Source organism: Medicago truncatula, chromosome 3 (assembly GCF_003473485.1).
Source record: "Medicago truncatula cultivar Jemalong A17 chromosome 3, MtrunA17r5.0-ANR, whole genome shotgun sequence".
In the NCBI taxonomy this organism is placed as follows: Eukaryota; Viridiplantae; Streptophyta; class Magnoliopsida; order Fabales; family Fabaceae; genus Medicago; species Medicago truncatula.
The window spans coordinates 26,702,399-26,821,014 of NC_053044.1; the positions used below are offsets into that span (position 1 = coordinate 26,702,399).

The following is a 118,616-nucleotide window of genomic DNA, read 5'->3' on the forward strand; positions in this document are numbered from 1 at the left end:
TTTTGCTAATTCAAAAAAAAAAAACAGTGACAAAGCAGAAGATGATTGAACAAAACAGTATTGCAACCTTCAATGATCAACAATAATGACGCCATATAGGAAAATGAATATGAGAAATGATATTTGAACAATCATTTTTTAACAATTTTTATGACAACTTTCTCTCTCATACTCACATTGTCCTTCTACTTTCTCTTTCTATTGCTTTGATTTTTGTGTCACCAACTAAATTTCTTTATATAATTTAGTTGTCTAACAAGTTGTCACAAGAAATAGTTGTTCAAATAACATTGCTCAATGAATATGGATGTATACACAAATTTATGAAACTCTGCAAACCCGGTTATAGCCGATTATTTACTTTTTGTTATTTCATAAAATAAAATAAAAGTGTCAAATTAACATTATTGTTTTTTCCGCGTGGGACTTATGCTATTTTCATTTCACACACTCTTCAATTTCCCCCAATTTAAAATAATGTTCCAATACTTATATATTTTTTTTAAGAGAACAAGCAAATAATAATTTGAAAAAATAGAATAATGGTTAAATAAGACGCAAATAACCTAACAATTTAAATTAAAAATGAATCTAGCCAATGCTAATGTAATCTACTGCAGGGTCAGTAAAATTATACAAATTTGAATTTGGTGATAAAATTCGGTAGAGTACATACATTTCAATTTGAAAATATCTTTATTTTTCTTATCTAGTGAAGATAACTAAACAAACAATTTCAATCCAAAGTGGCATTAAGAAATTTCCATTTGCTGTCATCTTCTGTTATATATGTATTCTGAACAGGATTAAATTGAAATTGGTCTTCAGATTAATTTGTGGAAATATGGAATTTATAGAAATAGTCAAAAGATTAATTATTACGCTCCAAGTAACCTTTTGTGTTTTAGATGAAAACTAATTGGCCTAATTTATGAGGAACTAACTTGAGTGCAATGCAAGCAAGAGGTTCTTCTTCTTAAGTTGACTATGAGCGTTGACCCGGTGGCAAACCGTCTTTTAGACAAAACTTGCAATACACATGGTTTTCTTGCTTCATAGATTTCACCTACAACAATAGTTTCCACTCTAACATTGAAATTACACCTTTTGAAGTCTTATATGACAAAGATGTAGGACTCATCCGTGTCTGTTTGAGACATGTGAGAACCCGTATGCTAGTATCGTAGATAGTTCAGTCAACTACTACTAATAAGAAGACGATGATTGATTCATAAAAAGATAAAGAGTTTCATACCGGTTGAACAAGAAGGTGAAAGTTCTTTGATATTTGGGAGAGTAATAGATAGAATGAAACTGGAAATTACAAGTGCTGTAATCAAAGAACATAAAACAACCGAATGGGGCTTTATCTAGAGATACAAACATACAATTACACAAGCTTAGGTCTAATTGATTTGCGCCTGCGTCTAACGTAGACATGTTTAATAGGTGGTCTACTAGCAGAAGGTTGTTCCTGCTCATCTTCATTTTCATTGTCAGAGTCTTGAGCAATGGATTTTAATTTACCAATTTCCTTACTAATGATACTGCTACCACCACCTTCCAACTCACGTTCTAAGGCATATACAGGTATGACCCCACACCCTTTTATCCCCTCTGTTGACCACCACAATTCTTCATTGGGACCTTGAAGTATGAATTTAAATGATAAGTTACAATCATAACTTCCATTTTCTTGTCTATTGTAACCATGCCAGCATATCAATACATGATCTGAAATTAATGTCCCATGATAATTGTGACTAATGCGCTGTCTGTCGACTTCTTTTCCGCGTTCAAAGATAATACAATGAAGGTCATGGTGGTGAATTGTGAAGCCCTCAGAAAGAATGATGCAAAATATGAAACCACACAAGTCAGATTTTGTAATAGGAAGAATAGATATTGAAGCCCCGATTGTCTGAAAATCAAAATATAATGGAACTTGTGCTCCTGGCAGCAAAGCATTGATAACACCTTTAACCAAATTTTGTGCCCTGTCCTTATGCATTGACCATTGTGTAACGTCTGTGTCCAGATAAGTGCAATTGACGGCTTTTAAATATAACAGGGATGGCGGAATGTCTGTTACAGACACAAGTTTCCTGCAATCATCTAATTCAAGCCATTCAAGCATTGAATGGTTTTGTATGTTCACAGGGAGACATTCTAAGTTGCAACACCTATTCAATGTTAGCCGTTTTAAAGAATGTATGCCATCAAGGATGGACCACAGACTTAATGCATTGATTTCTGTACACCCTGAAAGGTCTAGTTGTGTAACCGATAAAAATCCATGATCATCTGATAACTTTTTCCCAACAATGTTAAGCTTGTTACATCCAATTAGGTCAAGAACAGTAAGTTTGGTATTACACCAAAACGATGAAGACAATTCACGTATAGCAGTGCCATCTAAGAATAACTCTGTCATTTCTTCCGATGTCACCGAAAATTCTGTGAGAGATGAACAACCATTGAGTAAAAGTACACGGAGAGATTTTGAATGAATCTCGGCTTTAAGGCTTTCAATATTTATGCAACCTCGTAAATCTAGATAATCAAGTCGAGGGAGAGAAAGGATGGATGTATGGAGCTGACGCAGGCTTTTACATTGAGTGAGATATAGACTTTGAAGATTTGTAGCCCTGGATAAGTCTGAGAGCTCAATGAGATCTTTAGAGTTTGGAAGCGAAAGAACTGTTAGATTCACAAGATCCTGTAACAAGAAATAAACAAGCATGAGTGTTGATTAAAAGAGAAACTCTGCTGCAATTTTGTGAAAAAAAATGAGACTTCCTCCTTCTTCTCTATAAAGTTAACAAGTATATCCAAACATATTTTTACCTGAACTCCTTCCCAGAGCTTTTTAAGCTTGCTATGACGCAATTGAAGCTCTACGAGCATTTTAGCAGAAAAGGTTGATGGCAAAGACTCAAGAGAGTATCTTTCCCAATGAAGGTACCTCAATTTATCAGAAAGCCACTCGAGACCGTCAGGGAAGTGCAGTACATTGCATATGCTCCTGTAGGATGTATTATTAATCTCAAGATATCTTAAGTTTGTCATCCTTTTAAAGGAATCTGGCTTCAAGTATAGATCCTCAACTTCCGTACTATGGAATTTTATACCTTCCACAACATCAGTTCCCTGAGAAACAAAAATTAGATTAGTAATTAGGAAAGGAAGTCTTATGTACTTTCCTTGTTATATTATATAATCAGATACATATATTATCATATAGAAGTGATTGCAACCTCTACTTACCTTGTTTTCTTTTAACATATCAGATATTTCTTCAGCTTTCCACAGCCGACTTCGTTTTCCAGGGTCTTTAGATTCTTGATTGACAATCTCCTGTCCCATTTCTATTAACAAATCATGCATTTCAAAACTATCAACTTCCGATCCTGCACGCCAGTGCCAAATTGGTTTTAGTTGTATGAGAGCTTTATCTAGAAGGACTTTTACCCCACTTATTGCATAGAACTCACAAGCTTCCAACATATGTGTTACATAAATTTCATGCTTTCCTCTATAAAAGCATGCGATATCCAGAAATATGGCCTTTTCAGTAAAATCTAAGTCATCATAACTCAATTTTAACACATTGTAAATTTCCCCATTTGGAATCTTTTTGAGCTTTTTCAATTCATTTTCCCATGCCTCTTTGCCTCTTGAACGGAGATTTGCCCCTATAACTTTTAAAGCTAGAGGATTGCCTTTGCAATAGGAAATTACACTTTCTGATAGATCTTCATATCCAATTTTAGGCTGTTTTTCTCCGAAGGCATTCAAACTGAATAACTGAAGAGAATCATGGTTGTTCAATTCCTTGACTTCATATATGTCACATTTACTGAACTGACTAAATATATGTTTATCTCTAGTTGTAATAATGACCCTACTACCCGGTCCCAGCCCTTCAATTTTTAGGATAAGATCTGCTATTTGATGTATGGTTTCCACGCCATCCAACACAATGAAAACTTTCTTACGTGCAATCCTTCTCATGGAGAAAGAGGATTCTACGTAGGATGCATCAGGATGAAGATTTTCTTCCTCTAACAATGAAGAAAAAAGTTTACTGTGTATAACATTGAGTCCATACTTGTTTGATTCATCCCTTACATTAAGGAAACAACCGCCTTCAAATTGGGAATAAAGTTTTGCATATAAAGTACTCGCAAGGGTGGTTTTTCGTATGCCACCCATGCCCCATATTCCAAGGACTCTAACATCATTTGACCCAATTTTAAACTTTGATTCAATTTGGTCATAATTTTTCTCAACTCCAACAAGCCCGGCCTTAATTTCATATGGGTATTTAAGATTCAGTTTCCGCAAAACATCTTCAACAATATCCTTAATGAAGCGTGATTCAGTCCTAGCATACGAAAGAGGGGAAGAAGGTTTGATAAGTCTACAAATAAAATAGAAGGAAAATACATCTATATGATTGGTAAATAAAATTTATAGTCGAAATTAGATTTGAGGAAATAAATACCAATGATACAGAATGTAATTAATGTCTAAATTTTCTAGGAAATGAAATCCTAAAGAAAATTCGAAAAAAATAAATAAATGTTTTATGCTACAAATATAACACAACTGTGTGGGATGGATAGTACAGATTTCAAAAATTGTGTGTATGCAGAGTACAAGCATATGATTATTAAATAGTTTTCAGAAGGTCATATCAACTATGGCCAGGCACATAAACATCATTGTTCACTTCTCCAAATAATTCGGCCTGTTTACTTTCTAAAATTAATTTTAGCTTTCATTTTTTAAAATCTATGTTCATTTCCAACCATGAATAAGGAGATGAAAGACTCATGTAGTAAATAATTGTGCTATGTTAAAAAACAAAACTTGCAAATCATAGGATATAGTTTATTGATTTACTTAGCATTTTTTAAACTTACAAGTCATGACATGTGGAAAGTTGGATAGTTCGTTTTACTTACCTATAATTTCGAGAGTCCCAACCAACTAAATTAGCTGCATCAGTGAGAGCAGCTTTCCATTTCTCCAACTTATCGTTATTGTGCTTCAAATCTCGCTTATGTTTTGCAAAGGCTTGCTGGTAACTTCCAGTCTGCTTCCTCACATTTGCTGGATCTATGTTGTAAAAAACAGGTATCACAATCTGTTCCATATATTTCTTGCATTCAAGAATCTTTTTGAGCTCATTTAAGCACCATTTTGAGGAAGCATAGTTTTCTGAGAAGATGACAATAGATGCATGTGACTCCTCAATGGCTTTGATGAGTGCTGCCGAGATCTCATCTCCTTTTTGAAGCTCATTGTTGTCCATAAAGGTTTCAATTTTCTTTCGGATCAGAGCATCATAAAGATGGCTTCTGAAGTTTCTGCGAATATCCTCACCTCGAAAGCTAAGAAAAACATCATATTTTTTCGGTGGCACCACATCAGAAGAAGATATGGAGGAAAAAGCACTGCTCGTGACGGTTATGAATTCCAAGTGCCTGCACTAAGCCACAAATCACAATGCAACAATAAAATAAAGGCTTAAATATGTCTTTCGTCTCTGTAAATATAGGTAATTTGAATTTTCGTCACTCAAATTACTAATCCTTCCAACCTACCCCTGCAAATATTAATCATTTGACTTTTGGTCCTAATTATGTTATTTTGCTGAGGTGGGTTGTTATTAGCGATGTGGTGCCCATGTGGCAAGTGATGATTGGGCGAGGTGGTTTGATTAAATAGGTCTTTCATCCCTGCAAATATAGGTCATTTGAATTTTCGTCCATGAAGTTACAAATCATATGTAATTAGGACCAAAAGTCAAATGATTAATATTTGTAGGGGCAGATTGGAAGGATTAGTAACTTCAGTGATGAAAATTCAAATGATCTGCAGGGACAAAAGATCTATTTAAGCTTAAAATAAAATTTTTGATACTTGTTTTCAATGATACTTTAGACCACACTCATTCTGTGTCTCTGATACATACTGAGCTTCAAAAATTTGATTAACATCATTTGGAATCATTGTTAGCATCATAACAAAAAAAATGGCAACATCCAAAGCGGGCCTAACCAAATAATTATAATAAATGTTAAATATATTTTTGATGCCAATAAATATACTAACCGTATGTTTCCCTTTAAATTTTTTGTTTGACTTCTGGTCCTTAAAATTTCTCATCATTACTTTTACTCTATACTTTTTAGTCAACTCATGCCTAGATTATCTAAAAAAAATCAAAAAACTCATGTCTAATCTTCATAATTTTTAATAAAATTTTACAAAAATGTGTACAATATTATCATAATCTCTCAAAAAAGAATAGATTTTTTATACACCAAAAACATAAAATTCATATATATTTATACAAAACAAAAACATATTTAACCCTCAATCCAATAATATAGATAGATAAATTAATGTCTTGAGACACCATTTACTTTTTCCGTTCCCTCTTTTTCTCAAGCAGCACTGAGGTACAAAACAGTACTGTAATTTCTTAATTTATTTATCTGAGTAAAAATGGTGTACAAATAAGAACTGGTCAAAGCTAGTGATATTAATTCCAGCTTCTAGTATAATTGTTCTTTTTTTTTTTTTACAAGAGTATAATTGAATACATATCTTTCTCTATTTTTTATTCACAATTTCATTAACATATAGTTTTAAACCTTATTATAAAATATGAAACAACACAAAATAAAATTAAAATATGTGAAAAATTACTAAAGTCGATTAACTATAGTTATTTAATAGTGAATTTTATACTCTAAATTATAAAATTATTAACAAAATATTTAAATTTAATTGTCATTGGCATTTAGATTATAAAGAAACGATTTTATATTTTTTAAATGGTGATTCAAAATTAACATAAATTATAAAAATACTTATTTATTCTAAAATAGATCAAATGTAGTCCATATTTAATTCTTAAGGGAGTGGGTTGTAATTCAAGCATCTTATAGGGAAGGGGAGTCTATATTTTAACAAAAGAGGAGACGGGAGTGTAATTCAAGCATCTTTGAGGGGAGGGGAGTGTAATTTACTCTAAAATTTATACTTTCTTCCTTAATAAGATGCATGAATTACAACCGCCTTCCTTAATAATTAAATATGGACTACACTTTAATCTATTTTAACATAAATAAATATTTTTATAATATATATTAATTTTGAATCACCATTTTAAAAAATATAAATTCATTTCTTTATAATATAAATGTCAATGACAATTAGATTTAAATACTTTGTTAATAATTTTATAATTTAGAGTATAAAATTCACTTTTAAATAATCATACTTAATCGACTTTAGTAATTTTTCACATATTTTAATTTTACTTTTGGCTGTTTCATATTTTATAATAGGGTTCAAAACTATATGTTAATGAGATTGTGAATAAAAAATAGATAAAGATATGTATTCAAAATTTGATTATATTAAAATGAACCTGCAATGCTATTTTTCTTTGAACTGTGTTAAATTGTTTCTTTGCTAGATATATTATTAGAAATAAAAACAAAATTGAGGGACTAAAACGTAGATTTTAACTTAAGAGGGGAGGGGAATGTAATTCAAGCTTCTTTCAAGGGAGGGAAGTGAAATATTTTCTAATATGTTTTGAATAAGAGGGGAGGGAACTGTATATTTTAACATAAGAGATGAGGGAAGTGTAATTCAAACATCTTTAAAAGAAAGGGAGTGAAATTTCCTCGTTTAATTAACAAATATTTGCCAACAGAAGGTATATGGCCTAAACTAATTTTATCAATTTATTTTATTGATTTGAAATTCTATGATCAATTTGAAAAAGATCATACCAAAGTCAGAATCCAGCTTCATGCAATAAAGACTGTAAAGTTATAATCCCAATAGAGCTTAGCTTCTGTTGGAATCAATTTTGGATGAAAATTAATTACGGATGAGCACACACAAACACTTTTTTTTTTTTTTTTTGACAATCCACTCTTTCATTAAAGAAACAAATCAAGAGAGAACAAAGACCAGACTTTAAGAGGGGCATTCCCCACCCAAGTACGTGATCCTATTGATTTTGCAGCCTGAGCAAGCTCATGAGCAGCTACATTACAAGAGCGATTAACAAAGCTAACAGAACTACCAACTAAACTACCAAACAAGTCATGACAGTCACTAATAAAGGGACTAATACTAGCTATTGTTGACAGCCCATTGAAACACTTAACTACAACAGAAGCATCCAATTCAAACATAACATTACTAAGTTGTAATTCTAGGACAGTTTGGATACCCCATCTTAGACCAAGAGTCTCTACCAAAAGTGGGTCAGCCATGATATCAGGACTTTGAGTCGCTGCAAAGAGCACCTCGCTTTCATGATTGCGAATAACCAGCCCCCAAGTGACCTTCCCGTGCTTGTCGCGCCCAGCATCTATGTTGGCTTTCAAAAAATCAGTAGGAGGAGCAATCCAAACTTGTGCAGGGATCTGCAGTCTGTCAACGGAGCGCGTCGGATTTGCTAGATTAAACTCCGAGACAAAATCATGAGCACTTGCAGCAACCATCCTAGGCTCAAAAACAACTTGATTGAAAATAGCTTGATTTCTAAAAAACCAGATTTTCCAAAGGCACACACAGAAAAGTTGGACAGCTAGAGGTTCTTTTGCTGATAGCCAACTTTGTAACCAAGCATTTAAGTCTGTTTGAGGGGGAGGTTGGAAACCCAAAGGGGAGGCAAACCATACCTGCAGCGTCATAGGGCAAGCCATGAAGAGGTGGTTGGACGACTCATCTGCGTCAAAACAAAGAGGGCACACCGTATCAAGAACTACTCCCCTCCTTCTCAAATTGCACCTTGTTGGGATGATGTTACGGGCAAGTCTCCACATGAAGTTTCGGGCCCTTGTTGGGAGAGGTAGTTTCCAAATGAGTTTCCACAACTTATCCCAAGGGAGTAATGACGGTCCCGGCTGGTTCACAACTTTTTCATTGCTCAAGAAATGATGGGCTGATCTAACGGAATATAAAATAACAAGTGTGGTTTCGTGGTTATCCTTCAAAGAAGTTTCGTGGTAAAAAATAGCTTGCTTGACCTTGCTTTTTGATGGAGACTACTACATAAAATATGGAAATACATTTCAGATTAAAATATATGCAAAATTAAGCTTGTTATCCTTCAATTTTGAATCATTTTTTATATTATTCCTTTCAGTTTTTCTTTCTTCATTGATAGCTTGTTTAAATATTCAAATGTTTGTGGTCTTTTTTAAATATTTACCAACAGAAGGTTTGGCCTTGGATTGGACTTATACAATAACGGATATATTATAATTTTAAAAACATTTTGATATATTTAATATTGAATTCATTTCAGTGATTAATATGTTAATGACCTTCAGAAAATTAACTAGTTAATTAAAATTGAGGTAAAATACCGTACAAAAGTAAGAACCCAGCTACTTGCAAAAGAGAAGAAAAAGACTGTACAGTGACAGTCACAATCTGAGAAGGGCTTAGTTTAGAAAAGGAAGGATGTGCACAATCTGATACAATAAGATAAAGAGAACTCTTCGAGTCAGTGTCATCTATGATTGGGAGAAGTAAACATGCAACTTTGTAAGTTTATAAAGGATTGTATATGGAATAAAATCAATTCTTTGAGTAGTAGAAGTCTATTCCTTCCTATGTGATCAGTGTTTTACTCCTTCCATGATCACTCATCAATGAAATAGAGAAAATGTTAAACTCTTTTTGGTGGGGACATAATTCAGCAAACTCTTGAGGATTACACTGGCTGTCTTGGGAAAGACTATCCGTTCCTAAGGTGTTTGGTCAGATGGGTTTCAAGAGTCTTAAGGCATTTAATATGAATATGGTTAGCAAGCAAGCTTGGAAGTTGGTTTCTACTTAAGAGTCTCTAATCACTCGTTTACTGAAAGCTAAATATTTTCCTCAAGGTGATTATTTTGGACCAGGTATAGGACATAATCCTAGCTATGTTTGGCATAGAATATAGAGTGTGAAAGACGTAATTCGCCTTGGTTTTCAATGGAGCATATGTGAAGGTGAGAAAAACACAGGTGAAGGGGGGTTGAATTGTGTTTTCTTTTTCTTCTCCTAAAACCGAGTTTCCTGATCAGAAGCTGATAGAGTTCAATTTCAGATACAATGTTCAGAGTCTAATTTGCAGCGATTAAGTAAAAAGAGAGAGAAAGAAGAAAGACACAAAGCAATTATAGTGGTTCCTTCCACAATCCGGAAGTGGTCCACTCCTCCTTGCACTTTCAAAGAGAGTTCACTAAAATCAATATCTTATTACAAATGCTCAAGCGCAATAGCAAGAGACTTCAAACTATGCAAGCACAACTACAAGAGATTTCCTATGCTCAAGCAGAACTGCAAGAGACTTCCTATGCTCAAGCACAACTGCAAGAGACTTCTATTCAAATAGAATTACAAAGAAAATGTTTGAGGTTGAACACTTGATATAAAATCAGTGGTGTTTACAAATACAAATCAGATACGACTCTTAAAACTCTAGAATTTCTAAGATATGAAAGTTGTTTAAGAAATTCTAAGTGAACTTTATGTGAAACAATTTCAGCAGAGGTTTGGCTCTTGTAAAATTGTTGTGAGTCTCTTGGAAATCTTTAAGTCTTCAGTCTTTTATTGAGAGGTGTGAGAGAGACGTTGTTGATTGCCAGCACATCAAAAGAGTCGTTGTTGAAGCTTGATAATCACCAATGATATGTTGCTTGATTTGGTTATTGTCCTAGGAGGGAACAATAAAAGACACAAAGAACAGAGTAGTCGAGGTAGTGGTTGTACAATTGTAATATGTCCTTTAATTCATCAAATGGCAACATTTAACTAACTTCAAATTCCAGTCTTCAGCTTCTGATGACGTCAGTTTCTAGTAGACAGCTTCTGATAAGACTGCTTCTGATGAGACTGCTTCTGATGATCTTCATAACCTCTTCTCTTTAGACGCTCTTTTCTTCAGATGCTTTCTTGCAACACAAGCTTCCTTTTTGTAGATTCAATTTCTCTCATTTGTTCTTCCATAACCTATGCTTCATTTAAAGACACTTAAATTTGTGTCTATGGTCCTACACACTTGAACAAATATTAGCATATCCAATTGGCATTTTTTAATACTTTGTTATCATAAAAACTCAAAGTGGTATTGTCAAACACATTTTCTTCCAACAATATGTACGATAAAACGCATACAAGTCTAGGATCATCCTTGCCTTTATAATTTTGCATGCATTTTACCAACTACTTATCAACATTTGTAGTGGCCATATATCATTGTTCTAAACTTGTTGGTTACACCTAAGCAGCAATGGAGCTAATTAATGGATTTTTTTTGACAATAATAGAACCATAACTACATGACTGCCCACTTGGAAGCTTGAGAATGATGGTGTTTATACGGTTAAGAGTGCATATAAGGACATTATGAATCATGATATAGCCCTTTTGCAACATCATCTGTCGGGAAATTGAAATTATGTTTGAGTTTAAAGTTGCCACTGTAGCTACCACAATTGTTTGCCTACTACAATTCGGTTGCAATTGAAAGGTGTTTCGTATACTAATCTGTGCGCGATGTGTGAAGACTTTCGTGAAGATAATACTTATTTGTTTTTATGTGTAGTAAAGTGTGCTTTGTTGGAAGCGCATCGATTATGGATTCCTTTGATGGTAGTCTTCAATGCTGCTGCAAGTTTCTCGAATATGTTTGCTATTCTACAACATCTGGATCAGCAGCAAAAACAAATCTTTAGTGTGACGCTATAGAGTATTTGGAAGAATAGAAATAACAAGGTTTGTAACAATGTTACTGAAACATCTCAAACTATTTGTGAACGTGCACGTTCCTTCTCGCTAGCTGGATGAATGCCCAAACTATTCGACACCATACTTTTCAGCATTCCATTACACAGAGCAATCTACATATTGACATAAACCAAGTCCCGACAGGTTCAAATGCAATGTAGATGCTTTCTTTTCTCATGCTCTGTATCGAGTCGGGCTTGGTATGTGTATTCGAGATTATGAGAGGTTATTTTGTGTTACCTAAAACCGAATGGTTGACTCCGGTCCTTGATGTGGACTTGATGAGGCTTTAGGTTTATTATAAACATTGTATTGGGTGCGTGATCTATAGCTAGGTATTGTGGATTTTGACCTTGATTCCAAAACTGTGGTGGATAGTCTCTATGGTAGAAAAAGTAATGTTACTAATTATAGTGCAATTATAATTGATTGTAGACGCATGTTAGCTTGTGATTTAGCAATTGATGATGTTAGGTTTAATCAGAGACAAGCCAACGAAGTCTCTGATGTTAGTTTCTATATTCATATTAAGATTACATCTTGTATCTCTACTATTATTATAAATGAAATGCAATAAGTTTCTTCTTGTCAAAAAATAATAATTTTCTACTCATTGTCTACGAGTAGCACCTCTTAAGCAACCATACATCAACACCACTTCAGCGCCACCGTCCAGGGCACCACCACACAAAGACTCTATCATAACTCTTACATCTTCGCTGTAGTCAAAGTCATTGAATCCACCACCATCGCCGATCTATGGTTTTCCCCTGGTTTCGTCCTGGACTCCACCAAAACTACAATCGCCACCATAAAAGGTTCTATCTTCACTCCCGTCATCGGCACCACCTCCAAAACCACCTAATTGCGTCTCTATTTACGGAATCATTGACTTTGAGGACAAGGTCAATTTTGAAGAGCGGAGTAGTGATAACATTAAGGCTTATTAGATCCATTGGCCCCTCAATTAATTTTCATTTTTCATTTTAGTCCCATAATTAATAAAAAGTACCTTTTGATCCCTTAGTTTTTCCTCCGTTTGCCAAATAAATCATTCGTTGTTAAGTTTAACCACAAATGTCTATGGTGGACCAACCTTCAGAGTGGTCCACCATAGACTTCATTAATTTTTTAAATTTTAACCGTTTGATCTTTAAATAAAACACCCACCATTAGATTAAATGGACCATGATTATCTTACAATGATCCAACAACAACTACCATTGGATTAAACAAAGGCTACCATTGGATTAGGATTAAATAAATGGACCATGGTTTTATATTAAAAAAATTAAATAAATAAATACAAAGTCCGCTCCTTTTTCTTCTTTTCACGCGTAAGCTCCTTCTTCTTCTCCCTTAAAACCACCACCGTCGCCGCCCCTTCTCGGCGTTTCACTGTCCACCATGTGCCACGTTCGGAAAAAGTAAGACCATTTTCTTTATCCTCTCGACGAGGGCTTTCCATTGGTCCAACTAATTTCATGAAAGGAACAATTTTTCCGTCGACCCTTTTTTTCCTCCGCCGCGGGAAGGGGCTTTTCCGGCCACCATACTTTGTATTTCTTCTTCCTGTTATTGGCATTTGTGAATTCCACTTCTATCTCTCTTAACCGGTGCGCCACCCAGTACAACAACCACCAACCTCCTCTCTCTGATCCGCCGTAAACGTGATCGATCCTCCGTAAACCTCCTCTCTCTAGATCTCGTTCTTCTCTTCGTGGGTTCTTTTTAAAGTTATGGATTCCATGGAAAAAGGAATGTTACGTGGAAGAAGAAGAAGAAGAATATTGAGATGAAGGAATGAGTAATGTTACAATTATGGAAATTCATGTGATGTTGATTTTTTATTTTGATTTTTGATTTCTGGAAATTCATGTGATGTTACAATTCTGGAAATTCTGGATTTTTTTTTATTTTTTATTTGCAAATGGTGGTGGGTTTGTTCTTGTTGTTGCAATTGTAATGATAAAGGTTGATAGTTGTTTAGAAACTGGAAATGCAGACATTCAAAAGAAGAGAGAGAAACTGGAAGGAGTAAGGAAAGATCAAAATGCAGTGTTTGTGGTACATGATAATATATGTGTATTGATTTTTGATGTGGAAATTTGTTTCTGAAAATCATGTGATGTTGTTTCTGGAAATTTGTTTAGAGAATTGCTATTTACACTTTACATAAGGTTGTGTCACACGAGTATTTTACTCTTTTGCCCCCTCGGCAGTTAACTGCCGAGGAATTTGAAATTCGGCTGCAGTTAACTGCTGAGGAAAATCTCGGTAGTTAACTGCCGAGGAAAACTGATTATGCACAGTGAGTTCTGCATAATTCTAAACATTTCCAAGCCATTTTTTCGGCCAATTTTTACCTGTAATTAAACCAGAGCATTTCCAAAGGCAAAATAATTCATACAAGATTGAAACTCGGACATAATCAAGATAAATACAATATCTTTTACAATTGTCCATAATTAAATTAAACCGACATTTGGTTAAAATTAAACAAACGTTGAAATTCATCAAAACATTACAAAGTGTTCATAATTAAGTGTCCATAATTAAACAACTCATTACACATCATTAAATTAAATCCCTACTTACATTCAACGCAATTGCAAATGGAACGAACATACATATATAATATACTATTTTCCACCATATTCTGAAACATAAATCCGACGTCGCCGTCGTCGCTAATAAGCAAAGGCATATAGCTTGCCGTTTTCCATGCGTATTCATCTCTATCTTCTCCTAGGTCTATGCATGTCATTTGACCAAACAAGTGACGTGTATATTGATTTTCACCCAGATGCTCAAAATAAGTGTTAAGTTGTGCCTTCAAATCGTCAAGAGAGTCCATCGGCGTTATCATAACCTTAACCGTCTTTCTAAACGCGGAGTACCTAACACGCCCTTCAATTTGTGCAACCTCAGACATGTCTCACTTGAAAAAAGCTTGAAGAAAAGAATCATATATTAGAACAAAATTAAATGGAATGTAATAACGAATATATCAAATGCTTAAACATTAATAAGCTATAAATAAGTATTGCATTAGTTTCACCACATAAAAACACATATTATCATATATATATATATATAATTGGCGTTACAATTTCGACCCCAAAATATATGTCGGTGTAATTTCTAACAAAAAAAAGGACTAATACCGACAAAAAATCACTCATTAAAGACCAAGTGATTGGAGAAGATCAAGTGACATAGAATCTTCCTCATCTTCCGCAATAACTTCAAATTGTTGCTTTGGTTTTTCAGGAGTGTCCAACAAAATAGGCGCCGCTTTGTTTGACTCATTTTGTGGTTTCGACGGTTTGTTTCCACTTTCAATAGCCATGAGCTTTCGGAACAACTCATGTTGATCCAAATACTCATCTTCCCAAGTCACCGCATCTTCTTTCTTGTGATTGTGCCACTCCGTAGATGATGGAGGTAGTGGACGACCATTCTTCAAATAAATAAGCACGAAATGATTCGGAATTTCCCCAAGGCACAAGATGGGAGTTTTTTGATTACCCGGCGGTGGTGGCCCTCTTAGTGGGAAAAAAGATTCCGAGTTTCCAACTTTAAGATTTGTCAACACGACCACACACATTTTGTAATAATTAGCAACAATGTGTCCCATGTCCGGAAAAGTCAACCACTTATCAACAAGATGTGCACAAGTTTTTGTATTTGCGGGAGGATGTAAGCCGTTTAAAATGTAGTTATAATGATCCTCACCCGCAAATACTTCAACATAATCATCTCTATGATCTATCAACTCTTGAATAAGATGTGTACGGATCGTGAGATATTTTTTTCGGTCAATCCCATTAACTCGGCTATAGCCCGGAATCCACAATGTCCATCGCCGATAACATCCACCACTTTTTCAATAAATGGAAGCATGAAGCGTGGCATAAAATCAATATGACTCATAACCGGGATAGCCTTAGGCTTTGGATACCGAGTAGGTGGTGGAAGTGAGGAAAGTGATGTTTTACCAAGACGAACACCTTTTTTCCTTTTATATGATGATGTTGTTGGTGATGGTGACGGTTGGCTATCCGGATTTTGGGAATCAACAACCTCCCACGAAGAAGGGATCCGACTAGTCGATGTAATTTTTCCTTTAGACCTCGCAATGTCGACTTTTTTCTTTGCTCCCTTGGTTGGTACTTTTCGTGGTGGTGGAGACATCAAGTTGGTTTCAGGAAATGCCAACTGCTGCAAACCCTCTTTGACCTCAAGCTTCATTTGGAAAAGGAGTTTCTTTAGACGTTCTACAATAGCCTTCAACTAAACCTCGACACAAAAAGCAACTTCGTTGCTTTCTTCGCCCATACGTAACCTAAGCCAATGGTGGTATATCTCATCCAATAAAATTGGCTTCTCTTCAAGGAGCTTAGTAGCAATTTCGCATGCACATGGTAGCCCGTAAGATGTCCTTTGAACACAACCACAAATGTCATTGTCCATGCACAATGTTTCCCTGCAACGTGTCTCTTCCAAAACAATGTTGTCCAAAGCATATCTAGACACATGACCACCTAACCCCGAGTACAAAGTGACAACTTTGAATCTATGTTCCAACACGCTAACGCTGTGACCAAAGGATGTTTGTATAGCAGTGAACTGAAGCAACAACATGTCATGTATTTTCTCCCAACAAGTACCCAAATCACCCACACTATTGTCCAAGTATTTCTTCAATAAAGCATGAGTCGATTCGACCCTGTTCGTGGTCCTGCAACCAAGATGCAACACATGGTCTGTCCATGCCCTCACAATTTTGTCCTTCACTTCATTCAAGGTGGTCATGGCATAATTTTTGAAAATTGGAAAATCACTACATGAATCTTTGAACTCCACTAATGCATTTGCATATAACTGTTGAGTGGGCGATTCAACCATAGTTTTCCATGCCCTCATTATCTTCTTGACAACATCGCGATTGCTCACCTCTTTCCCATCCTTTTTAAAACCCAAAGGATATTTACAATCTAAGACACACCTTTGTTTAACATTTGCTTGCACATGAAAGTAACAATTCATTGCATAACTTTTAGGAAAAACATTTGCAACCGCTTTCATCAAAGACATATCTCTGTCGGTAACAATCACCTTAGGCATATTCATCTTTGACGAAAGAAGTTTACGCAACATTTTTAAAACCAAAACAAAGTTTTCCTCTTTCTCATATGTCATAAATCCAAACCCAACCGAATATGTCAAATTGGTCGAAGTGACCCCAACTACCTCAAACATTGGCATCCTATACATGTTGGTTTTGTAGATGGAGTTTGTAACACCCCGTTATCCCAAACAACTAAATAATAAATAATAAATCAGAGTTCATCAAACAACGCGCATGTCACACTGCTTTTCAAAATTTCTTAAATAGAATATAAAACTATTTAATAAACATCATCCGTTATAAAACATCAATAATTTGCAGCGGAATATTTTTCAAAATATCTAACATCAACATCCATGTTTAATTCTCCAATAAATAATCCTGGCATAAAAGCCTCACCAAAATAATTCAAACAACACTAAGGGCTACGTCAGCATGTTCCAAAATATGATACATAAGGAATGAAAACTATAACAACTAAGTCCCATCCCGTTACGTATCAGAGCCCTAGACACTTGAGCCACCGTCTACTCCTCAGGATCACCTGCAAGTTACCCATAGGAAGGGCAACATTTCCAAGCAGAAGGGGTGAGATTCACAACAATAATAATAGATAAATAATTCATCAATTGAATCTAACACCCTAACATAACAATAATTATCCTATATACATATATATGTCATAATTGACAACATCAACAATAAGTGGTAATTTCAACCAACAACAACGACTCATGCAACTACCCGACAACACCGCTAAGACTCCTCAACAATGCGACTATGCACATGCATGTGGTACCAATTTAAAGAGCAGAAGCCCTCACCGAATTTTTGAATGGTTAAAGCATTCTCAGGGCATAAGCTCTCACCAATTTGAACAACAAGGTGTTCCAGGGCATGAGCCTTCCCGCTTTGAACGACAAGGCGTTCCAGATCATGAGCCCTCCCACTTTATATGATTATGCAATGACTCCACCTGTGTATATCTACATACAACTCGACAATGCATACAACGACAACCACTACTCATCAATGCATATATGTAAATATGACTTCACCTCGACAATCCAATTAATAATACCCCAACCTTTGAAAAGGATTCAACAATATGTATAATCTATTTAAATATAAATATCCTTCACAGCCAACAATAATCCATCATAATTAATCCAACAATTCCAGAGAATACACAATTAATCATAATCATGCTCCTACATCAAGTTCATTCATTTCTATTCAAAACATAACAAAACAGCTTCAGGTACTGGGCAACTCGCCTCGCGAGCACATCTGCTCGCTATGGCGAACTCAGGAAAAAGGTTACTCGCCTTGGCGAGTACGAGGCGAACGAGAAAAGGGTGCTCTCGGGAGTTTTGATATTTTTCTCACTAAATCTTCATTTTTAAGCTCCCTATTCATCTTTTTAATCTAAAAATTGTCCCAGTCTTCTCTAAAATCATTCAGGCACTCAAAACTATCCAATTTACACCTTATAACAACAATCTAAATATCACGATTTCTCACTCACTTACTCACCATGGCGAGTGGTTCTGCTCGCAAGGCGAGCCATGAAGATTGCTCGCTCGCGAGGCGAGACAAGTTACTCGCGGGGGGAGCGATGAATATCAGTACGGGCAGAATGCAGGTTTTTCCCAAAAATCTCAATTTCCTCAATTTCACTCCCCAAATCAGTTTACAGATGTGTAATTAAATGATGTATACAACTAGAACATAATTCTAACACTAAAACAAAAGTTTCTACCCTCAATTCACCCAAAAATCAAAGAACCAAAACTTAACCCAAATTCCCAATTTCTAACCAAAAACATGTTAAACCAAAATCAGAATTACAATCTATACTATTGAAAGTAAACCTCACCCTCACCTTAATTTAGATGGAAAATCTCTACAGAATCTGGTTCTCTTGGCTCTACTTGGCTCTTCTCCCTTTTTTCTCCCAAAAGCTCTGTTTGTACGTGAAACTGCTTCTGACTATCTCTTTTCCTAACTCCCAATACTTAACTCCCCTTTATTTCATTTAACTCCCTCTTAATTCTATTAATTCTAATTAAATCCCCAAACTCCAACATAATAATAATTGCCACTAATTCTAATTAATATCAAAATAAACCATATAATAAAATAATACACACCACATAATCAACAATAATTATTTAAAATCACATAAAAGACTCTAAATAAATCATAAATAAACAAAATAACGACTAGGGCGTTACAGAGTCAGCCAGTTGTCTCCTTTTCCAATCCATGGTGAAGAAGCATACTTAGTCAGCCAGTTGTCTTCTTTTTCTTGTATTGAAGCAGGATTTGCTGAAGGGACTGCTTTCCAAGGTTTGACCGTTGAAGGTGCAGAGTCTAAGGAAGCTGGGGCTGCTATGGCTTCATTGAAGGATGCTCAGAGAGCCATCCAAGAAGGTCAGACTGCCGGCTGGGGCAAGGTGATACAGCTCTGTGAGAACAAGCGTAAGGAAGGTCTCGGGTTCTCCCCGTCATCAAGGGTTTCCTCAGGAGTCTTCCACAGTGCAGGGTTTGTTAATGCTATCTCTGAAGAAGCCACTGGATCTGGTCTCAGGCCTGTATTTGTTACACCAGGAGGCATTGCGACAAATTGGGATGCCATTGACATTCCTTCAATCATGCATGTTTCTGAGTAATGTGTCTTGTTGCTTTAGTGCTTTGTTTTCAAAATAACAATCCTCTCGCTCTGCCCAAAGCGAGAGTGATATTTTCTGTAAGGGCATGTTTGTTTCGGCATTGCCGTTGATTAATAAAATTTTGTCGTTTCTTCCACGACTACTTTTTTTTAGTGCTTTTTCCCTTGGAAACAATGGTAATGCCAGAAAAAACCAAAACGTCTGTATTTTCTTATTAATTTCAAAAATCTGCATGAAAAAAAAAACTCTTTCTAAAATCATCCAATCATTATATGCAGGTTGAACCATAATAAACCCGTTGAACACAGTAATCCTACGGTTCCTCCAAGTTTTGATTTCCCTGTGTATGAAGCCGAAGATGAGGAAGGTGATGACATACCGTATGAGATCACTCGGTTACTTGAGCAAGAAAAGAAAGCCATTCAGTCTCACCAAGAAGAGATTGAGCTTATCAACATAGGTACCGAGGAAAACAAGCGAGAAATCAAGATTGGTGCTACTCTAGAGGAAGGGGTTAAACAGAAGATCATCCAACTCCTCCGGGAATATCCGGATATTTTTGCATGGTCCTATGAAGATATGCCAGGTCTAGACCCTATGATCGTGGAGCATCGGATCCCTACCAAGCCTGAATGTCCTCCCGTCAGGCAGAAATTGAGAAGGACTCATCCTGATATGGCTCTCAAGATTAAGAGTGAAGTTCAAAAGCAGATTGATGCGGGTTTCCTCATGACAGTTGAGTACCCTAAATGGGTTGCCAATATTGTGCCTGTGCCAAAGAAGGATGGTAAAGTCCGGATGTGTGTTGACTTCAGAGACCTGAACAAGGCCAGTCCAAAAGACAACTTTCCATTACCTCATATTGATGTGCTCGTTGATAATACTGCTCAATCTAAGGTGTTCTCCTTCATGGACGGTTTTTCCGGTTATAATCAGATCAAAATGTCTCCTGAAGATAGAGAAAAGACATCTTTTATCACTCCATAGGGTACTTTCTGCTACAAAGTGATGCCGTTCGGCCTAATCAATGCTGGTGCTACCTACCAAAGGGGAATGACCACTCTGTTTCATGACATGATTCACAAAGAAGTCGAGGTATATGTGGACGACATGATTGTGAAGTCAACAGATGAGGAGCAGCATGTCGAATATTTAACAAAGATGTTTGAAAGGTTGAGAAAATACAAGCTGCGATTGAATCCCAACAAATGTACATTCGGCGTCAGATCCGGGAAGTTATTAGGTTTCATTGTCAGCCAAAAGGGCATTGAAGTCGATCCTGATAAAGTCCGGGCCATCCGAGAAATGCCAGCTCCACAGACAGAGAAGCAAGTCAGAGGTTTCTTGGGACGCTTGAATTACATCTCCCGATTCATATCTCATATGACCGCAACCTGCGGGCCAATCTTCAAGCTACTCAGAAAGAACCAGCCTGTTGTATGGAATGATGAATGCCAAGAAGCTTTTGATAGCATCAAGAATTACCTGCTGGAACCACCTATCCTTGTCCCACCCGTGGAAGGAAGGCCTTTGATTATGTATTTGGCAGTATTTGATGAATCCATGGGATGTGTACTTGGTCAACAAGATGAAACCGGAAAGAAAGAGCATGCTATCTACTATCTAAGCAAGAAGTTCACCGATTGTGAAACTCGGTATACAATGCTTGAGAAGACTTGTTGTGCTCTAGCTTGGGCTGCTAAACGCCTGCGCCATTATTTGGTGAATCATACAACTTGGTTGATATCCAGAATGGATCCGATAAAGTATATCTTTGAGAAAGCGGCCGTTACTGGGAAGATCGCACGCTGGCAGATGCTTTTGTCTGAATATGATATTGTGTTCAAAACTCAAAAGGCAATCAAAGGCAGCATTCTTGCCGATCACCTTGCTTATCAACCTCTTGATGATTACCAACCAATTGAATTCGATTTCCCTGATGAAGAGATCATGTATTTGAAATCCAAAGACTGCGACGAACCGTTGATTAATGAAGGTCCAGATCCCAATAGCAAGTGGGGTTTAGTCTTTAATGGTGCTGTCAATGCTTATGGCAAAGGAATTGGGGCAGTCATTGTATCCCCGCAAGGGCATCACATTCCTTTTACCGCCCGAATTTTGTTCGAATGCACCAACAATATGGCTGAGTATGAAGCATGTACCTTTGGGATCGAGGAAGCAATTGACATGAGAATCAAACACCTCGACATCTATGGAGATTCTGCGCTCGTCATCAATCAGATAAAGGGTGAATGGGAGACCCACCATGCTAAGTTGATTCCTTATCGTGATTATGCGAGACGTTTGCTGACATATTTTACAAAGGTTGAGCTGCACCATATTCCTCGTGATGAGAACCAAATGGCTGATGCTCTTGCTACTCTATCCTCCATGTTTCGAGTAAACCATTGGAATGATGTGCCATTAATCAAAGTGCAACGCCTTGAAAGACCTTCACATGTGTTTGCTATTGGGGATGTGATCGATCAGGCTGGTAAAAATGTGGTTGACTATAGACCCTGGTACTATGACATCAAGCAGTTCTTGCTGAGCCGTGAGTATCCGCCAGGTGCTTCCAAACAAGACAAGAAGACCTTGAGAAGATTGGCCGTTAGATTCCTGTTAGATGGAGATATTCTGTACAAGAGGAACTATGACATGGTATTGTTAAGGTGTGTTGATGAACATGAAGCAGAGCAGTTAATGCATGATGTACATGACGGTACCTTCGGGACCCATGCTACAGGGCATACTATGTCAAGAAAGTTGCTACGGGCAGGTTACTACTGGATGACTATGGAGCATGATTGCTACCAGTACGCCAGAAAATGTCACAAATGTCAAATCTATGCTGATAAGATTCATGTGCCTCCGCACGCCCTCAATGTTATGTCATCCCCATGGCCGTTCTCAATGTGGGGCATCGACATGATTGGAAGAATTGAACCGAAAGCTTCAAATGGTCATCGTTTCATCTTAGTGGCAATTGACTATTTTACCAAATGGGTTGAAGCAGCATCTTATACCAATGTGACCAAGCAAGTGGTAGCTAAGTTCATCAAGAACAACATCATCTGTCGATATGGTGTTCCCAGCAAGATTATTACCGACAATGGTACCAACCTGAACAACAATGTGGTGCAAGCTCTTTGTGAAGAATTCAAAATTGAGCATCATAACTCTTCTCCTTATAGACCTCAGATGAATGGTGCAGTTGAGGCCGCCAATAAGAATATCAAGAGAATCATCCAGAAGATGGTAACCACTTACAAGGACTGGCATGAGATGTTACCCTATGCTCTGCATGGCTACCGTACTACTGTGCGCAGTTCAACCGGGGCAACCCCTTTCTCTCTTGTATATGGTATGGAAGCAGTTCTTCCTTTGGAAGTGGAGATCCCATCTCTCCGTGTGATTATGGAAGCAAAGTTATCTGAGGCTGAATGGTGCCAAAGCCGGTATGATCAGTTGAATTTGATTGAGGAAAAACGTATGGATGCCATGGCTCGTGGACAGTCATATCAAGCAAGAATGAAGACTGCCTTTGACAAGAAAGTCCATCCTCGGGAATTCAAGGTAGGGGAACTTGTATTGAAAAGGAGGATAAGCCAGCAACCCGACCCAAGGGGCAAGTGGACGCCTAACTATGAAGGTCCTTATGTTGTCAAGAAGGCCTTCTCCGGTGGTGCTTTAATCCTTACACACATGGATGGTGTAGAACTTCCAAATCCAGTGAATGCCGATATAGTCAAGAAATACTTTGCCTAGAAATATGAAAAGAACAGCGTGGTAGGTCGAAAACCCGAAAGGGCGGCCTAGGCAAAAATGCGCTTCCCGGTGGATCGAAAACCCGAAAGGGCGGTCCAGGCAAAAATAAGGGACAAAAAAAAAAAAAAAAACAAATATGAAAAGCTCGCTGAGATTGTACGCAACTCAGGCAAGAATGAGCGTCTCGATGAGCCGAAAACCCGGAAGGGCGGTTCATGCAAAAATGAGATTGAAACAAAAGGCAAGTAACTATATCTGGCCAACCACCGTCCCCCTTGGGACATCTGCAGCTGTTAATGACCGTCTTCATCAAAAGCTTCTGTACTTGTGGATTCAAAGTTTCTAAGAAATGTAGTGATTACTGTGTTCAATGTACCACCAACCAATAAAAATTACCATTTTCCAAGCTTTGTGAATCCGTGGAGTCACGCCTTCGGCTGACCACCACTCTTATACATCAATTTGAGCCTGTGCTTTTGATTAAAACTCTATTTTCTTCTACTTTCAAAGCTATGTACAAAAACATTTTCTTTCTATTTTGATAATGACAATGCTTGAAACAAACATTTTTGAAAATTGAAAACTTTTTGTCTATTTTGAAAAGCAAACCTGAGCAACAGGGCACATTCAAATGAAACATGCATGAGCGAGAGTATGTTGATGTCTATTTCAATATATGTTACAAGCAGGTTCTCCTCCAGGATAGTCTGTGGTCAATGGCAAGAATGAAAAAACAGAATAACATGCATGAAAATGAATGAGCTCGCTAAGTTGAAAACCCGAAAGGGCGACTTAGGCAAAAATGAGCACCCCGCTGGATTGACAACCCGAAAGGGCAGTTCAGGCAAAAATGGGGCATTGGAAAAAATTTATCTCCCCGGTGGATCGAAAACCCGAAAGGGCGATCCAGGCAAAAATGGGATGCAAAAAATGAATGAATGAAAATTGAGAAAATAACATGCAAAAAGCATTGACCACAGATGCAATGTCTACAACATGCCCAGCACAACGGCGTTTTCCCCAGTCGGGTCTTCCAAGATTCTACCCCCAGCAAGTTGATTAGCTACCTGCCCTCAGCCATGGTTCCGGTACGTCTCCCAATGACGTCATCTCCAAAGAGGATTTCCAAGAATGTGTAATATAGCACGAGCCACTACGTGCCCAATATTCTGATGTCTTGTCTTCCCCGTGAAGTCGTGCCTACAAACTGCCAACAATCATGCATTACAAGCATTCATACATGCATAATCATGCATATTACGTACCCATGCATTTAATGAAACTGTTATATCATCCATGCATATCGCATTTCCAAATGTCAATATCAGTCTCAATTCGATACTCATGTCAGGTTCTCTGTCAAAACCTTGTGAGCCAATAATATCAGTCAATTTCTACCTTTCAATTCAAATCGACGTCAAGTCAATCTCAATCTATATTTTGTCAGAACAAACCAATCCCCAGTGAATATGTTTCTGTTTGGTCAAGTGGCTAGTTCAAGTCCAAGAACAGCTTGTACCTATCAATTTGCTTATGATTATCGGTCGAGTGCCCAGCTCAATCCAAGAGCAGCTTGTACCTGTCAATATGTTTCCGTTCAGTCAAGTGACTAGCTCAATCCAAGAGCAGCTTGTACCTGTCTATTTGTTTCTGTTCGCTCAAGTGGCTAGCTCGACCCAAGAGCAGCTTGCGCCTGTCCATTTTGTATTTGTCTCCGGTGGAGTAACCAGTTCGCATCCAAGAACAACTCGTACCTGCCAATTTATATATTTTCAGTCGAGTCACCAGTTCGAATCCGTAAGAACAACTTGTACTTGCCAATTTTCTCTTTTTCCCAGTCGGGTCACCAGTTCGAATCCATAAGAACAACTCGCACTTTCCAATATCCCCAAGTGAGTTACCAATTCGAATCCATAAGAACAACTCATGTTTGTCCAGTAACCTCTATCCCCTGTGAAGTGACCAGTTCGAATCCATAAGAACAACTCGCAGTTGTTTGTTTGTTTCATTCCCGGTCAAGTGGCTAGTTTGAATCCAAGAACAGCTTGTACCTGTCCAACTTGTTTCCAGTTTCCCGTTACTCTGCTATTCACTATCTTTGTCAATGTCTACCAATCCCGCAATGGATACGACATATTTTGTTAATTCCAATCCCCATGAGGTCTTGCATTCATAATCCAAATGATGCATGACATGCATATTATTTGAAAATGGGTAGGCGTATTTTTACGTCCAAACACAGTGCAAATGCTAATATTTAAGTATCTTCGTCCTGTCAAGCCAAAGACTCCGTCTCTTGACTCTCCAGACAAAGAAACTTAAATAGGGGCAGCTGTTATACCCTGTTTTTGGACCTAAAAATACTGGGCCCAATTTCATTTCAAAATTTATCAATTATCAAATTTCAACTGCACAGTTCAAATTGTCTCTGCCTCGCAGTATTTTCAATCACAATTTTACCTATGTTTTTCTTGCATAAAACCTTTCAAAATGTCTTTACTTGTCTTGTAAGTCATTCAAAAGTGTCTCCGAATCATTGCATTGCTTTTTCTACAGTTTATTTCAAAATTTGCAAAAAAGTCGTACAGAAGGGTATTTTGGTCATTTCCTGCAGTGGGACCCATTTTCATCCTTGTGACTGTCTCTGAGTCTTTTCAAATTCATTTTTAACATTTCATCAGTAAACCCTGTTTAAATTCATTCCAAACTTGCGTCTGAGTCAGTATCAGGTCTGTTTGATTCTGTTTAGGTCATTTTAGCCCTAGGGGCATTTTGGTCATTTCACATAAAATTTTGGCATGGGAGGTTACTTTGAAGTACCTCATTTGGGTCATTGGTTCGTTTTAGTCCGTTTTGTCAATTTTATTTTTGTTTCGCTTTACGTTTGATCAAATTGCGTTTTTTATTCAATTTTATTTTTTACTGCATTTTGGTCCCTCAATTGAGGTCCCAAAATTGCATTTCAGTCCAGTTTCTTTTCCAATTTTCATTTCAGTCCTTTTTGGTTAATTACAGTTTAGTCCTTAAGTTTTTTGTTTTTGCAGAAAAGTCCAAATTTCATTTTTTGTCCAAGCCGTGCCATTTCTTCTCCAGGTCCAGGTGTCACTATCCCATTGGTTCCAATGTACACATGTCAGCTATAAAAGCAGTGAGTCAGAGTCAAAGCCATGAATCACACGCCACTTCACCAAAAACAGAATCAATCTTTCTCTTTCTTGTCAGTTAGATCAAACCAAAAAATCACAGAGAAATCACCAAGAACACAAGAACCCTAAGATTTCCAGAACCAAATTCATACACAAATTCATTGATTTTCACATCAATCCTCAGAGATTCGTGTGAATCTTCATCACCGGATTGAAGAATTCCCCTACAATTCAAAGTGCGAGCTCACATTGAAGCAAGCTCAAGCACTGATCATAGGGATTTTTCACGCAGATTCAAAAAACGTTGGAGCAAGCTCAAGCACGTAATCACAGAGAAGCAGAGAAAGAATCAGAGAAGATGAAGATGAACCGGTAAACCGATTTATTTTCGGTCCAAAAGCAAGCAAAATCATCAAAACCGTCAAGAACATTCAAGTTTTTTCCAAAGATTTTCCTCCATTAAAAGTTTCAACCAAAACTTCAGGTAAAACTCATTTTCTTCTCTTAGAAAGTATTAATCACGGTTTAAACCTGTAAAAAAAATCACGCAAGCAACAGATCTAAAAATTTCCAGAATTCAAAGATAAGACTGTAACCGTAAACGCAAAACCTAGATCCATAAGGATCTAAGTGTTGAAAGCAAGAACAAGCACCAGAAAAGAGTTAAACTATGAAACGATGTAGATCCGTAAAGATCTAAACCTTTTCCTTCAAAAAAGATCAAAGAAAATTCATTTCAAAACCGTACGAAAATTTCAGATCTACATCGTATCAAGCCGTGTTTGAGAAAATAATTGCTGGATTCGTGTTTAGGGTTAAAGGACGAATCGTTTGATGTAAAAATCTTTAAGTTCTGGAAATTTTTCACCGGAAAGTGCATAGGACTCGCCGGAGAAGATGAAGCTTCCGGCGGACCTTCAAGGTCTCCGCCGTGGCTTCATCCTCACCGGCGGTGAGGTTAGAGAGAGGCGAGAGAAGAGGGAAGCTTAGAGAGAGAAAGAGATGGAAGAAATGAACTGGACCGGCGTCTACGTCCTTATATAGACGTTTGAACCGGTCCGGTTTATTTTGCTTCCATTTTGAACCGTAGGATCTAGGGTTTCTTTTGTTGAATGGCTGTGATGCGTTGTTGCTATATGCTTGATTTACGTTACCATGCGCTGCGTGTTTTGAACCGTTAGATCTGGATCCGGATCAATCCAACGCCTCTGAGGCCTTTGGATGATCCAGGTCCAGTCTGTTTTGGATTTTGGTTTGGGCCTCAGTTTTCTTTCACGTTTTTTTGCTTTTTTTTGCTATTTGCACTGTTTTTCTTTGCTATTTGAACCAACGTCTTGATTAAAAATCTTGATAAATTTCCTAGAAAATCCATGCTTACTTCTTGACATTTTCTTGATGTTTTACGGTATTTTTGCACGTTGGAATTGGCAAAATTCTTGTATGATTAATCCATGGCATTTTAATTTTTTCTTGGATTATTTCTTATGATTATTTTGTCAATTCTATCATTGATTTGTGAATATGTGATAAATGCCATTTGACATGTTAATGTGAGGTGCTCATGCCTACAATCCTATGTTTACTTTGCTGTTTTAGATTGATTCATGAAACCTTGATTGTATGAGCAATGTATGCATATTCTAAAAAATAATAAAATGATAATTCTATCTCAAAATTGGTATGAAGCTAAGCTTGTTTGTTTCTAATGATCCTATGTTTATAGCTTGAGATAAAAGAAACTATTTCAAACTTGCTATAGCATGAGAATTAGAAGCTACAAATGCCTTAGGTTTCATATCAAAATTTTAGGTTTCATTACCATTTTATTACTATCTTTATGGCATTTTATGCGTTTTTGCCTCTTGCTACTCTTTATGCTTTATTTCACTAACAAGTTTATTTCCATGTTTCATGCATCTCATTTAGCATTCCCTCCACTTTCTTTAGCCTAGCATTTATTTTTTGCAAGTTTTAATTCATTTGGTAATGTAATTTGTTATCATTGATTTGTAGCTTGGCAAAGGGGCCATAGAATGTATTTAGGCAATTTTTGTAATATGGACTATGGACACTATGATGCACCGACACGCACACACTCACCTTAGATGTATGCATAGGATTGTATGGTTAGATGAGCGCTTAGGTTTTAAACACTTAGAGAAAATCCATCTTTTTTTAAAAAAATAACAATTGAACTTCACTTCAAAAATTTTCATAATAAATATGAAGTCAACACTTCATTTTTTCCTTTCTTTTTTTCTTAAGAAAAATTCAATTCATCTTAATCATTTAGACTTTTTTAATCACTAATCAAACCTCGCTTTTTTGCTAAATCTAATGCCCTTGAGGCCTCTCATCTCTATTCTTCAAAATCTCTTTTCAAATTTAAAATCAAACAATTAAAACAAAAAAACAACAAGTCTTTTTAGCAAGAACTACGCCGGTTTTGATCCCGTAAAACGGTACGTAGGCAAGGGACTTTAACCCCTCCAAGCCGAAATAAAATTAAATTCTACTTCTTCTCACCCCCATTCTTCACTCAAATAAAACTTCTTTCTTTCAATAAGTAGGCAATAAAAATAAAGCGTAGAAATCAACTTAGGAGAGCGGCTCTTATGGAGTACCATAATCGCTCCGGGTGCCTAACACCTTCCCGTAGCGAAAACGACCCCCGAACTTAGAATCTAAGGGTTTTTCTCAATTTTGCCCTTCCCAAGAAAAAATAGAGAATATCAACGGTCAAAAGGTTCAAGTCCAGTTAATGGCTTGGCACCAAAAAACCATGATAACAGAAATGGCGACTTCACTGGGGACTCTTTTAGCGGATCGCGCCTAGTTTTCCTTAGTTTATATTTACGCTTTGTTTTATTGCTTACATATGTGAATACTTGTTTACTTTCATTCAACGTGTGGGGTGAGAATATCAAAAGTCCTAACCCGGGCAGAGTGAACTTATGTTTAGGAAGAGATATAATCGACAATTCGATCCGGGGGTTGCCTCGTGTATTGGATTATGCGATCAATCTCACATAGCTGAGGCATTTTGAAGGTGATATTGTCGGCGTGTGTTGTCATGCTTAGGCACTTCACTTTCAATTGTTCGACGAAGCTATGAACCGTAGTTACCAAACCCATCCTAGCCTTTTTAGGACGTAGTGCGGTGGCTAAATTGAGTGTTGTCTCAAACTTTAGTCGTCACGCGATACTACACTCAAACTAGACCTTCTCACAAATAATCATGGAACGGGTGTCGTCCTGTACTACCATGATATATGTGAGAGAGGTTGCAGTTTGGGAACTGTGTTAGAACCTTGGTTACTACTATCCAAAGCCTTAGTTCACCGGACGCCGTGTCCATCCGTGGCCCCGTTACTTTGAAACTCAAATCACTTTTAACAACACAATCATGCATACATACATTCATGCATAAACATTTTTTCATGCATTCATCGAAGGACTTAAACAAATGGAAATTTTTTGTAAATAATCACAGGTATGAAGAAGACTAAGTGCTACAAGTTCAAGGAAGTGGATTTGGTTAGTTTGAGAGAGTTGGCACTCAAGGTCAAGAGTCAAACAGGGTTCCGACTCCGATATGGGGGATTGCTTACTTTGCTCCGAACCGATGTGGAAGAGAAGCTAGTGCACACTCTAGTGCAGTTTTATGATCCGAGCTTCCGTTGCTTCACTTTCCCGGACTTCCAGTTGGTTCCTACTCTCGAGGCTTACTCCAATCTAGTGGGTTTACCTATAGCCGAGAAGACGCCTTTCACCGGTCCCGGGACTTCTCTTACTCCTCTGGTTATTGCTAAGGATCTCTACCTCAAGACTTCCGACGTCTCCAACCATCTTATTACCAAGTCTCACATCCGGGGGTTCACTTCAAAGCATCTTCTTGATCAGGCTAATCTCAGTACTACTCGTCAGGATACACTCGAGGCTATTCTTGCTTTGCTTATCTACGGGCTCATTCTCTTTCCGAACCTCGACAACTTCGTGGACATGAATGCTATCGAGATCTTTCATTCCAAGAACCCGGTTCCTACTTTGCTAGCGGATACCTACCACGCCATTCATGACAGGACTCTCAAGGGCCGTGGGTATATTCTTTGCTGCATATCTCTTTTGTATAGGTGGTTTATTTCGCACCTTCCGAGTTCCTTCCATGATAACTCGGAAAATTGGTCCTACTCTCAGCGGATTATGGCTCTCACTCCTAATGAGGTGGTCTGGATCACTCCCGCCGCTCAAGCCAAGGAAATTATCATGGGTTGTGGAGACTTTCTTAATGTACCTCTTCTTGGTACCCGTGGAGGAATCAACTACAATCCCGAGCTTGCTATGAGACAGTTTGGTTTTCATATGAAGTCGAAGCCCATCAATCTTGCTACATCTCCAGAGTTCTTCTTCTATGCGAATGCTCCTACCGGACAAAGGAAAGCTTTCATGGATGCTTGGTCCAAGGTTCGAAGGAAGAGTGTGAAGCATCTAGGTGTGAGATCTGGTGTTGCTCATGAGGCCTATACTCAGTGGGTGATAGATCGAGCTGAGGAGATTGGTATGCCTTATCCAGCTATGAGATACGTGTCTTCGTCTACTCCATCTATGCCTCTACCTTTACTCCCCGCGACTCAGGATATGTATCAGGAGCATCTAGCTATGGAGAGTCGTGAGAAGCAAGTGTGGAAAGCTCGGTACAATCAAGCTGAGAATCTAATCATGACTTTGGATGGTAGAGATGAGCAGAAGACTCATGAGAATCTAATGTTGAAGAAAGAGCTAGCTAAGGCCCGGAGGGAATTGGAAGAGAAAGACGAGCTGCTTATGAGGGATTCCAAGAGAGCCAGAGGACGACGAGACTTCTTTGCCAGATACTGTGATTCAGATTCCGAGTCCGATGATCTTCCGACTACTTCCTATGCTTGAGGGCTTCATGTGTTTATTTCAAAGTCTCTCTGTTGAGAATACTATGTAGTTTTGTTTATTTGCAAGATTTCTAATTTGTTTAAAAATCCTTCGATGAAAAAACAAGTCTTTTGCATTTGCATTTGCACATCATGCATCATATGCATCATGCATTGGTCACAAAGGCTTCCAAGTGCTCACTAGCTCCTGGTTTCTCTGCCGCAGTGTGAAAAGTGGCTCGTGCTCAGAGAGTTTACGAACCTGATAGAACCGATCGAACCAGAGAATACAGAAGAAAGAAAAGGGCTATGGAAGAAGAGAACACGCAGCTTCGTACCGAATTGGCATCTTTAAGGGAGGAATTGGCCAAAGCTCATGATGCTATGACTGCTCTGTTGGCTGCTCAGGAACAACCAGTTCCTGTAGTTTCTACAGCTGCAAATGTGACTCCTACCGTAACAACTGATCCCCGCTCTATCATGCCATCCGGGTATCCTTACGGGCTTCCGCTGTACTATACTACTAATACAGGGGCAGGGACCTCTGGTACTACCAACAATGGCCCAATCCCAGGGGCAAACTTAACTCCTATTAGTACCGCCTTGACTCAAGCTGCAACAACTGTTACCGAGCCCATTGTGAATGCGGTGCCTCTATTTGTCCATGCTAATGCGCACCACGGGAATATTGCCACAACCGGAACTATGGAAGAGAGAATGGCAGAACTTGCCAAAGAGCTCCGACGGGAAATTAAGGCCAACAGGGGAAACGGGGACCCCATTAAAACCCAGGACCTCTGCTTAGTATCGAAGGTAGATGTTCCAAAAAAGTTCAAAGTCCCGGAGTTCGACAAGTATAACGGGCTGACTTGTCCTCAAAATCATATTGTCAAATACGTCCGGAAGATGGGCAACTACAAGGACAATGATTCCCTTATGATCCATTACTTCCAAGACAGTCTGATGGAAGATGCTGCGGAGTGGTATACTAGTCTGAGCAAAGATGATGTCCATACTTTTGATGAGCTAGCCACTGCTTTCAAGAGCCACTACGGGTTTAACACTCGTTTGAAGCCGAATAGGGAGTTCCTCAGGTCCCTATCTCAGAAAAAGGAGGAGAGTTTCCGTGAATATGCGCAAAGGTGGAGAGGGGCAGCTGCCCGTATCACTCCTGCTTTAGATGAAGAAGAAATGACCCAGACGTTCTTAAAGACCTTGAAGAAAGATTATGTTGAGAGGATGATCATCGCTGCCCCGAACAACTTTTCGGAGATGGTCACTATGGGAACCCGTCTTGAGGAAGCCGTCAGGGATGGAATCATTGTGTTTGAGAAAGCTGAATCCTCTGCGAGTGCATCGAAGAGGTATGGTAATGGACACCACAAGAAGAAAGAAACGGAAGTGGGGATGGTGTCAGCTGGAGCCGGTCAAGCTATGGCTACTGTTGCTCCTATCAATGCAGCCCAAATGCCTCCGTCATACCCATATATGCCGTATTCTCAACATCCGTTCTTCCCACCGTTTTATCATCAGTACCCTTTGCCACCGGGCCAGCCTCAAGTGCCCGTCAATGCAATTGCCCAACAGATGAAACAACAGTTGCCGGTTCAACAACAACAACAGCAACAGCAGCAGCAGCAGTATGCTAGACCAACTTTTCCTCCTATACCAATGTTGTATGCAGAACTTCTTCCAACTCTACTCCAGAGAGGGCATTGTACGACTAGGCAGGGTAAGCCCCCACCTGATCCGTTGCCTCCAAGGTTCAGGTCTGATCTCAAATGTGATTTTCATCAAGGTGCCTTAGGACATGATGTCGAGGGGTGTTATGCTTTGAAGTATATCGTGAAGAAGCTCATTGATCAAGGGAAGCTGACTTTTGAGAATAATGTCCCACATGTCCTTGACAATCCTCTTCCAAATCATGCCGCTGTGAATATGATCGAAGTGTGTGAGGAAGTTCCTAGACTTGATGTCCGCAACGTCGCAACTCCTCTGGTACCTTTACACATCAAGCTGTGCAAAGCTTCTCTGTTCAGCCACGATCATGCCAAGTGTCTAGGATGCCTCCGTGATCCCTTGGGTTGCCATACTGTTCAGGACGACATCCAAAGCTTGATGAATGATAATCTTCTGACTGTCAGTGATGTTTGCGTGATTGTGCCAGTTTTTCACGATCCGCCTGTCAAGAGTGTACCTTTGAAGAAGTGTGCTGAGCCTTTGGTGATAAGGTTGCCAGGACCAATTCCTTATGTTTCGGACAAGGCAGTGCCATACAAGTACAATGCTACTATGATAGAAAATGGAGTAGAGGTGCCTCTAGCCTCCTTTGCCACAGTAAGCAATATTGCCGAAGGGACTTCTGCAGCGCTAAGAAGCGGGAAGGTTCGTCCGCCATTATTTCAGAAGAAGGTAGCTACGCCAATCATTCCACCAGTTGAAGAAGCAACTCCAACCGTTGTTTCACCCATTGCTACAGATGTGAATCAGCCAGGCAAATCTATAGAGGATTCGAATTTAGATGAGATTCTGAGAATAATAAAGAGGAGCGACTACAAGATCGTTGATCAGTTGCTGCAGACTCCTTCAAAGATATCCGTCTTGTCACTACTCTTGAGCTCTGAGGCTCACAGGAATACCTTGTTGAAAGTGCTGGAGCAGGCTTATGTTGACCACGAAGTCTCGGTAGATCGTTTCGGTGGCATAGTGGGAAATATTACTGCTTGTAACAACCTCTGGTTTAGTGAAGAAGAGTTGCCGGAAGCGGGAAAGAGTCACAATCTGGCTTTACACATCTCGGTGAATTGTAAATCAGACATGATATCAAATGTGTTGGTGGATACCGGTTCCTCACTCAATGTAATGCCCAAGACAACTCTAGATCAGTTGAGCTACCGTGGGATCCCGTTGAGGAGAAGTACTTTCTTGGTCAAAGCTTTTGACGGATCTCGAAAGAATGTGCTGGGGGAGATAGACTTGCCAATGACCATTGGCCCTGAGAATTTCTTGGTTACCTTCCAAGTGATGGACATTAATGCATCCTACAGTTGCCTGCTGGGAAGACCGTGGATACACGATGCGGGTGCGGTTACTTCCACCTTACATCAGAAGTTGAAATTTGTGAAGAATGGAAAACTCGTTACAATCCATGGTGAAGAAGCATACTTAGTCAGCCAGTTGTCTTCTTTTTCTTGTATTGAAGCAGGATTTGCTGAAGGGACTGCTTTCCAAGGTTTGACCGTTGAAGGTGCAGAGTCTAAGGAAGCTGGGGCTGCTATGGCTTCATTGAAGGATGCTCAGAGAGCCATCCAAGAAGGTCAGACTGCCGGCTGGGGCAAGGTGATACAGCTCTGTGAGAACAAGCGTAAGGAAGGTCTCGGGTTCTCCCCGTCATCAAGGGTTTCCTCAGGAGTCTTCCACAGTGCAGGGTTTGTTAATGCTATCTCTGAAGAAGCCACTGGATCTGGTCTCAGGCCTGTATTTGTTACACCAGGAGGCATTGCGACAAATTGGGATGCCATTGACATTCCTTCAATCATGCATGTTTCTGAGTAATGTGTCTTGTTGCTTTAGTGCTTTGTTTTCAAAATAACAATCCTCTCGCTCTGCCCAAAGCGAGAGTGATATTTTCTGTAAGGGCATGTTTGTTTCGGCATTGCCGTTGATTAATAAAATTTTGTCGTTTCTTCCACGACTACTTTTTTTTAGTGCTTTTTCCCTTGGAAACAATGGTAATGCCAGAAAAAACCAAAACGTCTGTATTTTCTTATTAATTTCAAAAATCTGCATGAAAAAAAAAACTCTTTCTAAAATCATCCAATCATTATATGCAGGTTGAACCATAATAAACCCGTTGAACACAGTAATCCTACGGTTCCTCCAAGTTTTGATTTCCCTGTGTATGAAGCCGAAGATGAGGAAGGTGATGACATACCGTATGAGATCACTCGGTTACTTGAGCAAGAAAAGAAAGCCATTCAGTCTCACCAAGAAGAGATTGAGCTTATCAACATAGGTACCGAGGAAAACAAGCGAGAAATCAAGATTGGTGCTACTCTAGAGGAAGGGGTTAAACAGAAGATCATCCAACTCCTCCGGGAATATCCGGATATTTTTGCATGGTCCTATGAAGATATGCCAGGTCTAGACCCTATGATCGTGGAGCATCGGATCCCTACCAAGCCTGAATGTCCTCCCGTCAGGCAGAAATTGAGAAGGACTCATCCTGATATGGCTCTCAAGATTAAGAGTGAAGTTCAAAAGCAGATTGATGCGGGTTTCCTCATGACAGTTGAGTACCCTAAATGGGTTGCCAATATTGTGCCTGTGCCAAAGAAGGATGGTAAAGTCCGGATGTGTGTTGACTTCAGAGACCTGAACAAGGCCAGTCCAAAAGACAACTTTCCATTACCTCATATTGATGTGCTCGTTGATAATACTGCTCAATCTAAGGTGTTCTCCTTCATGGACGGTTTTTCCGGTTATAATCAGATCAAAATGTCTCCTGAAGATAGAGAAAAGACATCTTTTATCACTCCATAGGGTACTTTCTGCTACAAAGTGATGCCGTTCGGCCTAATCAATGCTGGTGCTACCTACCAAAGGGGAATGACCACTCTGTTTCATGACATGATTCACAAAGAAGTCGAGGTATATGTGGACGACATGATTGTGAAGTCAACAGATGAGGAGCAGCATGTCGAATATTTAACAAAGATGTTTGAAAGGTTGAGAAAATACAAGCTGCGATTGAATCCCAACAAATGTACATTCGGCGTCAGATCCGGGAAGTTATTAGGTTTCATTGTCAGCCAAAAGGGCATTGAAGTCGATCCTGATAAAGTCCGGGCCATCCGAGAAATGCCAGCTCCACAGACAGAGAAGCAAGTCAGAGGTTTCTTGGGACGCTTGAATTACATCTCCCGATTCATATCTCATATGACCGCAACCTGCGGGCCAATCTTCAAGCTACTCAGAAAGAACCAGCCTGTTGTATGGAATGATGAATGCCAAGAAGCTTTTGATAGCATCAAGAATTACCTGCTGGAACCACCTATCCTTGTCCCACCCGTGGAAGGAAGGCCTTTGATTATGTATTTGGCAGTATTTGATGAATCCATGGGATGTGTACTTGGTCAACAAGATGAAACCGGAAAGAAAGAGCATGCTATCTACTATCTAAGCAAGAAGTTCACCGATTGTGAAACTCGGTATACAATGCTTGAGAAGACTTGTTGTGCTCTAGCTTGGGCTGCTAAACGCCTGCGCCATTATTTGGTGAATCATACAACTTGGTTGATATCCAGAATGGATCCGATAAAGTATATCTTTGAGAAAGCGGCCGTTACTGGGAAGATCGCACGCTGGCAGATGCTTTTGTCTGAATATGATATTGTGTTCAAAACTCAAAAGGCAATCAAAGGCAGCATTCTTGCCGATCACCTTGCTTATCAACCTCTTGATGATTACCAACCAATTGAATTCGATTTCCCTGATGAAGAGATCATGTATTTGAAATCCAAAGACTGCGACGAACCGTTGATTAATGAAGGTCCAGATCCCAATAGCAAGTGGGGTTTAGTCTTTAATGGTGCTGTCAATGCTTATGGCAAAGGAATTGGGGCAGTCATTGTATCCCCGCAAGGGCATCACATTCCTTTTACCGCCCGAATTTTGTTCGAATGCACCAACAATATGGCTGAGTATGAAGCATGTACCTTTGGGATCGAGGAAGCAATTGACATGAGAATCAAACACCTCGACATCTATGGAGATTCTGCGCTCGTCATCAATCAGATAAAGGGTGAATGGGAGACCCACCATGCTAAGTTGATTCCTTATCGTGATTATGCGAGACGTTTGCTGACATATTTTACAAAGGTTGAGCTGCACTATATTCCTCGTGATGAGAACCAAATGGCTGATGCTCTTGCTACTCTATCCTCCATGTTTCGAGTAAACCATTGGAATGATGTGCCATTAATCAAAGTGCAACGCCTTGAAAGACCTTCACATGTGTTTGCTATTGGGGATGTGATCGATCAGGCTGGTAAAAATGTGGTTGACTATAGACCCTGGTACTATGACATCAAGCAGTTCTTGCTGAGCCGTGAGTATCCGCCAGGTGCTTCCAAACAAGACAAGAAGACCTTGAGAAGATTGGCCGTTAGATTCCTGTTAGATGGAGATATTCTGTACAAGAGGAACTATGACATGGTATTGTTAAGGTGTGTTGATGAACATGAAGCAGAGCAGTTAATGCATGATGTACATGACGGTACCTTCGGGACCCATGCTACAGGGCATACTATGTCAAGAAAGTTGCTACGGGCAGGTTACTACTGGATGACTATGGAGCATGATTGCTACCAGTACGCCAGAAAATGTCACAAATGTCAAATCTATGCTGATAAGATTCATGTGCCTCCGCACGCCCTCAATGTTATGTCATCCCCATGGCCGTTCTCAATGTGGGGCATCGACATGATTGGAAGAATTGAACCGAAAGCTTCAAATGGTCATCGTTTCATCTTAGTGGCAATTGACTATTTTACCAAATGGGTTGAAGCAGCATCTTATACCAATGTGACCAAGCAAGTGGTAGCTAAGTTCATCAAGAACAACATCATCTGTCGATATGGTGTTCCCAGCAAGATTATTACCGACAATGGTACCAACCTGAACAACAATGTGGTGCAAGCTCTTTGTGAAGAATTCAAAATTGAGCATCATAACTCTTCTCCTTATAGACCTCAGATGAATGGTGCAGTTGAGGCCGCCAATAAGAATATCAAGAGAATCATCCAGAAGATGGTAACCACTTACAAGGACTGGCATGAGATGTTACCCTATGCTCTGCATGGCTACCGTACTACTGTGCGCAGTTCAACCGGGGCAACCCCTTTCTCTCTTGTATATGGTATGGAAGCAGTTCTTCCTTTGGAAGTGGAGATCCCATCTCTCCGTGTGATTATGGAAGCAAAGTTATCTGAGGCTGAATGGTGCCAAAGCCGGTATGATCAGTTGAATTTGATTGAGGAAAAACGTATGGATGCCATGGCTCGTGGACAGTCATATCAAGCAAGAATGAAGACTGCCTTTGACAAGAAAGTCCATCCTCGGGAATTCAAGGTAGGGGAACTTGTATTGAAAAGGAGGATAAGCCAGCAACCCGACCCAAGGGGCAAGTGGACGCCTAACTATGAAGGTCCTTATGTTGTCAAGAAGGCCTTCTCCGGTGGTGCTTTAATCCTTACACACATGGATGGTGTAGAACTTCCAAATCCAGTGAATGCCGATATAGTCAAGAAATACTTTGCCTAGAAATATGAAAAGAACAGCGTGGTAGGTCGAAAACCCGAAAGGGCGGCCTAGGCAAAAATGCGCTTCCCGGTGGATCGAAAACCCGAAAGGGCGGTCCAGGCAAAAATAAGGGACAAAAAAAAAAAAAAAAACAAATATGAAAAGCTCGCTGAGATTGTACGCAACTCAGGCAAGAATGAGCGTCTCGATGAGCCGAAAACCCGGAAGGGCGGTTCATGCAAAAATGAGATTGAAACAAAAGGCAAGTAACTATATCTGGCCAACCACCGTCCCCCTTGGGACATCTGCAGCTGTTAATGACCGTCTTCATCAAAAGCTTCTGTACTTGTGGATTCAAAGTTTCTAAGAAATGTAGTGATTACTGTGTTCAATGTACCACCAACCAATAAAAATTACCATTTTCCAAGCTTTGTGAATCCGTGGAGTCACGCCTTCGGCTGACCACCACTCTTATACATCAATTTGAGCCTGTGCTTTTGATTAAAACTCTATTTTCTTCTACTTTCAAAGCTATGTACAAAAACATTTTCTTTCTATTTTGATAATGACAATGCTTGAAACAAACATTTTTGAAAATTGAAAACTTTTTGTCTATTTTGAAAAGCAAACCTGAGCAACAGGGCACATTCAAATGAAACATGCATGAGCGAGAGTATGTTGATGTCTATTTCAATATATGTTACAAGCAGGTTCTCCTCCAGGATAGTCTGTGGTCAATGGCAAGAATGAAAAAACAGAATAACATGCATGAAAATGAATGAGCTCGCTAAGTTGAAAACCCGAAAGGGCGACTTAGGCAAAAATGAGCACCCCGCTGGATTGACAACCCGAAAGGGCAGTTCAGGCAAAAATGGGGCATTGGAAAAAATTTATCTCCCCGGTGGATCGAAAACCCGAAAGGGCGATCCAGGCAAAAATGGGATGCAAAAAATGAATGAATGAAAATTGAGAAAATAACATGCAAAAAGCATTGACCACAGATGCAATGTCTACAACATGCCCAGCACAACGGCGTTTTCCCCAGTCGGGTCTTCCAAGATTCTACCCCCAGCAAGTTGATTAGCTACCTGCCCTCAGCCATGGTTCCGGTACGTCTCCCAATGACGTCATCTCCAAAGAGGATTTCCAAGAATGTGTAATATAGCACGAGCCACTACGTGCCCAATATTCTGATGTCTTGTCTTCCCCGTGAAGTCGTGCCTACAAACTGCCAACAATCATGCATTACAAGCATTCATACATGCATAATCATGCATATTACGTACCCATGCATTTAATGAAACTGTTATATCATCCATGCATATCGCATTTCCAAATGTCAATATCAGTCTCAATTCGATACTCATGTCAGGTTCTCTGTCAAAACCTTGTGAGCCAATAATATCAGTCAATTTCTACCTTTCAATTCAAATCGACGTCAAGTCAATCTCAATCTATATTTTGTCAGAACAAACCAATCCCCAGTGAATATGTTTCTGTTTGGTCAAGTGGCTAGTTCAAGTCCAAGAACAGCTTGTACCTATCAATTTGCTTATGATTATCGGTCGAGTGCCCAGCTCAATCCAAGAGCAGCTTGTACCTGTCAATATGTTTCCGTTCAGTCAAGTGACTAGCTCAATCCAAGAGCAGCTTGTACCTGTCTATTTGTTTCTGTTCGCTCAAGTGGCTAGCTCGACCCAAGAGCAGCTTGCGCCTGTCCATTTTGTATTTGTCTCCGGTGGAGTAACCAGTTCGCATCCAAGAACAACTCGTACCTGCCAATTTATATATTTTCAGTCGAGTCACCAGTTCGAATCCGTAAGAACAACTTGTACTTGCCAATTTTCTCTTTTTCCCAGTCGGGTCACCAGTTCGAATCCATAAGAACAACTCGCACTTTCCAATATCCCCAAGTGAGTTACCAATTCGAATCCATAAGAACAACTCATGTTTGTCCAGTAACCTCTATCCCCTGTGAAGTGACCAGTTCGAATCCATAAGAACAACTCGCAGTTGTTTGTTTGTTTCATTCCCGGTCAAGTGGCTAGTTTGAATCCAAGAACAGCTTGTACCTGTCCAACTTGTTTCCAGTTTCCCGTTACTCTGCTATTCACTATCTTTGTCAATGTCTACCAATCCCGCAATGGATACGACATATTTTGTTAATTCCAATCCCCATGAGGTCTTGCATTCATAATCCAAATGATGCATGACATGCATATTATTTGAAAATGGGTAGGCGTATTTTTACGTCCAAACACAGTGCAAATGCTAATATTTAAGTATCTTCGTCCTGTCAAGCCAAAGACTCCGTCTCTTGACTCTCCAGACAAAGAAACTTAAATAGGGGCAGCTGTTATACCCTGTTTTTGGACCTAAAAATACTGGGCCCAATTTCATTTCAAAATTTATCAATTATCAAATTTCAACTGCACAGTTCAAATTGTCTCTACCTCGCAGTATTTTCAATCACAATTTTACCTATGTTTTTCTTGCATAAAACCTTTCAAAATGTCTTTACTTGTCTTGTAAGTCATTCAAAAGTGTCTCCGAATCATTGCATTGCTTTTTCTACAGTTTATTTCAAAATTTGCAAAAAAGTCGTACAGAAGGGTATTTTGGTCATTTCCTGCAGTGGGACCCATTTTCATCCTTGTGACTGTCTCTGAGTCTTTTCAAATTCATTTTTAACATTTCATCAGTAAACCCTGTTTAAATTCATTCCAAACTTGCGTCTGAGTCAGTATCAGGTCTGTTTGATTCTGTTTAGGTCATTTTAGCCCTAGGGGCATTTTGGTCATTTCACATAAAATTTTGGCATGGGGAGGTTACTTTGAAGTACCTCATTTGGGTCATTGGTTCGTTTTAGTCCGTTTTGTCAATTTTATTTTTGTTTCGCTTTACGTTTGATCAAATTGCGTTTTTTATTCAATTTTATTTTTTACTGCATTTTGGTCCCTCAATTGAGGTCCCAAAATTGCATTTCAGTCCAGTTTCTTTTCCAATTTTCATTTCAGTCCTTTTTGGTTAATTACAGTTTAGTCCTTAAGTTTTTTGTTTTTGCAGAAAAGTCCAAATTTCATTTTTTGTCCAAGCCGTGCCATTTCTTCTCCAGGTCCAGGTGTCACTATCCCATTGGTTCCAATGTACACATGTCAGCTATAAAAGCAGTGAGTCAGAGTCAAAGCCATGAATCACACGCCACTTCACCAAAAACAGAATCAATCTTTCTCTTTCTTGTCAGTTAGATCAAACCAAAAAATCACAGAGAAATCACCAAGAACACAAGAACCCTAAGATTTCCAGAACCAAATTCATACACAAATTCATTGATTTTCACATCAATCCTCAGAGATTCGTGTGAATCTTCATCACCGGATTGAAGAATTCCCCTACAATTCAAAGTGCGAGCTCACATTGAAGCAAGCTCAAGCACTGATCATAGGGATTTTTCACGCAGATTCAAAAAACGTTGGAGCAAGCTCAAGCACGTAATCACAGAGAAGCAGAGAAAGAATCAGAGAAGATGAAGATGAACCGGTAAACCGATTTATTTTCGGTCCAAAAGCAAGCAAAATCATCAAAACCGTCAAGAACATTCAAGTTTTTTCCAAAGATTTTCCTCCATTAAAAGTTTCAACCAAAACTTCAGGTAAAACTCATTTTCTTCTCTTAGAAAGTATTAATCACGGTTTAAACCTGTAAAAAAAATCACGCAAGCAACAGATCTAAAAATTTCCAGAATTCAAAGATAAGACTGTAACCGTAAACGCAAAACCTAGATCCATAAGGATCTAAGTGTTGAAAGCAAGAACAAGCACCAGAAAAGAGTTAAACTATGAAACGATGTAGATCCGTAAAGATCTAAACCTTTTCCTTCAAAAAAAGATCAAAGAAAATTCATTTCAAAACCGTACGAAAATTTCAGATCTACATCGTATCAAGCCGTGTTTGAGAAAATAATTGCTGGATTCGTGTTTAGGGTTAAAGGACGAATCGTTTGATGTAAAAATCTTTAAGTTCTGGAAATTTTTCACCGGAAAGTGCATAGGACTCGCCGGAGAAGATGAAGCTTCCGGCGGACCTTCAAGGTCTCCGCCGTGGCTTCATCCTCACCGGCGGTGAGGGTTAGAGAGAGGCGAGAGAAGAGGGAAGCTTAGAGAGAGAAAGAGATGGAAGAAATGAACTGGACCGGCGTCTACGTCCTTATATAGACGTTTGAACCGGTCCGGTTTATTTTGCTTCCATTTTGAACCGTAGGATCTAGGGTTTCTTTTGTTGAATGGCTGTGATGCGTTGTTGCTATATGCTTGATTTACGTTACCATGCGCTGCGTGTTTTGAACCGTTAGATCTGGATCCGGATCAATCCAACGCCTCTGAGGCCTTTGGATGATCCAGGTCCAGTCTGTTTTGGATTTTGGTTTGGGCCTCAGTTTTCTTTCACGTTTTTTTGCTTTTTTTTTGCTATTTGCACTGTTTTTCTTTGCTATTTGAACCAACGTCTTGATTAAAAATCTTGATAAATTTCCTAGAAAATCCATGCTTACTTCTTGACATTTTCTTGATGTTTTACGGTATTTTTGCACGTTGGAATTGGCAAAATTCTTGTATGATTAATCCATGGCATTTTAATTTTTTCTTGGATTATTTCTTATGATTATTTTGTCAATTCTATCATTGATTTGTGAATATGTGATAAATGCCATTTGACATGTTAATGTGAGGTGCTCATGCCTACAATCCTATGTTTACTTTGCTGTTTTAGATTGATTCATGAAACCTTGATTGTATGAGCAATGTATGCATATTCTAAAAAAAATAATAAAATGATAATTCTATCTCAAAATTGGTATGAAGCTAAGCTTGTTTGTTTCTAATGATCCTATGTTTATAGCTTGAGATAAAAGAAACTATTTCAAACTTGCTATAGCATGAGAATTAGAAGCTACAAATGCCTTAGGTTTCATATCAAAATTTTAGGTTTCATTACCATTTTATTACTATCTTTATGGCATTTTATGCGTTTTTGCCTCTTGCTACTCTTTATGCTTTATTTCACTAACAAGTTTATTTCCATGTTTCATGCATCTCATTTAGCATTCCCTCCACTTTCTTTAGCCTAGCATTTATTTTTTGCAAGTTTTAATTCATTTGGTAATGTAATTTGTTATCATTGATTTGTAGCTTGGCAAAGGGGCCATAGAATGTATTTAGGCAATTTTTGTAATATGGACTATGGACACTATGATGCACCGACACGCACACACTCACCTTAGATGTATGCATAGGATTGTATGGTTAGATGAGCGCTTAGGTTTTAAACACTTAGAGAAAATCCATCTTTTTTTTAAAAAAAATAACAATTGAACTTCACTTCAAAAATTTTCATAATAAATATGAAGTCAACACTTCATTTTTTCCTTTCTTTTTTTCTTAAGAAAAATTCAATTCATCTTAATCATTTAGACTTTTTTAATCACTAATCAAACCTCGCTTTTTTGCTAAATCTAATGCCCTTGAGGCCTCTCATCTCTATTCTTCAAAATCTCTTTTCAAATTTAAAATCAAACAATTAAAACAAAAAAACAACAAGTCTTTTTAGCAAGAACTACGCCGGTTTTGATCCCGTAAAACGGTACGTAGGCAAGGGACTTTAACCCCTCCAAGCCGAAATAAAATTAAATTCTACTTCTTCTCACCCCCATTCTTCACTCAAATAAAACTTCTTTTCTTTCAATAAGTAGGCAATAAAAATAAAGCGTAGAAATCAACTTAGGAGAGCGGCTCTTATGGAGTACCATAATCGCTCCGGGTGCCTAACACCTTCCCGTAGCGAAAACGACCCCCGAACTTAGAATCTAAGGGTTTTTCTCAATTTTGCCCTTCCCAAGAAAAAATAGAGAATATCAACGGTCAAAAGGTTCAAGTCCAATTAATGGCTTGGCACCAAAAAACCATGATAACAGAGTCCATAACCAAAACCGTTGGAAAATTGTTAAACAACTTAATGGATGTTGGATGAGCCCAAAAGATATCTTCGATTGTATTACTTTCACTGTGTTCTTGAGTGATAAGTATAGTTGTGTTCCTCAAACTTCGAGATTAGATATTGCAACGGCTTCTTGTCACCTCTATTTGCCTTCCATATTTGTTGACGTTCATTGTACACTTGCTTCACATTTGTCATGCAATGTGGTCTTTTGTTCTTCAAATGTATCAAAATATTTCTTGGAAGCATCTTGCTCTTGGTCAAGTCACGTATCATCTTCTTGTCGTCCTCCTTTAATCTACAGGCAAGAATGTGTCCTTCTAAAGCCGGCTCCATGGCATGGTTGTGAACTCCATTAAGAATGTTCAATCATCATTCCTTTGTTTGCTTACTTTGATATCCACTAATCATGAACAAGCACCCACATTTTCTTGAGCCCGTTCTCGCATGCTTCGGTTTTTTTTCGGCACTTTGTGAGTTCCACTCCTTTCACACACTAGCCGGAACATTGGATTGATCAAGCTTGATCTTTTTGTAACAATTGTAAATCCCGCCTTATTTGCTTGACGACGCACCCACTCAAGCAATTCATCTCTATCTTTCGACATAACGTCGTCTGACAAAAAAACTAGCCGTGTCGACCTCGTGGGCTTGAAGTGGGAGGACACCGGAGCCGCCAACATACTTTGAAGCTTCAACATGGAAGGAAGCTCCATCAATGTTTGATTTCGCTTCACTTTAGGCGGTTTGACATCTCCGGAAATTTCGACAAAATTTTGTTTTGTCTCTCCCGAAACATCTTCCGCGTTCTCTACCATTACTATAATTAAACAACACATAAATATGAATTAACAACTAACTAATGTATAAACATCAATGCCATAATGAATTAAAACAAAAAAACAAAAAAAAGAATTTTTTTTTTGAAAAACTGGCAGTAGCTGCCATTTTTTCGATGTGAAAATTTTTCACAAGAGTTCCTCGGCACCTTACTACCGAGGTTTTCCTCGGCACTACACTATCGACGTTTTCCTCGGCAATTAACTGCCGAGGATTCCCATGACAAGGTTCTATGTAACTGACGTAGATACCCATAAAATAGCCCAAAAATCAATCGAATAAAATGCACAATACCTATTTTTTACGTCAAAACTGTGTTGATACCTCCTATGCTTGATGCTTGAATGATTTTGGATCAATAATTGATTAAAAAAAATGGATTTTGGGATTGAATAATGGAGGTGGAAATGAAGTTGATGAAGAAAATAGTGTGTAGGGGGAGCAGGTGGTTGTTTCATCTGATGAAACATTCTCTCGGCAGTTAACTGCAGCCGGAATTCAAATTCCTCGGCAGTTAACTGCCGAGGGGGTAAAATCGTATTTTACTAGTGTGTCACAGCCTTATCAAATGTGGGAACAACAATTCTCATTTGTTTAAGGTGATGGTGAAAAGAAGGTGAAGAAAGGGAGAAATAATTAGGTGTTTTTGACTCACCGTAAGATAAAATACACCTGTATAATTGAATGATCATCTTTTTAAAAAAACATATCAAGGGTTTAAATTAAAAATTTTCATAAGGTCTATGGTGGACTACTTTTAAGATTGATTCACAATAGACATTTGGGGGTTAAACTTAACACCAATGATTTATTTGGCAAACAGAAGAAAAGATGAAGGACTTAAAGGTACGTTTTATTAATTTTGGGACCAAAATGAAAAGTTAAAATTAATTAAGGGATCATTGGATCAAATAAACCTAACATTAACCAAGAGGAAGAAATTTCGGATAACGTATAACAAATGATGTTAAAGTGACGGATTGCATTACTATCCAGTAACAATAAGATTAGCAGAATTAATAATAGGAACGTAGTTTTATATTTGTTTGTTATGTTCTGAGTAATAATAGATAATTTAGTTGTATATCCTTACATATAAATAACTTCGTATTTTTTTTTGTCAATTGTTTAGTGGTTAAAACTCACACATTTTTTATTAAAAAAAAAAAAAAAACTAAGATAAGAAAATGGGGTTAAGATGACCGGTTCCAATCTACTTTCTATCAACAAAAAAATGGGTTTATGCCCCGCTAAATAAAATAACAATAATAAAATAAATATAATAACCATATTAATTAATAAATAACAAAGATAAGAAATGGGATTAAGAAAGGAAGGAAGGAAAAATCCAAAGTGTCTTCTAGGAGCAAAGGTGTCATGACATTATTATTAGTATTTTATGGAACAATATTTAGGGTAGCATGCCTCATTCTAGTTTAAGAAAAAATTCAAGGTTCAATAAATGCTTGCATAAATACTTACATACTATTCATTAATTAAATATAAGTTGCATTCTTACAAAATTGCTGACATGACATTATTCTTTAACAAGCATACAAAGAAATATGACATTAGAGATAGTGACCCTTTAAGTAAAAATATGTACATCCTCCGATTATAAAAAAATTAATATTTTATATTCATTCATTAAATTATGTTTCATTAAATTATGTATGTGGTTAATAATAAAGACTATATACATCATTTAATGAATGAATCTAAAATGTTAATTTTTGCCTATAATAATAATATAATAATAATCGGAGGATGTATTATGAATTTGTCAATATGCGTGGTCAGATCAGATGCATAAAAAATAAAACTTACATTGTGAATTCAATTTCCTATATTAAAACTTACAGTGTGAATCTAATTTCCTGTATTAAAACTTAAGGTGTGAATCTAATTTTCTATATTAAAGTAAATAGTTGTTACATGAGGTCCATTTCTTTTTATTTGTTTCTTACCAATCAATTTCAGTAACCTTTAAACAAATGTCATATTGTTGAATCGTGAACTTTCTTCACACGTTCAATGGCTGGTCCAATTGAGAAAATATTAATGAATACATGCTTTGATAAATTATTTATCAAAAACTGATTTATATACTTTTTATACACAAGGAATTGAGTTGGACAAACCCCTTCACTCCGACCTCATCCCCCAACCTCTCTCACTGCCAATTTCAAGTGTGTTTAGCTGAGAAAAAGTTATGTAATATTTTGAGGAAATTCAAATTCTTTTAAATAAATTTTGTTTGTTTGAATGATTAAATTTAGAGAATTTATCATATTAATGAAATTCTATGAAGTATTATGTTAAGTTAAATTGAGTGAATTTCAAATGATATCTAAGGTTTAAGAATTTCAAATTTCCTACTAGATATATATTTCAAAATTTCCAAGTTGGTCCCCATATTTTTCAAAAAAAATAAATTGACCCTTAAATATTTAAAATAAATTGCAAATTGATCCTTACAATTTCTTGAAAATTATAAATTGACCACTTTCAATTTTTGAAATCTACAAATCAGCCCTCTATTTTTCAATTTTCAAATTTGGCCCAAAATTTTAGAATATATAAAAGTAAGTAGCACAAAAATATAACTGAAGTATTTTATCACTGTATCCAAACAAAAATATTTAAAAATAAAGGCATCTAGCGTCGATCATCTCACAAGGTGTTGGGATGATTTATACCGCCGCTTTGAAAATTAGAACTCTAAGACTAAGAAGGAAAAGATGAAGGGAACTTGCTACAAATGGTATTATTAATGTGGCTTGGTGGAACTCTTTACCCTTCTTTACTAGGGATGACTTTTATAAAGACCGCTATGAATTTTTAAATTATCGTTCTCCATATCTCTTTGTATTTTAATTTGGTTTATGTTTTGGTTTGGTCCTCCTCTGGTACGGTTTTTCATTTTTTCAATAAATTTTTAGATCAAGCTGACATAGGATGTGGTGATTTTGAAGTGTCAACATAGTTGAGATGTCAAACCTTCTTTTTCATTGTTGGAGCTTATGACTTCACCTCCAATTGCTGAAGGCTGTAACTCATTATAATTTTCCTGCCCACCAGAATATTGAGCACTGAATTTTAATTTACCAATTTCCCTACCATCCAGATCTGACTTATGTTCTAAGTTATATACAGGTAAGACCCCACACCCCTTTATCCCCTCCGTTGACCACCACAATTCTTCATTGACATCATGATCTGAAATTAATACATGATCTGAAATTAATGTCCCAATATAATTGCAAGCAAAAGTAAAACACGTTTCAACTTCTTTGCCGTTTTCAAAGATGACACAATGCAGGGGGTGATTGCAAATATGGAAGCCCTTAGAAAGAATGGTGCAGAATATGAAACCAGACAGGTTATATTTTGGAATAGGAGGAATGGTTATTGAAGCCTTTATTGTTTGAAAATCAAACTTGCGAGGAACTTGTGCTCCTGGCAAGATAGAGAAATAAAAATCATCATGTTCATTTGCATGAAAAGGGTATTTAGAGAAGATTTGTACCATGTTCTCAAGAAATGACCGTTGAGTGGAGTCTGTGTCCAGATAAGTGCAATTAATGGCACTCAAAGATAATAGGGATGGCGGAAGCTCTGTTACAGACACAAGTTTCCTGCAATCATCTAAAGCTAGACTTTTTAGCATTGAATGGTTTTGTATGTTCTCGGGGAGACATTCCATGTTGCAACACTCATGCAATGAGAGCCATTTTAAAGACTGTATGCCATCAAGGATAGACCACAGACTTAATGCATTGATTTCTGTGCACCCTAAAAGGTCTAGCTCGGTAACAGACCCAAGTCCATGATCATTTGTTAACTTATTCCCAACAATGTTAAGCTTGTTACACTCGGATAGGCCAAGCGAAGTAAGTTTTCTGTTACGCCAAATCGATGAAGACAATTCACGTATAGCAGTGCCACCTAAGGTCAACTCTGTCATTTCATCTGATGTCACCGAAAATTCTGTGAGAGATGCACAACCATCGAGTAAGAGTTCACGAAGAGATTTTGAATGAATGTTGGTTTTAAGGCTTTCAATCTTTTTGCAGTCTCGTAAATCTAGATATCTAAGATCAGGGAGAGAAAAGATGGAAGGATGGAGCTGACCCAGGCTTTCACATTGAAAAAGATATACTCTATGAAGATTTGTAGCCTTAGATAAGTCTGGGATCTCAATCAGATTTTTGGAGGATTCAAGCCAAAGTATGTTTAGATTCACAAGATTCTGTAAAAAGAAATAAAAACACCATTTAAATAGAGACTTTTTAAGAATAAGCATTAGACTTCCTCTCATACTTCAACAAATTAACAAGTATATCCAAACACATTTGTACCTGAACTCCATCCCATAGCTTTTTAAGCTTGCTATGACTCAAGTGAAGCTCTATGAGCATTTCAGCACAAAAGGTTGATGGCAAATACTCAAGACAGTATCCTTCCCATCGAAGATACCTCAATTTATCAGAAATCCACTCAAGACCATCGGGAAAGTACACATTGCACGTGTTTCCTCTAGATTTATTATAGATTTTAAGATATCTTAAATTTGTCATCCTTCTAAAGGAATTAGACTTCAAGTAAAGATCCCCCACATCTGTACTATCGAATGTTATCCCTTCGACAGCTTTAGTTCCCTGATAAAAATTAAATTAATAATTAGGAATGGTTGTCACGTATACTTTCCTTGTTATATTTCATAATCAAATACATGTGTTATTTTCATGTAGAAGTGCTTGCATCCTCTACTTACCTTGTTATTTTTCAATACATCAGAAATACATCAGATATCTCATCAGCTTTCCACAGTCGACTTCGTTTTCCAGGGTCTTCAGATTCTTGATTAACAATTTCCCGTCCCATTTCTTGTAACAAATCATGCATTTCTATAATACAAACTTCCCATTTGACATGCAAAATTGAACCTAGTTGAATGAGAGCCTTATCTAGAAGGACTTCTATCCCACTTATTGCAAAGAACTCACAAGCTTCCAATAGATCTCTTACAAAAGTTTTATCTTTTCCATTCAACAAGCATGCGATGTCTAGAAATATGGCCTTCTGACAATGATCTAAATCATCATAACTCAATTTTAACACATCATAAATCTTTCGATTGGGAATCTTTTGGAGCTTTTTCAGTTCATTTTCCCATGCTTCTCGGCCCCTTGAACTGAGATTTGCACCTAAAACTTTTAAAGCCAGAGGGTTACCTTTGCAATAGGCAATTACACTATCTGATAGATCTTCATATCCAGTTTTAGGATGTTTTTCTTTGAAGGCAATCAAACTGAATAGCTGAAGAGAATCAGGCTTCTCTAATTCCTTAACCTCATATATTTCACATTTACTCAACTGACTAAATATCTGCTTATCTCTAGTTGTAATAATGACCCTACTACCTGGTCCTAGACCATCAATTTTTAGGATAAGATCTTCTATTTGTTCTAAGGTTTCTACACCATCCAAAACAATTAAAACTTTTTTACGCCCAATCCTTCTCTCGGAGAAAGGGGCTTCTATGTAGGATGCATCAGGATGAATATTTTCTTCCTCTAACAATGAAGACAGAAGTTTATTGTGTAGAACATTGAGTCCATACTTGTTTGATTCATCCATTACATTGAGGACGCAACGACCTTCGAATTGGGAAAAATGTTTAGCATATAATGTCTTAGCAAGGGTGGTCTTTCCTATCCCACCCATGCCCCATATTCCAAGTACTCTGACTTCATTTGACCCAATTTTCAGCATTGATTCAATTTGTTCGTAATTTTTCTCAATTCCAACAAGCCCCTTAATTTCATATGGGTACCTAATATTCAGTTTCCGCAAAACATCTTCAACAATGTCTTTAATGAAGTCTGGTTCACTCCTAACATATGAAAGATGGGAAGAATGTTTTACAACAAAAGAAAAATGCATTCATATATATGATTAGGACATAATAAAATTTATATTCAACATGGTGGCAGAGTAGAGCACATAAAGAAAATCAATTACGTAAGACACAGAAGATAATTAATGTCTTATTTTTTTAGGAAGTGAAATCCTAAAGAAAATTCCAAAAAATTGTATAGATTTTAAAAAAATTGTATGATAACTATGGCCAGGCACATCAACATCATTGTTTACTTTCTAAAGTTATTATTAGCTTTCATTTTCTCAAATTTATGTTCATTTCCAATCACGAATATGGAAATGAAAAACTTGTGTAGTAAAAAATTGTGCTATATTAGAAAACAAAACTTGCAAATCATAGGATATAGTTTATTGATTTACTTAGGATAGTTCGTTTTACTTACCTATAATTTCGAGAGTCCCAACCAACCAAATTAGCTGCCTCGGTGAGAGAATCTTTCCATTTCTTCAACTTGTCATTATTGTGCTTCAAATCTTGCTTATGTTTTGCAAAGGCTTGCTTGTAACTCCCGGTCTGCTTCCTCACATGTGATGGATCTATGTTGTAAAAAACTGGTATCACAATCTGTTGCATATATTTCTTGCATTCAAGAATCTTTTTGAGCTCATTCAAGCACCATTTTGAGGAAGCATAGTTTTCTGAGAAGATGACAATAGATGCATGTGACTCCTCAATGGCTTTGATGAGTGCTGCCGAGATCTCATCTCCTTTTCGAAGCTCATTGTTGTCTATAAATGTTTCAACTTTCTTTCGGCTCAAAGCATCATAAAGATGGCTAGTGAAGTTTCTGCGAGTATCCTCACCTCGAAAGCTAAGAAAAACGTCATATTTTTTCTGAGGCACCACATCAGAAGAAACTATAGAGGAAAAGGCACTGCTCATTTTCGGCACGGCAGTTATGAATTCCAAGTGCCTGCACTGATTAGGCCACTAATCACAATGCTACAATAAAAAAGAAGTAATGTTTAATTAGAGAAAGTAGTAGATAAATTAAAATTGAGGGAAAAAAGATTATACGTACCAAAGTCAGAATCCAGCTTCATGCAATAGAGGAGAAGAATACTGTAAAAGTTATAATCCAGCTTCCGGAATTAATTTTGGATGAGCACACACAAACTCTTCATAATGCTTTGGTTGGTCATGATGTATATTGTATATAGATGTAATGTGTGGTTATCCTTCAAGGAAGTTTCGTTTGCTTAAACATTGTGTTTGGTAGAGGTGATTTATGAGAGAGAAATAGGTGAGAGAGAGAGATACAAGAGAAATGTTGTATTTCTTCAGTTTGCTAATATTATGTTTTAAAAAATAATTTGTTAGTTGTCATTAACTATTCTGTTATCATTTGAATAGGAGGAATATGACCGACAACTTGCCGAGGCTCTTTCTAAAGGGTTAACTGTTGATCATAGTTTGGCCCTCCAAATTTGGACCAAAGTTGCTGGCGATAAAACCAAAGGAAAATTATATGGTGCCGGTAACTTGACCGCTAACTACCGGAAGGGTGTTGCAACAACCCTCAGATTTACCCTTAATCATGGCGAAGGATCCTCCCAGCAGCCTGCACTGACCCCTGAGATGCATGACCTTATTCAAAGATTGACTCAAGAGCAGCTCACCCAGCAAATGGCGAGACATGAGGCCGTTGTACAAGATTTGCTTAGCCGCCAACGAACATATGAGGAGCAACTGGCTCAATTTCGGCAAGCACATGAGGATGGGAATTCAAGTCAGCAAGCGTCAGTTCCAGATCCCAATGTAGAGCCTTTTCCAATTTATGGCGAAGGTGGAAGCGAAGGAAGCAAGGAGATTGAGAGCGATGATGAGGAGTGAAGTTGGACCCTTATGATGTGTTCATGCATGTTATTTTATTTTGCTTTTATTATCTATGGTGTGTAATATTTGGGAAAGTTTGTTATGCTTCGTGATACAATTGCTACTTATTTGCTACTTATGGTCTATAACATTATTCCCTATGATTTTAATTTCATTACTGTTGGACTTAATATTTTGTGGGTGCTATTACTTTAATTTTTATTCTTAACTACTTATTTTAAAGCAATTAAATTAAAAAAACCATGTGTTTTAAATTATTTTAAATGATTTTAAAATAATGAAATTAAAAAAAGCAATTTAAAATCGTTTTTAAATTTATTTTAATAATTAATTTTAATTATTTTAATGAAATTAACGTTTTTAAAAAACAATTAAAAACCATTTTTTAAAAAAATTATCTCTGCAATTTGCCAGGGGTATACCCCTTGCAATACTCCTGTCATATTTTGGGTCAGACTGCAGCTGATTGACAGCGCGTAAGTTCTGCAGTGCGTCAGAAAAGCCTGCAGTGCGTCAGGTAAGCAGGTTGTTGAGTCAGACAATTAGTCAGGGCCCTGCCAGGGGTTTTTCCAGGAGTTATAAGAGGGGTTTAGACAGGAGTGTGTCCCACGCAGATTTGCAGCCCTGGCATAGCAATTTGCTATGAGCGCATTTGCCACTGATTCAACTCCTCACAAAAGCCCTGGCAAATGGCTTTTTCCCAGGGATTCTTGCAATTTCACAAGGAATCCACCCCTGGCTAATTGCAGGATTTCTTGTAGTGTTCAATTGTTTTTCTCTGCTATTCTCCCTTGTTCATAATTGTGGTTCAAAGTACCAAAGGGAATGGATTAGGTATGACAATTTATCATTAAATATTCCAATTTAATAAATGACACATGTTGAACATTATTTGTTGCATTACTTAATAACTCTCGGATGCCATGCCTCAAAACACAAATGAATCAAATGATGGTAGTATTTGGCAAATAATTTATAATAATATCTAGAACGAAATTTGTTTCTTTAATTAATAAGACCTCCATTGCTGCAAGTGGCAAAGTACTTGGATCAATTCATTGGTTCAGGTTGTAAGGCATTTGATCCTTTTTAGCAAGTGATCAAAGGTTTGATCTCTGACTCTTGTATATGAAAAAAAGAATCCAATTAGAAGTAGAGAACTCATCTTGTATATCTCACGGGTTCTCTGACGCAGATTAATCACCGCTAAAATTCTTGTGTTTCTTATCAACATTTTCTCATAACAATAAGCATTTTCCATCATGTTAAGTCCTTTTCTATTTAAAAATGATCTGCAATGCTAGGGAGAATGATAGATGGTAAGAAACATGGAAGTTCCCAACTTCCAAAAGATCCTACTGAAAGGCAATAAATAAGCCTATGGGTGCTCAAATATTGTTCTGAATGAAAGCAAGTTGATTACCAAATAAACTACCCTCCCCAAGTGGATAGCATAGGGGCAAGTTCCCAAATTCAAATACATGAAACTAGGATTATGTTAATGAATACCGATGTGATTACTGCAAAACGAAGAAGAACGACAAGTCATTTAGTTACAAAGCAGATGTTTGAAGAAAGAGGAGTTCAAGTACCAAGAAACACAACAGAAAACAACTGCATAAATTTAGGAAGTTTTCTGCCATGGTAAAAGTAACAAGCAACCTATCATTGCACAGCTTGATATCACCAGTCTACTGCATCAACACATACTGTTGAGTGAATGTAATGATGTTGTGCTCATTTTACTTGGGAAACAGGAGAAAGAGACCAAAAAACATTTCTGACTTCTATTATTCTTTTGATCGTTTTAACAAGTGCCTCATCAAAGAACCTGTCCAATGTTATTGCAACAAGACGAATATTATTTTCTAGAATCACAAGATTTTTGAAACAATTCTTCATTTTGAAGATTTTTCAATTAAAAAAAAAACTAATATGGAATGTATAACTAGAGAGTGGGTTTTGAGTTTCATACCTATTGAACAAGAAGGTTGTTCTTGGTATTCTTCATTATCATTGTTAGAGCTTCCGACTTCACCTTCAATTTTTCTTGGCTGTCATCAATATCATTTTTCAAATCAAAATCAAATTCACCAGAGTCCTGAGCACTGGATTTTAATTTTGATTTAACTATTTCCTCACGACTACTACTTATAACATACAGCTCCGACTCACTTTTCAAGTCATATACAGGTAAGACTCCACACCCCTTTATCCCCTCTGTTGACCACCACAATTGTTCCTTTTGACCTTGAAGTAGGAACTGAAATGATAGGTTGCAAAAGTCATGACTTCCAGTTTCTTGTTTGTTGTAACCATTCCAGCATATCAATACATGATCTGAAATTAATGTCCCAAGATATTTGCAACTAATACGACATCTGTCGACTTCTTTGCCAAAGTTGCATGCAACTTCTACACCTGACAAGAGAGAAAAATGACGAACACCATCTTCATCAGGAGTGTCTTTAGAGAAAGTTCGTACCATGTTCTCAAGCAATAACCGTTGAGTGGAGTTCATATCCAGATAATTGCAGTTAACAGCTGTCAAATATAACAGGGATGCTGGAAGCTCTGCTAGAGACACAAGTTTCCTGCAATCATCTAAATCAAGCCATTTTAGGATTGAATGGTTTTGGATATTCTCGGGGAGACTTTCTAAGTTGCAGCACTCATTCAATATTAGCTGTTTTAAAGATTGTATGCCATCAAGGATGGACCAAAGACTTAATGCATTGATTTCTGTGCACCCTGAAAGGTCTAGCTTTGTAACAGACCACAGTCCATGATCATCTCTTAACTTATTCCCAACAATTTTAAGCTTGTTACACTCAGATAGGCCAAGCCAAGTAAGTTTGCTATTGCGCCAAATCGATGAAGACAATTCACGTATAGCAGTGCCGCCTAAGGTCAACTCTGTCATTTCCTCCGATGTCACCAAAAATTCTGTGAGAGTTGAACAACCATCGAGTAAGAGTTCACGAAGAGATTTTGAATGAATGTTGGTTTTAAGGCTTTCAATCTTTTTGCAACCTCGTAAATCTAGATATCTAAGATCAGGGAGACAGAAGATGGAAGGATGGAGCTGACACAGGCTTTCACATTGAAAAACACTCCATGAAGATTTGTATCCTTAGATAAGTCTGGGATCTCAATCAGATCTTTGGAGGATTCAAGCCGGAGTATGTTTAGATTCACAAGATTCTGTAACAATAAATAAACATGACATTGCTTAGAAACCATTAAATCCATAATTAAGCATAAATAGAGACTTCTTAAGAATGTGCATCAGACTTCCTCTCATACCTAAATAAATTAACACGTACGTATATCCAAACACATTTGTACCTGAACTCCATCCCAGAGCTTTTTAAGCTTGCTATGACCCATGTGAAGCTCTATGAGCATTTCAGCACAAAAGGTTGGTGGCAAAGACTCAAGGCAGTATCCCTCCCACATAAGGAACCTCAATTTATTAGAAAGCCACTCAAGACCGTCGGGAAAGTGCACATTGCATGTTCTCCCATTAGATATATTATAGATTTTAAGATATCTTAAGTTTGTCATCCTTCTAAAGGAATCAGACTTTAAGTAAAGATTCCCAACTTCTGTACTATCAAATGTTATACCTTCCACAACTCCCGTTCCCTACCAAACAAAAATCAGATTATTAATTAGGAAAGGATGTAATAAATGTTTGCTTGTTATATTTCATAACCACAAACATGTGTTTTCATATGGAAGTAATTGCATTGTCTACTTACCTTGTTTTTTTTCAATACATCAGATATTTCTTCAGCATTCCACAATCGACTTCGTTTTCCAGGGTTCTTAGATTCTTGATTAACAATCTCTCGTCCCATTTCTTGTAACAAATCATGCATTTCTATACCATCAACGTCCGACTTGACATAAACATGCCATATTTTTTTTAGTTGTATGAGAGATTTATCTAGAAGGACTTCTATCCCACTTACTGCAAAGAACTCACAAGCTTCCAAAAGTTTTCTTACGAAAGATTTACTCTCTTCTCTCAGCAAGCATGCGTTGTCTAGAAATATGGCCTTTTGACAACAATCTAAGTCATCATAACTCAATTTTAATACATTGTAAATTTTCGTATTGGGAATCTTTTGGAGCTTTTTCAATTCATTTTCCCATTCATCTTTGCCTCTTGAACTCAGATTAGCACCTAAAACTTTTAAAGCCAGAGGATTGCCTTTGCAATAGGCAATTACACTCTCTGATAGATCTTCATATCCAATTTTAGGATGTTTTTCCTTGAAGACAGTCAAACTGAATAGCTGAAAAGAATCATGATTATTCAATTCCTTAACCTCGTATATTTCACATTTACTGAACTGACTAATTATGTGCTTATCTCTAGTTGTAATAATGACCCTACTACCGGGTCCCAGCCCATCAATTTTTAGGATAAAATCTTCTATTCTCTCTAAGGTTTCCACGCCATCCAATACAATTATAACTTTTTTAAGCGCAATCCTTCTTTCGGAGAAAGGGACTTCTATGTAGGGTGCATCAGGATGAAGATTTTCTTCCTATAACAATGAAGATAAAAGTTTATTGTATACAACATTGAGTCCATACTTGTTTGATTCATCCATTACATTGAGGAAGCAACGACCTTCGAATTGGGAATAAAGTTTAGCATATAAAGTCTTAGCAAGGGTTGTCTTTCCTATGCCACCCATGCCCCATATTCCAAGGACTTTAACATCATTTGACCCAATTTTCAGCATTGATTCAATTTGTTTATAATTTTTCTCAATTCCAACAAGACCCTTAATTTCATATGGGTATCTAAGATTTAGTTTCCTTAAAACATCTTCAACAATGTCCTTAATGAAGTCCACTTCAATCCTTGCACATGAAGGAAGGAAAGGTCTTACAAGTCTAACAAATACAATAGAAGAAAAATACATCTATATGATTAGTATACAAATTTGTAGTCAACATGGTGGCATTAACATCTATTTTTTCTACGAAGTGAAATCCTAAAGAAATTCCAAAAAATCAAAAATCAAAAAAAGGTTTTTATGCTACCCAAACGATAAGATGATGTATTCTTTGTATTTAGATTTAAGAGTATCAATTGAGTGATAAGTGTATGCAGGGTACAAGAATATGTTGACTTTGAAGACTCCTACCCTCTTCCCAATAGTAAATAACTGTGCTATATTAGAATACAAAACATGCAAATGATAGGAAATAGTTTATTGATTTTACTTTGAATTTTGGAAACATACAAGTGATGAACATATCCAAAGCTGGATAGTTTGTTTTATTTACCTATAATTTTGAGAGTCCCATCCAACTAAATTAGCTGCCTCAGTGAGAGAGGCTTTCCATTTCTCCAACTTGGCATTATTGTGCTTCAAATCTTGCTTATGTTTTGCAAAGGCTTGCTTGTAACTCCCGGTTTGCTTCCTCACATGTGATGGATCAATGTTGTAAAAAATAGGTATCACGATCTGTTCCATATATTGCTTGCATTCTAGAATCTTTTTGAGATCATTCAAACACCATTTTGAGGAAGCGTAGTTTTCTGAGAAGATGACAATAGACACATGTGACTCCTCAATGGTTTTGATGAGTGTTGGTGAGATCTCATCTCCTTTTTGAAGGTCATTGTTGTCTATGAAGGTTTCAACTTTCTTTCGACTCAAAGCATCATAAAGATGGCTTGTGAAGTTTCTGCGAGTATCCTCACCTCGAAAGCTAAGAAAAACGTCATATTTTTTCGGAGGCCCCACATAAGAAGAAGATATAGAGGAAAAAGCACTGCTCATTTTCTGCGCGGCGGTTATGATTTCCAAATGCCTGCACTAAGCCACTAATCACAATGCTACAATAAAAAAAAGTATTGGGCTTCATAAATTTGATTATCATTTGGAATCATTTTTGGCAGCATAACAAAAAGAATGGCAACATTCAAAGCGAGCCTAACAAAAATAAGGCAAATTCTATATTACACCCAATATATTTGAGTGTATCGGTACATCCACTCTTTAAATTAATAGTTAAATGAGTTTTTTTTTGAAGAAAAATATTATTTTTTATCATTTATTATTATAATAACTAAATCTTATTCATAAAAAATATCAACAAAATAAAATTATTATTTTTTGAATTTTTATTGCTCATAATTTATAACATTTATTATTTTTTACGATAATATGTAAAAAAAAATACTATGATTGTCATAAACAATGAAATGATTTTTTTTTTTTTTATGAACTGATGTTATATAAAATATAACTATTGACAAAGAGCTATTTATTACATAAAAAATTATCGTTAATTTATAAAATTATGAAGTAGGAGTACCGGTACACCTCACTTTGTGAGTGTACCGTAGAAGTTTCCCAACAAAATAATTACAATAATATAGATGAATGTCTTGAGACAATTTATTTTTGGCGATTACTTTCTCCACCCTATAAGGTTCTCACACGTCCTTTTTTTTTTCTTTCCAAATTGCCCCTTAGATTTTAGAAAATGAAAACCAATTCCAAATATAAATTCCGAAACATTTCGCTTTATAAAAGCAAGATCAGCAACTTCCACCATTTTACAGTTTTAGTTTTACAATTTCACTTTCTCTCTCTCTCTCTCACCGATCCCATAATCCTAAAATATTGGTCCAATCTTTGAGTTTTTTTTGCTCAAAATCATCACATTTGAAGCTTTATCAAACCCCATAGTGAAGGTTAGGTCTCATTCCATCTGCATACAAGCCTTTGAGTTCGAATATTTTTTTTGTGGCAACTGAATATGTTTGGATTATAAAATCCAAACTGGATTGTTGAAGTTCAGATTTTATAATCTGAAGTGTACCTGTAGGCAGATTTTTGGACAATTTTGTGGATTTATATTGATTGCGTTTTACCTGGTTATGCATGTTACAAGCATGGATCGTGTTGGGCGCACCGTGGGTGATGGAGAAGCAATGCATGTTTATGTTTGGAGAGAGCGTTTGGAGAGGTTGCAAGCGGAGGGGAGAGTGCCCAGGCGTGGCAAGGGCAGGGAAAGGGCACGCCGTGGTGATGCTGATGGCGAGGGAACATCTCAGGGGAACTATATTGAGCTTGAGCCACAGAGGGAGATAAGAGAAGGTGGAGGGTGATGTTGAGCAACAGGAGGAGGGTGATGAAGAGCAGCATGAGCGTGTGCAGCCAAAGCCAAAGGAGCTTGATCACTATCTTGGTGGCCCACACGACTTGACTGTGCTGACCAAGTACCATGTTCACGTGGTCAGGATGGCAGTTGATGAAGTGGTAAGACACTGCACCTTTAATTTAATGAAAATTGAATTTTTATGTTTAATTAATAATAATTGTAAACTTTTTGTTAATTTTTGTCATGTATTATTTCGATTACTGTGAAACTGATGTTAATTTTTTGTTTTAAATTTTAGCAGTGCGGTGACAATTTAAAATGTGTAAACAACAGGAAGAAGATAGAAGCGATACATAAACCAAAGGTTTAAATGTATTTCATCCTTGCAATTAAGGGTCGTTTAAAAATTGGTCCCTGTATTCGCTAATCCTTGCAAACTAGCCTTGCAATCATTAATCATTTAAAATTTCGTCCTTTGACCAACTTAATCACTGCCACGTCACTAATTTGATGACGTGGCAATCACTATCACACATGAAATTCCAATTTTTCTCTTAAGAAGAGGACAAAATATTGAAGAAAGAATTAGAAACTCAGGGGTAAAATTGGAATTTCATGTGTGACAGTGATTGGCACGTCATCAAATTAGTGATGTGGCAGTGATTAAGTGGGGAGAGGGACGAAATTTTAAATGATTAAACAATGCAAGGGTAAATTGCAAGGATTAGCGATTACAGAGACCAATTTTTAAACGACCCATAATTGCAAGGATGAAATACATATTTAAGCCTAAACCAAACAAGACTCTGATGGCAAGACTGTGTGGTTTAAGCATGGGCTGAAAGTCACTGGTCTTCGGTGGCTGCAGGATATCAGCTACAGCCAGATTGAACACGGGCTTTGTTCTGCAATTGTGGAGAGATGGCACGAGGAGACATCGAACTTTCATCTTCCGTTTGGGGATATGATAGTGGCACTGGATGATGTGTCATGTTTGCTGCATCTCGCCATCGAGGGTATGCTCTTGTCCTATGAAAGTATGTCAAGGGGTGATGTTGTTGAGTTGTTGATGGAATTGTTGAGGGTTGATGCGGGCGAGACATGGACCGAGGTGGAAAAGAAAAAAGGTGGACATGCACGGTTTAACTTCTTGAAGGATATATACTTTCAAGGAGCATGTTCGGGAGGCACATGAGGTCTACCATGCTGGTCAGTTTGTTGAGATGCAGCAGCGGGAGTATTTTCCAACAGAAGGTATGGCCTAAACTAATTTTATCAATTTATTTATTTCAAATTCTATGATCAATTTGAAAATGACCTATGTAATTAGAGAAACTAGCAGTTAAATTAAAATTGAGGGAAAAAAGATCATACCAAAGTCAGATCAATCCAGCTTCATGCAATAGAGGAGAAAAAGACAGTATGGCTTAGCTTCTGGTGGAATCAAATTTGGATGAAAATTAATTAAGGATAAACACACACAAACACTTCATAATGCCTTGGTCCTGATGTATATACATGTAATGGGTCAAATTTAAAATATAAAATAACAAGTGTGGCTTAGCTTGCTTCCTTTTTGATGGAGACTACTAGATAAACTATGGAATTGGATTTCAGATTAAAATATATGCAAAATTAAGCTTGTTGTCCTTCAATTTTGAGTCATTTTTCAGATTATACCTATTCACGTATGTAAACACAAGTTAATTACAATAGGTGAGTTGCTGAGTGAAATGTCTTAGGTGCAATTCCAAGAACAATTAGATTATACCTATTAAGCTTGTTGTCCTTTAATTTTGACTATTTTTCAGATTATACCTTTTAGTTTTTCTTTCTTCCTTGAATAGTTTCTTCAAATATTTATAATTACCAACAGAAGGTAGAGCCTTGGACTTATACAATATATAAGTGGCTTAGATGTATTCTTGTCTTTCGTTGGTCTATGAAATCGTAAAAACAAACACTTTCGTATATTTAATTAAATTTAAAGGTAAAGTAAAACATTAAATTAATTTTAAAATCCCTCCCCTCGTGAACCACATCAATTAATGTTTTTATTTTTTGTGGAATTTCTAAATGTTTTAATTGATTAGTTTTTTTTTTAAAGAATGTTTTGATTGATTAGTTGTGTATGTACAAAGCTGTTTTAGACCGTCGACTCGTTAATCTTAAACCCTTAACAAAAACTGATTTAGACCGTCGACTCGCTAATCAAACCAAGTAATTAAATTAAAAAATTACTTTCTGTTGGAGAAAAGATACTATTTGGAATATGCATTGGAAATAATGAGTAGCAGAGAGATTACAAACACTATATTATTTTGTGGGAAAACCAAGATCTTTGATCTGTATCATTTAAAAAGGAAAGACCATTAACAGAACCATTATTATTCTTCTTATCTTTATTTCTTATGACTCAAAATCATGAAACTCAAGTAGCTACTGCAATAGGGAGAAAAAGAGGAAGAAGACCGACAATTCATTTAATGACGAAGCAGAAGATGTTAGAAGAAAGCAGCATTGCTATCTTCAATGATCAAGAACATTGACACTGTGATGTGATCCTAAAATTCTCTCTCTTGACAAGAATAATAAAGTCATTGTAGAATAAAAGAACCAAATTAATTTTGGGTTCAAAGTTTTATTTTCGTAGGTCATTATATGTCTGTCTTGTTTTGGCTATATCTGGAGCTCTGGATATCCGTTTGAGGTGATCTTTAACTCGTTGGAAAGCTTACGAAATTCTCTACATTTCATCTGTTTGATTCAAGAGCAAATTCGGAATATTTAATGGTGCAGAATGAGCTGTAGGTAGAAGACGTGGTTAAAGTATGTTAGCTGAAGAATTAAAGGTGGTGTTTGTGGAATTGTAACGTCTAGCCATAATAAGCCTTCACAAATCAATGTGCAAATGAATATGTAACCTTCTCATGCATTGATCAACCACCAACTTTAAAGATCCAATTAAATTGTAACCTCTTTTGTAATAACTAGCCACCTAGGAATTATAACACTAATTATGCTATGATTGTAAGTTTTTCAGCTTCCAAGCCTATTTCCTATAAAAAGGGGGCGAAAATAATGAAGGGGACAAGTTGAATTTAAAAAAAATAAAAAATAAATAGAGAATTTTAGGATCACATCACACTGCTAAGGAAAATGAATGGGGATCTTTACACAAAATTATGAAACGCTGCAAACCTGGTTATAGCTGACTACTTATACCAACAATAAAAACAGGATCAGATTGATTAATACCAGCAATCACAGCACAGAACTGCTGAATAAAATTAGGAATACTTCTGCAAAGGTATAAATTATAAAGTTTAAATATGCCTTTAGTCCTTGCACTTTTATCAGATTTTGGCATTGGTCCCTACACTTTTTTTTGTTTGGAATTGGTCCCTGCACTTTGTAAAAATATTGGTATTGGTCTCTCTATTAACTTTCTGTTAAAAAAAAAACACAAAACTATTGGTATTGGTCCCTGCACTTTGTAAAAATATTGGTATTGGCCCCTGCACTTTGTAAAAATATTGATATTGGTGCCACGTGGCGTGAAATGATTGGGCCACGTGGCACTCCGTTGATTTTGTGTTTTTTTTTTTAACAGAAAGTTAACAGGGGGTCAATACCAATATTTTTACTAAGTGCAGGGACCAATGCCAAAATCTGATGAAAGTGTAGGGACCAATGACACATTTAAACCAAATTATAATTAGCACAACGTATCATTGCACTTAGGCATTTAAATGATGAATTTAATACCAGTCTACTGCATCACCGAATCTTTCTGAATGAATGCGATGATGTTGTGCTTATTGTATTTGAGAAACAGGAGAAAGAGATTACAATATTTCCGACTTGTATTATTCTTTTGACCCTCTTAGCAAGTGCCTCAAAAAAAGACCTGCCCAATATGTTGTTTCAGCATAAAGTTATTGCAATACACCGAGCATTATTCACTTGAAGGATTAAAATTTTCTATTAAATAAAAAATATTGAATCTATAATTATAAAGTCGGTTAAAACTTCATACCGATTGAACAAGAAGGTTGTTCCTCTTTGCATGAATAGGAAGGTTGTTCCTGGTTATCTTCATTTTCATTGTTAGAGCTTCTGACTTCACCTCCAATTGCTATAGACACATCAGAGTCTTGAGCAATGGATTTTAATTTACCAATTTCCTTACTAATGATACTGCTACCACCACCTTCCAACTCACGTTCTAAGGCATATACAGGTATGACCCCACACCCTTTTATCCCCTCTGTTGACCACCACAATTCTTCATTGGGACCTTGAAGTATGAATTTAAATGATAAGTTACAATCATAACTTCCACTTTCTTGTATGTTGTAACCATGCCAACGCATCAATACATGATCTGAAATTAATGTCCCGAGATAATTGAATCTAATGCGACGTCTGTCGACTTCTTTTCCGCATTCAAAGATAATACAATGAAGGACATGGTGGTTAACAGTGAAGCCCTCAGAAAAAAGGATGCAAAATATGAAACCACACAAGTCAGATTTAGCAATAGGAAGAATAGTTATTGAAGCCTTGATTGTCTGAAAATCAAAATTTAATGGAATTTGTGCTCCTGGCATGAAAGAGAAAGGACGGATAACACCTTCATGTTCAATAGAAGGGTCTTCACAGAACTTTTGTGCCTTGTTCTTAATCAATGAAAATTGTGTGAAGTATGTGTCCAGATATGTGCAATTAACGGCTGTTAAATAAAACAGGGATGGCGGAATCTCTGTTAGAGACACAAGTTTCCTGCAATTGTCTAATTCAAGCCATTCTAGCATTGAATGGTTTTGTATGTTCTTAGGGAGACATTCTAAGTTGCAACACTCATTCAATTTTAGCCGTTTTAAAGATTGTATGCCATCAAGGATGGACGACAGACTTATTGCATTGATTTCTGTGCACCCAGAAAGGTCTAGCTCTGTAACAGACCCCAGTCCATGATCATCTGTTAACTTATTCCCAACAATAGTAAGCTTGTTACATCCAGCTAGGTCAAGAACAGTAAGTTTGGTATTATGCCAAATCGATGAAGTCAATTCATGTATAGAAGTGTCACGTAAGGATAATTTTGTCATTTCCTCCGATGTCACTGAAAATTCTGTGAGAGATGAACAACCATTGAGTAAGAGTTGACGAAGAGATTTTGAATGAATGTTTGTTTTAAGGCTTTCAATACTTATGCAACCTCTTAAGTCTAGATATTGAAGTTGAGGGAGAGAAAAGATGGATGGATGGAGTTGACGCAAGCTTTCACATTCCGAGAGAAGTACAACAACAAGATTTGTAGCCCTAGATAAGTCTGGGATCTCAATCAGATCTTTGGAGGATCGAAGCCAAAGTGTTCTTAGATTCACAAGATTCTGTAACAAGAAATAAACATCCATGAGTGTTGATTAAAAGAGAAACAAAACCTAGTTAAACATAAAGAGAAACATCCTAGCTCTGCTGCAATTTAGTGAAAAACATTTGTACCTGAACTCCATCCCAGAGCTTTTTAAGCTTGCTATGACTCATGCAAAGATATACAAGCATTTCAGCACAAAAGGTTGATGGCAAAGACTCAAGACAGTATCTTACCCATAGAAGATACCTCAATTTATCAGAAATCCACTCAAGACCGTCAGGAAAGTACACATTGCCTGTGCTCCCATCAGAATCATTACAGATATGAAGATATCTTAAATTTGTCATCCTTCTAAAGGAATCAGACTTCAAGTAAATATCCCCAACATTTGTACTATGGAACCTTATACCTTCCACAACTTCAGTTCCCTGACAAATAAAAATTAGATTAATAATTAGGAAAGGCTGTCATGTGTACTTTCCTCGTTATATTTTATAATCACATACATGTTTTTTCGTATAGAAATGATTGCATTCTCTAGTTACCTTGTTTTCTTTTAATATATCAGATATTTCTTCAGCTCTCCATAACCGACTTCGTTTTCCAGGATCTTTAGACTCTTGATTAACAATCTCCCGTCCCATTTCTTGTAACAAATCATGCATATCTAAACCATCAGTTTCCAATTTGGCCAACGAGTGCCAATTTGATTTTATTTGTATGAAAGCTTTATCTAGAAGGACTTCTATCCCACTTTCTGCAAAGAACTCACAAGCTTCCAAGAAATGTATCACAAACATTTTATTCTCTCCTCTCAACAAGCATGCGATATCTAGAAATATGTCCTTTTGAAAAATATCTAAGTTATCATAACTCAATTTTAACATATTGTTAATTTCCCCATTTGGAATCCTTTCGAGCTTTTTCAATTCATCTTCCCATACTTTTTTGCCTCTTGAACGGAGATTTTTACCTAAAACTTTTAAAGCCAAAGGGTTGCCTCTGCAATAGGCAATTACACTTTCCGATAGATCTTCATATCCAATTTTAGGCTGTTTTTCTCCGAAGGCAAACAAACTGAATAGTTGAAGAGAATCATGTTTGTTCAATTCATTAAACTCATATATTTCACAATTACTCAACTGACTTAGTATGTGCTTATCTCTAGTTGTAATAATGACCCTACTACCCACTCCCAACCCATTAATTATTAGGATAAGATCGTCTACTTGGTCTAAGGTATCCACACCATCCAACACAATAAAAACTTTTTTACGTGCAATCCTTCTCACGGAGAAAGAGGATTCTATGTAGGATGCATCGGGATGAATTTTTTCTTCCTCTAACAATGAAGACAAAAGTTTATTGTGTAGACCATTGACTCCATACTTGTTTGATTCATCCATTACATTGTGGAAGCAACGAACTTCAAATTGGGAATAAAGTTTACCATATAAAGTCCTAGCAATGGTGGTCTTTCCTATGCCACCCATGCCCCATATTCCAATGATTCTAACATCATTTGACCCAATTTCCATCATTGATTCAATTTGTTCGTAATTTTTCTCAATTCCAACAAGCCCCTTAATTTCATTTGGGTATCTAGGATTCAGTTTCCGCAAAACATCTTCAACAATGGCTTTAATGAAGTCTGAGTCACTCCTAACATATGAAAGAGGGGAAGAAGGTTTGACATATCTACTAAATACAATAAAAAAACATCTATATGATTAGAAATATATACAAAATTTATAGTCAACATGATGGTAGTGGCGTAGTAGAGCAAAAAAAGAAGCAAAAATGAGATTCGAGGAAATGAAATACCAAACACACAGTGCAATTAAAGTCTATTTTTTCTAGGAAGTGAAATCCTAAAGAAAATTATAAAAAAATAAAAGTTTTATGATACTCGAAGCATGTGTTGCTACTATTAAGATTTTAGTGATACAAATAGAATCAGCCAAATCGAAGTAAAAAAAATTGTGAGATAGTGTATGATGACTTTGATAGTTTTGAGAAGGTCATCAACTATGGCCAGGCACATCAATGTCATTGTTCACTTCTCGAAATAATTTGGCCTGGTTTACTTTCTAAAATTATATTTCGTCTTCAATTTCTAAAATTTATGTTCATTTCCAACTACAAATATGGAGATGAAAGACTTATGAAGTAAACAATTGTGCTATATTAGAAACAAAACATTCAAATGATAGGAAATAGTTTATTGATTTTACTTACCTATAATTTCGAGAGTCCCAACCAACTAAATTAGCTGCATCAGTGAGAGCAGCTTTCCATTTCTCCAACTTATCGTTATTGTGCTTCAAATTTCGCTTATGTTTTGCAAAGGCTTGCTTGTAACTCCCGGTCTGCTTCCTCACATGTGATGGATCTATGTTGTAAAAAACTGGTATCACAATCTGTTCCATATATTTCTTGCATTCAAGAATCTTTTTGAGCTCATTCAAGCACCATTTTGAGGAAGCATAGTTTTCTGAGAAGATGACAATAGATGCATGTGACTCCTCAATGGCTTTGATGAGTGCTGCCGAGATCTCATCTCCTTTTTGAAGCTCATTGTTGTCTATAAAGGTTTCAACTTTCTTTCGGCTCAGAGCGTCGTAAAGATGGCTAGTGAAGTTTCTGCGAGTATCCTCACCTCGAAAGCTAAGAAAAACCTCATATTTTTTCTTAGGGACCACATCAGAAGAAGATACAGAGGAAAAAGCACTGCTCATTTTCTCCTCGTGACGGTTATGAATTCCCAGGGCCTGTACTAAGCCACTAATCACAATGCTACAATAAAAAAAAAAAGTAATGTTTATTGTGTTCTTGATACTTTTGACCACACTCATTCTCGTTGTAATTAGAGAAACTAGTTGTTAAATTAAAATTAAGAAGAAAAAAGATCATACCAAAGTCAGAATCAAGCTTCATGCAAGAAGACTTTAAAGTCATAAATCCCAACAGTAGTATGGCTTAGCTTCTGCTGGAATCAATTTTAGATGAAAATTAATTAAGGATAAACACACACAAACACTTCATATAGATGTAATGATTCAAAATTAAAATATAAAATAGTAAGTGTGGTTTCGTGGTTATCCTTCAAGGAAGTTTCGTGGTTTTATTTTCAGTTTTTCTTTCTTCCTTTGAATAGTTTCTTTAAATATTCAAATGTGTACGTCGTGGTGTTCTTCAGAAGGTATGGCCATCACATTATTCTTTATAACAACCATATAAAAAAAAAAATGACATTATGAATTTGTCATCATGTGTGGTCAGATCAGATGCATAATGTGTAAGACGCCGGCTGAATAAAATATGGCAACAAGAGAATATTTAGACAAACAATGATGCACATAATATAGTGTGAATCTAATTTCCTATATTAAACTAAATAGTTGTTACATAAGGTTCCATTTCTTTCTATTTGTTTTTTTACCAATCAAATTAAGTAACCTTTAAACAAATATCATATATAGTTGAACCGTTGAATCTTGAACCTTATTCACATGTTCAATGGCTGGTCCAATCATTTGTTTAATGGTTGGTCCAATTTAGAAAATATTAATGAAGACGGCCTGCTTTGATAAATTATTTATTTAAAAACTTATTTATATCCTTTTTTACTAACAAGGAATTGAGACGTAACCAAAAAAAAAACAAGGAATTGAGATGGCCCTCTTCCGATCTCATCCCAACCCCACCAATGGCCAACTTTAAAGCTATGTTTGGATTGGTAGAGAGTGGTGGAATGGAATTGAATGAAGTGGGATAGATTCACATTCTATTGTTTGGTTTTGTAAAAAAAGGAATAGAATGGAATGTAGTGTAATGGAACTCATTGCATCCAATACCACCTATTTAACCAATTTTCCAGTTCCTCCCAATTTGGGGTGTATGCAATGAAAAAACAACAATCTTCCTAGTAAATACTATAAAACAACAATCATCACCAATGGTGGAAATTAATCAACAAAAATTGAAAAAGACTTCCATAAAAATGAGTGCCTCAAAAGTAACCTTCAAAAGATTCAATTGATAAGCAATAATCCAGCTTAACATTGAGCTTCTCATACGTAGCATTCCAATTTATTATGTCTGAATTACAAGCAATCAGAAGTTGAGGACAAGCCTATAGAAGCTCAAATTTTTCTGAATAAAACCATACCCTACACCGAATTAGGGCTCTATGAAGCCTCTAATACTCGAAACAATCGAAGAAGCATTGGGGCTCTAAGACTAAGAAGGAGAAGATGAAAAGAAACTAGCTACAAAATTAAAACATATGTTTTCATTGATTAATTACATTCCTAAAGATACAACACACTTATCCCCTCTGTTGAACACCACAATTGTTCCTTGTGACCTTGAAGTAGAAATTGAAATGATAAGTTGCAAAAATCATAAATTTCACTATCTTGTCTGTTGTGAACATGCCAGCATACCAGTACATAATCAGAAATGAATGTCCCAAGATAACTGTCACTAATACAACGTATGTCGGCTTCTTTTCCGTTTTCAAAGATAATACAGTGAACGGCATCAGGGGCGGTTCTAAGGCCCGGCGACCCCCGGCTCCGGGCCAAATTTTTTGTGTAAATCCCTATGAATTTCTTATATAAACCCCTATAAATTGGGCAATTTCTTTACATTTTTTATTATTTGCTTGCAATTTCTTATGTACGCCCTATAAATGTGTTGCAAAAAAATTTTCCGCCCAGGCTTTACAATATTCCTGGCTCCGCCACTGAACGGCATGGTGGTAAACATTAAAGCCCTCAGAAAGAATGATGGAAAATATAAAACTGCACAAATCAGATTTTGGAATAGGAGGAATAATTATTGAAGCCTCTATTGTCTGAAAATCAAACATGCATGCAATGGAGTCTTCAGAGAAGGTTTGTAACATGTTATTAAAAAATGACGGTTGAATGGAGTATGTGTCCAGATAACTGCAATTAACGGCAGGGATGGTGGAAGCTCTGTTAGAGACACAATTTTCCTGCAATCATCTAAATCAAGCCATTCCCAACATTGAATGGTTTTGGATATTGTCGGGGAGAACATCTAAGTTGCAACACTCTTTCAATTTTAGCCGTTTTAAAGACTATATACCATCGAGGATGGACCACAGACTTAATGCATCGATTTCTGTGCACCCTGAAAGGTCTAGTTCGGTAACAAACCCAAGCCCATGATCATCTGATAACTTCTTCCCAACAGTGTTGAGCTTGTTACACTCAGTTAGACCAAGAGAAGTAAGTTTGCAATTACGCCAAATCGATAAAGATAATTCACGTATAGCAGTGCCATGTAAGGATAACTCTGTCATTTCCTCTGATGTCACCGAAAATTCCATGAGGGATGAACAACCATCAACTAAGAGAGATTTTGAATGAAAATTGGTTTTTAGGCTATGACTCATGCAAATCTCTACAAGCATTTCAGCACAAAAGGTTGATGGCAAAGATTCAAGACAGTATCCATCCCATCGAAGGTACCTCAATTTATCAGAAATCCACTCAAGACCATCGGGAAAGTACACATTGCATGTGCTCCCATCAGATATATTATAGATTTTAAGATATCTTATATTTTTCATCCTTCTAAAGGAATCAGACTTCAATAAAGATCCCCAACATCTGTACAATGGAACGTTATACCTTCCACAGCTTCAGTTCCCTAATAAAAACATTTTTTTTTAATAATTAGGAATGGTTCCCTGATGAACTTTCCTTGTTATATTTCCCTGACGCATTTTTGTTATAATTAGGAATTGCAAACTCTATTACCTTGTTGTTTTTCAATAATTCAGATATTTCTTCAGCCCTCCACAATCTACTTCTTTTCCCAGGGTCTTTAGATTCTTGATTAACAATCTCCCGACCCATTTCTTGTAACAAAACATGCATTTCTATTGTATCAACATCCAGATTTACATGCCAAATAAGTTTTAGTTCTATGAGAGCTTTATCTAGAAGGACTTCTATCCCAATTGTTGCAAAGAATCGACAAGCTTCCAATACATGTTTTACAAAATCTTTATGCTCTTCTCTCAACAAGCATGCGATATCTAGAAATATGGCCTTTTGACAACAATCTAAGTCATCATAACTCAATTTTAACACATTAAAAATTTTCCTATTGGGAATCTTTTGGAGCATTTTCAATTCATTGTCCCATGCTTCCTTGCTTCTTGAACTCGGATTTGCACCTAAAACTTTTATAGCCAGAGGATTGCCTTTGCAATAGGCAATTACACTCTCTGATAGATCTTCATATCCAATTTTAGGATGTTTTTCTCCGAAGATAGTCAAACTCAATAGTTGAAGAGAATCATGTTTGTTCAATTCCTTAACCTCACATATTTGCACATTTTGTGAATTGACTAAATATGTGTTTATATCTAGTTGTAATAATGACCCCACTACCCGGTGCCAGTCCATCAATTTTTAGCATAAGATCTTCTATTTGCTCTACAGTTTCTCTACACTATCCAGCACAATGTAAAATTCTTTACGTGCAATCCTTCTCACAGAGAAAGGGGTTTCTACGTGCAATAATTCTCACTCTGTTTTTTTATTTTTTTATTTTTTTTTCTTCTTTCTAATCCTTTGAATATCTCCAGGTTCTTACTTTATTGAAGGAAATGTAACATGAAGAAAATATAAGGAAATGTAACATGAAGCAAAATTTGAGGAAAGAAAAGTTAGGCCTCATCCTCAAGTAGTAGGAATGTAGTCCAATTTTGATGGCAAATTACACCCTATTTCCATTAACTTTTCATCGGTAAGAACCATGTCATGGACGAGTCTTCAGATAAGCAGAGACTTTGAGGGAGGAATATCTTTGCTCCAAAGTAGGAGCAATGTGTTTTTTAAAAGAATAAGTATCTTTTAAAAGCTAAATTTCCATCAGAGGTTCTTTTCCAAATCAAAGAATCTTCACAGTCTTCATCAGGAATAGTTGCAGCACAAGCAAGCTAATAGTAGGGAACATCAACAGGACATCACGAAGAATGTTCCAGTGAAAATTGGTGAAATAGTATTAGTCAGACACTTTTGAAGGGAAAGTGTTGATAAATATATTTTTCCTTATAAATATAAAAATAAATATTTGTCACCGATACAATAAAAAAAATACACAAGACAAATATTCATAAAAAATTGGATTATTATTTTTCATTGATAAACAATCTATGACACAAGATATAAACGGAGAAATAATTGTCACTATTAAGCAGTAGTAATTGACACAAGATATAAATACTTTCATGTACTTGAAGCTGCTCATTCTAACCAAGGAATTTCACTACTTCAACACCAATGTTGCTCAGATTTGTTTGCAAACTCATGCTTACTTTGCTCAGAACCCTTCTCAACATCCTCTGACCCCTCCATGAAGTTACAGAAGCATCATAGCTCGATATCAAACAGTCTAATGCATAAACAGATATTGCGATGAAGTATTGTGCGAGAAACAATGAGACAGAAAACGTTTCTGACTATTATAATTCTTTGGACCCTCGATAAAATACAGCCGGTCATTATTTTCTAGAATCATGAGAATTTTAAAACAATTCTTCAATTGAAGGATTTAAATCTTTTAATAAAATAAGCTAAGGTGGAAGGTATGATTGAAAAAGTGGAAATTATATAGTGCTACAATCAAAATAATTAACGGCTACTAACTAGCATAACCTCTAGGAATTAGAAAGCTTCTGCCTTGTTTAAAGATACAAACATACAATTACACAGACTTGGGTCTAATTACTTGGCGCCTGCGTCTAACAGAAGGTTGTTCCTCTACTTTGTAAGAATAAGAAGGTTGTTCCTGATCATCTTCATTTTCATTGTTATAGCTTCTGCCTTCACCTCCAATTGCTATAGACACATAAGAGTCTTGAGCAATGGATTTTAACTTACCAATTTCCTTACTAATGCTACTACCCCAATATTCCCATACAGGTAAGACCCCACACCCCTTTATCCCCTCCTTTGACCACCGTAATTCTTCATTGGGACCTTGAAGTATGAATTGAAATGATAAGTTGCAAATATCATAACTTCCATTTTCTTGTCTGTTGTAACCATGCCAACATATCAATGCATGATCTGAAATTAATGTCCCAAAATAATTGTGACTAATGCGACGTCTGTTGACTTCTTTTCCGCGTTCAAAAATAATACAATGAAGGGCATGGTGGTTAATAGTGAAGCCCTCAGAAAAAAGGATGCGAAATATGAAACCACATAAGACAGATTTTTTAATAGGAAGAATAGTTATTGAAGCCTCGATTGTCTGAAAATCAAAAATTATTGGATCTTGTGCTCCTGGCAGGAAAGAGAAAGCATTTATCACACCTTCTTCAATAGAAGGGTCTTCAAAGATCTTTCGTACCATGTTTTCAAGCAATGACCATTGTGTGGAATCTGTGTCCAGATAAGTGCAATTAACAGCTTTAAAATATAACAGGGATGGCGGAAGCTCTATCAGAGTCACGAGGTTCCTGCAATCATCTAATTCAAGCCATTCTAGCATTGAATGGTTTTGGATATTCTCTGGGAGACTTTCTAAGTTGCAACACTCTTTCAATTTTAGCTGTTTTAAAGATTGTATGCCATCAAGGATGGACCACAAACTTAATGCATTAATTTCTGTGCACCCTGAAAGGTCTAGTTCCGTAACAAACCCAAGTCCATGATCATCTGATAACTTATTCCCGACAATGTTAAGCTTGTTACATCCAGTTAGGTTAATAACAGTCATTTTGGTATTACGCCAAATTGATGAAGACAATTGATGTATATCAGTGCCACATAAGGATAACTCTGTCATTTCCTCCGATGTCACTGAAAATTCCATGAGAGATGAACAACCATCAAGTTTAAGGTTTCGGAGAGAATTTGAATGAATATTGGTTTTAAGGCTTTCGATCTTTATGCAACCTCCTAAATCTAGTACAATAAGTCGAGGGAGAGAAAAGATGTATGGATGGAGATGACGCAGGCTTTCACATTTATAGAGATGTACTTTTTCAAGATTTGTAGCCCTAGATAAGTTTGGGATCTCAATCAGATCTTTGGAGTAATTAAGGCTAAATGTGATTAGATTCACAAGATTCTGTAACAAGAAATAAACATGCATTAGTGTCGATTAAAAGAGAAACAAAACCTAGTTAAGAATAAACAGAAGCATGCCATACTAACTCTGCTGCATTTTTGTGAATGACATTAGACTTCCTCTTGTACCTCTATAAAGTTAACAAGTACATCCAAACATTTTGTACCTGAACTCCATCCCAGAGCTTTTTAAGCTTGCTATGAGTCATGTGAAGCTCTACAAGCATTTCAGCACAAAAGTTTGATGGAAAAGACTCAGGACAATATCCCTCCCATTGAAGGTACCTCAATTTATCAGAAAGCCACTCGAGACCATCAGGAAAATGTACATTGCATATGCTCCCGTTGGATATATTATGAATCTTAAGATATCTTAAGTTTGTCATCCTTCTAAAGGAATCAGACTTCAAGTATAGATCCCCAACTTCCGTACTATCGAATATTATACCTTCCCCAACTTTAGTTCCCTGACAACGAAAATTAGATTAATAATTAGGAAAGGCTGTCATATGTACTTTCATTGTTATATTTTATAATTACATACATATATTTTCATATATAAGTGATTGCATCCTCTGCTTACCTTGTTTTCTTTTAATATATCAGATATTTCTTTAGCTCTCCACAACCGACTTCGTTTTCCAGGGTTTATAGATTCTTGATTAACAATCTCCTGTCCCATTTCTTGTAACAAATCATGTATATGTAAACTATCAACTTCCAACTTGGCATACGAGTGCCAATTTGGTTTTACTTGTATGAGAGCTTTATCTAAAACGACTTCTATCCCACTTTCTGCAAAGAACTCACAAGCTTCCAACAAATCTATTATAAATATTTTATGCTCTCCTCTCAAAAAGCATGCAATATCTAAAAATATGGCCTGTTGAAAAAAATCTAAGTCATCATAACTGAATTTTAACACGTTATAAATTTTCCTATTTGGAATCTTTTCGAGCTTTTTCAATTCATTTTCCCATGCCTCTTTGCCTCTTGAGCGGAGATTTGCCCCTAAAACTTTTAAAGCCAGAGGATTGCCTTTGCAATAGGCAATTACACTTTCTGATAGATCTTCATATCCAATTTTAGGCTGTTTTCCTCCGAAGGCATTCAAACTGAATAGCTGAAGAGAATCATGATTGTTCAATTTCATGACCTCATATATCTCACATTTACTGAACTGACTAAATATGTGCTTATCTCTAGTTGTCATAATGACCCTACTACCCGGTCCCAGCCCATCAATTTTTAGGATAAGATCTTCTATTTGCTCTAAGGTTTCTATGCCATCTAACACAATTAAAACTTTAATTTTACGTGAAATCCTTCTCTTGGATAAAGTGGCTTCTATGTAGGATGCATCAGGATGAATATTTTCCTCCTCTAACAATGAGGATAAAAGTTTATTGTATACAACATTATGTCCATACCTGTTTGATTCATCCATTACATTGAGAAAGCAACAACCTTCAAATTGAGAATAAATTATAGCATATGAAGCCCTAGCAAGAGTGGTCTTTCCTATGCCACCCATGCCCCATATTCCAAGGACTCTAACATCATTTGAGCCAATTTTCAGTATTGACTCAATTTGGTCATAATTTTTCTCAACTCCAACAAGCCCCTTAATTTCACATGGGTAGCTAAGATTCAGTTTCCGCAAAACATCTTTAACAATGTCCTTAATGAAGTCCGATTCGATCCTAGCATATGAATGAGAGGAAGAAGATTTTACAAGTCTAACAAATACAATAGTAGAAAAGTACATCTATATGATTAGTATACAAAATTTATAGTCAATAAGGTGACAGTGGCTTAGTAGAGCAAGAAACAAACAAAAATTAGATTTGAGGAAACAAAATACCAAAGACACAAGGTAATAAATGTATAATTTCTAAAATTTATGTTCATTTCCAATTAAGAACATGGAGATGAAAGACTCATGTAGTAAATAGCTGTGCTATATTAGAAAACAAAACATGTAAATGATATGAAATAGTTTATTTATTTTACTTCGAATTTTTTCGTTTTGTTTACCTGTAATTTTGAGAGTCCCAACCAACTAAACTAGCTGCCTCAGTGAGTGCATCTTTCCATTCCTGTAACTTGTCATTATTGCTCTTCAAATCTCGCTTATGTTTTGCGAAGGCTTGCTTGTAACTCCCAGTCTGCTTCCTCACATGTGATGGATCTATGTTGTAAAAAACAGGTATCACAATCTGTACCATATATTTCTTGCATTCAAGAATCTTTTTGAGCTCATTCAAGCACCATTTTGAGGAAGCATAGTTTTCTGAGAAGATGACAATAGACACATGTGACTCCTCAATGGCTCTGATGAGTGCTGGCGATATCTTATCTCCTTTTTGAAGCTCATTGTTGTCTATAAAGGTTTCAACTTTCTTTCGGCTCCGAGCATCATAAAGATGGCATGTGAAGTTTCTGCGGGTATCCTCACCTCGAAAGCTAAGAAAAACGTCATATTTTTTCACAGATGCCACAGAAGAAGAAAAAACACTGTTTGTTTGCTTCCTAGCCATTATGAATTCCAAGCGCTGCGCTAATCACAATGCTACACTCAAACATAAAAAATATTTGATGTTTAAATTTGTTCTCGGTTACTTTTTGTACTGGCACTCGTGATAGTGTTACATATTGAGATTTATAAATCAGATTGACATCAGATCAGGCAGTTCAAAGTCCACATATTGCTCATATATCGACCTAGGTAATGTGTATTTTTTGATCTAGGAAAGCTATAGAATATGGCAATTCCACGGGCCAGATTAATTATTACTTCACATTCATAGGCTATTTAAGTCTAGTTTTATGTATGGACTCCAATCATGTTTAACCTTGTTGCTTGAATTGAATTCTAGGTTTTATCAGGGTTTCTCTTCATTAGCCTTTTAAACATTGAGTAGTAATTAACAAATATGAAGACTAACTTAGCATTCATTCTTCAGAACCAATTTGAAAGACTAATTTGAAATATTTGCCAATATTGATTTCAAATTCAAGGATAAAATTATGAATAAACTACAATTAGAGAAACTAACTAGTTAAATTATAATTGACGGAAAATAAATAGCTTCTACCGGAATCAAAAGCAGGCCTAACCAAATAATTCCAATAATTTAGATGAATGTCTTTAGACACCAATTTTTTCATTTTTAAGTGTTTAGGTACAACAGTTCATAATGCTTTGGTCGTGATTTTATATGGATTGATCAAAATTAAAATATAAAATAACATGTGGATTTCATGGTTTCCCTTCATAGAAGTTTCGTTTCCAATGCGTAGTCAGATCAGATGCATAAATGTGCAAGACGCCGGCTGATTAAAATATGGCTACAAGAGGATATATATTTAGAGAGAATTCAAATCCTTCTAAGTAAATTTTATTGTTTGGATGATTAATTTAGAGAATTTTTTAATTTAATGAAATTTTATAAAGTATTTTGTTCAAGTTAAATTGAGTGAATTTCAAATGACAAATAAGATCTAGGAATTTCAAATTTCAAGTATCATTGTAACATACATTTTACTTTGAAAACCTGGTTACTTTTTCTTATCTAGTTAAAATAAATAAATTTCAAGTATTGTAAGTGCTGGGTTGAAAGAGATGTGGTTTGATCATTATGTAGGATAAAAAAAATAAAAAAATAAAAAAATAAAATAAAAAAATCATGAATAAATGTTACTCACTCCATCTCAAAATATATAATTTGCTGAGTTTCTGCCTAATTTCAATACATGATAATTAGTCTAACAGATAACTTAGTCTGCATGATGCCAAGTTGATTTCCAAATTTGGCATACGGCATAAAATACCTTACCTTCCCCAGTCAGTTTGGCAAAGTGGTAAGTTCTTATTGGTTGTCAGTGTGAAAGAAATTTACACCGACAGTGCATGCCCCTAACTCTATTGATAAATGGTATTTTACAATGATCTGAGTATAGTTTTGACAGTTGACATCATTGGAATGGGAAATTTTTAGTTGACAATGCCAAATACAGTAAGAACTGTAAACAATAGAACCAACATTATAGACTGTTATTTTGTGGGAAACACCAATATCTTAGACCTGTATCATTTAAACAGGAAAACCCATTTACAGAACCATTGTTCTTCTTATGTTTCTTTCATATGACTCAACCATGAAAATCGAGCAGCTACTGCAGAAAGGGGAAAGAGAAACGGGAATGAAAATTCTTTTGGCGGTAAAGCGTATTATGCTTGGAGAAAGTGGCGCTTCAACCATTATGATCAAGAACATGAAACCACAAGGGAATAGGGATCCATACACAAATTGATTAATATACCAACAAGTTCAGCACAAAAAAACTGAATAAAATTAGGAATATTTCTGAAATGGTATAAGTAACAAGCAACGTATCACAAGATTTTACATGAAAAACAGGAGAAAGAGATCACAACATTTCTGACTTGTATTATTCTTTTGACCCTCTTAGCAAGTGCCTCAAAAAAAGACCTGTCCAGGAATCATGAGAATTTTAAAACAATTATTCATTTGAAGGATTAAACTCTTTCTATATCAAAATAAACTAATATGGAATTTATAATTAGAAAGTAGATGAGAAGATTCATACCGATTGAACAGCAAGGATGTTTCTGGTCATCTTCATTTTCAATGTTGGAGCTTATGACTTCACCTCCAATTGCTGAAGGCTGTAACTCATCATTATAATTTTCCTGGCCATCTTCACTTTCATTGTTAGACCAATCAGACCTGTCAGAATATTGATTACTGAATTTTAATTTACCAATTTCCCTACCAGCCAGATCCGACTTATGTTCTAAGTTATATACAGGTAAGATCCCACACCCTTTGATCCCCTCCGTTGACCACCCCAATTCTACGTTATGTATGAATTGAAATGATAGTTTACAATCATTACTTCCAAATTTTTCTCTTTTGTAACAATACCAACCTAACAATACATGATCTGAAATTAATCTCACAATATAAAGGTCAAAATACATAATACACCTGTCGACTTCTTTGCCGTGTTCTAAGATGATACAATGCAGGGGGTGACTCTGAAAAAGGAAGCCCTCAGAAAGAATGGTGCAGAATATGAAACCAGACAGGTTATATTTTGGAATAGGAGGAATGGTTATTGAAGCCTTCATTGTTTGAAAATCAAACTTGCAAGGAACTTGTGCTCCTGGCAAGAAAAGGTTATTGACATCTTTAAAAGGGTCTTTAGAGTATATTTGTACCATGTTCTCAAGAAATGACCGTTGAGTGGAGTCTGTGTCCAGATAAGTGCAATTAATGCCACTCAAAGTTATTAGGGATGGCGGAAGTTCTGTTAGAGACACAAGTTTCCTGCAACCATCTAAATCAAGCCATTTTAGCATTGAATGGTTTCGGATATTCTCAGGGAGACATTCCAAGTTGCAACACTCTTGTAATGTTAGCCCTTTTAAAGATTGTATGCCATCAAGGATGGACCACAGACTTAATGCATTCATTTCTGTGCACCCTGAAAGGTCTAGTTCTGTAACAGACCCAAGTCCATGATCATCTGATAACTTATTCCCAACAATGTTAAGCTTGTTACACTTGGATAGGCCAAGCGAAGTAAGTTTTCTATTACGCCAAATCGATGAAGACAATTCACGTATAGCAGTGCCACCTAAGGTCAACTCTGTCATTTCATCCGATGTCACTGAAAATTCTGTGAGAGAATAACAACCATCAAGTAAGAGTTCACGAAGAGATTTTGAATGAATGTTGGTTTTAAGGCTTTCAATCTTTTTGCAACCTCGTAAATCTAGATATCTAAGATCAGGGAGAGAAAAGATCGAAGGATGGAGCTGACCCAGGCTTTCACATTGAAAAAGATATACTCTATGAAGATTTGTAGCCTTAGATAAGTCTGGGATCTCAATCAGATTTTTGGAGGATTCAAGCCAAAGTATGTTTAGATTCACAAGATTCTGTAACAAGAAATAAAAACACCATTTAAATTCATAAATAGAGAAACTAAACCTAATTAAGCATAAATAGAGACTTTTTAAGAATGAGCATTAGACTTCCTCTCATACTTCAAAAAATTAACAAGTATATCCAAACACATTTGTACCTGAACTCCATCCCATAGCTTTTTAAGCTTGCTATGACTCAAGTGAAGCTCTATGAGCATTTCAGCACAAAAGGTTGATGGCAAAGACTCAAGACAGTATCCTTCCCATCGAAGATACCTCAATTTATCAGAAATCCACTCAAGACCATCGGGAAAGTACACATTGCATGTGTTTCCTCTAGATATATTATAGATTTTAAGATATCTTAAATTTTTCATCCTTCTAAAGGAATTAGACTTCAAGTAAAGATCCCCCACATCTGTACTATCGAATGTTATCCCTTCGACAGCTTCAGTTCCCTGATAAAAATTACATTAATAATTAGGAATGATTGTCACATATACTTTCCTTGTTATATTTCATAATCACATAGATGTGTTATTTTGATGTAGAAGGGAATGGATCCTCTACTTACTTTGTTATATTTTAATACATCGGATATCTCTTCAGCTTTCCACAGTCGACTTCGTTTTCCAGGATCTTCAGATTCTTGATTAACAATCTCCCGTCCCATTTCTTGTAACAAATCATGCATTTCTATAGTACAAACTTCCCTTTTGACATGCAAAATTGAATCTAGTTGAATGAGAGCTTTATCTAGAAGGACGTCTATCCCACTTATTGCAAAGAAATCAGAAGCTTCCAGTAGATCTCTTACAAAATCTTTACCCTGTCCACTCAACAAGCATGCGATGTCTAGAAATATGGCCTTTTGACAACGATCTAACTCATCATAACTCAATTTTAACACATTATGAATTTTTCGATTGGGAATCTTTTGGAGCTTTTTCAATTCATTTTCCCACGCTTCTTGGCCCCTTGAACTGAGATTTGCACCTAAAACTTTTAATGCCAGAGGGTTACCTTTGCAATAGGCAATTACACTTTCTGATAGATCTTCATATCCAATTTTAGGTTGTTTTTCTTTGAAGGCAGTCAAACTGAATAGCTGAAAAGAATCATGCTTGTTCAATTCTTTAAGCTCATATATTTCACATTTACTCACCTGACTAAATATGTGCTTATCTCTAGTTGTAATAATGACCCTACTACCTGGTCCCAGACCATCAATTTTTGGGATAAGATCATCTATTTGCTCTAAGGTTTCTACACCATCCAACACAATTAAAACTTTTTTACGCCCAATCCTTCTCTCGGAGAAAGGGGCTTCTATGTAGGATGCATCAGGATGAATATTTTCTTCCTCTAACAATGAAGACAAAAGTTTATTGGGTACAACATTGAGTCCATACTTGTTTGATTCATCCATTACATTGAGTAAGCAACAACCTTCGAATTGAGAATACATTTTAGCATATAAAGCCCTAGCAAGGGTGGTCTTTCCTATGCCACCCATGCCCCATATTCCAAGGACTCTGACTTCATGTGACCCAATTTTCAGCTTTGATTCAATTTGGTCATAATTTTTCTCAATTCCAACAAGCCCGGCCTTAATTTCATATGGGTATTTAAGATTCAGTTTCTGCAAAACATCTTCAACGATATCCTTAATGAAGCGTGATTCAGTCCTAGCATACGAAAGAGGGGAAGAAGGTTTGATAAGTCTACAAATACAATGGAAGGAAAATACATCTATATGATTGGTAAATAAAATTTATAGTCGACATGGTGGCACTGGCAGTTCCTTAGCAGAGCAAGAAAGAAAGAAAATTAGATTTGAGGAAATAAATACCAATGATAGAGAATGTAATTAATGTCTAAATTTTCTAGGAAGTGAAATCCTAATGAAAATTCGAAAAAAATAAATAAATGTTTTATGCTAGAAATATAACACAACTGTGTGGGATGGATAGTGCAGATTTCAAAAATTGTGTGTATGCAGGGTACAAGCATATGATTATTAAATAGTTTTCAGAAGGTCATATCAACTATGGCCAGGCACATAAACGTCATTGTTCACTTCTCCAAATAATTCGGCCTGTTTACTTTCTAAAATTAATTTTAGCTTTCATTTTTTAAAATCTATGTTCATTTCCAACCATGAATAAGGAGATGAAAGACTCATGTAGTATATAATTGTGCTATATTAGAAAACAAAACATGAAAATTATATAAAATAGTTTATTGGTTTTACTTAGAATTTTGAGAACATACAAGTCATGGCATGTACAAAGCTCGATAGTTCGTTTTACTTACTCAAAATTTTGAAAGTCCCAACCGCCTAAACTAGCTGCCTCAGTGAGAGCGGCTTTCCATTCCTGTAACTTGTCATTATTGCTCTTCAAATCTCGCTTATGTTTTGCAAAAGCTTGCTCGTAACTCCCGGTCTGGTTCCTCACATGTGATGGATCTATTTTGTAAAAAACTGGTATCACAATGTGTTCCTTATATTTCTTGCATTCAAGAATCTTCTTGAGCTCATTCAAGCACCATTTTGAAGAAGCATAGTTTTCTGAGAAGATGACAATAGATGCATGTGACTTCTCAATGGCTTTGATGAGTGCTGGCGAGATCTCATCTCCTTTTTGAAGCTTATTGTTGTCTATAAAGGTTTCAACTTTCTTTCGGCTCAGAGCATCATAAAGATGGCTGGTGAAGTTTCTGCGAGTATCCTCACCTCGAAAGCTAAGAAAAACGTCATATTTTTTCAGAGGCACCACATCAGAAGAAGATATGGAAGAAAAAGCACTGCTCATTTTCTACCTAGTGATTATGAATTCCAAGTGCCTGCACTAATCACAATGCTACACTCAAAAATAAAATAAAAATTTATGTTTAAATGTGTTCTTGATACTTGTCAATGATATTTTTGACAGGTACTCGGTTCATATATCTGATTGACATCAGATCAAGCAGTTCAAGGTTCACATATTGCTCATCTATGGATATAATAAATAAACAGCATTTGTTATTTCAAGTCGTTTGTGATTCTTGGAAATTTGTTTGTCTTATATTAATGGCTTGCTTATGATGTGGAAAACCTATACAGTTATTTTGAAGATGAAAAAACTTGAATAGACATTAAAAGCTTAATGACATGAAATAGTAAAGAATCTTAACATTTTTTTGAATGACAAATCCTAGTAGTTAGTTGTTAGATTAAGTATTGACTATTTCGTCCAGGTTTGAACCGAGAGTCTCCAACTTCTTATCCGTGAGTTCAAATTTCAAACCAGTTGAGCTACTCAACCTCCCAAATAAAAAAACTTAACTCAGATTAAGTGAAGAGCAACCAAAATAAAACATAGAATTCAATTCAAGCAACAAGGTTAAGCATCATTGGAGTCCATACATAAAATTAGTCATAAATAACCAGCCTATGAATGTAAAGCAAAAACAAATCTGGCCCATGTATGATACTTTTTTCTCAAGCAGCATTTTCAGATACAAAACAGAGTAATTTCCTAATCAGTAAAAATGGGGTACAAATAAGAAATATGAAGACTAATTAAACATTCATATACAATTCTTGAAGACCAATTTAATCTTATAAGTTAAATTAAAATTGATGGAAAAAAGATGATACCAAAGTCAGATCCAGCTTAATGCAATAGAGGAGAAAAAGACTGTATGGCTTAGCTTCTGCTGGAATCAATTTTGGATCAAAATAACAAATGTGATTTCACTGTTATGCAATCCTAAGTAAAATGGCTTCATTGCTCTTTAACAGATACCATAAGATAAAATATACTGTAACATACAGTAACCTTGTTGACTTGGGGGCTTCACTTGGGTTCCAACTACTTTTAAGTTTTAACCAGAAAAATAAATACATGTGTATTTAAGGCCACAAGATTAAATACAAACTTTATCTTAAAAATAACTCATTCAACATCTAAAATTTATAAAATTGATTTTTTTTTTAAAATAGAATTTATCACTTGTTTCCTTTTTAGTTTTATACTAAATGTTTAGCTCAGTTGATACAGTGCATAATATATGCAAAATCCAGGGTTCGAATATTGGACGCCATCAAAAAGAAATGTTTTTAAAAAGTTATTAACAAGATTTTTTCATGGTAAATTCTATCCACTAAACTACTTGATAAAAAAAATATAAAAAAAAAAAAAAAGACAGCATCCATATTGACGTTAGTAAATCTTATGATAATTTATCGAAAAAATAATAATAAATAAGAATTTACATAGATATGTTATTTCGGCCATACCCCAGTGAAAGTTGAGAATAGATAAAAGGTGTTTGTATTTGACATTTTTGTCGAATATCTATACTTTTAAAAAATTAAAAAAATACATGGTTTTTGGAATAACTTTTTCATTTCTAATTATACCTCTAAGCAAATCTGTCTAGAAGAAATAGAAGAAATATATAATTGAATCCTGTCATCTTTTAATTTTTCTAATTACATTTCATGTATTCATGGTTACACACTAAAATGATAAAATTATCCTTAAATAAAATTTAATTTAATCTTAAACTCGGTTTAAGTAGGTCATGTAAACTTAATTTTAGTAGACAATGTAAACTGAGTTTAAGTGTAACACTTTAAGTAAGTTATATAAACTTAGCTTAAGTAGGTCATGTAAAATGATCAGTTTAAGTGTACATACTAAAAGTTAAATTTTGCTTTAACCTCTTCAACCTTGTTTAATGATTCTACATAATCTTATTTTAAGTATGTACTTGTAAACTCAACTTAGGTAGACTATGTGACTAAATTTACATGTACCCACTTAAACTGAATTTAAGTTAACCTCAACGATGTTAATTAACGTTGTTTATGTTGCACCATTAAATAATCGTGTTGTAAAGTGCATAACATATCAACGTTTGAACAACAAAGAAAAAAAATCGAAACTCTAGCATCAATGAAAAAGAAGAAGAAATTCAATTATTTATATGCAATAGAGTATGGACGAAAGATGTTTTGATTCACTCTTTAATCTTCTATATAGATTGATTGACCATCCATAATTGTTTGTGGGGGAAAGCGGGTGAAATTTTAGAGTGACAATGAATGAAATCAAGGTTTTAAGAAAATTTATATAAAAGAACAATTTTAATTTTATTATAAAATTTTAAGTAAATATATGTGTAATAAGAAATACATAGGATGTAAAAAGAAAAACTCTTGTTATCATCAAAACTCAAAGTGGTGTTGTCAAACACATTTTATTCCAACAATATGTTCGATAAAACGCATACAAGTCTGGGATCATCCTTGACTTTATAATGTTGCGTGCATTTTACCAACTACTTATCAACATTTGTAGTGGCCATATATCATTGTTTTAAACCTGTTGATTACACCTAAGCAGCAATGGAGCTAATTAATGGATTTTTTTGACAATAATAGAACCATAACTACATGACTGCCTACTTGGAAGCTTGAGAATGATGGTGTTTATACAGTTAAGAATCCATACAAGGACATTATGAATCATGATATGGCCCTTTTGCAACATCGTGTGCCGAGAAATTGGAATTATGTTTGAGTTTAAAGTTGCCACCGTAGCTACCACAATTGTTTGCCTACTACAATTCGATTGCAATTGAAAGGTGTTTCGTGTACTGATTTGTGCGCGATGTGTGAAGACTTTGGTGAAGATAATACTTATTTGTTTTTATGTGTAGTAAAAGTGTGCTTTGTTGGAAGCACACGATTTTGGATTCCTTTGATGGTAGTCTTCGATCTTGCTGCAAGTTTCTCGAAAAATGTGTTTTCTATTCTATAACATCTGGACCAGCAGCAAAAACAAATCTTTGGTGTGACGCTATGGAGTATTTGGAAGAATAGAAATAACAAGGTTTGTAACAATGTTACTGAAACATCTCAAACTATTTGTGAACGTGCACGTTCCTTCTCGCTAGCTGGATGAATGCCCAAACTATTCGACACCATACTTTTCGGCATTCCATTACACAGAGCGATCTACATATTGACATAACCAAGTCCCGACAGGTTCAAATGCAATGTAGATGCTTTCTTTTCTCATGCTCTGAATCGAGTCGGGCTAGGTATGTGTATTCGAGATGATTGTTGAACCAAAAATCTTTTTGATGAATGTTTTAATAATAACAAACTTTATGGAATAAACACTAAGTTTTATGAATGGTGATCTACTGATGTTTGCACTTAAGTCTTTTCCGAGAAGTAAACAAGAAATAAGTCTTTTACAAGTGCATAGATATATTCAATGAAAGAATACCAAAACAATAGCATCACAAGCTCAAAGAAGATATAGAAAAAATATTGTTTGAATCAAATGAGTATTGATTGAAGATTCAACAAGAAGATGTATTTTATGATCAATTGACTCATCCTCATCACCACATGGTTTTCAACAAAGCATTAAAAAATTTGAGGAATAAAGGGTTAATATTTGAAAGACACTTAATGAACAAGAAACATTGTGTGGAATCACTAAGAGGAACTATGAGAAGAATTGTATCATCAAACAATTCAAGGTTAATTGACCAAGAAGATATTGTCTTCTTATATAGAAGAGAACATTATCAACTTTGATGAAAAGAAGGTTCTCATGATGAAGATGATTATTACACTCGAAATAATTAGAATCAACTTTGAAGAGAAACCAACCGATGAATAAATTATTTATTAAGTCATTCATTAATTGGAGAACTATCAAGGAAGACAAATCATGATCATATGCATGAAGATTCTATCATAAAAGACTTAGGATGATCCAAGAATCTTCAATCATTTTTCAAGATATAATTTGGGAGAATAGAAATCAATAAAAGGAATTTTTACTTTGAGAAAGGTTTCTCATGTTCTTACAAAAGAACATTATGGTCATAAAAAGTGAAGAGAACACCTTCACTTTATGTTTTTAAAGATAACACATATTTACATTTATTATCTTGTTATCTACTAATGTGAGAATGTTTCAGTGAGAATGTTCTCAAGAACGTTCTGACCTCGCAAAGATAACAAAACATCTTTAACAAAGCAAATGACAAAAATCATCTTTTGATAAATGTCAAGAATGTGCATAATCAAAGATCAAGAATAATTGTTATTCTCTTTGTCTCACCAAAAGAAGGATCAATGATCATAAAAATCAAGATCCTTAAAGGCATTAAATGGCAAGAAATCAAGACAAATCAAAGCATTATGGCACATGGGCCATGATAGCAAAAGAACAAAGATTAAATCATAATGGCCTTAAAAGAGTGAAAAGATTCATTAAAGAAAGGCTTAAATATGATATTAGTCCCTGTAATTTGGGTCGGTTTTGAATTTCGTCCCTGTAAAAAAAAAACTTTGAATTACATCCCTGTAAAAAAAAATTTGTTTGAAAAAGGTCTATGGCCCCACATTTTTGATGATATGGCATGGGTTTTGCCACATGGCAGTTGCTGACTGTGCAACTTATGCCACATGGCGCTGACGTGGCATGCCACATAATATTAAATTTAAAAAAATAATTTTTAAATTCTAAAAATTGTTTTTAAAATTTAAAAATATAAAAAAAAAATCTGAAAAAAATTTAAAAATATTAAAATTATTTTTATCATATAATTTTCAAAAAAATTTTTTTTTTAAATTATAAAATCTGAAATTTCTGAAAAAAAAAAATGAAATGATTTTTTTTTAAAATATGAAGAAAAAAATATAATTTTCAAATTAAAAAAAATTAATGATCGAAAATTTAATTTTAACTGTTTTTTTTCGATTTTTTAAATGATTTTTGAATTTATTTTCATATTTTTTTAAATTTTTTAATTACGTGGCTGCCACGTGGCAAAACCTATGCCATATCATAAAAAATGTGGGGCCAGGGACCTTTTTCAAACAAAAAAAAAATTTACAGGGATGTTTTTCAAACTTTTATTTTACAGGGACGAAAATGATATTTAAGCCTTAAAGAAATATCTCAAAGTTGTTCCTTGTGGAAAAAGCATATGACATCATCATATAGCATTAAGATGACATCAACACATCTTATCAAGTGGCTAGCAAGCTTCTACAACAATATTACAGCTGATAACAACTTGCAAAACGTGTTCCTTCTTTGTACAAGTTTGGCTGGTACAGAGAGAACGTTATGGAGAACGTTCTGGGTAAGAAAAACCATCAAAGAAAGATCTCAAAGTTGTGCCTTAGCATATGACATCATGCAATGACATCAAGCTTGCATCATCTTAAGTGGCCTCCAAGGCTTCTACAATCAGGCATATAACTCGTTACATCTTGCAAAAACGTGTTGCTCTGTGCCCAAGTTATGGCTGGAATAGAGAGAACGTTCTCGGTGAACAGTTTCATGCTTTCTCTCCAAGCATCAAATGGAGCCAATTTATTTTGAATTTGAATTGAGCTCCAATAGCTCTTTTTTGACTTGTTCTCCAAGGATACATCTCCTATAAATAGAGGACGTCCATGAAGGTTAATAGCAAGAGTTTTGATATACAAAAGCTTTGACATCTCTCTCTCTCTCAAAGCTAAAGAAATCATTATCTTCATCAATCTCTTTAACATCTCTTTCGACAATCACAAAGCAAACTCCATAATCTTTCACTATATTTATCATCTTTATCTCTCATTGAGAACATCTTTCTGAGTTTGTATTTGTACAAGGATAGTTTGTTTGAGACGCTAGATCCAAACAACATCTTTCTCATTTTCGTTTGAGACATTAGATCCAAACAATCATCTTACAAAGAGATAACTAGATCTCAAGTCTATTGGGCTTAATAGTTTGAGATAGGAAGAGTTCCAAGCTTTCTTGTGCAAAAGCAAAGAATTGTAGAAGCCTGCTGAGGTTGATAATACAAGGGTTACAGACTGATCTGGTGTGATCAAGACCTTATAGTGTTGGTTAGAAGTTTCTACCAACTGAATACTATAGTGGATAATCTCACACGAAATGTGGGGACTGTGGAAGTAACCGGGATTGGTGAACCAGGATAACTCTCCTGTGTTATTCTTCTTTCTCTCTCCCTCTCTATCTTTTATTTTTACACAATATGCACACACTATCACACTCATTAATATTTATAACTCCTCTCTCCCTCCCTCTCTCCTGTGTTATTCTTCTTTCTCTCTCCCTCTCTCTATCTCTAAGATATTCTGGTCCTAATTAATCACAACCAAATTAATCCAGAGTTCTCTGGTCGTTAAATAACCATTAATATTGTTTTATCATTCAGCTTAATAATTAATTATAACTGCTTTATATTTATCCAGAGTTCTCTCGTCCTTAATTAACCATAAGATTATTTTATCATTCAGTTTAAATAATTAATTATATAATTATTATCCAGAACATTCTGGTCCTTAGTAAAACTGCTTAATTATTTAAACCTTACTTTATCCAAAACATTCTGGTCCTTGATAAAACAATTGTTTAAATATCTAAATATTTTATAATCTTCTTTTATCTAACATTTACCAAGAATTTTCTTGAGTACATAAACTTGTTAAGTTTCAGGATTAAATTTAAAAAGGGTCACAATTCAAACCCCCCCTTTCTTGTGACTATTTCTTCCACTTCAATGATGAGAGGTTGTTTTGTGTTACCTAAAACCAAATGGTTGACTCCGGTCCTTGATGTGGACTTGAAGAGGCTTTAGGTTTATTATAAACATTGTATTGGGTGCGTGATCTATAGCTAGGTATTGTGGATTTTGGCCTTGATTCCAAAAATGTGGTGGATAGTCTCTATGGTAGAAAAAGTAACGTTACTAATTATAGTGCAGTTATAATTGATTGTAGACGCATGTTAGCTTGTGATTTAGCAATTGATGATGTTAGGTTTAATCAGAGACAAGCCTACGAAGTCGCTGATGTTAGTTTCTATATTCATACTAAGATTACATCGTGTATCTCAACTATTATGCAATAAGTTTCTTTATGTCTAAAAATAATAATTCATTTTCTACTCATTGTCCAAGAGTAGCACCTCTTAAGCAACCATACATCAACACCACTTCAGCGCCACCGTCAAGGGCACCACCAAACAATGACTCTACCATAACTCTTACATCCTCGCCGTAGTCAAAGTCATTGAATCCCACCCCCATCGTCGATCTATGATTTTCCCCTGGTTCCGTCCTGGCCTCGACCAAAACTACAATCGCCACCATAAAAGGTTCTATCTTCACTCCCGTCATCGGCACCACCTCCAAAACCACCTAATTGCATCTCTATTTACGGAATCATTGACTTTGAGGACAAGGTCAATTTTGAAGAGCAGAGTAGTGATAACATTAACCAAGAGGAAGAAATTTCGGATAACGTATAACAAATGATGTTAAAGTGAAGGGATTGCATTACTATCCAGGAACAATAAGATTAGCAGATAATAATAGGAAGGTAGTTTTATATTTGTTTGTTATGTTCTGAGTAATAATAGATAATTTAGTTGTATATCCTTAGATATTAATAACTTCGTTTTTTTTTGTCAAATTGTCTAGTGGTTAAAACTCACATATTTTTTATTAAAAAAAAAATAACTAACACATTTTAAATATGGACATAAGTATTTCGTGATTATATATTACCGAAACTTCTCTGAAGGACATAAATCTATATTTCATTTCTTGATTGCTTTTCAGAGAAGTTTCGATAATATATAATACAATAACAATATTGACTTGGGTTCCAGTCTACTTTCTATAAAAAATAAAAAATAAAATGGGTTTATGCCACGTTGTATAAAATAACAATAATAAAATAAATATAATAACCATATTAATTAATAAAAAACAAAGATAAGAAATGTGATTAAGAAAGGAAGGAAGGAAAAATCCAAAGTGTCTTCTAGGAGCAAAGGTGTCATGACATTATTATTAGTATTTTTATGGAACAATATTTAGGGTAGCATGCCTCATTCTAGTTAAGAAAAAATTCAAGGTTCAATAAATGCTTGCATAAATTCTTACATACTATTCATTAATTAAATATAAGTTGTATTCTTACTAAATTGCTGACATGACATTATTCTTTAACAAGCATACAAAAGATATGACATTAGAGATAGTGACCCTTTAAGTAAAAATATGTACATCCTCTAGTTAATATTATAAACAAAAATTAGCATTTTATATTCATTCATTAAATTATATATGTGGTTAATAATAAAGACTATATACATTATTTAATGAATGAATTTGTCAATATGCGTGGTCAGATCAGATGCATAAATGTGTAAGACGCTGGGTGAATAAAAGATCTGGAGTACAAATCCGAACCACCAAAAAAAACTTACATTGTGAATTCAATTTCCTATATTAAAACTTACGGTGTGAATCTAATTTCCTGTATTAAAACTTAAGGTGTGAATCTAATTTTCTATATTAAACTAAATAGCTGTTAGATGAGGTCCATTTCTTTTTATTTGTTTCTTACCAATCAATTTCAGTAACCTTTAAACAAATGTCATATTGTTGAATCGTGAACTTTCTTCACACGTTCAATGGCTGGTCCAATTTAGAAAATATTAATGAATACATGCTTTGATAAATTATTTATCAAAAACTGATTTATATACTTTTTACACACAAGGAATTGAGTTGGACAAACCCCTTCACTCCGACCTCATCCCCCAATCCCTCCCACCGCCAATTTCAAGTGTGTTTAGCTGAGAAAAAGTTATGTAATGTTTTGAAAAAGTTATAAAGTATTATGTTTAAGTTAAATTGAGTGAATTTTAAATGATATTTAAGATCTAAGAATTTCAAATTATTTCCTATTAGATATATCTTTCAAAATTTCCAAGTTGGTCCCCATATTTTTCAAAAAAAATAAATTAACCCTTAAATATTTAAAATAAATTGCAAATTGATCCTTACAATTTCTTGAAAATTATAAACCGCTTTCAATTTTTGAATTCTACAAATCAGCCCTCAATTTTTCAATTTTTCAATTTGGCCCAAAATTTTATAAAATATAAAAGTAAGTAGCACAAAAATATAACTGAAGTATTTTATCACTGTATCCAAACAAAAATATTAAAAAATAAAGGGATCTAGCGTCGATCATCTCACAAGGTGTTGGGATGATTTATACCGCCGCTATGAAAATTAGAACTTTAAGTGCTTGTTTGGTGTAACACTCCTATTTCTATTAAAGCAATTAAACATGCAAATAATACATTTATTCAAGAAATAGAGGCTACGCCACATTCAAAATTCAAAAACCAATAAACATGTATATAAACCTCAACAGTTGCAGCGGAATATAAATCAGAGTAATCCAAATGTATACATGTCATGAATAATAAATTACATCACATAGATGCATCTCAAAAATCCCAAACAAAACGGATAATCTCCAACATAACAAAATCCAAAAATAACCTAATCTAGACCGACACAACAAGCCTAGATCAGAGCCAACTCAACACCGATATCGGAGAAAGCTCCCGATATCCCAAGCACAAACTCACCAAGCACTACTCCTGCACAACGTCTACCCATCCATACAGATAGGTAGGCGGTTAAAACCACTAGGGTAAGTATTACATTATCATAATCCAAATAACAGATAACATGAGTATTTCAATATAAACATCATGCATTTGATCAATAGTAATCACACATTAATACTTACATCACATCCCAATATCTCACATCAATAATCATCAATCACATAAACAGTTAACAATTCACAAATATTCATTCACAATCTCCAAACACAAATATTCATGAATAGTCATTAATCACATTTCACGAACAATCACCAATCACATTTATCAAACAAGACTCATGTCATGATATGCACTTATTGACACATAAATGCATGTGGTACCAAATCTCCAAAAGGTCGTCACCTCCGATGGAACAACTCAACATCGTATGTAAGGGTTCACACCCGCCTTACATAATCTCCGAAGTAAAAGAGCACAACCTTTTTACAACTACACGACTATGATGCATGGACATGTAATAAGACTCGATAATGCGACAACAATCACAATTTTCTCCACAATATATAGGACAACACCCAATTATATTGTTCATCTCCACATCATTTGCATTATCAAGAAAACATGCCCATTCATAATTAAATCATAGTATTCATCATTACACATCAACGTGATTATCAATAATCAACGATGTCATTCAATCATCAACTATCACATATAGTTTCACAAATTCAAACATTCCTTACATCTTAAGTAAGATAGCATACACTTCTCATGATAATTATCATATCCAAAATACAATCATTCATTCATACAACTTCACTTAGTCATATAAGAATGATCACAACAATTCATAAGACAATACGACTTAAAGATTCACTAGACCCCCTTTTCACAAGGTTAATTCTTCCATAAAAACACCCCTAGATGATTAGGATAAAGTCCCTATACATAGAAATAAGTTTGGAAACAATTGGATCAAAGAAAATTGCATTTTAAAAGTTTCTGGTCAGGCAAAATCGTAGTCCGAATTTTCCCCATCGTAGTACGATTTTTTTCGAGCTGAAACAACCCAAAATCTGGTCAAAATCGTAGCCCGATGGATAAAATTGTAGTCCGATTTCTGCCTGACAGACAACATCAGATTTTCCAATTTTCACGTTTTCGCGCGTAAAAACCAAACCGTTAATCCGTTTTCGGTGCCGTTTTCACCTACTTGTTCATGACACTTAGCCCTATCTTAATGTACAGAAAAATTCAAGTTTCAACATTCCCAAATTCATTTTTCAAAGCCTTACACAACACTCATTTTCCAAAACGGTTAACAATTGAATTTTCACCCGAATCTCCCGTTTTCTCCCAAAACGACTCGACTATCACAACTACAACCTAAAAACAGAAATTCCATCAAGTTTAACTCATCCAACCACATAGACAACTCAGTCAACAACTTTGTATATCAAATTTCACTTTGGTCCTTCACATGACCATCTAGCACAACTTCACCAATACAAACAACTTACTTCATGAAATGGAATACCCATGTTATCATTCAACAACATCAACATATCTACTTTAACAACACCTCATTTAGACATGAATTCAATCATAATTCAATTACACAATATCCCAATCCAACAATTGAGCAAAACACATAAGTATCCATTTTCACCAAACCAACAACAACAACTTATTTCACAACAACAAACTATGAATCATGCATACCCAAGCCATGAATTAGCATCCATAACATCACTTAACAACAACAACATCTATTGATCATGAAACATATCACAATTCATCAACAACCATGCATAATTCACCAATTGAGCATAATTTACAAACTACCCATTTTCATACATCATGAACTTGCAATTTCATCATCAACAATTTATTTAACATCAAATTAACACATTCAAACATATCTCTACAACATAAGCATGAATTTCAAAGATTGGGTTCATGATAATCACTTATTCCCATAATCAATTATGCATAGAACAAGAGAAAAAGAATTAACTAAATGATTATGATAAAGACTAACCCCCTTACCTTAGATGAAGATTAACCCAAACTCTTGCTTCAATTCAGCTCCTAAGCTTACCCTAATTGATTCCTCAAGCTATTCTCTTCAAAACCCTTGTTCTTCTCTTCACCTCTTTCTCTCTCTACCTCTCTCTCTAGGAAAATTTTATGAAGTGAATGAAAGATATTTTTTTTCTATGACAACCCTAATGTTATCTCCCTTAATGGGCTTAACTTAGTTTCTAGTGGGCTTAACCCATTTCTATTCAAACCACAAATATTTCTCTTTAACTAATAACGGTAAAATATAACCAACGGTCACTAAACGGTAAAAACTAATCACTACACTAGTAACTTAGTAAAATAAGGGTTCTCACTAAATATTAAAGATAATTCTTACCAAAATTTCCATTTTACCCTTACCCGCCAAATGACCAAATACCCTTCTAATACGGTAATCTATGTAAATGCACCCAATGACAATTAAATACACACAAGCACAAATAATCACATACAAACACATAATAAAAGTAATTAAAATAAATCTAGCTAAAAATCGGGCTGTTACATTTGGCACCACGTTTTTGGGCTCCAAACGTGGTTTATTTTTGCCAAACGTGGTGTTGCACTTTTACATGCTGTTTGGATGACGAAAAAGCAAGTTTCTGAAAAGCGGTTTATGTCTCCAAAACGCAATTTTCTTGAAGCTGGAATTCGGAGCTTCTACGGCAGATAAAAACCACGTTTAAGCCTTTAATTTCTCAAGTGGCAGGTACTTACCTAATTACCCCTAAATTCAAGCCTTCAATTTCTCTTTCTCATAGTTTTCTTCCTTTTCATTACTTCACATCACTTTCAAACTTAAATTTTCTGCTAATTGTGAAGATTTTGCATATCCAAGATTTCAATTATCTTCAGCTTTTCCCCAATTTTTTCAGATTTCATGGTTAATCTCATTACTCATGGTAGATGTGTTGTTTGGGTGAATTTATTCCTTCAGCTTTTCCCCTATATATGATGCTTATGAGCTACTTGTGAGAACCATTCCATTGCTCTGCCAAGGCCTGAAGGTAAATACATATTCATATTTTTTTTGCTTTGATTACTTGCTTCAATATTGTTAATTTCTATTTCTCTTTGCTCTATTTGTTACAAGTTTTACATTAATTTTTCCATCCTACATCAATGCATTGTATGTGTTTGATAAATAGTCTCAAAGAAAAAAAAAATTCTTATATTGATATGTTTATGTTGATGAATTTTCTTGACCTGTAGAAGTGATTGTTTTGTTATTATTGATGTTTATCTTTATTTTTATTTTTTTTTATTTTTTTGTGTTTTTAGCAAGGAGTCTATTGTTTTTGTTTAAGGTACTTGGTGTGTTCAAAGTAATTGAATGAACTAACGTAAGAAAAGAAACTTATAGCTTCAAGCCATTGTTGTAATTCTAATTTTTGTGCCTTTACAAAAAATTCCAAAGTAACAGAATTTCTTCTAACACAAAGTAACAGAACTCACTCTTAGCACAAAGTAACAGAACTTCTTCTTGTATTGTTTTTGTTTTCTGTTATCATTTTCATTTGCACAAAACAAGGATATTGGTGTTAGTTTGATCAAGTTGCTTATGTATAGTTTGTTTCATTTTTTTTTTTGGGTTAATATGTCTTTACCCCCTGTAATTTGGGCGAGTTTCGGTTTACCTCCTGTAAAAATAAAAGTTTAGATTCCAACCCTTTAATATGAAGATTCTTCAAAAAACACCCCTATAATATTAAGATTCTCCACAAAACACCCCTGACCCCATCCAGACGCTGATGTGGCACGCCATTGTGTAATTATTTTAATTTTTTTTAAAACCTGACACATGTGTAATGGACGCTGACTGTATAATTTTTTTTATTTTTTTTATTTTTTTAAAGGGTACACGTGGCATTTGTGATTTTAAAAAAAAATAAAAAACGAAAACAATTATGGAAAAATTAATAAAAATAAAAAATATTCTGAAAAATAAAAAAAAATAGCGAAAAAATTAATTAAAATAAAAAATATGATTAAACAAATTCCGGAAAATTTAATAAAATAAAAAATAATCTGAAAATTTTAATAAAAATGAAAAAGAATCTGGTAAAATGAAAAATAATGAAAAAAATTTGGAAAAATTTTAAAAAGTTCTAGAAAATTTTAAAAAATAATAAAAAAATCTGGAAAAAGTTAAAAATATGAGAAAAAAAATTTATATTTCTGGAAAATTCAGGACCTTAAAATATTTCAAAATTCTTGAATATAATAAGAAAATATATTTTATTTTTAAAAAAAAAGGTTCAGATTTTTCTTTCGAAATTAATTTTTTTTTTTTTTTTTTATACAAAAAATAAAAATATTGGAAAATATTTCAATAATTAGAAAAACATAACATTAGAACATGAAGAATAGAATTAAGGGCTTGTTTTTCAATAGTATAACATGACTTATATACCGGTGTCAATCAAAATTCATTGTATCTTGTTATTCATCTAGATTATATTTTCGAATAAAATAAAATTCTAGAAATAAATTTTCATAATCAAAATAACTATATAATATTATATTTTTCGATTTTTTTATAATTTAAATTTAATTCAGATTTTTTTTATATTTTTTGAAAATTTTGATATATATAAATTTTTTCCAGAATTTTTTATTTTTTTTGAACTTTTTCCAGATTGTTTTGTTTATTGTCGTGATTTTTTTCTTAAATTTTCTAGATTTTTTAATTTTTTCAGATTTTTTTTATTAAATTTTCTATATTTTTTCATAATTGTTTTTTCATTTTAATAATGTTTCTAGAATTTATTATTTTATTTTTATTTTAAAAAAATATATACAAATGCCACGTGTACCCTTTAAAAATAATAATAATACAGTCGTCACGCTACATAATCAGATATGCACAGTCAGCATGCCATTTCAGCTCGCCACGTCAGCAATTCTGTACAGTCACATAGGTCAGGGGCTAAAGTCAAATAATCTTATTTTACAGGGTTGGAATCTAATCTTTTTTTTTACAGGGGGTAAACCGAAACTCGCCTAAATTACAGGGGGTAAATACATATTAACCTTTTTTTTTTTTTTATCATACTTTTGTGTATATAGTAATATGGACTCACTTAAGAGAAAAGTTTCTGCTAACCCCCCTTCAACTAACAATGAGGGTCAAAGTTTCAAAGCTAGTTTAAATATTAGTTTGCAATAATTTTCAATATTATATTGCACTTGAACTTATATTATCTATTATCTATATGTAATATACTTTAGAGCCTTGCCATTTTTTATACATATTTAGAAATCTATGATTATGTATTAATAATTTACGTATATTTTAGTTTACAATTGTGTAATTTCTCATTTGTTTTACATCTTTTTATGCTTATATTATTTTATTAAAAATCACCCAATTGATAAAAAAAAATAATATTAAAAATAACATAAATTTATATTATTTTAAAATTAATTTTAGAACCAATAGAATTCATGTATGATAAGTTGAAATAATTTTTTTTTATGAGAATGAGTTTTAAATACAATTAAAATGATAGTTTAGTCATTATACATTCAAAATCAATTTTGATTCAAACTATCCAAACAACATCAACCCGCAAGAATCACTTTTAGTATCCAAACATAAATCAATTCACATTCAACTCACTTTTAACCAAAATCAATTCTCTCAAACTCAATTCTATCAAAATCAATTCTCCTCGCCGCCATACCAAACACACACTAAGATTAAGAAGGAAAAGATGAAGGGAACTGGCTACAAATGGTATTATTAATGTGGCTTGGTGGAACTCTTTACCCTTCTTTACTAGGGATGACTTTTATAAAGACCACTATGGATTTTTAAATTATCGTTCTCCATATCTCTTTGTATTTTAATTTTGTTTTTTGTTTTGGTTTGGTCCTCCTCTAGTACGGTTTTTCATTTTTTTAATAATTTTTTTTTAGATCAAGCTGGCATAGGATGGGGTGGTTTTGGAGTGTGAACATAGTTGGAATGTCAAACCTTCTTTTGATGTCTTCTTTTGCTCATGATTTAGAAGGAAAAAAAAAATTTAATTACAATATATTTCTCTAAATTGATTGATTTCTTTCCTAAAGACACAACAGAATTAATCAACTATAATTGATTTATTTTTTTTACTTGGATGAAAGTGATTCATATGCCAAACAGAGCCTAAGTAATTAAAATAACAAATTAGTTTAAAAAGGTAACTACCTGGAATACGCATTAGAATGAATCAGTATTAGAGAGATTAGAAACACCAGTATTGATTTGTGAGAAAACCAAGATCTTTGATCTGTATCATTTAAAAAGGAAAGACCATCAACAGAACCATTATCATTCTTCTTGTCTTTCTTCTTTTTTGACACAAAATCATGAAACTTGAGTAGCTATACTGCAATAGGGAGAAAAAGGAAGAAGAAAGACGATTCATTTAGTGATGAAGCAGAAGAAGTTTGAAGAAAGTGGTATTGCTAGCTTCAATGACATTGCTGAGGAAAATAAATAGAGATCTATACACAAAATTATGAAAGACAAGAAGATTCATACCAATTGAACAGCAAGGATGTTTCTGGTCATCTTCATTTTCAATGTTGGAGCTTATGACTTCACCTCCAATTGATGTAGGTTGTAACTCATCATTATAATTTCCCTGGCCATCTTCACTTTCATTGTTAGACCAATCAGACCCCACACCAATTTCCCAACCATCCAGATTCGACTTATGTTCTAAGTTATATACAGGTAAGACCCCACACCCCTTTATCCCCTCTGTTGACCACCACAATTCTTCATTGAAATCTTGATGCATGAATTGAAATGATAGGTTGCAATCATTACTTCCATGTTTCCGTCTGTTGTAAGGATGCCAACATATCAATACGTGATCTGAAATTAATGTCCCATTATATTCGTAAACAACAAGAATACACTTGTCGACTTCTTTGCCGTGTTCAAAGATGACACAATGCAGGGGGTGATTGAGATCATGGAAGCCCTTAGAAAGAATGGTGCAGAATACGAAACCAGACAGGTTATATTTTGGAATCGGAGGAATGGTTATTGAAGCCTTCATTGTTTGAAAATCAAACTTGCGAGGAACTTGTGCTCCTGGCAAGAAATAGACATCATAATAGGAACGGTTATTGACATCTTTATTTGCATGAAAAGGGTCTTTAGAGAAGATTTGTACTATGTTCTCAAGAAATGACCGTTGAGTGGAGTCTGTGTCCAGATAAGTGCAATTAATGGCACTCAAACATAATAGGGATGGCGGAAGCTCTGTTAGAGACACAAGTTTCCTGCAATCATCTAAAACTAGCCATTTTAGCATTGAATGGTTTCGTATGTTCTCAGGGACACATTCCAAGTTGCAACAATCTTGCAATGAGAGCCGTTTCAAAGATTGTATGCCATCAAGGATGGACCACAGACTTAATGCATTGATTTCTGTGCACCGTGAAAGGTTTAGTTCTATAACAGACCCAAGTCCATGATCATCTGATAACTTATTCCCAACAATGTTAAGCTTGTTACACTCGGTTAGGGAAAGAGAAGTAAGTTTTCTGTTACGCCAAATCGATGAAGACAATTCACGTATAGCAGTGCCATCTAAGGTCAACTCTGTCATTTCATCCGATGTCACTGAGAATTCTGTGAGAGAAGAACAACCATCGAGTAAGAGTTCACAAAGAGATTTTGAATGAATGTTGGTTTTAAGGCTTTCAATCTTTTTGCAACCTCGTAAATCTAGATATCTAAGATCAGGGAGAGAAAAGATCGAAGAATGGAGCTGACCCAGGCTTTCACATTGAAAAAGATATACTCTATGAAGATTTGTAGCCTTAGATAAGTCTGGGATCTCAATCAGATTTTTGGAGGATTCAAGCCAAAGTATGTTTAGATTCACAAGATTCTGTAACAAGAAATAAAAACACCATTGAGAAACCGTTAAATTCATAATCACGTGTGAGTGTTGATTAAAAGAGAAACTAAACCTAATTAAGCATAAATAGAGACTTTTTAAGAATGAGCATTAGACTTCCTCTCATACTTCGACAAATTAACAAGTATATCCAAACAGAATTGTACCTGAACTCCATCCCATAGCTTTTTAAGCTTGCTATGACTCAAGTGAAGCTCTATGAGCATTTCAGCACAAAAGGTTGATGGCAAATACTCAAGACAGTATCCTTCCCATCGAAGATACCTCAATTTATCAGAAATCCACTCAAGACCATCGAGAAAGTACACATTGGATGTGCTTCTTCTAGATTTATTATAGATTTTAAGATATCTTAAATTTGTCATCCATCTAAAGGAATTAGACTTCAAGTAAAGATCCCCCACATCTGTACTATCGAATGTTATCCCTTCGACAGCTTTAGTTCCCTGATAAAAGTTAAATTAATAATTAGGAATGATTGTCACATATACTTTCCTTGTTATATTTCATAATCAAATACATGTGTTATTTTCATGTAGAAGTGATTGCATCCTCTACTTACCTTGTTATTTTTCAATACATCAAATATCTCTTCAGCTTTCCACAGTCGACTTCGTTTTCCAGGATCTTCAGATTCTTGATTAACAATCTCCCGTCCCATTTCTTGTAACAAATCATGCATTTCTATAGTACAAACTTCCCTTTTGACATGCAAAATTGAATCTAGTTGAATGAGAGCTTTATCTAGAAGGACGTCTATCCCACTTATTGCAAAGAACTCAGAAGCTTCCAATAGATCTCTTACAAAATCTTTACCCTGTCCACTCAACAAGCATGCGATGTCTAGAAATATGGCCTTTTGACAACGATCTAAGTCAGCATAACTAAATTTTAACACATTATAAATCTTTTGATTGGGAATCTTTTGGAGCTTTTTCAGTTCATTTTCCCATGCTTCTCGGCCCCTTGAACTGAGATTTGCACCTAAAACTTTTAAAGCCAGAGGGTTACCTTTGCAATAGGCAATTACACTATCTGATACATCTTCATATCCAGTTTTAGGATGTTTTTCTTTGAAGGCAGTCAAACTGAGTAGCTGAAGAGAATCAGGCTTCTCTAATTCCTTAACCTCATATATTTCACATTTACTCAACTGACTAAATATGTGCTTATCTCTAGTTGTAATAATGACCCTACTACCTGGTCCCAGACCATCAATTTTTGGGATAAGATCTTCTATTTGCTCTAAGGTTTCTACACCATCCAACACAATTAAAACTTTTTTACGTCCAATCCTTCTCTCGGAGAAAGGGGCTTCTATGTAGGATGCATCAGGATGAATATTTTCTTCCTCTAACAATGAAGACAAAAGTTTATTGTGTACAACATTGAGTCCATACTTGTTTGATTCATCCATTACATTGAGTAAGCAACAACCTTCGAATTGAGAATACATTTTAGCATATAAAGCCCTAGCAAGGGTGGTCTTTCCTATGCCACCCATGCCCCATATTCCAAGGACTCTGACTTCATGTGACCCAATTTTCAGCATTGATTCAATTTGTTTATAATTCTTCTCAATTCCAACAAGACCCTTAATTTCATATGGGTATCTAAGATTCAGTTTCCGCAAAACATCTTCAACAATGTCCTTAATGAAATCTGGTTCACTCCTAACATAGGAAAGAGGGCGAAGAATGTTTTACAACAGAAGAAAATACATCTATGTGATTAGTGCATAACAAAATTTATGGTAAACATGGAGGCAGAGTAGAGCACATAAAGAAAATCAATTACGTAAGACACAGAAGATAATTAATGTCTTATTTTTTTAGGAAGTGAAATCCTAAAGAAAATTTCAAAAAATTTTATAGATTTTAAAAAATTGTATGATAACTATGGGCAGGCACATCAGCATCATTGTTTACTTTCTAAAGTTATTATTAGCTTTCATTTTCTCAAATTTATGTTCATTTCCAATCACGAATATGGAGATGAAAAACTTGTGTTGTAAAAAATTGTGCTATATTAGAAAACAAAACTTGCAAATCATAGGATATAGTTTATTGATTTACTTAGGATAGTTCGTTTTACTTACCTGTAATTTCGAGAGTCCCAACCAACCAAATTAGCTGCCTCGGTGAGAGAATCTTTCCATTTCTTCAACTTGTCATTATTGTGCTTCAAATCTCGCTTATGTTTTGCAAAGGCTTGCTTGTAACTCCCGGTCTGCTTCCTCACATGTGATGGATCTATGTTGTAAAAAACTGGTATCACAATCTGCTCCATATATTTCTTACATTCAAGAATCTTTTTGAGCTCATTCAAGCACCATTTTGACGAAGCATAGTTTTCTGAGAAGATGACAATAGATGCATGTGACTCCTCAATGGCTTTGATGAGTGCTGCCGAGATCTCATCTCCTTTTTGAAGCTCATTGTTGTCTATAAAGGTTTCAACTTTCTTTCGGCTCAGAGCGTCGTAAAGATGGCTAGTGAAGTTTCTGCGAGTATCCTCACCTCGAAAGCTAAGAAAAATGTCATATTTTTTCTGAGGCACCACATCAGAAGAAACTATAGAGGAAAAAGCACTGCTCATTTTCGGCGCGGCAGTTATGAATTCCAAGTGCCTGCACTGATTAGGCCACTAATCACAATGCTACAATAAAAAAGAAGTAATGTTTAATTAACAGATATGAAGATTAATTTGAAATATTTGCGAACAGAAGGTATGGCCTAAACTAATTTTATCAATTTATTGATTTGAAATTCTATGATCAATTTGACAATGACCTATGTAATTAGAGAAAGTAGTAGTTAAATTAAAACTGAGGGAAAAAAGATTATACATACCAAAGTCAGAATCCAGCTTCAGCAATAGAGGAGAAGAATACTGTAAAGTTATAATCCAGCTTCCGGAATTAATTTTGATGAGCACACACAAACTCTTCATAATGCTTATTTGGTTGGTCATGATGTATATTGTATATAGATGTAATGGGTCAAAATTAAAATATAAAATAATAAGTGTGGTTATCCTTCAAGGAAGTTTCGTTTGCTTTAGTAAAATGTAGCTTTCTTTGCTTTTTGACTAATTGAAATATGGAAATGGATTTCAGATTAAAATATATGCAAAATTATGCTTGTTGTCGTTCAATTTTGACACATTTTTTCAGATTATTCCTTTATTTCTTGAATAGTTTCTTTAAATATTCAAATGTGTACGTCGTGATTTGTGTTAGTGGAACACCATATCACTTTGTCATTATATGGGTTAGTGGAACATCTATTTCAAAAAAATTAAGGAAAAAAAAACATGTGTAAGGAAAAATAAAGTAGTTTTTTTTTTTTAGGGAACAGAAAACCAAATTGTGCAAGTAAAACTAAAGTAAATTATCTCCATAGAGGCCGGGTTCGAATCTCACTCACTCAACTTCTCTACAATTAAAATGTGTGAGCTTTAGTTAGTAAGTTATTTGACAAAAAAAAAAAAAACTGGATATGAGTCACGTTATTGCGACATCCTACAATAAAGTTGTGGTTCAATTGGCAAAACATAAATCAGTATTTCAAAAACTGTTTTTCTAATTAGAGGACAACCACCACTAAACCCAAATACCCATAGTATCTGTCTTGACTTAATCTCGGATCACTTTGTTTATGTATTTTTGAAATATGGTTGTCCAATTCCATCATGTACATATTGAAAACTACACAAGAAAAAAGTTGAGACATGTGAAGATGCTTTTTTTGATAGACAATCTTGGTTTCGAGAACTTATGGATATTGAAAGAGGATGGAAACCACCGAAAAAATAATCAAATAAAGTCATTCAATTTTTCTTTGGATAGTGAAGATGAAGAAGGGGGCGAATTTGAAGAAGCAATTTCACTATATATGTTATGCATTATTTTTATTTTTTTTGTGTTAATACTTTTTTTGGTTATATTGTGGTGACATATTTTTTTTGTGGTTGATATATCACTAACATTGTATAAATATGTCTTTTATACTCGTTTTTTGGTCCATATATCACTAAAATTATACAAATAATAATATATGTCTTTTATAGTTTATTTGATGGACAAAACACCGACAATTTATGTGAATATTATTGCACCAGATTTTATATAAATATATTGAAGTAGATATAATAGTTACAAGGAAGGAGGAGATTTAATTGTGACCCTTTAAAATTTAAACATGTACCTTAAAATTGATTATCAAGTTATGATCAACTTGGAATAGTTAAGTTAGCAAAATGACTTCAGAATGTTCTGAAGTGTTTATGCAAAAATAATTTAAATAATTAAATGTGTTTGTGTGAGTAGTGTAAGAGTATATGGAAGAGAAGGAAAACACAAAGAAAGTTATAGTGGTTCACCCAATGTGGGTTAGTCCACTCCTCACAATCTTGTGAGAGTTTTCACTATGATGCTTAAGATACCCTATCAAATTTTGCACCTTACAATCTTGTTCATCTGAACAATTACAAACAACTGTATTCTCTAAGCCTCAACAGACTTACAACCTTCAAGTTACCCGCTTAGACTTTACACTTTCTTCTCAAACTAATACTTTAGTACCCCTAAAGATAGATGAGACTTTTCTTTACAATGATTTGAAGTTTGAATGAAATCAGAAGAAAAGAGGAAGAAGAATGGAGGAGAAAGATTATCTTTGAAAAGATAAGAGAGAGGCTTGATTCATACTCTTAGAGATTTTAATAATCTACTGAGTTGATTTGTGAAATCAAGTTACTAAGAAGCTTTTGAAAAGATTTTGGTAGGACTCATGGTTGGAGGGAGGACCATTACGCGTTAAGTTCATACGTCTTTTTGACTTATTAGAAACCAAACTTTTAACGGGTGTCAAGATGAATTTATTAGGTTGGGAGTGGGGGGTGAGGCGTGGAAGTGGATGCGAGAGTTACTAGCTTGGAAAGAAGAGTGGGTGGGTGAGTGTTGTGAGCTTTTAAATTCTGTTATTTTGCAGGATGAAATAGAGGATAAGTGATCTTGGCTTTTGGAGCCAGCTAAGGGTTATACAGTTAGTGGACTTTACCAACTGTTATCATACGAGGAGCCTAGTGGTCGTTCTGCAACTACAAACATTATCTGGAATAAAGCAATTCCATTGAAATCACTTTTTGCTTGGCAATTTACTTCGCAATCAAATCTCTACTAAGGATAACTTATTTCATCGAGGTATTATTTCAATTGATTCTCAAATAGGTGTGAGTGGTTATGGAATTATGGAAAATGTTGGTCATCTATTAGGGGTTGTGATTTCATTGGTAAAATTCAGTCGTCGTTGTTGCATTGGTTAGACATTGTTTCCGTCAATCTGGTGCGCCTATCTGACCACATATATGTAATCCAATTCAGTCATTTAGGTCATTTTTCAAAATTTGTGTGTTCTTTATTATACCTCAATTGTTTATCTTGTGTTTGAGTGATTTGGAAGGAAAGAAATTCTCGTATCTTTCGACATAGAGTAATATATGCAATCTCTTGTCAACAAAGTAAAGTTGCTTTCTTATTGGTGGTTCAAAGCGAAAAATACTAATTTTGTTATTTACTTTCATTTTTTATGGCTTGAACCTCTTTTATGCTTGGGACATATCACTTGGTTTGTTAGCTTGTTTCTTATTGTCGCTTTGCTTTTGTTGTTGTACTAGATTAAACTTGCTATGAGTTTTATCCTGGCACTTCTTTTGCTGGGTAGAACTCTATGTTTCAATTAATATATGTCAATTTTAACACCACATACATGCAAATCTTGTGTGATCAACTCTCGAGCAACTATTGAGAAAATCATCTTGACAATGCTCATGGTTTATCTAAAATGTGAATTGTAATATCTGAGTTAAATCCCATAATACTATACAAATATAAGTTTTTTATTAAAAAAATTATTTAAAATTAAAATAAAATAACTTAAATATTATAAACTTATAATTTATTTATTTAAAATTAATTGTAATAAAATTGGTTGCAAATGGTGGTTGTCGAAGAAGGCGACAAACGATCGTTAAATTGATGATCATTGGTGGTCATAGTAGTGGTAAGAGTGGCAATATTTGTGGTCAGGTTGATGACTTGTTGTTCCAACTCATGATCATGAGCAAGAACGAAAAAATGCTAATTTTTTAAAGACTAATTTAGCTTTAAATTATATGTGGAGAAATATTATTTATGACGACATGAAGTTTTTTTTTGGTTACTGACGACATGAAGTTAGAACAACCTTGTTATTGAAAATATATTAAAAAAATTATCTGTTTTATTTCAACATCGAAACATTAAAATTCATTTATTATCTTAGATCATTCACTCTAGTAACTTTTTTTTTTAAGGAGTACCTTTTTTTAGGGAGTAACTTTTTTGTTAGAATTCATAATTATTTCAATCTTATAAATACGTAAAATACAATAAATCTAAAAAATCTCTCAAAATCCAAATCATAAAATGCTGATTCTACAAAAAAAAAAAAGCTTGTTGCTTGTTCTCAACTTGCTGCTGTTATAAACTTTTTGTTAGGTATAGTGGAAAAATACAATGATGAGCCATGTCAGTTGCTGCCATCCAAACGTGTGCATTACTTAGAAGTGTAAGTTAACAAATAATTTGCTGAGGCCTAATTCCAATACATGATAATAAGTCTAACAGAAAGTAAGAGAAAGATTGGTCATTCATTTTATTATTACTATTTTTATATTAGCTTACATCTCAAGGCTCTAGTAATAACAAAACCAACCAAAACATATTTGTAAAAACTCTTGGATTAAATCCTAAGCAAAATCCAATATATATATGGTCTAGAGTTTTCACTTTTCACCGGTAATATCACCTTTGTGATCACTCATAAATCCTAACATATATTTCCTCCGTCTCTATATCTAAACACCCTTTTATTAAAGGCAAAGGGTGCTTACGTATAAGGACGGAAGGAGTATATATTTATTACAAATAAACTCTTCTCAACACATATATGCTAGCAATAAACTTTTCCCAACACAATTTTAATGGATCCCATCAAATTGATTTAGGTCTTATATAATTTAGCTGAATCAATTTGAATTTCAATCAATTAGAACGTGTATCTTGAAAAAAGAGTGTTGTTTATTATTTTATATCTGAGATTAATGTGGATGCTTTACGTTAAATGAGATTGAATCGTTGGTTTATAAGGTGAAGATGTCCAACAACTAAATTTTTTTGACAATGTGAGATTTCAATATAACTTCAATATGCACCATCACACTTACCGACTGTCCTGGATCAAATTTCCATAATACAGGGGCGGATCTAGATATGATGGTTTAGTGTGGCAAAATTATAAAAGAAATTGTTCAGTGTACATTTAATTTATAATACGATATATATATTTTAGTAATGCGAAAACTAAACAGAAAAAATAGTATAGCGAAGTGGCTAAAGCAAGTTTGTTACATCTCTACGTCTCAGGTTCGAATCCCATCCACCATACATTTGATGATTTTGTGCTTCTGATAATATCATCCTTAAATTAGCTCTGATACCATATTAAAAGAGATTGGATATTACTTTCAATAAATAACTCGTAAGATGAAGATATCCAACCATATTTGTGGATCTAAAGGTCCAAAACCTTGTAACACTTCAATACAACTTCAATACCTATCTTTTAAGGTGGTTCACTTGGTTTCTCTTTCTACATCCAAGCCACAAAATCCCTTAGATTTTTTCCTCAAAACCATTAATGAAAACCATCGTTTCATACGTCAAACTCAAAATCAGTGAACAATGAATAACCATTAAACAATTTTTGGGACAAATAGTAACCTAAAACATTGCCTATTTTGCTATATCCCTTTCAAGTAACCATCATCATTTATAACAAAAGCCCTGAATAGTAGGTAATCTTTGTAAGTTGGGATAAAATCAAATATATGCCATCTACTTCATAATAATTTGCAAAGCAAGGGCATTTTTGGCAATGAAAAACAAACTATACATGAGTATCCCAAATCTAAAGTCTCCTACATTGTATATAAGGAAGCCTCTTTAGTCCCACCTCATACAAGTTGACAATCACCATTTATAAACTCTCTTTAGATCCATTTTCACTCTACACAAGAAAGTTGAAAATATGAATCAACTCAATTCCCATAGAATATCATTCTTGAGTAGGAGCATAAAAGCTCAAAACTATCTAATTAAGCTTACACCATTTTTAGTTTCATTATCTTTAATTACTTTCATTGTATCTCCTTCTTCCTTAATTTCTTTCCTCCATCATTTCAACTTCTACTTCTCTACATTCTCTCTCCAACTATTCACTCACACCATAGACAAAAATTGCATGTTCCTCATATGCAATGGTCTCCTTGTTTTTGTTGGAATTACAAGATCTTTATCTTGGTCTAGTAGTATTGATGAATCTTCCAACTATGTTAAAGAACCAATGTTGGTGGTGAAGGATAAAACCAATGAGCCTAATAATGAAGAGAATATTGAAGATGAGTACACAATGGAAATCAAATACTCCAGTGAAAAAGCAGAAGAAGGTGTTGAAGAAGAAAAAAGAAGTAGCATATTAGTTTTGGATCAAGAGGAGGGGGTAGAAGAAGAAAGTAGGCTATTTGGTGAAAGAAATGAAGAGGAAGACAAGAAATCAGAAATAGTTAAAAGAGTTGAAAATGAAGAAGTTCTAGAAGAAGCAAATTTGGTGCTAAGCACTGAGGAGTTGAACAAAAAATTTGATGACTTCATTAAAAAGATGAAGAAAGATTTGAGGATTGAAGCTCAAAAATAATTAGTTAAGGTTTGATTAGCAACTATCATCATGTTTCTTATTTTAGTTTTTTTTTTTCTTTCTCTTTAGGACCTTTTACAAAATGTATTTTCAATACAATCCAATATTAGATCTTAGATATGTGATAATATATACTCTTTTTTTTTTCTTCATACATCTTTCGCTAGATGTAATCCTATTTGAGAATCTGTCTAAATTAAATATGGACACCTCTCACAATTATAAACTTTGTTCGTAATGTTGTGAAAGTCAAGCCCAATATGCAAGGCTCAAGCACAGTTGTTATCTATACACCCTTTATTTTATCAGTTGTTTCACTTTTGTACTCTTTAAAGAAATGAAAAAATTAACTTCTTCCACTGCTTTGCTTTTATCCCTTGTTCATAATTATAGTTAAAGAAATTAGATATAATTTTATTTTAACTATCTACTTTAGAGATGCAAATCAGAAGATTTCTTTGGATTTAAACATCTATAGACTAAGCCTTTAAGGTCATCGTATTTAAAATTTAATCAAAAGGTAACTGAAGTCGGTGGCGGATCCATGACTAAATTCTTGATGTGGTTAAATAATAGTGTAAAAAAATGTCCAATAAAATTAAAGATTATATACTATTTTATTCAAAATAACAGTTTTAATAGTTGTATTAAGCTAGTTTTATCATCACAAATCCGTTTGTAATGGTAAAAGTTTATTAATTGAAACAAAATAAGCCGTCAACCTATTCTAACATTTCATTCTTCCTTTTACTCTCAAAAATTTTCATCCTTCACTTTTATTCAAACAGATATTCTTCATATGTAATTCTTTTTTACTTTTTTGAAAAAATTTGGTGTGGTCACACCAAGCTTTGTGGTGGATCTGTCCATGAATGAAGTATGAACAAGGATCATAAGAAAAATGACAAACATATTTTTTTAAGTCAAACTAGGGTCTTTGACTGTGGTTAGACGACAAATAATCTTTTAACATTTTAAACCAAGAGGCTCTACTATGAAACAAATTTTTTTAAGTTGGCACTCGAATGTGTAATTTCTTTATAAAAGGTTGAATTGTCGTCAGACGACTCTAAAAATTAAACTCGGATTTTTTTTCCAACGAAGAGTTAGATTACTAAAAAAACATATTTGAAGTGGAAAATTCTTTTAAGTAATTTGACGATAACGATTTGATGATATATAATTTTGCCTAAAGAGTTGTTAGTAACAAAATTAACTAATTAACAAATAATTGTTTTGATAATAGTTTGTCAATATCAGTTATAAGTTGTACAATTACAGTTGCCGACGAATTCATAAATAGCACTTTCATGACATTGAAGGACTTTCTTTTTCACTTAAATGGACTTATTCACATTGAAGGTCCCATAGGCTCTCTCCATCATAGGGTAGTTGTTCTCGTTCTCTAAATTGAATGGTTCTGTTTGGTTTTCATCTTGTGTGTAATATCAAATTTATTTTAGTCGGTGAGATATGAAAGTACCCTTCCAACTAAATAATAACAATCTCTTGGAATGTCGCATATGTGAACTTCTAAATAATTTGTAATTAATTTTGTAAAAAAATAAATAAAAAAATTGTAATTGTTGATTGTATAATTCAAACTTTAGATCAAGAGAATTATGTATCTCAGAGGATGATGAACCACGGAGGTCACCACCCCAGAGGATTATTGCCGAGGATGTAATAGTGAATTAGTCTACTATATTGTTGTCCTGATGTATATGTTATGATTAACACAAATTTGCTAGAGTTTAATTACGTGAACTAGAAGTTAGTTGGATAAGATTGAGTTAGTTATTAGTTAGAGATTAACTTGATCATAAGGTTTACTTGATAAGTAACCATAGTTAGTTAGTATAACTTACTCTATATAAAGGGGGTTATTGCACTGTGTATTTGATATAGTGTTTTCCCATAATTTCTCCATTCAACAAAGTTTACATAGTTTTCATTTATTGATGGACAAAATAGCAAGTGTACTATGGTGTCCTCATGTAGTGAACTTTATAAAGTTTCTATCTTCAGTGACCGCGTTATTTCAACTAAACTACCGCAATGGTGATAAGGATTATGGTAACTAATTGGGGGTTTGCACTTTGCTATATGTTTGGGTTATTTTTCCTTAAGAGATAGAGAAAGGTGACTAGGTCATGTCAGAGTCATTTCCCTAAATTGTTTGATTGACCGCAAACTATGGATACAGTGTTGACATATTGCTTGGCTTAATAATATTTGATAAATAAAAATGGTTAGGCCAATTCCTTGACATTAACTCTCTTCAATGTTCATACTCCCTAATGTCTTAAGTGAGTTGAAGACAGATGAAGGTTTTGAAACGCCAAATTTAATACAATATTATACATAAAATATGTCTACACTGGAAAACAATCAAACAAATCATACTCTTATATTTTTTATGGTCTAGGGTTAGTAGACCTTGATTTTTCATTGATTCGTGAATAATCATATAACATAAATATAATCAAATAAAAGTATAATTGAATAAAGCATTAAGCAATCAACTGAAATCCAAAGAATTATTTAAAGTTACATGATTCAAACAATTACAAGAAGCTCTTCTTTCATGATCTAGCCTAGAGAGGTTTAGTTACTCGTGATGTCTAAACACATATTAAACTATATGAATAAAAAAACACATTAGAGAATAATCACCGATGATGATTCCTCGCTTCAAAAGTACTCCATATCGCTCTGAAACATCCTAGATCACACTTTTGCTATTTTTTGCTCGTCAAAAGGTGATTTCTCACTAACCTAAGGGTCACGTATATATAGGCGCCTGTTTCCTAGAATTTTAGGGAAAGTCAACCCGTGACGCAAGAAATTATCTCTTGAGTCGAACCTTGACAAAGCTAATTTTTTTGTTTCACCAACAATTTCTTGCGACGTGGGGTTGATAGACTGAGACGTGATCTTGGCAGAAGCTGAACTTGACGATTTCTATTGTGTTTTGTGACTAGAAATCCTATATAATTTCTTATCATCATTCATACTCTCTCATTCTCCTTCGAAGTTGCAATTCACCTCACATTAGAGTGTAGCTTTTCAATCCAACATAGTGCTATCATAGAGCTCTCTCATGAAATGATTTATGTTTAGATGCATTTATGAAGAAAAAAAATTATATCAACATATGTTTGAATAGGTTGGATCAAAATTGCATTTGTGTGTGTATATATATGGTTGTCGCTTTTGATAAATTCTTTATTATTGATTATGTTAACTCATCAGAAGATAGATAAATTCTTCATTATTGATTATGTTAACTCATCATAAGATAGAAATCTTAACTTGTAGATTGAATTCATTTTGAGGTTGGAAGCCAAAACATAACATATTTGTATCAAATCACCTTTGACTATAACAAATAGTGATTCTAGAAGGTCCAAACGTGGAGCCAAACATATAGACCGTCAAACTCACTACAAATCTAAACATGCATCACATAACTTAATTTTCTTTTTTTTGTAAATCTAGTTTCTTTGAGTGTGCCTTATAGGGCTGCTGAATTTGATTATTTGGAAGCTCAAAGAGAGGGGGAAGATTAGTCAAAAATATATTTCACTGCAAGATTTAGAATAGCTTGACATGACATTGATCAGTCATGTACACTATCAATATCTGATTTAACTTAACACTTGCTTAATCATCTTAAATAAACTAAATAAATATTTTTCAATAGATAAGCTCAAACAAACCAATTCAAACATGCTTTATCACATTTTACAAGTCTAGTTGTTATTGAGTACTTGAATGAGGAAATGCATACCAAAGTTTTATTTACATTGAAAAGTTTGAAAGCTGGTAGGCATTCATTGATCTTGTTTAGGCTCAGATTTGATTCTTAATAACTTACTCTATTATGTTTGTTGCATTCAACTCGACATAACATACCTAATTAGTTAATACTTACCTTTATGACTCGATTAATCTCTTTCCAATTTCATTAACATATCATCCTCATATAGATTTCCTTTTTCTATTATGTTTGTTACTAAAATGCAACAACGTCTAACCAAGTTGCTTGTGTTCCATTGGCAAGGAGCTCTTCGAGGAATATCGGGTTCGATTCACAAGGGGAGCAACGTTTGACCAGTGCGCATGCCTCTACGCATGAGTCGGATTAATCGTCCACCTTTGATGGGTCGAAAACCGGTGCGAAAGCACAAAAAAAAAATGCAACATCGTCTTGCATACATTATTGCTTAACTTTCTAGGTTACTTGCCCTATCCTATCCTATATATAAAGCTAAAGCAGAATGGCGGTGAAATAGAGGAATCATATATTTACACGTGGTAGACAGACAATCTTGGTCGTTAATTTAAGATCAAACATCTCAAATTACACATTCAAAAAATCAGTTATAAGCGATCTCCATCGTTGATTTTGATAGGTAGTGACTATGTCACACTGTTACTAAAGGGAATTCGTTTCCTTTTCTAATTTTAGAGGACACTATTTTTTATTAAGAAAGAGTAGGGGTGCCTCTAGAAAAACAACAATTCATGCTAGCAGTCACATAAATGCAATACCTTCAATTTTTTGTGTTGGAATTCTTTTGGTGATTTCTTAACCAATAGTTTTTCAAATAAACATGATTCATCCTCAATAAAAAATAATGTGTTGAAGAGTGTGTTGCTAATATTATTTCCAATGTACAAAGGCACAAGTTTAAAAATGTTCTTGTGGTATTTTTGGGATCATTGTGGAACTTCCCTCGGTTGCTTTTCCAGTAACTCCAATGCCTTGACACAGTTTTAAGGCTGAACTGATGGGTTTCTTGCATGCAATGGAAATATCAAATAATTAGGGGGGTGGTCGAATATGTGGATCGAAATGGATTATACGAGCACCCTTATAATTTTTAAAAACAAAGATCTTGTTCCTTGGAAGATGCGTAATCGATGAAATAATTGTGTCCATTAGGTTTTCTTCTCATGTGTTCAGAGAGGGTAACAGTTGTGACGACAAACTTATAAATCGTGGACATACTATCTAGTGACTGTTTGGGTGGAATGTTTTTCCCATTTTTATTCGCGACGATTTTTTCAAGTATCACTTTAGTCTCCTTAATTTTTGTTTATCTTTTTTTTGGGCTTTTTTGAAGGTTTTGGTTTGTCTCGCCTCGTGTACATATGTTCTCCTTTTTTAATAATAGAGTTAAGCTAACGTTCACCTTTTTTTACATAATAGAGCTAAGCTAACAAATGCCCTAAGAGCACTTGTTAAAGATTCCAAAATAGAAATAATTGACAAATTTTATGGAGAAAATGTTACTTTTTGTTGTTTCAATGTCTTGAATGCACAATTCCCAAGATAAAATTTTTACTTTAAATTTCTAAACAAATGCCATAAGGGCATTTGCTGCATTTTCCATAATACTCCATCAGTCCCAAATTGTATGACGTTTTGGGCATTTCACACATATTAAGAAATGCAATTAATATTGTGTGGAAAATAGATATTATGAGTTGTTACAAAATTGTCCTTAATAAATAATATGGGAAAGATAAATGAAAGAATTGAAAGAAGAGAGAGTAATAAATAATTAAGGTTATAATTGAAAAAGCAACATTAATGTTGCATGGGTGTTATAAAACGACATATAATTTGAGACAAAATTTTTCTCCTAAAGCGACATACAATTTGGAACGGAGGGAGTAATACTATATTTTATGAGTGAGGGCAGAGGATGAGGGTTTCTTAGAGGTGACATCTTAATTAGTTGGGATGCTCAAACTTCCCCCTGATTTTTTTGTGAAAGAAAGATAATCTTCCCTTTGATGTTCTCCTCGCTCTTAGTTCACCCAAAACAAAAACAAATATATGTTCACTCAAAAAAATACAAGTTAAAACAATCAACATAGTTTTATTATCTTGGGGAAAAAAAACAAAAATTTGTTCGCACAAAAAAAATATGAGTTGAAAAAATCAATACTCCCTCCGTCCTAAAATATAAGCAAAAAAATCTCATATTCTTTGTCTCAAAATATAAGCAAAAAATACCAACTTTTATGCTATTATTATGTTTTTTCAAACAAAACATCTTTTTCAATGTAAAATTAAATGCAAATTGCATTCAATTTGTTCTCCTTTTTATTTTCTCCATAATTTTTACCCAATGAGAATTATTTTTACATCTTTCCATGAAACTTATTTCAAAGAGAACACAAAATGAGTCCATCTTTGCTCCATTTATCTTTGCTCAATTTATCCCATTTATCATCATGGATGCATGACACGTGTCAAAGGAATATCTAATGGTTGAAATTAAAAAGGGAGAGATAGGTAACAAAACAAAATCCATAGTCTACTTCACTTTCTCTTTCACGTTCCCTTTCCCTCACCACCTGTAACCACCAGCCTCTTGCCGCCGTCCACCGCTAATCACTCCATTGCCTCCATCTCTTCGTACCGCACACGATCGTTTAGCCGTCGATTTGTCTCGTCTGAAAGCTGTTGTGGTTGTTATTGAGTTAGGTTCAATTTTAGTCGTCGTTGGTTCCATTTTTGTTGGTGTTTTCTTTTTCCAGATCCAAATTGTTTTTCCGATAAGGATTGTATATATCTTGGGTATAATGAAGCAAATTCTCTTTTGTGTATAATTAGAAATCAATGTAAACATTCTTTTGGTTATTATTTTAGCTTTCAATGAGAATTCTCTTTTGCGTTTTACCTTGTCAATGTTATTATTTGGGGGTGAAAACAATTTAGATCTGGATTTTTTTTTTTGCAAAAGTTTGCAAGCATTTATCAATTTGGATTAAAAAAAACACCATATAGACAGGGTTGAATTTGCCGGAACGTGAATGCTTTGAGTAGTGGAGATGAACGTTTCAAATCCAGATAGCATTCCTCATTTGAAATAGGCAACAAATTCTGGAAAAAATATAGAGATTTTGTTTCTAAAAGCAATCACATGTGTGTTTGTTTATTGTTGCCTTTTTTATTTCAACCGTTAGATATTTTTTTGCCACATGTCACACATCCATGATAGTAAATGGGGTAAATTGAGCAAAGGCAAATGGAGCAAAGATGGACTCACACAAAATTATACCTCAAATCAATAAGTGTTAGTTTTCTTAATAAATGTGAATTAATGTTTTTTTGCTTATAAATTAAGACGGAGGGAGTATAATTTTATTATCTTGGAAAGTGTGCTTTGTTTCTTTTGAATGTTAATTGTTGTGATAATTTTCTCCTTATCAAGACTTAAACGATATAGACTTTTACCTCAGCAACTCTTTAATCTTGGAAAGTGTGAATTTTTTTAAGTTTCAAAATTATTACTTTTGATTAACAAATCAACGATTGATAATCATACAAAAGAGTTAAAGTGTTTTCACTAAAATGTATACACCAACTAGTGTTAAGTATAAGCATAAAACAAAAGGACATCTTTCAAAAAAAAGCATAAAAAATAAATAAATAAGAAATATATTTGAAATAAATTTAGACTAAATACATTTGACTATTATCTTATATTTAAAGATGTGATCGTTACTACTATTAGCATTCTTAATCGTTTTCGGTGGAAATATGTTAAGTATAAGTATAAAAAATAAAATATCAAATTTGATTGAAATTCAGGGCTAAATACATTTGACTGTTACCTTATATTTAAAATTGTGATTGGTACTACTATTAGCATTCTCAACCGTTTTTGGTGAAAATCTTTTACGTACGAGGATAAAAAATAAAATATCAAGTATATTCTTGATTTAGACTAAATACGTTTGATTATTATCTTATATTCAAAATTGTGATTGGTACTACTATTAGCATTCTTAACTGATCTTGGTGAAGATCAAATTATTTATATTTCAAATTATGGTTTGAAATTGATTTGGCGAATTCATGTGAATCTTTCTATCTAATTATTCAACATTATCAAATATATTATTGTGGTTGGAAAGTGTGCACTTAACTTTTTAAACGTTTAAAAATTGTTTTATTTTTTTTTGTTGTTTTTTGACAAACGTTTAAAAATAGTTTTTTTTAAGATAAAAAAAATAAAAAAATATCTACTGTTTTCCTTAAATAACGCTCCTCAATTTATTGATGACAAATCAACTATTGATAATCATACAAAAGAGCTAAAGCACTTCACTAAAATGTGTTCTTCCTCTATGTAAGCATAATAAAAAATAAAAAAAAAATTATAAAAAAAAAAAACAAATGTATTTAGTCTAAATTTGAACTAAATTCATTTGACTATTGTCATATATTTAAAATTAATTGTGCTACTATTAATTAGCTAGCATTCATAACTGTTTTAGAGAAAATCAAATGATTTATATTTCAAATTGTATTATGAAATCTATTTGGTGAATTC

General features: G+C 35.0%; 10 protein-coding genes and 1 non-coding gene across 17 annotated transcripts; 1 reads left to right on the forward strand and 10 right to left on the reverse strand.

The window, feature by feature from the left end:
* Positions 1–1,390: 1,390 nt before the first annotated feature.
* Positions 1,391–6,021, reverse strand: LOC112418169 (disease resistance protein RUN1-like). Its single transcript, XM_039832012.1, has 5 exons — positions 5,948–6,021; positions 4,971–5,492; positions 3,268–4,423; positions 2,848–3,150; positions 1,391–2,719 (listed from the first exon to the last, which is right to left on the reverse strand). The coding sequence occupies exons 1-5, from the start codon at positions 6,019–6,021 to the stop codon at positions 1,391–1,393; spliced, it is 3,384 nt and encodes a 1,127-aa protein (XP_039687946.1).
* A 1,924-nt stretch (positions 6,022–7,945) lies between these two features.
* On the reverse strand, positions 7,946–9,018 carry LOC112418168 (uncharacterized). The gene has a single exon (XM_024774450.2). It carries the CDS (start codon positions 8,865–8,867, stop codon positions 7,974–7,976), a length of 894 nt encoding a protein of 297 aa, XP_024630218.1. The 5' UTR covers positions 8,868–9,018; the 3' UTR covers positions 7,946–7,973.
* A 39,542-nt stretch (positions 9,019–48,560) lies between these two features.
* LOC120579573 (disease resistance protein RPP4-like) lies at positions 48,561–50,354 on the reverse strand. Its single transcript, XM_039832013.1, has 2 exons — positions 49,945–50,354; positions 48,561–49,835 (listed from the first exon to the last, which is right to left on the reverse strand). The coding sequence occupies exons 1-2, from the start codon at positions 50,161–50,163 to the stop codon at positions 48,561–48,563; spliced, it is 1,494 nt and encodes a 497-aa protein (XP_039687947.1). The 5' UTR covers positions 50,164–50,354.
* Positions 50,104–52,718, reverse strand: LOC120579309 (TMV resistance protein N). Its single transcript, XM_039831235.1, has 4 exons — positions 52,552–52,718; positions 51,913–52,443; positions 50,361–51,482; positions 50,104–50,244 (listed from the first exon to the last, which is right to left on the reverse strand). Exons 2-3 carry the CDS (start codon positions 52,410–52,412, stop codon positions 50,372–50,374), a joined length of 1,611 nt encoding a protein of 536 aa, XP_039687169.1. The 5' UTR covers positions 52,413–52,443; positions 52,552–52,718; the 3' UTR covers positions 50,104–50,244; positions 50,361–50,371.
* Positions 52,719–54,751: 2,033 nt separating this feature from the next.
* On the reverse strand, positions 54,752–62,123 carry LOC25489133 (disease resistance protein RUN1). The gene is made up of 6 exons (XR_005645110.1): positions 61,881–62,123; positions 58,677–59,207; positions 57,131–58,280; positions 56,715–57,014; positions 55,342–56,570; positions 54,752–55,197 (listed from the first exon to the last, which is right to left on the reverse strand). It is a non-coding gene; the product is annotated as a disease resistance protein RUN1 (transcript).
* Positions 62,124–62,563: 440 nt separating this feature from the next.
* LOC25489135 (disease resistance protein RPV1) lies at positions 62,564–69,056 on the reverse strand. Of its 3 annotated transcripts, XM_039831232.1 has the most exons (8): positions 68,805–69,056; positions 68,128–68,685; positions 66,435–67,587; positions 66,018–66,317; positions 65,731–65,905; positions 64,546–65,643; positions 64,275–64,416; positions 62,564–63,911 (listed from the first exon to the last, which is right to left on the reverse strand). In XM_039831232.1, exons 2-7 carry the CDS (start codon positions 68,625–68,627, stop codon positions 64,376–64,378), a joined length of 3,267 nt encoding a protein of 1,088 aa, XP_039687166.1. In that variant the 5' UTR covers positions 68,628–68,685; positions 68,805–69,056; the 3' UTR covers positions 62,564–63,911; positions 64,275–64,375. The 3 variants fall into 3 exon arrangements, with proteins under 3 accessions (XP_039687166.1, XP_039687164.1, XP_039687165.1); XM_039831230.1 differs by having other exon boundaries at positions 64,546–65,905; XM_039831231.1 differs by having other exon boundaries at positions 64,546–65,905; positions 66,435–67,551; positions 68,805–69,055.
* Positions 69,057–70,999: 1,943 nt separating this feature from the next.
* LOC25489136 (disease resistance protein RUN1) lies at positions 71,000–72,338 on the reverse strand. The gene is made up of 2 exons (XM_013604581.2): positions 71,685–72,338; positions 71,000–71,512 (listed from the first exon to the last, which is right to left on the reverse strand). Exons 1-2 carry the CDS (start codon positions 72,336–72,338, stop codon positions 71,000–71,002), a joined length of 1,167 nt encoding a protein of 388 aa, XP_013460035.2.
* Positions 72,339–73,641: 1,303 nt separating this feature from the next.
* LOC112420179 (disease resistance protein RPV1-like) lies at positions 73,642–77,554 on the reverse strand. Its single transcript, XM_039832014.1, has 4 exons — positions 77,052–77,554; positions 75,598–76,753; positions 75,182–75,481; positions 73,642–75,015 (listed from the first exon to the last, which is right to left on the reverse strand). Exons 1-4 carry the CDS (start codon positions 77,552–77,554, stop codon positions 73,642–73,644), a joined length of 3,333 nt encoding a protein of 1,110 aa, XP_039687948.1.
* A 1,739-nt stretch (positions 77,555–79,293) lies between these two features.
* LOC25489138 (disease resistance protein RPV1) lies at positions 79,294–84,845 on the reverse strand. 4 transcript variants are annotated; one of them, XM_024777989.2, is made up of 6 exons: positions 84,620–84,845; positions 83,290–83,825; positions 81,548–82,661; positions 81,132–81,431; positions 79,629–80,985; positions 79,294–79,510 (listed from the first exon to the last, which is right to left on the reverse strand). In XM_024777989.2, the coding sequence occupies exons 2-6, from the start codon at positions 83,787–83,789 to the stop codon at positions 79,470–79,472; spliced, it is 3,312 nt and encodes a 1,103-aa protein (XP_024633757.2). In that variant the 5' UTR covers positions 83,790–83,825; positions 84,620–84,845; the 3' UTR covers positions 79,294–79,469. The 4 variants fall into 4 exon arrangements, with proteins under 4 accessions (XP_024633757.2, XP_039687173.1, XP_013460037.2 ...); XM_039831239.1 differs by having other exon boundaries at positions 83,290–83,837; XM_013604583.3 differs by having other exon boundaries at positions 83,290–83,820; positions 84,620–84,844.
* Positions 84,846–93,438: 8,593 nt separating this feature from the next.
* LOC25489139 (disease resistance protein RPV1) lies at positions 93,439–104,440 on the reverse strand. Of its 2 annotated transcripts, none has more exons than XM_039831240.1 (7): positions 104,311–104,440; positions 103,557–104,116; positions 102,021–103,131; positions 101,605–101,904; positions 100,063–101,428; positions 99,727–99,902; positions 93,439–93,490 (listed from the first exon to the last, which is right to left on the reverse strand). In XM_039831240.1, exons 2-6 carry the CDS (start codon positions 104,054–104,056, stop codon positions 99,886–99,888), a joined length of 3,294 nt encoding a protein of 1,097 aa, XP_039687174.1. In that variant the 5' UTR covers positions 104,057–104,116; positions 104,311–104,440; the 3' UTR covers positions 93,439–93,490; positions 99,727–99,885. The 2 variants fall into 2 exon arrangements, with proteins under 2 accessions (XP_039687174.1, XP_024633761.2); XM_024777993.2 differs by having other exon boundaries at positions 99,727–99,907.
* A 5,057-nt stretch (positions 104,441–109,497) lies between these two features.
* On the forward strand, positions 109,498–110,615 carry LOC25489140 (uncharacterized). Its single transcript, XM_013604586.3, has one exon. It carries the CDS (start codon positions 109,591–109,593, stop codon positions 110,254–110,256), a length of 666 nt encoding a protein of 221 aa, XP_013460040.1. The 5' UTR covers positions 109,498–109,590; the 3' UTR covers positions 110,257–110,615.
* The last annotated feature ends 8,001 nt before the right edge of the window (positions 110,616–118,616 follow it).

Excerpts from the sequence above, each read along its gene's own strand:
- LOC120579573 (XM_039832013.1), bottom strand. The coding sequence starts at position 50,163 with ATGACAAATTTAAGATATCTTAAAATCTATAATAAATCTAGAGGAAAC. Across the intron at positions 49,836-49,944 it reads AGCTATGGGATGGAGTTCAG|AATCTTGTGAATCTAAACAT; the intron begins GTACAAATGTGT and ends TTCTTTTTACAG.
- LOC112420179 (XM_039832014.1), bottom strand. The coding sequence starts at position 77,554 with ATGGCTAGGAAGCAAACAAACAGTGTTTTTTCTTCTTCTGTGGCATCT. Across the intron at positions 76,754-77,051 it reads TGGGACTCTCAAAATTACAG|ACTTGTAAAATCTTCTTCCT; the intron begins GTAAACAAAACG and ends TGTATTTGTTAG. Across the intron at positions 75,016-75,181 it reads AGCTCTGGGATGGAGTTCAG|AATCTTGTGAATCTAATCAC; the intron begins GTACAAAATGTT and ends TTCTTGTTACAG.
- LOC112418169 (XM_039832012.1), bottom strand. The coding sequence starts at position 6,021 with ATGATTCCAAATGATGTTAATCAAATTTTTGAAGCTCAGTATGTATCA. Across the intron at positions 3,151-3,267 it reads ATATGTTAAAAGAAAACAAG|GGAACTGATGTTGTGGAAGG; the intron begins GTAAGTAGAGGT and ends TTTGTTTCTCAG. Across the intron at positions 2,720-2,847 it reads AGCTCTGGGAAGGAGTTCAG|GATCTTGTGAATCTAACAGT; the intron begins GTAAAAATATGT and ends TTCTTGTTACAG.
- LOC25489135 (XM_039831230.1), bottom strand. The coding sequence starts at position 68,627 with ATGAGCAGTGCTTTTTCCTCTGTATCTTCTTCTGATGTGGTCCCTAAG. Across the intron at positions 67,588-68,127 it reads TGGGACTCTCGAAATTATAG|ATATGTCAAACCTTCTTCCC; the intron begins GTAAGTAAAATC and ends TGTATTTAGTAG. Across the intron at positions 65,906-66,017 it reads AGCTCTGGGATGGAGTTCAG|AATCTTGTGAATCTAAGAAC; the intron begins GTACAAATGTTT and ends TTCTTGTTACAG.
- LOC25489138 (XM_024777989.2), bottom strand. The coding sequence starts at position 83,789 with ATGAGCAGTGCTTTTTCTTCCATATCTTCTTCTGATGTGGTGCCTCTG. Across the intron at positions 82,662-83,289 it reads TGGGACTTTCAAAATTTTGA|GACTGAATCACGCTTCATTA; the intron begins GTAAGTAAAACG and ends TTCGTATGCTAG. Across the intron at positions 80,986-81,131 it reads AGCTATGGGATGGAGTTCAG|AATCTTGTGAATCTAAACAT; the intron begins GTACAAATGTGT and ends TTCTTGTTACAG.
- LOC25489139 (XM_039831240.1), bottom strand. The coding sequence starts at position 104,056 with ATGAGCAGTGCTTTTTCCTCTATAGTTTCTTCTGATGTGGTGCCTCAG. Across the intron at positions 101,905-102,020 it reads ATGTATTGAAAAATAACAAG|GGAACTAAAGCTGTCGAAGG; the intron begins GTAAGTAGAGGA and ends AACTTTTATCAG. Across the intron at positions 101,429-101,604 it reads AGCTATGGGATGGAGTTCAG|AATCTTGTGAATCTAAACAT; the intron begins GTACAATTCTGT and ends TTCTTGTTACAG.
- LOC112418168 (XM_024774450.2), bottom strand. The coding sequence starts at position 8,867 with ATGTGGAGACTTGCCCGTAACATCATCCCAACAAGGTGCAATTTGAGA.
- LOC25489140 (XM_013604586.3), top strand. The coding sequence starts at position 109,591 with ATGAATCAACTCAATTCCCATAGAATATCATTCTTGAGTAGGAGCATA.
- LOC120579309 (XM_039831235.1), bottom strand. The coding sequence starts at position 52,412 with ATGAGCAGTGCCTTTTCCTCTATAGTTTCTTCTGATGTGGTGCCTCAG. Across the intron at positions 51,483-51,912 it reads TGGGACTCTCGAAATTATAG|GAGTGAACCAGACTTCATTA; the intron begins GTAAGTAAAACG and ends TTCATATGTTAG.
- LOC25489136 (XM_013604581.2), bottom strand. The coding sequence starts at position 72,338 with ATGGACTGGCACCGGGTAGTGGGGTCATTATTACAACTAGATATAAAC. Across the intron at positions 71,513-71,684 it reads AATTATTGAAAAACAACAAG|TCTGATTCCTTTAGAAGGAT; the intron begins GTAATAGAGTTT and ends TCTTTATTGAAG.